This window comes from Ylistrum balloti, unplaced genomic scaffold (assembly GCF_031769215.1).
Source record: "Ylistrum balloti isolate Yb309-2 unplaced genomic scaffold, AGI_CSIRO_Ybal_v1 Utg369992, whole genome shotgun sequence".
Classification (NCBI taxonomy): domain Eukaryota; kingdom Metazoa; phylum Mollusca; class Bivalvia; order Pectinida; family Pectinidae; genus Ylistrum; species Ylistrum balloti.
Window position 1 is genome coordinate 177,908 of NW_026782074.1, and position 144,179 is coordinate 322,086.

General features: G+C 35.6%; 2 protein-coding genes across 2 annotated transcripts; both read right to left on the minus strand.

The window, feature by feature from the left end:
* Positions 1-17,581: 17,581 nt before the first annotated feature.
* LOC132547981 (potassium voltage-gated channel subfamily KQT member 1-like) lies at positions 17,582-55,889 on the minus strand. Its single transcript, XM_060211797.1, has 14 exons — positions 55,564-55,889; positions 40,474-40,564; positions 39,238-39,364; positions 32,935-33,013; positions 24,499-24,595; positions 23,744-23,872; positions 22,492-22,602; positions 22,112-22,207; positions 21,641-21,863; positions 20,430-20,559; positions 19,775-19,850; positions 18,819-18,913; positions 18,059-18,161; positions 17,582-17,683 (listed from the first exon to the last, which is right to left on the minus strand). The coding sequence occupies exons 1-14, from the start codon at positions 55,887-55,889 to the stop codon at positions 17,582-17,584; spliced, it is 1,785 nt and encodes a 594-aa protein (XP_060067780.1).
* A 65,825-nt stretch (positions 55,890-121,714) lies between these two features.
* Positions 121,715-139,924, minus strand: LOC132547980 (copine-3-like). Its single transcript, XM_060211796.1, has 16 exons — positions 139,730-139,924; positions 139,543-139,622; positions 138,278-138,390; positions 137,198-137,322; positions 135,713-135,813; positions 134,997-135,074; positions 129,130-129,195; positions 127,738-127,827; positions 126,779-126,857; positions 125,937-125,993; positions 125,336-125,509; positions 123,528-123,680; positions 123,064-123,174; positions 122,535-122,660; positions 122,154-122,355; positions 121,715-121,917 (listed from the first exon to the last, which is right to left on the minus strand). Exons 1-16 carry the CDS (start codon positions 139,922-139,924, stop codon positions 121,715-121,717), a joined length of 1,953 nt encoding a protein of 650 aa, XP_060067779.1.
* Positions 139,925-144,179: the final 4,255 nt, after the last annotated feature.

Consider the following 144,179-nt stretch of genomic DNA (forward strand, 5'->3'; position numbering starts at 1 on the left):
GAGATAAGCACAACAAATATATGCATTCATCTTTCACTGAGATATCATTTACACTCTACAAATCAATCAGCCAGGTTAAACTCACTGGTGTTTGCTTTACTTTTCAAACTTTGAAGATGTTGTCATTTGCTATCTATTGAATCAAAATAACCCGAATTAGATTCAGAGGAAAAGTTAAGAATAAGTCTTAAACAGAAGAGCTCAAAGTGGATTAAAAATAGGACCAAAACGGAACTGATTCAAGTCAACATACCTGGGCTAAAAATACCAAACTGCGCAAAGTGGATATATAAAGTCTAAAATGCAAGAACTATAAAGTTAATTTCCAAGGTCTGAAACGGAACATGTCAAAGTGGGACTACACAAGGTCTGAAACGGAACATGTCAAAGTGGGACTACACAAGGTCTGAAACGGAACATGTCAAAGTGGGACTACACAAGGTCTGAAACGGAACATGTCAAAGTGGGACTACACAAGGTCTGAAACGGACTACACAAGGTCTGAAACGGAACATGTCAAAGTGGGACTACACAAGGTCTGAAACGGAACATGTCAAAGTGGGACCACACAAGGTCTGAAACGGAACATGTCAAAGTGGGACCACACAAGGTCTGAAACGGAACACGTCAAAGTGGGACCACACAAGGTCTGAAACGGAACACGTCAAAGTGGGACCACACAAGGTCTGAAACGGAACACGTCAAAGTGGGACCACACAAGGTCTGAAACGGAACACGTCAAAGTGGGACCACACAAGGTCTGAAACGGAACACGTCAAAGTGGGACCACACAAGGTCTGAAACGGAACACGTCAAAGTGGGACCACACAAGGTCTGAAACGGAACACGTCAAAGTGGGACCACACAAGGTCTGAAACGGAACACGTCAAAGTGGGACCACACAAGGTCTGAAACGGAACACGTCAAAGTGGGACTACACAAGGTCTGAAACGGAACACGTCAAAGTGGGACTACACAAGGTCTGAAACGGAACACGTCAAAGTGGGACTACACAAGGTCTGAAACGGAACACGTCAAAGTGGGACTACACAAGGTCTGAAACGGAACACGTCAAAGTGGGACTACACAAGGTCTGAAACGGAACAGCTCAAAGTGGGACTACACAAGGTCTGAAACGGAACATCTCAAAGTGGGACTACACAAGGTCTGAAACGGAACATCTCAAAGTGGGACTACACAAGGTCTGAAGCGGAACATACCAAATGGGACTACACAAGGTCTGAAATGGAACATTTCTGAAAGAACAACTCAAGATGGAGACACAAAGGTCTCAAAAAGAGAAAAATACTCAAATTGAAAACACAAGGACTTCGTCATCAACAACTTTTAAGTTGAAACATCAGGTCTAAAACGTAACAATTCAAAGTTTGATAAGATAAAACAATGTCAACCGTCAAAACAAGTCAGGTCTATTCTGACAATGCATAAATATGTGTATTTCCGGCACCTGTCACCTATTAATCTTGCTCATGATATCCCGCGGAATATCCCAGTAAAAAGAGCAATTAGTAAGATGTGCGTCATTATTTAGTAAGGACATCTGACCGTCAAATAATCCATCACCATAGTAAAGACAATATATTCTCCATTGAACTAGACTAGATCAGAACTGATATTTGGTATTGAAAACACAACCCCAATAAACATAATGATAATTTTATTAAGAATGTTCGACCAAGTAACAGTTACTCTATATCGTGTCCTAACCCGCCTGAGTATAGGATTTGGGTTAGGTCCAGTCATCGTGAGTACCTTTCGAAGTCCTTCTCGGTAGTCAGCATGATCGTGTAGACGGTAATATATAGTACACACCTCAAATTACTGGAGAGGCCGTTATTTTTATTGTTAAAATTTTCGTGGTTCATAAAATTTTAAGCAAAAAGAATGTCATTTTCGCAGGAATCATTCATTTTCGTGGTTAATAAAATTTTAAGCAAAAAGAATGTCATTTTCGCAGGAATAACCTTAAATCAAGTTATAGTATTACTAAAGAAGTGAACATAAGGTGGATTTACGCCTTTCGTTGGTATCTCTACAAAATGTGCTTTGTATGTCCTCCAGTACCTGTTGATAAACAAACAGATATTATATAAAAACAGGATTTAGATATTACAATATGCCATGCTCTTTCGTTGATATCTCTACAAATTGTACTCTGTATAGTCTCCAGTACCTGTAGATAAACAAGTAGGTTTTTTTTTTAAATATAAAACAAGATTTGAATATTACAATATGCCACACTGTAAGGTATGGATATTGCTGAAATTTAATATTGAGCATGCTTTATTCATATTTTGCCTGATTAACATATACGGCAGGGTCCATATGGTGGTATTGGTGAGGATGTTAACATATGTATGCAATAGCTAGCCGACAAAGAGTCGGTGTAAAGGGAAATATATTACTCACCTCGTCAAACTTCGGAAATGCTTTAGTCTTCAGTTTGGAAAACATTTCTTGGCCGTTGACATAAATTTCAAAGGAGTCTGAAAAATAATAGTGTGAAAATGAAATAAAGTGAAACATGAAAGAAAAATGATAATATGTAGTTAATTAAGCATTGCCAGGTGAATATGATGGCCCTTGTTTCAAGATTTTAAAAGCCAAAAAGAAAACACATTTCATTGCAATTATGCCATAACTTTTATTAGTTCAATAAGTACCTCAATGTTTAATACATATAGTCGTCATAATTATGTTATTAGGAACCATTATCACAGTTCTTTTTGCGATATGAATACTGACGTGTTTGATGTTCGTTAGTTCGCCCGGTGGTTCTGTTGTTGTTGACCTTGTCATTTGGGAACGTGGCATTATTTACTTGGATTGACCAAGGTCTACATTGTGGGTGTCGTCGATGAAGCAGAATTAACTTACTCTTCCGCAACACGTGGTTTTTTTCTTTTTGTCGAGACCCCCCATCATTCATTTGTCCATATCATGTCCTAATTTCATCGAATTTGATTTTAAATTCTATTGACCTTTTAGGATAACGTTTGTTGATTTTTTGACAACCCTCTTTATTTTCGTTGACAATTAGTTACTAACTCTAAATATGTATATTTCTGTCTTGGCTTCGCCTTGCACATAAATCTGACTTGTCCTATATACCTTGTGACGACGACTATGTTATGGGACGAGTTATTTTAACTACGCGGCAGATTTCCCTGTTTCATGTAAAAAGTGCACGAACTGTGTCACGATTCTTATAGACACCCTGTAAACCTGAACTGTGGAGAGGAGGCGTGGTTATTCGGAGTGGGATCAAATAATAGATTAATAGGTCTGTGATTTAATAACACTAAATAAATAATACGTGATTACCGCGCTGATGAACACAACATCGATTACCTTTCCCCTAGGTATTTATTTCTTAGATCATCTCAACTCAATCAAGTCAGGTTGCGGTATTAACAGCATTTTAGATATATTGACATTGCCATAGTCGTGATTGGAAAAAGCCGATTAATGTCATGGTGAAATACAGTGGGGTTGGGACCTCATTTATCGAAATCACACAGTAAACTAGAAGGCGATATAGCACTAAATGGCTCTGTATAGGATTTAGTTATCTACAATGATTGACTAAACCTGATGGGTCCCTATAAACAGATAGATTAGCGACAATCACTAGATAACGAGTTCTATACTTCATATTGGACTATAATAATAGAAGTACACGTGTTTTGCGCGTGACTGAGGTAACATTGTTCTGATAATTTGAGATGAACATCAGCCTGGGTACAAAGATAATGCTAAGAAGCCGTCTGTATATATCCATGAATCTCAATGTTTATACATGTAATTTCATATAGGTTAAATTCATTTACCTTTAACTGAATAGGTACCTGTGACGTCACAATCGGGAAATTTATCCAGGGCTGCTAATTTAAATGTGATGAATTCCTGTCCATGCTGCGGTCAGACATATCTGAGAAAGAGTAACAATAAGTAAATAAAGGTAAGCGTTTCTAAATCCCAAGACGCCATAAAATAGAGGCGCGTAAAAGTTAGGGACGCCATAGCGAAAAGGCACGGAAAAGTCAGAGACGACATGGCGAAAAGGCACGGAAACGTCAGAGACGCCATGAAAAATAGGCGCGGAAAAGCCCAAGAAACTAAAGAAAGCCCAAAACACCACACCAAAATGGTGCGTGAAAGCGCAAGACACCACAATATACAGGTGAGGAAAAGACACCACAAAACTAGGAGCGTGCAGGCTCGAAACACCACGTCATAAAGGTGCGGATAAGCCCAATATATCGCAACATATCCAAGATACCACAAAATAGGCTGAGACACTACAACAAATGAGTGCAGCAAAGCTGGAGACACCACGACATAGAGGTGCTGAAAAGCCCCAAAACAACACAACAAATAGTTGCGGGAAAGCTCGAGACATCACGACATAAAAAAAATCATTTGGGAAAGCGTCCGCGACACCACAGCCAATATGTTATAAAAACACGAAAAATCACAGTTACTATGTGCATAAAAGCCAAACCACATCGAATATGTACACAAAAGTCTGAGACAAAATAACGGACACAAATTTAGAGGCCAAAAAAAAAACCCGTGACACCAAAGCTAAAAAAATAGTTGTGGAAAAGCTCAAAGCAATAACAGATAAGTATGGAAAAACCGAATACACCACAGCAAATAGTCGAGGGAATGTCCGAGTTAAAAAAAAAACCCAAGTGACATCACAGTTAATAGGTGCATAACAGCACGCGAAACAACATCGAAAAGGTACACAAAAGTGTAAGACAAAATAACGGATAGAAATGTAGGGGCCTAAAAGCCGAAAACACCACAGCAAGTAGTCGAGGGACTGTTCGAGTAAAAGAAGAGCAAATAAAGTGCGGAAATCCCGTGAGATGACATCAGTATTGTCCTATATGTCATCTATTGATTAATACCTCATATCATTGGGATACAACTTCAGGTACATATTAGTAGGTTTGGAGTGTTGGAGAATGTTCATCTCTGTTGCATGTTCGAATAGTGAAAAGATAAAGAAGTAAGGTTGAAGAGCGTGAATGTATTTTGTGACTTAAAAAAGATATAACCGCACACCAAATTATGTCTGCTACATCAGAGTACATTTAGACAGAGAAAAATGATATAGATACACAACCAGATATTCAATATAATGTATGTCAAAGGTGTTTTAAACCACGAAAATCAACGGTAAGAATTATGTATCAGACGTTATACGGGTAAGGAAACCATCATGGTTAGAACATATAAGCTAATCGACCGGATACATGTTTATCGATCAAAGAATTTGCTGTATGCAACTGATTAAGAATCAAGATTTCATATCTGAATCTAGTGTCTGGCAATATTTACCCCAAGTATATACAAGTACTTTCGTGTTTGTTCTATTCTCAGCGTTGATCGTGTTCCTGCCAAATTGTCCCTTGTTATCACACTAGGCAATTACCACCTCAGAAATCATCTGTTACTGCTGTGGGATTATCACTTACGCCAGATGGTTACTGCCTTGGATTGCTTTGGTCATCAGTTAGTGTTTAGTGTATTATAAGTCATTACAGAATGTCAAATGAAGCAGTCGCCATCTTAAAAAGGGCGACTCGTATACGTTAAAACATCAAGGAATTACCAATATGTTAACATTTTTATAATCCCAACTCAAATTCCATAAAACTAAAGCAAAATATAACAAAAGATTTACCTGGAGACTATCGAAAAAGTACAAAAAGAATAAGACCATGTGTTCCGGAAGAGTGAGCGTCTTCTACTTCATCGGACACCCGCCAAAATGAAACACCACTATTATAAGATACATCAAGAAAATGTCAACATAATTATAATTCAAATTCCGTAAAACTAGGGAAAATATTAACTAAAGAAAGATTTACACTGAGACTTTTGAAACAGAACAAGGAGAATAAGACCAGGTGCTCCGCTTCTGCCTTGGCCAATCCAAGTTAGTAATGTCACATTTTCAAACGAGAAGAAGAAATATATCGGCCATCAAATACGTCCAGCTTCATGTCACACAAAGAAACAGAATATATCTCAATGAGATCACTATGGCGATCATAAAACCTCCCCATAATTTTCATCAGCCTGCATCTTTTGAACCCTTGTGTTACGAGTTTGTCAGTCAGCTGACGACTTCTGGTACGAAAATCGTGATGATGGGAAAAGGTCCCTGAAAATCGAATCAACTGTGGCATGGTAATATTATTGGTCATAGATACAAGAATGTTGCTATCCAAATGGAAAATTCACAATAGAGGAATTGAAATCATCTCGTGTATCATACAGCTTGGTGGAAGGCTGTCCATGTTGGTTTATTGTAGGAGAAGACCGAGATCAGCAGCTGATGTAGAAGAGTCTGTCGTATCTTTGAATACCGGCGTGGTCGATATATAGGATGAACGTAGTCAATAAAATTCTTGCTGTTTAAAGACAAGACGTCATCAATATATCTGAAGGTGAAATTAAATGTCTTTGCAAGGTCTTTGTGAACTGTTTTGATAAGCTCTCCAATAAATTCTGCCTCGTATGAAAACAAAAACAAGTCAGCCAAAGTGGGGTGCACTTGGCTCCTATAGATATGCAAACAGTATGTTGAAAGATCTAACCACCAAACGCGACGAAGATGTTGTCAACCAAAAACTCGATCATTTGTATGATTTCGTCTTCGCTATATGTCTTCTTTGACTTGGGCGTTATTTTATTTTAGTGCATATACCTTCGAATAGCTGAAATTCAACGCCGGATAGTTGTTCAATGAACGGATTACCAAACGCCTTTTTCCAAAATTATTAATCTGATGCCCTTTCCATCGTCGTGTTAAGAATGCGTTTTATTATAGAGTCTAGGTTTAGAATTGGATAAAGGTGAGCCTACTAATGAATTCAACTACTTTATACAGCTGCTTTGGCTTTCTAGGACTCATCAGTGATGTTGCTTGAAAAAGATATAAAACATCAGCTCTGGTGATGCTCTAATCCCAAAATTGAATATATTTCCCAACTTTCTGTATTAATGATTCAGAACAGGCCCACTATTTTAACGAATGAAAATGGGGCATGCAGGCTACGGTCAAGTTGATAAAGAACATTGTGGATAAATATCCTTTTTTTTTTTTACAAATATTGTTTTAATGCTATCGAATTGAAGACTGCCTTCAGATTCTCTTGTCGGTATTTTGTTTATTATATTAGATGTGTTTAGATTACCTGACGCCATGCCATACCTACCAGTAGTCTATCTGTATGGCTAGATGAACAGACTTCCTTTCTAATGCCAAGGAGGAGGACCTCTTGGCTGACCGAGCCAGGCGCTCGGCCAGTACAGAGGGTCACTCACAACTGTCGCCCTCACCCAGGTATACCTGGTATCTGTCTTTATCCATCCTGTCTGGACTCTAAGATAGAGAAAACACTCACTTTATACACACAGAAGGACCAGTTTTCTTTATGTCAATTTGGTTATTTGCGATATGTAGGTGACGTACAGTGTTGAAGTCAATTCAAAGCAGAACACGAGGCATGTGAAATATGAATATCTAAGGAAACAACAAACTTATCTTTATTGTACCTTTAATTATGTTTGCTATCTTTGTATTCATCTTGTTTACTGTTAACTTCACAGCAAGTTTGTAGCTTGGTAATATTTACCAGTTTCGTTGAATGATTAATGGTTATGTTCGTTAAAGAGACAGTAAACTGTGGATAATACAATACTTGGAGAATGATACTCGTTAGTTTGCCTGTTGGCTCTGTTGTTGTATACATTGTTCTCATTCATGGCTTACTTTGATAAACCAAAGTTCACATTGCAAGTGTCGTCGATGAAGCAGAAGGCGCTTACTCCTTGTATTTTAGGAGTCGCCGTGTAAGTCATTCTATTGCCCATATTTTGCCCTAGTTGTATTGAAGTTGAGTTTGGGTTTTGATTATGTTGACATGTTGGTATTTTTAAGTGTTTTTTGTTTTACATTTCATCGCTGACAGGAACTCTAGCTAGTCATAGGGTGCAATGCAAAAGACAACACGGTAGTGTGATTCTGATGGATAGATAAAACAGTTTATGAATGATTGTGTAATTTTTAAAATTATGAATTTCAGTGACTTTAAAAGCATTACAAAATGATGAAACATTGTCAAGTTGACAACTAGCTTGAAAACTATCGTACGTGGGCTATCTTTAGACTAATCGTCCATAAAACGGTGATTCGATGTGGTGGTTACTGAATATCGTTTGCTTAAATTTAGATTTTTTCTTCGCAATTCAGAACTACGCATATTGGTATACTCAAAACAAGATTTAAAAAACATGTTTTTATCAAACATGAATTATGCAACATTTTGTGATGTTTCTGTCAACCGCCTTTTCATGCGAAGATTTTCTTTCAAAATGTCCAAAATAATTGCAAAATTGTGAAAATTGTAATGCATTTTAACTAATACAGTATGCAGTAATGAACGTATTAAAATATATGACTTATAACAGCAGAAATAAGTCAGATGTCTGAACTAAACAAGGCTAGTCCACACCATGTGGCGAAAGGATATTACAGAATATCAAAGGTTGCTATAAGGGATATTGCTACACAGCTGTATTATAAAATAAATATTGTAAAAAATACTCTAAAACAAGCTAACAGTTGTTATACACCTTTTTCTGATTAAAGAAAAGCTCTATTTACAATATCAAACTAGAAAAAGTAGAAAATAGAGGACTCACCTTATAACTGGCGGTCGGACAACGTGCAAACGGATTTAATCTCTAATTATTGTGATTGTACCTGTGGAGCTCCATCAATAGCATAGCAAATGTTGACAGAGGTATTGCTGTTCTAAAGATTATGGGCAGATGTCAATAGTGAAATATCTAATGGATAAATCGCTATTGATGCATCGGAGTAGTTTGGTAGAGTTTTATTAGATTGTCGCCTAGCAACACCTGTCGCAATAGGAAAAAAGAGTGCGTAAGGAAATATACAGCGTTATATGTATCGGTAGTATAACATTGAATAAGTCTTTTAGATTTAGTTTTTACCACATCTCATGTGATTATCATTTCCACGATTTATTGAAAGGATTTATCGTTAATCGCTGTTTGAATTACGATTTTAACATTTACCACTTATCATTGAGTGAATCTGACATCAGGGATTTTCACTGTATTGTTTTGATCCGGGTCAATTCGAATTTAATAATTACGAATGTTATATTGTTGCATTAACTCACTTTTTATAAGGTATTTGAAGACTTGTGACTTAGATGTAAAACTTCTGTATATCATCCGACGGATTAATGATAAAAGAGCACGTAAATCACGAGAATGGCAAAATGGCAAATAAAACGACAAGAAAAATGTAACAAATGAAACGAATGTGTTTTATTCGTGGAAAAATATGAGTTTCCACACCACTCGAAGTTCAAGGGACTGCCAAAAAATTCGATACATCGTGATCAAGACTTCATTGGTGGTAATTTACACTAACGTTCATTACTATAATTGATGACACAGTATTTTTTACCTCAACAAAGCAAACACATAATATAAATACAGAGAGACGGTTTTATTAATAAAACGAAATGTTTTCATTCTTGAAACAAAGAACATGATTTTATCAGAAATTCATAAGGAGTGGGTCATGCGTACTTACGTTTACAATTTTCTCCGATAGGTACATGTTACCTTCATGTCCATTATTTTAAGGATCGATTCTAAACTAAACGAACCGTAGCAGTAAATTGTCACGTGTGACAGTCATTATTGTGAAAATGCTACATACACATTATAGGCATTAATGATTTGAAAGAAACGAGCTTGTCATCGTAATGTTTTTTGTCCCGAAGGGAAAGCAATAACATAACACATCTTAGGTCGTCAAATTACAAGTGTTTTTGCCGATGTTCACAATTCCGTAAATTAGACCTTACTCTATGCTATGGTCGCAATAGCGATGAACATCAAACGACGTCCCATTATCCTTGTTGATTAAATGTCATGTCTTGTAATATGCTATTGAACTTTAATCTGTGTCCAGTCATTAATTAATCTGGTAACACATTGTAAACAACAGCGCACTATGATAATCTCTTAGAAGCGCATTTGTAGAATTCCATGAAAGGCGGTACAGGTTATATATTATTATTTTCGAATACGAGGTAAGTGTATTATCTCAGCTAACGGTCCATGACAAAAGTATGATCTATAATACTTCGATTCATAAAGGTGGTCATAGTTATAGTAATAGGAATAAAAATCGCGACCGGGTAAAAAGTTCGATATATCGAGAAATTGGAATCGTGTAAGTTCGTTTCATAGAAGATTGTAGTTAGAATCGATTTATAACGAACTTCAAACAACGCCATGAGAAGGTAATGTAACAATAATCACTGTCATGTTTATAGCGTTTGTGGATGTTAAATAACAGAAATTTGCCGGTAAGCATAAGATATAACACTAACGACCATAGAAATGAAATATAAAGATCTCGTATTTCAACACATGAGAGAAGAGAGAAGTGAAAACTGCACTATACATACGAATTTGTAGAAACGGTCACAAGAGATACCTATAATAAGGGAAAAGAGTACTTTTACAAGTAAGCCAACTGGCGTCATACCTTAGCTATAAGATAGTTCAGAGTTCAGATGTTTACGATTGTCACATTACAGAAGTTACTGAAGAAACCGCTATATCCGGATGTTGATATTCCTTTGGTAGGCGATTGGATTTCTGAGATCACGATTCCTGTGTTAGGAAATTACCAATTGTACAATACTACCTCTCTTCGTCGTTGTTGGTCTAAAATAATTGACATATAAGAATACATAACACTAGCGCATCCATGAAGACGATTAAGTTTTTTTGAGTAATCTGTCGGTTTAACATCAAGATATTATTGTGTGCGTTTAATTACAGTAAAGGCAGCCAAACTTTATTCAAATTGTTGCACCAGTTTGGAACTTAATTTACAATCTATATCAAGCCTTCTCCAATTTGCTTTAATCAGTCATAAGCACAGCATACGTACTGTGTTTAGGAATCCGGCTAGAATCCTAATCATCATCTTGGCTTGATACCTCATCCTGGAAAGATGCCGGAATTCAGGTTTTACGGTATTAAAAGATTTTATACTGTGGAAAAGAATATATACACAAATGAATGAACATGCTTCAACAAGAAAAGTCCTAAGTATCAGTGACGAATCAAAGAGTTACAAAACAGTGGTGCTATACAGTTTTATTAGCCAGGTATACTGTGTGCAATTCTTTATATTTTGATGTTACTTGTACGTCTTTTGCACAATGATTTAACACTTTAGTGCACGAGTGTTATATTACTCTGACATATGGACACCTTTTGAAATTATTGATAATTAAGAGCATTATAATGCCAAAAGAATTGAAAATAAAGTAATATCCCTATGGAATTATTCTTCGTTATCCAAAACAAAATAACACAAGCTTATGGTACATCCGTTACCGGTTTATGATAAAGATACAGACATTTACAAAAATATGTAACGTCTTGATGTCGGTTCGACTGGCAGCTTACCAAGCCTTTTATTATGTTTGTTCTGTCTTGTGAATCCCTTTTAGCATAGTGGTACCCTATTGATGAGTTACATCATCCGAAAGCGCATTTGATTCAATTTGGACACTGGAGAACTCCACGTAGTTTGTTTTTATCAACCTTGCACCTGAAGAAAACATATCCCCTGTTAAACATATGATGTTTTCCCACTCTGCTCACAGTAACAACTTATCCCATACAAAAGGGAAATTTTAAAAGTGAATAACAAGTTTTCAGATAAATTCAGAACTAGATACAGTACAGACTAATAACGAATTATGCTGAATCAAACAACTGTACATAGTCTACATGGAGAGGTCCACTAACCGACAATACCCTTGTTTAACAGTATCTTTCTGAAAGCCGATACAGGGAATTTATTAGTTCATTGGCGATCATTACGTGAATAATATCACTTAGGCAACAGTGAAAAGGTTGGATGTTTTTCATTAATGTACACACTGGATAGCATTTCGTTAAAATCTCATTCGTAATCTCCGGCAGATTGTTAACATACAGGTCTTTCATGGATTTCCCCGTCTGTTAGTAAAATTCTTTTCACACTGTTTATTCCCTTGATCTCACGATACTGTTCGATTTCCCGATCCAATAAGTAACACATCAAACACATTTATATTACACGGGAAAAAGTTAAAATTGGGTAGAATTCATACTAAATCACTCGAACCATCAAATGAAAGAAAATAGTTAAAACTAAAAAAAAACAACTACAAATAGATATATTTATGGAATATTTTTTATTGATTTATCAACGCTTTTCTTCGCAAAGACAATAAAAACATAATTTCAAGAAACAATATTAATACAAGATGCCCATATAACACGCACTGCTCACCGTTATCACGCCATATCAAATATCATAACCCTTAACCTATGGCGTCAAGAGAACAGTAGAGAAACAAATTTGATTTTGGTAAAAATATATCACATATCAAATGGGTACACTTGTCATCGACAAAACAATAAAAATAAACTTTCCGAAAGAAGTTACGTGAAATTAATTGAAGATTCCTTCTATTGTGCCTCTAGAAGTGATATTTCATATTCCCCGATTTTCTCGCCCTGCTCCTCCATCGTGACCATCGTGACCATAAGGTGACTGAAATTGGTCAATGAATATTTCATTACATACCAGATTTGTTGTATGCTAGACGTCGATATGAAAAACGAAGTGTCATAAAATGTATACATTGGAGCGCGTGAAACCAAAGTACACAAATATAAAGAAAGGGCCCGATGTCTAATGTCTACTGTACAGGTGACTTAAGGTGTAATTTAATGTGCACACTGACTACATTATTTCACCCTCTTCTCTGCCTCGAAGTGGAGGACAAACATTCTCCATTCTCCAGTTAAAACATATTGTATTCGTCCACAATGGACGATGTATACCTAGCTATGGCTCATGTTCGAAGGTGTTTCGTTCCGGTTGAACTACAGGTAACTGTATCCTACCAACCCGATGTATCATATCACGTGACAGGCTATCGAACGTGCGACATTTAATCATGGTAACATCCCGTTTATATATATATTGCCTAAAAATACAACAAAGAGATCTTGTTTCTCTACAACATTCAGAAATCAAGAAACGGACTGATCTTGCTTTTTAAAGTTACATTTCCCTTCATATTGAATCCGATAGAATGCAAAGACTTTAGCTCATAAAGATTAATGTAAAGTGGGAAATGAGACTTAAAAGAAAGACGTTTTGTTATTTTTAATTATTGAATACAGTGCTAATCGACGGTAAATTTCCGTTGCTTTATGATAAATAAGTATTTGATATGATACCCGATTTTTATAAACTATATTAATATTAATTGATAACGGTAAATCTATCATATGTTTGATTGCGTATTTCATAACTGTACAACTTTTTATTTCGAATTTCTTTAACATAAGTAATAGCTCACAATGAAAAATCGATATCAACACACCTGTAATGAAGAAGATAATATATATAAAGAAAAGGTACCCACACATTTTTGAGTAGTACAATGTCATCGAACTTAAAACAAATTGTCATTTCTATGTTTATTGTCCATATGAAGATATTCAAATAATGCTTTCCAAGTATAGATATTTCGGTATTTCTCCAATCAAAGTACTTGCAGATTTACAGAATCTAAAAAAAAAACCCAACATAATTGCTATGTTACTGCAGCGGCAATAGTGCAATCGGAACTTCACAGACGTCCGATTAATTAATGTGGAACTTTGGGATTGTTTATACGTAATTTGGAACTTTAGGATTGTTTATACTTAATGTGAAACTTTGGGATTGTTTATACTTAATGTGAAAATTTGGGATTGTTTATACTCAATGTGGAACTTTGGGATTGTTTATACTTAATGTGAAACTTTGGGATTGTTTATACGTAATTTGGAACTTTGGGATTGTTTATACGTAATTTGGAACTTTGGGATTGTTTATACTTAATGTGAAACTTTGGGATTGTTTATACTTAATGTGAAACTTCGGGATCGTTTATACTCAATGTGAAACTTTGGGATTGTTTATACTTAATGTGAAACTTTGGGATTGTTTATACTCAATGTGGAACTTTGGGATTGTTTATACTTAATGTGAAACTTTGGGATTGTTTATACGTATTTTGGAACTTTGGGATTGTTTATACGTAATTTGGAACTTTGGGATTGTTTATACTTAATGTGAAACTTTGGGATTGTTTATACGTAATTTGGAACTTTGGGATTGTTTATACGTAATTTGGAACTTTGGGATTGTTTATACTTAATGTGAAACTTTGGGATTGTTTATACTTAATGTGAAACTTTGGGATTGTTTATACGTAATTTGGAACTTTGGGATTGTTTATACGTAATTTGGAACTTTGGGATTGTTTATACTTAATGTGAAACTTTGGGATTGTTTATACGTAATTTGGAACTTTGGAATTGTTTATACTTAATGTGAAACTTCGGGATTGTTTATACGTAATCAATGTGGAACTTCGGGATTATTTAAACTTAATGTGGAACTTTGGGATTGTTTATACTTAATGTGAAACTTTGGAATTGTTTTTCCTCGATGTGGAACTTCGGGATTGTTTCTACTTAATGTGAAACTTCGGGATTGTTTATACTTAATATGAAACTTTGGGATTGTTTTTACTCAATGTGGAACTTCGGGATTGTTTCTACTTCTACTTTCCACTTTAACAGTTTTGTTTAAATCGATGTTTCTATGTTCTATATCTTTATTAAACAAATATAAAATAACACGGAACATATCCAAATTAATTCCATAGTGATAATAACAAGTATTTACAGGTACACGTTAGCATACAATATTTTTGCTTTTTATCAGCATTACATAGTCCAGCTGAAACAATATTATTTTTGTTATCAGCCATTCTAGAGGCAGGTGTTAGCAGGATGACTCCATGTCATATTAATGGAATGACCGGGTATAATTAAGATCAGGTACGTGTATACAGCATCTATCTATATATATCTCCGGTTTTTTTTATGTATATCGCATACGGATTTAAAGAACCTTTATTTCTCAGACTGATGTTGTCTATAAACATGCTTCTGGTATTTTTAGAATCAGTATTGCATAATATATATATTTGTCTGTATGTTTTTCTTTCATTTTTTTTCATAATGTCCTATAATATCTACCTCAGCAAGTAAATACCATTATTCCTTACCGAATACATGTTCTTTAAATTCCTGTATTCGTGTGAAACATCACAATCTTATAGCATTAGAGCTAAAACTAATATATTACTGTAATCTGGAAAAGCCTCGTGTAAAAATAATAATCAATTTCAAAAGCCCGCAGTACAATTTCTAGGATAGAATAAGATTTTTTTTCTTACTGCACACCATAATATAAAAATAAAACATGCGTTGATATCATAGACACAGCATGGGAATTACAAGAATTGACAGTTTTATACTTATCATAGAGGTTGGTTACACTTTGATCCTGGACTAGGTATGTGTGTTTACCATAGGAATATATGTTGGACTAGAGCCAAGCAAACGAATGAATTCAATGTTCAGTTGACATTCATGGACATAAGAATACCAACAGGATGATAAATGGCAAATTCAATGAAGCGCCGCACTTTCGAATCTTTCAGTACAATACTTATATGTCTGTTTTTATCTTGTTGTAAGGGAAGGCAACTTAACTGGTTTATATTTCTTGTAATACTGCAAAACAGTTCATGAGCTGGTAATACATCTGATATTTGCAAGGTTACTTCGTAGCAATGCCACACAATAGTAAATAGATATAATATTTTAATTTACACAATTATATACAACGTAATACAATGAATGTTAGACTCCTGCATTCTCATTGAGATCATTGATTGATTTTATGTCACAGCGGACAATTCCACTACACATAAAACATTGACTAATTTACAAGCAATGTATCATGCACTTAAAGTGACCCACAGAAACGTATTAGTTTCATTTAACAGAAGTCCTACATATTTAATGGTGATATGTCGGCAAAGCACCTGTTACATAAAATTACACGTGGATGCAATCGTCGATCAAATCAGAGATATATTTCTGTTATGTCATTTAGTGCTTCCCGGGGGGAAAACGAAATGAAAAAAAAGACCTAATAACGGAACATATTAACATTAATGTCATAATGGTTTTGTTGTCACCACTCAGATATTGTAAACATAGCAATCACAACCTCGCACCAACATCATTAGCTGCTCAATAATATGATAAAACAGATTGTTTTAAATCATACTCCCCTAACAGAATGAATCAACCAGCCAGAAGTTTAAAACAGATTGTCGATAGTGTTTTCATGATAAATGTAATGAATCATTATCAGCATTTGATACACAAACTCCAGATAATTACAAATCAACTCTCCTATATTCAATACTCTGGATGTAATAGAATTGTGAATAACTTTGATAACGTGCCATCATAAAATTCATCAATTTAAATCTTTAAATGACACTTATATTTACATAAGTAAACAAATTCTGGAGAAGACATCTGTAGTCGTAGACATCACTTAATATAATTCGTTTAATGAAATACTTTGTAAAAACAAAGCCTTTGTGATTAAGACATTTGTGTGATACAAATTGTAATCACCACCACATGATACATATTGCCACAATCAAATTTTGATTACAACTGTAGTAACTGTTTCACCCAATAAACGACCAGACCATGGTAAGCATGAAGAATCTACTAAAACGAGACCTTCAGCCGATTAGATATGCCTTTCACGCCAACAGAACTGAAGTGATAACCCTTAATCAATGTTTCAGTTAAGTTTCTGTGCGACTGCGTGCGGTACCCGATAAAATAATGAGTAATTTAATGTTTATTGCACATTTACACATTTGATTGTATACAGCGAATAATTTAAATGGAAACGTGTTGGTATATTTCTGTGGAAGGTACTAATTTAAAAAATAAGAACAAATCCCCAATTCTGTATTGGGAGGTAACATTACAACATATATGTCTCATAACACATATTGTATGTATAAATAAACAACAAACTTGGTTAGGGAGTATGATGATAACAAATATGTATCATAACACAAAATGTATAACAAACAATCTTGTATTGAAAGAATGATCAGTTATGTTTTTGGAATGAACAACATATTACATTCAACAAAATACATTATTTATATAATATGCAACGTTTCTATGACCGGGCATACATAGCCTTCAATGTATTTTATCACCAGAACTTATAAGATTATTTCGGTTTATTGAAACCTACATATGTCTTGCAATTTTTCATTAAAAACATAAAACCATGTGATGCGCCCTTCCCCTATTCTATCCTTATTATATAACATCCACAACTAGCATTGATGTCTTTGTCTCATTTTACCAGAAGATATCGTATTGAACTGATTATTAGGAGAAAAGTAAATTTGCTGCCACGGAAACAGATGTGCATGTTTGTTGTAACACACTCATCTGATCATACATCGTCCTCCAATGAGTCTGCATTCGTGGGTTTGGACTTCAGCCAGGTGTTAAGGAGGAATATCACTTGATCTAGCTTCTGGTCTGTCTTCTGCATCTGAAGAATTGGAGAAAATCACCGTATGTAACTCCAATATATAAACCCTATATATACTGTAAACATATCTATTTTTGCGCAAACAAATTTTAGCACAATGCCAATTTTGAACAAATAAGCGCATTCGCAAAAATTGCTTTATAAACGGCGTACAAAAACAGCAATTAGCGCTCTCATATTTTCGCTCCATATGTTCAGTGCGAAAATATGTACATTCACAGTAATTGTCTATTAATATACTTTGCTAACGCTAATTTGATGCACTTCCACTAGATCTTCAGGTAACAGTTTCCAAACACGCAGAACGTTAATGTGATCTTTTACTCTTTCTTTGTGAACTTTGCATATATGCTAGAGATAGTTTTAACAACTTACTTGCGTCTCCATTCGGACAATCCTAGCACCGATTGTCATCCTTTCCCTATCTTTATAACAGTTTGAGTACAATGTTCCTGGTTTGCCTAATGTCTGGTCCAACCTGTTCAAAAATGCTTCTTAATATAAAAACTGATGTCTGATATGTACACCACAACTACAGACAATAAAGTTAGATCGAAGGTTGTAAAAACGATTCAGCATAATTTCACGAATCCTTTTATGTATATGATCTGTTTGTACTTCAGAATGTAAGCTACTAGACACAATGAACAACCTGACACCAGGATTGGCAGCGTAAGACGCGTTTGAATCCTAGCTAAATACAGTTAAGTGAACTACAATGAAAGTAATTCCACTGTTAATGCTCCGGGTCGAGTTGTCTTTTGAACATCAATAACAATACCAATTTGTTCTGATCTGAAAACTTCTAAACATCGCCCAATGGCTCAAACAGTTAAACTAGGGTTTTTTTTTTTTTTTTTTTTGAACTTTTTATTCAGATTGAACTTGAACCTTACTGCTTTCGAAAGTTAACAACATTAAAAGCCTTATGCAGTTTAGGAACTCTACAGTATATCGGACACACTGAACAATTTTGTACTCTTGCCAATGGAATTTATTAGGTCGGTTATAACATTCCAACCACCAGTCACGATTCTAGAACATTTGAAATAAAGAACAACATATATTATACGCTTTGTATAACATTTCTACAAATAGTAAGATTTTCTACAACCATTTAAAACTTCAAAATTACCTTCGTTGTAACTCTTTGATTCTAACCATCATATTAAGATGACCTTGTGAATATTGCTCAATGACATCTCGAACATCGTACGGTTTTCTGGCTTGCTAGAAAAAAAGTATATAAGTTTGTAATTCAGACGAAAGCACAAAAGAAAAAAAACACAAAAAATATCAAAATATCAACAAATGGTTATCCAAACTGAAATTAAATAAAACAAGGGCAAGTTATGAACAAATGAAAGATGTACAATACGACTCCTATTTTTTTTAGTCAACTCTACTGATAAGACAAGAACAGGCTTAACCCTAACCCTACCCTAATCCTAACCTTCACCTAAAATATTAGGAAACAATGACAATTCACTTACTGACACAAAAGTAAAAACTAGAAAATGTCTGTAAGACATGAATGCCCCCCCCCCCATGTGAAATAATAGTGAAAGATCCGAAAGAGATGATTTTGTTAATTTGTATGCAACTATGTACAACTTAAGTTTCAAACTTAAATTGACAAGTTGATTTAACATACATGAATTTGGAATTTTGTTCTCTGGAAAAAATGAGGGAGTATATTAGTTCCTTATGCCTTAAAACCCACAAGTACCAAATTATGTAGAAATAAGATGTTCCTCTTTTTTGAGTTATCTTCCCCTGATGGCCATCTTTTTTTAGAATGCCGAGAAATACAACACTGCATGAGGTCTTTCCATACTTGATATTTGTATGAAGTTTCATGAAAATTGCCTTCCGAATGAAGTTGTTAAGTGGTATATACTGATTTGGGACGCGACGGGACGCATAAATGGCGGGGGCATAAAAATGCATAGAGAGAGAGAGAGAGAGAGAGAGAGAGAGAGAGAGAGAGAGAGAGAGAGAGAGAGAGAGAGAGAGAGAGAGAGAGAGAGAGAGAGAGAGAGAGAGAGAGAGAGAGATAGAGAGAGAGAGAGAGAGCAATTGTGTACTTACCTGAAATTTTCTTCTTGCAACAAAGTATTTAATTTTTCGCAGTACCCGTATTGCTGTTTTATGAGCATCTGTTAGTCTGCAAATTTATAAGATAACACGGAGTGTCAAGATTTGATCTAATTTGGCTACTACGGTATGTTATATTCATCGCTCATGATATGAAATGACAACGGGAATAGCAGTACATACTGAAATCTACCCACGATATTCAAGTCGCAGACAGGCATTTTGAAGGCGACACAATATCTAAATATGTTTACGAACATAAAAAATATATCTTGAATTTTCAAATGAGGGATATCTTTTGTATTGGTTAATTACCTCAATATTTAATAAAGTTAGCAATAAAATATACTAGACACACCATGCATGTTGTTTAAATACTTTATTGTATAAATATGGACAGTGCAAAATTTCACTCTCTTTTAATGTCAATAAGATGTCTGTAGTCACTATCGTGTAACATATCTTTATCTTATCCCAATTTGTATCCCTATACTAAACTGCAGCTCTGAAGACAAAGGAATCGATTTCTTGTTAGAAAATCAATGAATGATTAGAGGTGCAAACAGACATCTTAACTGACAAAAAGACAGGGATTTGATTGTGTAAGTAAAATTGTTAGTTCAAAATGACATAACACCTGTACACATACTGCACAACTTTCTCCACATCATCTAAATCATATTCCAATGGATCATCATACTGGTCGTTACTTCCAACACTAGGATGGTTGGGCATAATATTGGGACGAGAACTATCCCGCCTGTTACTACGTGGAGTCCCTGTAACATAGTAATCATAGACCAGAGCGGTAAGTGTTTACCACTCATAATCATACGAACACATATATTATATATACATCAAATCATATGCACCATAACATAATACTTTCCCTTTCTCAAAACGTTTGTTAGCATTGCATTGTCTAACCTGTCCATATTTCTTTATCTTACAATCTTTATCAAACCAACCTGGCAACGATCGGGTGTGACGGTAATAATCCTCCACTATTATCTTCGAAGTTCTATATACATTGTATCAAACAAAGACCATCCCTTTTGTCTTCCTGTCAACTCTTAACCTTTAACACCCATTCAACAGATTTTCAAAGGTTTAGATGACAACATAATTTCCTCCGGAGTTAATCTAGAGATTTATTTGTTATTGTAAGAGTAGCATTGTCTTCCTTGCATGTCGCCCAACTCTCATTTGATGTTTTCGAATACATTGATTTAATTAAGACCAGATGAAAGACCCAAACATGAGTTATTCCCCTTCGGACATCAGGGAACGACGTTCAGTTTAAAGAAATGGGACTGCCGATACTGAATTACTAAATTATAACACCTTTAAACATTCTTATTTCAACTTCGTCGCTTACCTCAGTATTCGTATTTAATTAGCGGACAAATTTGTGTCGCTAAAAGAAAATAATTTAGAAAATAAACATTTAAAATAAGGAGTAAGGAGTATTTATTATGAAGTCGTGGCAAGATTAATAGCAAATTTAGCTAACTATTAAATACAAGCTGATCAGCAAGTAGCCATTTTATTTTCACCAATAATCTCGAAAATTAAACATGCACATTAAGGATCAAGGGAAGCTCACACAAATCTTCACATGAAAATGGTTGATATCTATCCTGTAACTCTTTTGGAAAGGATCCAAGACAGAGAAGATAATGGTCAACAAATAATAAACAAAATTATCTATATAGTTAACCATCTGCTGATGGTGATCAACATTTTTCAAAATACAATTCAATTTTGCTTGAAAAGAAACTCCATTTAGATGATAATAATAGGCCATTTTCATATCTTAGTAAGGAAGAGTGCCATTGGCAAGGTGTGCCGGAGTTTTACCAATTTTGTCTTCCTGGTAGAAACTGGTGAGGCTCTCCCTGCGGACGTGATTACCAATGGAAATGGAGTCCATGCGTGATGACCGTCGTTTACGTAGTGTGAGACTGGCACGTCTCGCCATTCGGGCAAGCATTGTCTCCTCATTGGACGAGTCATGGATGTGAATTTTCCAAGTGGCTTCTGAGTTTGACGTTGGGTCAGCAGCATAACATCTCCAAACACACTGAGGGGGATATAGTATTAATGAAAATAAGGCTCTCGGGAAATTCAAAGTCAAGAAAAAAGACCTCTTTAATGAATGATGGAATTGATGCCTTCGATCCAGTTTCATCCTGACCAAGTAGTATTTATAACGCCCCAAGCTATTCCCAAATAAATGTGCTTTAATAAGTCCAGATACCTACGTCAAATAATATAAGTCATACAAGAACATCGCTGATAAAACAGTAATTCACTGACCACGACAATTACCTGTATAAGCGTTGCCGCCGCTGGAATTTGTCTGTTGAAATGTTTTTGTCGTTGTTTCTGCTGTACCTTCAAGGCGAACCCTGATCCCAAAATGCCCTACAAACAACATTAGAGCACCATCAATATCAAAACCAGTTTGGATTCATACATATTCGTTTACCTCACAAATATGATAATTATTCGAGAAAAAATGGTTTCCATAAAATTGGCTGATACATTGGAAAGATGGCCAGGAACTGTCATGAAGTTTTCTCATTTAAATGTTATATATATGTATATATAGAAAAAAGTTAAAACACTGGAAACACATGACGCAAAACAAAAGCGCTTTATACATATTCATATATATATATGAATGATTATATATATTATGTACTTACAGCAGGAAGAGCGAAGAAGGATATAGCAAAAACTGCAAAACAGGAAGCTACGATTTTACCCATCCAAGTCTGTGGAACTTTGTCCCCATATCCAATGGTCATCACAGTTATCTAAAACATCGGAAAACAATTTCCAATAACGCCGAAGATAAAGCTTCATTTGTCTTTCATTGACCATGTATAGTTTTAAACTTTTAACGAATATCAATTAGAACTAGAAACCTGACAATGCCTACAATGAAGGTAAAACCTACGTTTTATATGAAATCTGCGGTTTGTGAAATAATCAAAGTCATCTTAGAAGTCAGGTGATAGTGATGATATTATTTATTATCTTGTAGGGACTAATAAGAATACTTAGTAAGTGAAATTCATAATGTAAAGTTTTTTGTTTTGTTGATAACTTCAAATAACAGTTTTATCAAATGTTTGAAAAAAAGCAATATGGTGTCCCAAACTCATCTTTTATATGGCGTTCTTTTGAAATTACTAACTATATAAATAGTTGGGTTGGAAGATAAATTTTAATGTCGCCATGAATATTTATCTTACAACAGGACAATTTATTTGTAACGGATTTTACATTTGAACACTGTAAACTGAAAGTGAAGTGAAAGTGACCGGCAGCCAGTATTGTTTACCAAGGGGATTTATTAATTCCTGCACAGAATCACTCTGAATTGTAGTATACAGTCTCATTAACTACAATTGGCATAATAATGGTATACAGACACACAACACAGATTGTTAATATTACGTTTCTATCTATCAGGATTACTTTTTGACTTTTTGGTGGACATCTTACCTGGACCCCAAAATCTGCATTCAAACACTTGACCAGATGGGCGTATATAGCCTGATATACCCCCTTCTGGTTTACAAATAAATAAAAAAAAACTGACAGTAGAACGAAAATATAGAATCATACGGCAACTGTACCTCCCCATGTAAAGCTTTGGTTTTTCACACTCGCCTCCTAGTTAAAAATTTAAGGCCCCTAGTATCATTGACGACACAGCTGCATGCATGATGCTGTGTATTTCCCCTGACTTTACAATATTCTGAGTTTGTCATTTTTGGACAATATTCAAGGCATCTGAGTTTTCACGATTTTAATCCATCTTATAAAAATAAGTTAACCCCTCGAAGTAACAGCATTGATGTCTCGCTAGCAAAAACCTTGACAAAGAGTACGACCAATCTCAATCACTCAGTACTACAGCGATTATATAACACATCAATCCCTACTTACAACACCCCACCAAAGAGCATCTGCATAGCTGGAAAAGTCGTCTCTGGATTCGTCTCTTTCGGCTAGGTATACAAAGTAGGATGAAAATATAAGGCCCAGAAATCCAATGTATAAAGTTGTAATTAACTCCTGCAAAAGTAGAAATATATGAATGATTAAGTACCAAAATGACATATGATGTAACATACTTTTTTTTTTTTTTTTTTTAAAAAGTCGATCCTAATATTTTAAAAAGAAAGGTTCAACATTTTGTTAAAGGTAATATGCCGCAGTGCACTTGTGTCGAAAAAGAAAAAGAACTTCAAAAGGGATGGGCAAAGGGATGGGAAAATATTGAAAATTTCGAATTTCAGTGGTTGGGTGAATTGCAGATTTTCTGGTTTTTAATTTTGTTATTTGAAATCGGTTATATCAAATCGACGTTAAAATCGATGTGACAAAATACACATTTTGTTTCATGGTTATTGCAACAATCCGTAATGGAATAAAATGTGTCTTGGTTACGATTATGGGGCAATCAAAAATTCAAAAATAGTTCATAAAGTCTATGCAAGTTTCAAAATGACAAGTTTCGAATTGAGAGAGGGGTTCTTTGAATACAATAGTCCACTCAAATTTGTTGATGGAAATATAGAATATAACATATTTTGAAATTTCATCAAGATAATGAAGTTGTTTGAAGACTGGTTAATTTAGTGCATCATTAGACCACTTGATCATCTTGCTAAGGCCTTAACCGTACAGTTTGTACTAACCTGTCTGTGTAAATATATGACAGATCCCAATAGTCTCCAAGTGCCACCTTGTCTATCTACATGCAACATCCGTAAAATCTGTAAAAACCGCACCCCCCTGAAAAAGAGAAAAATAGCTTTTATGTCGGCTCCAGATATATCAAATTAAATCTAAACATTTTATATTTTACAAAAACCAATATTGGTCTTCTAAAATCACCAGACAAGATGGAAACGTACATTTGAGTGAATAGCAAAATTCCGACAGGTTAACAAAAGGCTATTACAATTCGAAAAAGCGAGGGCTAAACATTAAAACTAAGGAAGATGTACGCAATGATACTTTTAACTGTACAATGAGAATAAGACCACGTGGTCTTGAAGGATAGCGTTTTCTGCTTCGTCGACGACACCTGACGTTAATAACGAAACTACCAGGCATGTTAATGAACATCAAAGGCATTGAAATCACCAATTGCGATTAAAAAGCTTCCATGTAATCTCCATTAACCCGAATCTCACATATTCCTGAGTTGTTTTTTGCCAACTGGCGACAACTTTCACCGCAAATGTGATATTAAGATTGAGAATTGTGAATACTGAACCAGCCGGACATACATATATCGTAGCAAGATGGTTAGTTTATAAGGTTTTATCTAAGAACGCAAACTTAACTACAGGAAATTTGAAATTATGAATTTTATGCTTTGTGAAAGTGTATGCTTTTGACGGCGTGGTATGTAAAGATCGAGATAAGCGGTTGATGTAGAGGAGCTATTTGTGTCCTTGATCTCACATTCTGGTAGGAATAATACACTGCATGTCAAGATTTTTGGTATATTCAGTCTCGTTTAAAGAAACAAGTCAGCCAAGAGGGAGGTAAAAAAGTAAATAAAGTAAGAATACATATGTCAATACTCTGCAGGAGATCACAGAAGATGTAATCAACCGGAAATTTGATCATTCTCCCGATTTGACAAAAAAGGACATTTCATTTTGACTTTTCCGAACTTTTCATAAAAATACTGTTCAGTAACTGTAGAACCATAATACATTAGCAACAGTATGACGTTTGAATTTGGCCACATGAGGGTATGAAAATTGTACAAATGACACACAAGTGAATACCACCTTTCAATACAATTTTAGAATTAGATTCAGCCAAGCCAAATAATGCTGCTATTTCATCCCTCTAGGGCTCGCTGTGATGCTACAATCCTTAAGTTGGAGGAAACTGAGGGAAACCAAGATTGATCGAAGGAAATGTCAAAATCGAGATGAAGAAATTTACTTTACTAAATTTGATTAACTTCGTAATTCAAGATATCTCATAACTCCCAAAGAGTACAGTAAGTCAACATTATCTCTGATTGGCCTAAAATTATTACTTTCAAAAACTGCCAAATGGCCATGTTGATAGTACTGAAAGTATAGGCCATACAACATACAATATGTCTCATATAATGTTTTGTGGAAAAAGGTAAAATAATGATAATAATAAAAAAACGCCCGAAGATCTAAACTAAAACATTTCCCTTGCCATGAATTAGATTGAATGCTGCTGAGCAATATCAATAAAAAAGACCCTAAATCCTTTTCCCCACAGACACGAAAAAAATATATACACTCTGGTAAATAGACATTGTTGGCAGTCGCGATCACTTTATTTAAACAAGCTGTCCCATCTGTTTTTACACGAAAAAACTGCTGTGATCATTACGTATTGCGTTAGCCACAAACAGAACTATTATTATTTCTGGAGGAATTCAAATAGAAGAGGCGTTTCATTTATGTGTTCTCAGTGACACATGGCTGCTTTAGAATCCTGCCAACATCCAGGTTACATCGATTAGAGTTATAATCACTGATTAGTATTTGATAAATTGATGAAAAAGAAATGCTTATGCTATTGGTATAGACATTAACATCAACCTTGAATGTATGTCTCTGTATTATGACCTTACGGTTAATGTAAGGTCATTTGTTAACTGAATATGTTATACTCAAGAAAATAAACGGCCAGTATATGCATTAAATCTGATTAAAATACATGTGTTTTTTCTGGTAACAGTATTTGACAAAAAATATTTTGACACTGCTTTTTAAGTATTAGGATATCATCATGTATAAAAGTTGCTCATTTGCAAATTGCAATTTACCGTACATGACAAGTGAAGTATTTTTTCCTATCTCAAGAAAGCTACAGTTTTTGGAAATATATACCAAATTTTGATATAAAAATCTGTATATTCAACGTTTGGAATATTGGGCTACTCTCAATATCGTCACGTGCTTCTTTAGTGCTTGTAAGCAACTGTTGAACGACATTGCATGATCACAGAAATTCTAGAATCAAATGTTAAAATACTAAAATGGCGAACATAAATAAAGCTGGCTTTCAAGATTCCCTAGTAGGATTACAGTCTTATTATAATGCTGATAATGCTGCTTACTCGAAAAATGAAATAATGGCGTGCATATTTCGAAAAAATAAAAGTAAAAAACAAAACAAAAGAGTTTTTGTCCAATTCTCTCTTTAAAAGCATTTCTTCCAAGAGATTTCTGCATTGTACCACATTGGAGTTTTCGTAGTTAGTCCACCTCCCCGTGTGGATTTCATTTTCCACTTTCGCGTTTTCAAGATTTTAGGCCCTTGATGCCCTTCAGCATTTCTGACCCAATAGGACGAAACAGCTGTATGACACAGTTGAATTGTTTGGCTATACTGTATCGAATTCCACAATAGTATTTAAATGTACCAATAACTTCTCAATTATGTTTGAGTTGTTTCAGTCGCCTCAATGATTTTACGAGTTTCAGGTCCTTAGCATTACTGACGATTCCTAAAATGACGAAACAGCTGCATAATGCACTGAGATTCGTATGATTTGCTCTCATGTATTTTACAAAAGTATATGTAAAGTAAAACGAGCTCATCTCTTGCTTTATGGTAGATCTTATAAGAGCAAATAACACAGACCCTGTCCTTTCATTTCACCTTTTGAACACATATATGAAGAAGACATCTTTAAATAGCTCAAAATTTATCGACCTTGTATCCATCGTATAAAACCACCATAATTGGAAATAGGAGACACTATCCACAACATTCTCTTGTCTTTTGCTACAATGAAACCAGTAGGGACAGCTTTCCATCACAAGCCTTCCATTTCTAGCTTTCCAAAGTAATAATGCTTACATGTCCCAGTTGAATATGTATTCCAAGGTATTGTTTATGAGGACGCAATTCCTGTGGAAGATGCCGAAAACAGATTGATGATCCTACCGAGAGATGCAGGTTGATATTGAGTAGGCGAGATTTTATGGTTGTCATCATAATCAGATTAGGAAATATCCCATTTGAATTAAGATGTGTTCAATGTTCTGATGGTTTCATTGTTAATTACCTTGTTCTAATTTAAGAACGTAGCATCATTTACTTAGATCGGCCAATATCTCCACATAAATCTTTCTTTGTTAATTGACCCATCCTACGTCTGATGGTCCATAGTTATGACATCGTTACATGAATGAATCAATAGAATACAGGACCACACAGTGTACATCAAATAAAGCGAGAAATGAGAGAGGAAATGCTCAAAACAGATATATGCAATCGAAAGTCATCATTTAAAATCATATGACTTTAAGACCTCGTGTCAATATAACAACTAACATAATACCGACATGGCAACAGAATCTCGAAGATTGTACTAAAAAAACATATGCAAAGCACCTTCATCGACCTGAATATCTCGAAATCATGTGTTGTATGTTTATCTGTCAGTTGTCAACATCTTTCAAGACAATCGTGACACTGGGAATAAGCCCTAGAATGTTACAATGTTGAATTCTGTCCCTGCCTGTTCAGTTTCGTTGTAGCCAAAGATTAGGGTAAGCGGCAGATATAAAAGAGTGTGTCGTATCCTTGATTGCTGATTCGGGAAAGAGGACATTTCACCACCAAATTCAATGAAGATATCGCTAGCAAGAAATTAGATCATTTTCACAATATGTAATTTCTCGGACATACAAAACCCTTCTTGCTTTCTGATTCTTTATATCATTTATGAATTTCTCTTACAACATAATATTGATTATAACTTATTAAGCCTTTCTTTACTTCAAGAAAAAACAAGACATTTTCATAATTAGAATTTATCAATGGATGATGTATTATGCTATTATGGGTACTGCGTACTCATGAACATTCTAACTATGTGCATGACCCAGCACATATGTTACACAACTAACTCGTGCAATGTAATTTCTGTCTGCATATTTTCAATGTTTTTAATTTGTTGGTGTTCAGATGTTTGTTTTTTCTCATGTAATTCTAAAGCAAACTAATTCCTTACTTCTAATTGAATGCAAGGAGGTGTGATACAGATTGTACGTCCATGATTGGATATTAGCCGATATAATAATGTCAACAACTGAAATACAATATAACTTGGAGGTAGCTTCAGGGTATATCGCACATTAGGACCAAATCATACATTCGACATTTTATTCAAGACCTAGGGCATCACTTAATACAAACATTAACGAAAACTTAAACGTGTATTCCACTGGGTTTGAGTTAATGAGTTATACTGAAAAAAAAAAAAAAAAAAAACGTTAGTCACAACTGAAATAGGTATAGCAGATCCAATTTGATTTCTGTTGTTCCTTGAGACAGAGAGAACGATAGAAAGCTCAAATCTGTAATCACAAGCGGTGGCAGTTATTGATCATCTTTCACATTTATGTTGTAACCAAGTTTTGATCATTTTTCAATATTAAGCATACTACCCCTAGAATATTCATATAGTGTGGACAATTATAGATTGATGGCGTTGCTATGGATACAACATTAATCACAATGCATGTTAAGCTTTGCCCGAGACAATGTCATTATTAAGACCGATGTTGACTGGAGAACTGTTTATTTATATATCATATAGACATGTTTTGCTCCTAGACCGATTGTAGGGCTACATGATATGACACTGATCAGGGCAAAGTGTGTTTTAACATGGCGATCCATGTAACATCAGAAAGAGAGAGCAACCTCTATTTACGCAACATTAAATGTTCTTGATTTTCAGTTGTACTAAGAATAAGGTTGAAAAATAAGTAGTCCTATGAATCTAGCTAGCACACAATATTATCCACATGTAAGATCATTATGAAATGGCTATCTAGTATATCTAATTACGAATTAGGTTCACAAATGAGACAATTATGTAACAAAACAATCCATCAGTTAGAAAACCGTAATTGGGTATTACCATTGAATGTAAGATAGAACATCAAAGACTTTTTACGTAGATATTTCCACATAGAAATCTTGATGCTACTTTGACTTGGTTAATTGCTTTACATACACAATTACTGAATATCTCATCATTTTATAGATCTTTAAGAACAACCTGGGTGTATGTTATAATACCGTCTAATCTACACGAATCTGGACATCTTTGTTTCATAATGTCACGAGAAAAAGTTTCAATTTGACCTTAATCTTTGGTGATCTTGACCTATAATCGGGCGACATATGGACATCAGTAGATATTAGCCAGTAATATTCAGATATGAATTTATTTTGGTGTATATTCTCATTTCTATTTGCAGTAATGGTGAATGTAACATTTGACCCCTGAACATGAAAGCATTTGAGGGCTAGCACATCCCGTGAAAAAGCAATGGAAAAGGTCTGAAAGTAATCATGCAAACGGAACTAAAGATATTTTTCCAGAAACCGATTTTTCCCAAACAACAACAACAGTGATCTTGACCTATGACATCAGGACACGAAAATCAATCCAATGAGGCACTTCCTTCTTTTTTCGGAAAAGCATTAGTTAAAGTATGAGTGAAATTGGCCTCAAAGAAATTGACATATTGTGAGTCTGTTGCTGATAAGGAAATGTCTATTCAGCCTTACTGACCAGAATTAACGTCACTGTTTGCAATGGTTCACAGGGATACATGACGTCCAGCTTGACCACAGAATGACTAAACCATAATATGATAGACTAAGTCAGATGTTTGTCCTACAGGTATAAGTGTGACGAACTAGCTGACTCTAGGAATAAGGTCTGAACTTAATCCCGCTACAATTGTGTAGGCTTTTCAGTAGGCCCTCCTACCTCTGCTTAACAGAAAGGCCTCCATCTCTCACAACCCTCCACTTCTGCTTCATAAAAGACCTTCATTTCTCCTATAGTGAACCTTCTACCTTCAGTATATTTCTGTTCTTTAGAAAGGCCCCCATTTTTCTTACAGTGGAATACTTTCCTTTTCGCCCAAAGCAGCTTTCATTCCTTCCACAGTGCAACCTCTACCTTCGCTGCAAGGAAAGCCTACATTTTCCTCATATATTCTTTTCTTTCATTCTGCTTTTCAGCGCACCCCTTACGATTTCGAAGGAACAATTTCATTTATCCCACAATTGGTGCTCTACCTCTGTTTCAAAGGACGACTCTTCTATATCTCACAGTGGATCCTCTATCTCTTCTTCAGAGATTTTGTTCTCATTCTCCCACAGTGGAACCTGTTTCACTTCTCCCAGGAATTTGGCCTCAATTTCATCCACAGTGCCATGCGCCTCCGTCTCCAAGGAAAACTTCAACTTCTTCCAAAGTTGACATGTTTTCAACTATGGTTGTAAGGAGGGCCTCCATTCCACTTGAAGCAATCTCTATCTCTCTATTCCATGATGGGTGGCAGATTTTTCAATACAAATCAGTGTATAGTTTGTATTGGATGACTTGACTTACAGGTAAGTAAAAAAGCAATGTAAAAGGAAACAGTAGAAGATCTCTACCTCGAATAGAATAGTCACAAAGTTATCATAGTGTCAGGTCATTCTGGTCAGATCAAACACTAGAATTTGTTTAACACAAGTCAAAAATGCTTGCAATTTGTTACAGAAACCTACTCAATCTATGTTATATACAAATTATATGTCATCACAATGTTTCATTTCAATAGTTTGTTCATTATATAACACAAGCATCTGCATGAAAGTGAATCACAACCTTATAATCAGTATGACACCATGAAACCATTTCCATTCTTGTAATTTTCTTAATTCTAAGCTTCTTGTAAGAAATAGACATATTTAGAATACCAAACCCAAGGTAAGAGTAAACGTTAGTGTGGGTAGATTACAGTGATGGATCCTCCTTGATAACATGTTCTGCTGAAGTAAGCCCCTGTAGACAAAACAGACCGGAGAACTAAAGACCTTGGAGTTGATGAGCAGCTTATGTTACTGTCCCTATAGAACCATGTTTATATATTCCTGGTTGTCTGTCTGCAGAAAGATTAGACTGAATAAATGTCTGTTTCATTCTGAGGATTATGTATGTATTTCCTGGTATTTTTCTTTCTTTCTTTAATTTTTAACATAAGTTATGTTATTTTTTTGTTGTTAGATGCAATCTTGGACAATCCCTGAACTTCCGTGATTCACAAATACTTTGAATTTTGTTAACTTAATTTGATTAACAAATTCAACAGAATCACATCGTTATTTTTAATATAAAATTTTAGCGTAACTCCTGATATTAATTTTGATCTGCATACTGATTTAGCCTTACCTGAAATACATAAGATCATTAGAAATGTACATATGTTACTTTTTGTGTTTTAATCATTGAATTCATGGTTATTCATAACTCACAAATCTATATGTCCATGAACTGATAGACAGAAAAAAACTGACACAGATTTTAGTTCTAATGTAAATTTTGTGGGCAAGATATATCTATGAAATCAAGTGCCAACAAATTCACTTTTTTGATAAAACCACAGAATTTTGGCCGCATGAAAATATCAGACTTCACTTTCCCTTTAACTTATTTATCTGTTTTGTTTGATCAATTTTAAAGAAGATTTTTTTAAAAATTCTTTGATTCTAGGGATAATAAGCATAAGCATTAGTAATATCTAATGTTACTCTCTACTACTGTATATGATATAACACATTGTATCTAAAAAGTTTGCAATTTTCATTGAATATTTTACATGTTTTTCTTCATATTTATTAAAAATTAAATTGGGGAAACTTAAAAACTACCTTAACAAGAATTTAATTGGTCAATTACAATACTTATGCTTTAGATAATAAATTTTACACATCAATGTAGAATATATGTAAATCAACATCATTTATTATCAAAAACAATGTTTCATAACATTCAATTGATTGGATACAAAATGAAAAAGTGAAAAATTTGCCGGTTCCCTTCAATCCGAAATTCTATCGCTAATCTAAACACATGTGCCCGGCAGTTTATAAACAAATATGGAGGGCACTTGATTGATAGTTCAACATTAAACACCAATTTGTTAACATTCACGGGCGATGTGTAATATTTCAATATTTTATTCTGATATGAAAGTTATTCAGCTCTTAAGCACCAATGACAACAAGAAGTTTGGGACACAACACAAAAATCAATTTACCTTATAGCTGAGGTAGCAAAAACTTGTCCCTCTGAACCCACACTAAACACGCCTATTGATGCAACTACCACTATAAGATCTGAAATGAAGAACAAAACAGAAATTATCACTCCATCGGGAGGTGTACAAAGTCAAGTACATATACAGAAATTATCACTCCATCGTTAGGTGTACAAAGTCAAGTACATATACAGAAATTATCACTCCATCGGGAGGTGTACAAAGACAGATACACAGAAATAACCACTCCATTGGGAGGTGTACAAAGACAGGAATACAGAAATAACCACTCCATTGGGAGGTGTACAAAATCAAGTATATACACAGAAATAACCACTCCGTTGGGAAGTGTACAAAGACAGATACACAGAAATAACCATTCCATTAGGAGGTGTACAAAGACAGATACACAGAAATTATCACTCCATTAGGAGGTGTACAAAGACAGACACACAGAAATAATCACTCCATTAGGAGGTGTACAAAGACAGACACACAGAAATAACCACTCCATTGGGAGGTGTACAATGACAGATACACAGAAATAACCACTCCATTAGGAGGTGTACAAAGACAGACACACAGAAATAACCACTCCATTGGGAGGTGTACAAAGACAGATACACAGAAATAACCACTACATTGGGAGGTGTACAAAGACAGACACACAGAAATAACCACTCCATTGGGAGATGTACAAAGACAGATACACAGAAATAACCACTTCATTAGGAGGTGTACAAAGACAGACACACAGAAATAACCACTCCATTGGGAGATGTACAAAGACAGATACACAGAAATAACCACTCCATTAGGAGGTGTACAAAGACAGACACACAGAAATAACCACTACATTGGGAGGTGTACAATGACAGATACACAGAAATAACCACTCCATTAGGAGGTGTACAAAGACAGATACACAGAAATACCCATTCCGTTGGGAGGTGTACATAGACAGATACACAGAAATAACCACTCCATTAGGAGGTGTACAAAGACAGACACACAGAAATAACCACTACATTGGGAGGTGTACAAAGACAGACACACAGAAATAACCACTCCATTGGGAGGTGTACAAAGACAGATACACAGAAATAACCACTCCATTGGGAGGTGTACAATGACAGATACACAGAAATAACCACTCCATTGGGAGGTGTACAAAGACAGACACACAGAAATAACCACTCCATTGGGAGGTGAACAAAGACAGATACACAGAAATTATCACTTCATTGGGAGATGTACAAAGACAGATACACAGAAATTATCACTACATTGGGAGGTGTACAAAGACAGATACACAGAAATAACCACTCCATTGGGAGGTGTACAAAGACAGATACACAGAAATAACCACTACATTGGGAGGTGTACAAAGACAGACACACAGAAATAACCTCTCCATTGGGAGATGTACAAAGACAGATACACAGAAATAACCACTCCATTGGGAGGTGTACAAAGACAGACACACAGAAATTATCACTTCATTGGGAGGTGTACAAAGACAGATACACAGAAATTATCACTACATTGGGAGGTGTACAAAGACAGATACACAGAAATAACCACTCCATTGGGAGGTGTACAAAGACAGATACACAGAAATAACCACTCCATTGGGAGGTGTACAAAATCAAGTACATATACAGAAATTAACACTTGAGAGGTTTAACAGCTTCAAAATACACATATATTACCTCTGGGAAAGTGCGCTACAAGGTATACAAATACATCATGTACATCAAAATGATACACAGACACGATCATTAGAGTGGTCTTTGCTGAAGTGGGGAGTTGTACACAGAAATGATCGCTGGGAAGGGTTACACAGAAATGATCGCTGGGGAGGGTTACACAGAAATGATTACTGAAGAGGGGTACGTAGACCTGATCATTGGGGAAGGGTACACAAAATTGATTACAAGGGTGGCATACACAAAAATGAACAGTGGGGAAGGTTACATACAAATGATCTGTGGGAAGGGTTACACAGAAATCACCATTGGGGTGGTGTTCAAGTTGATAAATGCTGAATTGTTGACTAGAGAGGTACAAATTGATAAACACAAAAGATGATATATTTCAAAGAACAATCCAGGTTTCATGGCAAGTACAATTGAATTGACACAGTAATTTCTTACATCCAATTGATCCCAAGTAATTCCTTTCAAACATTTTGACCATATTGGGATGTGATATAAATTCATCTGAATAAATCAGCAACAGGTTACAGAAGGGAGATAACTCAGAAACTAGAGACTAGGGGGGATTTTAGTCAAACATCAGAGACTAGAACAGGGAAATCTCTGAAATCAGTCACCAGATGGGAGATAACTTAGAAAATAGAGACTAGGGGGGATTTTAGTCAAACATCAGAGACTAGAACAGGGAAATCTCTGAAATCAGTCACCAGATGGGAGATAACTCAGAAACTAGAGACTAGGAAGAATGTTAGTAAAAAGTTAAAGACTAGAATGGGGAAAGCTCTGCAATCAGTCACCAGAAGGGAGGTAACTCGGAAAACTGTGACCAGAATGGAGATAACTCTAAAACCAGTGGTCAGAAGGTTGAAACTGGTGAATAATCTCAAAAGGATTTGGGTACATTAACTTTCTAGGATCAATAGCTTACAGTGTTAACAAATTAATGTCTTCAAATTCTCAAAGTATTTTTTTTGTACAAAGAGATTCAATGCTGACTGAGTTTATAAGTAAAATATAGCCAGTATATGTTCAATAATTCTACTATTAGTATGTGTTTCACTTCAGGAATTATTTTGGTTTCCTACCTGACTTTTTAGGTTATGTCACCTCTAAACTTCATTTTTAATCCAGCAAATGAGACAACCTCAGGTATGTACACTGAGTTAAAAGGGTGTTTCTACTAACTGATAATACCTATCTTAGTAACAGCTTTACATCAACATATGATGGTACAGTTTTATGATAAAATTAAACTTTGTAGTAAAAAAGTTTTCAGTGAATATTGGTCATAGCAACAATGTGAGTATCCTTGAGCAGGTAATTAATCAACATGTATTAGTGAAATCTCAACATGCTCCTTTTTATATTGAATTCAATTAATGAAATTAATGAGTTTTGAATTTCTCTTGTAAAAAGGACTATCTAAAGCAGAATGAGGATTTTTAATTTGCTGCCAGAGGATAACCACAAATGATACCACTGTAGGGATATCACTGCTAACTGTCATTAGATTTTTTTCAGTATTAAGACAAACTGTTCTTTTTTTAATTGCTCTCTTTTTTCATCTATTCCCTCATGTGCAAGCTGAGAGTACAGGTCACATTCAATGAAACCAAACCATTAACACCATCATTGGGACCGGACACAAGTGCTCTTAATAAATCGGTATGAAAATGCAGATATAATAGCTTTATAGTCACTTTTGTCCCTAATTTCATGGTCATGATATTAGTATGTAGTTTTATAACAATAAACAAACAGTAACTTTATCTAAGTTAAGCCAAATATAGCTAACTACTCTAACACCTTTTAGGTCAGGTACATGTAACTTAGAGGCAATTGTCAGTGGTCTGATATGTGAAATCAAAGTCGATGTAAAACTTTTAGGCTTTTTAAAACTGGTCTAAATAGTTAATTGATCTTAACAGTAAGATGGTCCTAGTAGTAAGGTGGTCTTTAAAGTTAGGTGGTCTTATTAATAAGGTTGTCCTAATAGTAAGGTGGTCTTATTAGTGAGGTGGTCTTATTAGTAAGGTGGTCTTAATAGTAAGGTGGTCTAAATAGTAAGGTGGTCTTATTAATAAGGTTGTCCAAATAGTAAGGTAGTCTTATTAGTTAGGTGGTCTTATTAATAAGGTGGTCTTAATAGTAAGGTGGTCTAAATAGTAAGGTGGCCTTATTAGTAAGGTGGTCTTATTAGTAAGGTTGTCCTAATAGTAAGTTGGTCTTATTAGTAAGGTGGTCTTATTAGTAAGGTTGTCCTAATAGTAAGTTGGCCTTATTAGTAAGGTGGTCTTATTAGTGAAGCATACAATACAGAGACATTTAGGGGATCATGTTACAAAGGTGGTCATACAGAATAAGATTTTTTTTTTGTATCTTTCATGGTTATATTTATGTAAGATATATTTACAAGGGTAAGGGTTTATATTGCAAGTAAACATGGAATTCTTCCTTTTTATCAATAAGTCTTATCTGCCACATTTATTTTGTAGTTATAACCATTAAAATGAAGAAGATTTGTACACAAGCAATATTACATGCTTCTGACACATGTTTAACCCTCCAAGAAGGGTTTCCATGTGGTGTCAAAAAAAAAACTTCTACAACAAAATAAAAATCCCATCAGTTCACCTAACTCCATGATGAACTGTTTGAGTTGAGCTTTGTAGATATAAAAGTTTGGAATTTCAGTAGCAACACACTGATTTATCTAACTAAAATGATACACAGCCTCCAGATATTCGTTTCAAGTTTTAACAAAAGAAACCTATTCCTTTTGATTACTAGGTCTAGTTGTATTTCCTTCAGCACAAAGTGCCACTGTCATACACCATAGATGTCCCTGACCTCGGGATCAAGTGTTCTATAATCTGTGAGCAGAGAATACTTCAGGTAAAATGTATGATATTTCTGTAAGAAACTGCATTACAAGTAAAACTATCAAGATTCTTTCTGTTACAATTTACAAACGAATATTCAGAAATTCATAAAAAAAGGATTTCAACCTTACTGAACTTACATATCGGCTGATTCACCAGTACCCAACTTGGACAGCCCCTAGTTTATAGTTTTCATTTACATCATACCAATACTTTTATTTGTAGTTTAAAACCTATATTCTAATCATCTTCTGAAGATCTGAGATAGTCATCTAGCTGTCAGCCATGTTGTATGTTTGATTAGTTCCAATACTGATAGGCACAACTTTTCAGGGACTATGCTGAATGGTACAGCAGGGAATGTATCAACAGACTGTGAATTGAAGTTTCAGAATAATACTGATAACAAAATTTCACCCTCAAAATTCATGTAGGCTATATGTTTTGATATATAAATTGATCCCAAGAGTCCTGCAAGAAGAACCATGGAACATTCCAAAAGAAATATATATCTGAACATGCCTTCCTGTTAAATCAATGTGGTACAATCTACCTTCAGAACAGTCCTTGCAATAGAGACATGAAATTTGTGTCCTGGATCATTCAAGGAAACTTATATACAAAATACAGGATTTGAGGAAGATATCTCCAGTACTTTTTGAGATGACAAACAGATCTAAACACCACAAATTACATTAGATTAGGGCAACTCTAACTGTCCATCATCTCTAGTTTGAGAGGTGCACATATATAGAAGGGCTAAAGGATTAAATCACTAGATTCCAGAACAGCTGGATTCCATTAAAATGCCTGTATCTTTTCAAAGTGTTCCATACATGAATTAGTCATCTACTCTGACAAAGGTGTACATGTAATTCACAGGTTCTGACAAAGGTGTACATGTAATTCACAGGTTCTGACAAAGGTGTACATGTAATTCACAGGTTCTGACAAAGGTGTACATGTAATTCACAGGTTCTGACAAAGGTGTACATGTAATTCACAGGTTCTGACAAAGGTGTACATGTAATTCACAGGTTCTGACAAAGGTGTACATGTAATTCACAGGTTCTGACAAAGGTGTACATGTAATCTACAAGTAAATACTATGACAAAGGTGTACATGTAATCTACAGGTAAATACTATGACAAAGGTGTACATGTAATCTACAGGGAAATACTGTGACAACAGTGTACATGTAATCTACAGGTAAATACTATGACAACCGTGTACATGTAATCTACAGGTAAATTCTCTGGCAAAGGTGTACATGTAATCTACAGGTAAATACTATGACAACAGTGTACATGTAATCTACAGGTAAATACTATGACAACAGTGTACATGTAATCTACAGGTAAATACTATGACAACCGTGTACATGTAATCTACAGGTAAATACTATGACAACCGTGTACATGTAATCTACAGGTAAATACTTTGACAACCGTGTACATGTAATCTACAGGTAAATACTATGACAAAGGTTTACCTGTAATCTACAGGTAAATACTGTGACAACAGTGTACATGTAATCTACAAGTAAATACTATGACAACAGTGTACATGTAGTTTACAGGTATATACTATGACAACAGTGTACATGTAATCTACAGGTAAATACTATGACAACAGTGTACATGTAGTTTACAGGTATATACTATGACAAAAGTGTACATGATTCTGAGCAGGTTGAACGTACCTATTATAGATATAGGTTTTCTGGCAAACCTTATTCTACCTTTGATTCCCATGTATTTACTACGACATCCAGCTGACCAAAGTCGTACAGCATATTCTATTCCAAAGAAACTAACCAAAACAATTTCCTGGAAAAAAGGCAGAAAGATGACCAAACAATTCAGTTTTACAATAAAGTTAAAGTCAATAGTATATCAGATTCATAGGGCTAAAATTCAAATGATGATAATATATGATAACTTCTGTATTACACAAGATAATAATAGATGTTAGCTTCTGTATTACACAAGATAATAACAGATGATAGCTTCTGTATTACACAAGATAATAATACATAATAGCTTCTGCATTACACAAGATAATAATAGATGTTAGCTTCTGTATTACACAAGATAATAACAGATGATAGCTTCTGTATTACACAAGATAATAATAGATGTTAGCTTCTGTATTACACAAGATAATAACAGATGATAGCTTCTGTATTACACAAGATAATAATAGATGTTAGCTTCTGTATTACACAAGATAATAACAGATGATAGCTTCTGTATTACACAAGATAATAATAGATGTTAGCTTCTGTATTACACAAGATAATAACAGATGATAGCTTCTGTATTACACAAGATAATAATAGATGTTAGCTTCTGTATTACACAAGATAATAACAGATGATAGCTTCTGTATTACACAAGATAATAACAGATGATAGCTTCTGTATTACACAAGATAATAATAGATGTTAGCTTCTGTATTACACAAGATAATAACAGATGATAGCTTCTGTATTACACATAATAATAATAACAGATGATAGCTTCTGTATTACACAAGATAATAATAGATGATAGCTTCTGTATTACACAAGATAATAATAGATGTTAGCTTCTGTGTTACACAAGATAATAATACATAATAGCTTCTGTATTACACAAGATAATAATAGATGTTAGCTTCTGTGTTACACAAGATAATAATACATAATAGCTTCTGTATTACACAAGATAATAAAAGATAACTTGTATGAGATAATAGTAGATTATTTCTGATGTATTACTAAATATACTTAATACCAGTACAACCCAAAACTCTGTTTATGTTATTGTATAAATTATGTTTTTCTTCATGAAATAAAATTATTAGAGAAATGATGTACCTACTGAGAACAACATCACTAAATGCATACATATCGTCCATTAATATTGTTTGTAAAGAGACATAATATTATACTTACCATATAGTATAGAGTTTCCATAGCAAAGCCAGAGTATTGTTCTATAGTGGATAAGACACTGAAGATAAGGCAGATGAGAACCATCATGAATCTGTAACATAGAAAATATTAATAATCTGTTATAAATATACACTCTGATTTATCATAGACCTTAGTCCCATCATATGTTATAAATATACACTCTGATTTATCATAGACCTTAGTCCCATCATAAATAGCTATCTGTTATAAATATACACTCTGATTTATCATAGACCTTAGTCCCATCATAAATAATCTGTTATAGAAATACACTCTGATTTATCATAGACCTTAGTCCCATCATAAATAATCTGTTATAAATATACACTCTGATTTATCATAGACCTTAGTCCCATCATAAATAATCTGTTATAAATATACACTCTGATTTATCATAGACCTTAGTCCCATCATAAATAATCTGTTATAGAAATACACTCTGATTTATCATAGGCCTTAGTCCCATCATATGTTATAAATATACACTCTGATTTATCATAGGCCTTAGTCCCATCATAAATAATCTGTTATAAATATACACTCTGATTTATCATAGACCTTAGTCCCATCATAAATAATCTGTTATAAATATACACTCTGATTTATCATAGACCTTAGTCCCATCATAAATAATCTGTTATAAATATACACTCTGATTGATCATAGACCTTAGTCCCATCATAAATAATCTGTTATAAATATACACTCTGATTTATCATAGACCTTAGTCCCATCATAAATAATCTGTTATAAATATACACTCTGATTTATCATAGACCTTAGTCCCATCATAAATAATCTGTTATAAATATACACTCTGATTTATCATAGACCTTAGTCCCATCATAAATAATCTGTTATAAAATACACTCTGATTTATCATAGACCTTAGTCCCATCATAAATAATCTGTTATAAATATACACTCTGATTTATCATAGACCTTAGTCCCATCATAAATAATCTGTTATAAATATACACTCTGATTTATCATAGACCTTAGTCCCATCATATGTTATAAATATACACTCTGATTTATCATAGACCTTAGTCCCATCATAAATAATCTGTTATAAATATACACTCTGATTTATCATAGACCTTAGTCCCATCATATGTTATAAATATACACTCTGATTTATCATAGACCTTAGTCCCATCATAAATAATCTGTTATAAATATACACTCTGATTTATCATAGACCTTAGTCCCATCATATGTTATAAATATACACTCTGATTTATCATAGACCTTAGTCCCATCATAAATAATCTGTTATAAATATACACTCTGATTTATCATAGACCTTAGTCCCATCATAAATAATCTGTTATAAATATACACTCTGATTTATCATAGACCTTAGTCCCATCATATGTTATAAATATACACTCTGATTTATCATAGGCCTTAGTCCCATCATAAATAATCTGTTATAAATATACACTCTGATTTATCATAGACCTTAGTCCCATCATAAATAATCTGTTATAAATATACACTCTGATTTATCATAGACCTTAATCCCATCAACTTCTTTACCAAGTTACATGTATATATTTACTTCTTGTGTTAATGACTTAACGCTCTGACAGGTGAGCAACCCAAGACAAGTCAGTAGAGAATGTGAAAAAATATTGATAATATACATATGTATGTATTCACTTTCAGAATCAGACTTTTATCTGTTGATCCTACTTACAAAGCATAGTTAAGTTATAAATGCCTATGAAAATGTATTTAGTCAAATGGGAAAACATACAGAGTAATGTTGACAAAAGTGTTTTGGGAATTTCTAAAAATAGTATAATCTTAAGCTACAGAATTAACATTTGTTTGTATAACCGTACAAATCAGCTTCATGCCAATGTTATTCTATAACAGTTATCATGGACTGGAATGAGATTGCATGTCTTGACCAAATTTCATGTAAATCATACTACAAGTACCAAAGTGCCTGGAACTGAAATGATGGCCAGACAGACGGATGAACTCAAGGACAGACAAAGACAGATAGATGGACAGTTGACAGCCAATTTCATTAATTAAAAGATAGTACAGTGACCATGTTTTATCTTTATCTTTTTCTTTACTCTGCAGATAAATATCAATTCATTGAAGAGACATCTGAAAAAGATAAATTAAAAAAAAAAAAATTCACTCTGAACAATCCAAACCCAAATAATACCAAACTTATTACAATGATTCTTTCATATTTTAATTTTGAAATAATATTAATTCATTTTAAACCCAGTATCTAATAAGTTCACTGAATTGTGTGTTATCAAAAATTATTATGAATCACTGGACAGAAATAGAATGCCAGGTGTTTTGGGAATTGGAAGGTTTTATGGACCAGAACAGAAATGATATGTATCTGTTATGGTACCAAGTCACAGCATCCATTAACCTGTGTTTGGTTTGGAGCTATAATTTGTTGTGTGTACAATGTTGATCTTATCTCTCAACCACAGGAGGTTCAGTATTCTGCCATAATTACACAAAGATAAGCCCTCCATTATCATCATTATTAAAAACAAGTTTACATGCACACTGTTCATGTGGGAAAATATCACAGAGAACACATAGGATGCTCGAAGTTAATTCCTCCACATTATCGATAGTCAGACTCCTCTATCAATGCCTTGTGTTAGACAGCTACCAATGATATAGCTTACAGCAAAAAACCCTGAATACACATAATAATAACATCAATGTTCATATTTAATTGTTGATTGTCATAAGGGACCCATATAGGCTTACATACAGAGGAACAATATGATACCATTAAATATTTCTTATCTGGAATGGAAATTTAAAAAAAAAAATCTATACGAAAAATAAAGGAAATTTCAATCCAGGAGAGTTGACGAGTCCATATAGATTCATCTTTGCTTGTATGATGAAATGATTCAGTGCATACTGAAATGAAAGACAATATCATAAAAAGTAGAATGGACAATAGACCTTGTCACTGACAGTGTCTTTAAACACAAATTTTGGTTGGATTGCCTACGATTAAGAAACACCAATACCGTGTTGACAACTACAGTATTTGTTGAAGTGAATAGTAACAGACAAGGAGAAATTGGCCCCATATGATATATCTATAGTGACAATCAATATCTACAGGACAGCACAGGACAGTTTATACTGACTGATGGATGCACAGCAAAAATCTATTAAAGCACTGCACATCTTATAAACATCCATGTCTGGTCTGAGGTGTCTGTCTGGAGCGTTCCTGTAAATGGCTTCCAACTGTGCAGCTACTTGAAAGTTCCCTGAGATGTTAAAGTGGAATTGTCCCTTCGAAAGCATCTGTACAGAACTGACCTGTCTAAGGCATCTGTACAGAACAGTCCTGTCTAAGGCATCTGTGCTGAACTGTCCTGTCTAAGGCATCTATACAGAACTGTCCTGTCTAAAGCATCTGTGCTGAACTGTTCTGTCATAGGCATCTGTACAGAACTGTCCTGTCTAAGGCATCTGTGCTGAACTGTTCTGTCATAGACATCTGTACAGAACTGTCCTGTCTAAGACATCTATACAGAACTGTCCTGTCTAAGGCATCTATACAGAACTGTCCTGTCTAAGGCATCTATACAGGACTGATCTGTCTAAGGCATCTGCACAGAACTGTCTTGTCTCAGGCATCTGTACAGAACTGTCCTGTCTAAGGCATTTGTGCTAAACTGTACTGTCTAAGGCATCCGTTATCTGCACAGAACTGTCCCGGCTAAGACATTTGTGTTGAACAGACCTGTCAAAGGCATCTGCACAGAACTGTCTTGTCTAAGGCATCTGTGCTGAACTGTTCAATCTCAGGTATCCCTGCTTAACTTTCCTATATTAGGTGAACATGTTAAAATGTCATTTTGAAGCATTCCTGTGGAAATGTCCTGTTTGGTAAAATATCACTGATGTCAGAAATCACTTTTGAAGGTCATCGTAAACATATTACAAAGTCATTGATGGCTAAACATATCTAGGATTATCAAAAATGAATTTCAAAGACAAAGGCAATTGTTTGATGGGTCATTCAGTTAGAAAATGAACATCACAAGGTCACTGATGACTTAGAATCAGAATTGTCTAAAGAGATCTGAAGGTCAATGAGTAGAAATTTGACAGTTCAAGGTCACTGACGACTTAGAATTGGAATTGTCTCATGAGGTATGAAGGTCATTGAGTAGAAAATGGACATCACATGGACAACTGATGACTAGTAAACACGTGATGGAGAAACAGATGTCAAGTGTCAGAAATAGTATTTTATCATTTAGATTCATTGCAATGTAATTTCAACCATGTTTTATTAATTCAAATTTAAGGCCTGCAACTGGACCTCATTGACTGATTTCAAATTACACAGTTCTTTCGAAATACCTTCTTTCAGCAAGTCAATGTAATCTTTCAATTGTCACTTCTTTTTTTTAGTTTTTTCTTAATAACTGAATTTTAAAAATTACAAAATGTAAATCTGAAATTATATAGTATAATCATTCTGTACTAGAAAATATTATATATCTATATTAGATATTTGTATTTTCATTTTGCCATATGTGTAAGATTTCAGCATAAGAGGCAAAGTTTAATCTGTTCTAATGATAAATGTACATTTAATAATATCTTGTGTAACACACTTCAATATTTTGTCATGCACATTAACTCTGTATGAGGCATTGATTTTTGTTAAAATCCTAGTTAGCATAGTAAATAAATCTTGAGCAAAATTAAGACTGAAATTAGCTCATAAATTTCTCTCTTAACGTTGACTTGCAGTATCATGTAACTCATTAGTAAGGAGAAAGAGAAATAAAGTATCCCAGTTTTATCTAGGAAGCCATATATTATGAATGCTGCTCTGATAACCAATTATGATACTTTCAAATGAGGTTGTGTGAGGTTACCTTTTACAAGTTTTATAGATGGTAAAGAGAGAAATTTAAGTCATGTTCTTCAAAGTGAAATGAATAAAGTAATAATGTGATTGTATCTAACATCATACTCAGTGATGATGTAGAGGATGTATCTTACATCACACTCAGTGATGATGTAGAGGATGTATCTTACAACACACTCAGTGATGATGTACAGGATGTATCTTACATCACACTCAGTGATGATGTAGAGGATGTATCTTACATCATACTCAGTGATGATGTAGAGGATGTATCTTACATCACACTCAGTGATGATGTAAAGGATGTATCTTACAACACACTCAGTGATGATGTACAGGATGTATCTTACATCACACTCAGTGATGATGTACAGGATGTATCTTACATCACACTCAGTGATGATGTAGAGGATGTATCTTACATCACACTCAGTGATGATGTAGAGGATGTATCTTACATCACACTCAGTGATGATGTAGAGGATGTATCTTACATCACACTCAGTGATGATGTAAAGGATGTATCTTACATCATACTCAGTGATGATGTAGAGGATGTATCTTACATCACACTCAGTGATGATGTAGAGGATGTATCTTACATCATACTCAGTGATGATGTAGAGGATGTATCTTACATCATACTCAGTGATGATGTAGAGGATGTATCTTACATCACACTCAGTGATGATGTAGAGGATGTATCTTACATCATACTCAGTGATGATGTAGAGGATGTATCTTACATCACACTCAGTGATGATGTACAGGATGTATCTTACATCATACTCAGTGATGTAGAGGATGTATCTTACATCATACTCAGTGATGATGTAGAGGATGTATCTTACATCATACTCAGTGATGATGTAGAGGATGTATCTTACATCATACTCAGTGATGATGTAGAGGATGTATCTTACATCACACTCAGTGATGATGTAGAGGATGTATCTTACATCATACTCAGTGATGATGTAGAGGATGTATCTTACATCATACTCAGTGATGATGTAGAGGATGTATCTTACATCACACTCAGTGATGATTTAGAGGATGTATCTTACATCACACTCAGTGATGATGTAGAGGATGTATCTTACATCAGACTCAGTGATGATGTAGAGGATGTAGCTTACATCACACTCAGTGATGATGTAGAGGATGTATCTTACATCACACTCAGTGATGATGTAGAGGATGTATCTTACATCACACTCAGTGATGATGTAGAGGATGTATCTTACATCATACTCAGTGATGATGTAGAGGATGTATCTTACATCATACTCAGTGATGATGTACAGGATGTATCTTACATCATACTCAGTGATGATGTAGAGGATGTATCTTACATCACACTCAGTGATGATGTAGAGGATGTATCTTACATCATACTCAGTGATGATGTAGAGGATGTACAGAATGGTTCTTACATCAGACTCAGTGGACTCAGTGATGATGTAAAGGATGTATCTTACATCATACTCAGTGATGATGTAGAGGATGTATCTTACATCATACTCAGTGATGATGTAGAGGATGTATCTTACATCACACTCAGTGATGATGTACAGGATGTATCTTACATCACACTCAGTGATGATGTACAGGATGTATCTTACATCATACTCAGTGATGATGTAGAGGATGTATCTTACATCACACTCAGTGATGATGTAGAGGATGTATCTTACATCATACTCAGTGATGATGTAGAGGATGTATCTTACATCAGACTCAGTGATGATGTACAGGATGTATCTTACATCACATTCAGTGATGATGTAGAGTATGTATCTTACATCACATTCAGTGATGAGATATATAAAATGAATGTTACATCACACTCTGTGATGTTATACCACATGCATTAATCAGTATCACTTTAAGGGAGGAGAAGGTGAGTTCGTTTCTATATTTAGTGTTAAGTAATATCAGATTTTAGACGTTACTCTGTTTTTACAGTAATCTTTGTAACCATACATCATGGCTAAGGTCTTTTTTCTTTTATGCAATTATTCATGAAATTCACCTAGATCTAGGCTGAGCACAATTCTTGATGGTAAAAGCTTAATTGTGAATCCAGTGATGTCTTACTGTCGTGCATACAATACATTTATACAAAAATATCCATTATCTTGGCTCTAGTGTCTTGTCTGAGGAAACTTACGCCTAGATATCACACGATATTACTGTTACACAATAGAGTACAGAAAACATTGAGAAAGGCAGATTAGTCGTATTACCACAAACAGCGCTGCTGATAAAGTGCTGATGTATCGGAAGTAAGGGTTAATGTGAAACACATCTAAAATTTTACTGAATGTTTCACTGATTAATTTCATAGCAAATATTACACTGTTTAATTTTTTAACAAATATTACACTGATTAATTTTTTAACAAATATTACACTGATTAATTTGTTAACAAATATTACACTGATTAATTTGTTTACAAATATTACACTGATTAATTTGTTAATAAATATTACACTGATCAATTTGTTTACAAATATTACACTGATCAATTTGTTAACAAATATTACACTGATTAATTTGTTTACAAATATTACACTGATTAATTTGTTTACAAATATTACACTGTTTATTTTTTTAACAAATATTACACTGATTAATTTGTTTACAAATATTACACTGATTAATTTTTTAACAAATATTACACTGAATAATTTGTTAACAAATATTACACTGATTAATTTGTTTACAAATATTACACTGATTAATTTGTTAATAAATATTACACTGATCAATTTGTTTACAAATATTACACTGATCAATTTGTTAACAAATATTACACTGATTAATTTGTTTACAAATATTACACTGATTAATTTGTTTACAAATATTACACTGTTTATTTTTTTAACAAATATTACACTGATTAATTTGTTTACAAATATTACACTGATTAATTTGTTTACAAATATTACACTGATTAATTGGTTAACAAATATTACACTGATTAATTGGTTAACAAATATTACACTGATTAATTTGTTTACAAATATTACACTGATCAATTTGTTTACAAATATTACACTGATTAATTTGTTTACAAATATTACACTGTTTAATTTTTTAACAAATATTACACTGATTAATTTGTTTACAAATATTACACTGATTAATTGGTTAACAAATATTACACTGATTAATTGGTTAACAAATATTACACTGATTAATTGTTAACAAATATTACACTGATTAATTTGTTTACAAATATTACACTGAAATTAATTTGTTACAAATATTAAACTGATTAATTGGTTAACAAATATTACACTGATTAATTTGTTTACAAATATTACACTGATTAATTGGTTAACAAATATTACACTGATTAATTGTATTAACAAATATTACACTGATTAATGCTGTGTACAAATATTACACTGGTTAATGTACAAAACACATCTGAAAATTTTACAAATATTACACTGATTAATTTGTTTACAAATATTACACTGTTTAATTTTTTAACAAATATTACACTGATTAATTTTTTAACAAATATTACACTGATTAATTTGTTTACAAATATTACACTGATTAATTTTTTAACAAATATTACACTGAATAATTTGTTAACAAATATTACACTGATTAATTTGTTTACAAATATTACACTGATTAATTTGTTAACAAATATTACACTGATTAATTTGTTTACAAATATTACACTGATTAATTTGTTTACAAATATTACACTGATTAATTTGTTAACAAATATTACACTGATTAATTTGTTTACAAATATTACACTGATCAATTTGTTTACAGATATTACACTGATCAATTTGTTTACAAATATTACACTGATCAATTTGTTAACAAATATTACACTGATTAATTTGTTTACAAATATTACACTGATTAATTTGTTTACAAATATTACACTGATTAATTGGTTAATAAATATTACACGAGCTATTATTTTGAAATATAAACATCAACTGTCTCTTACATAATATGGAAGAGTTATCAACTAAACTGTCCACCTTTGACCAGTAAATTACTTGAGATATGATCATGCACTCAAGTGACAAAATGTTTGACCTCAACCTCTTAACTGGATAACTTTCCTTGAACTGTAATCATGAGGCAAACACTTATTATAATTTTCATCAATACTGCCCCATAATGTTATAACAACATGCTGTAAGAGAGAGAATTGATAAGATGATATCATATAGGTATAAAGATATATTCATGTATGTAAAAAATATAAATTTTATAGACAGATATTACATTGAATAATTGAACACTGTGACTTAATCTAATACACAGTCACTTTAACCCTGCTCCACACACCGTCAATAAAAATAATCTTTATACAGCAGCTTTGGACTTCAAGTTGAACTTTGACCTTTGATTTGGTGATCTTGACCAAAGATCTCTCATAACCTATGGTATTTATATGTCAAGCTTGATTAGATTTTCAGTAGACTGTTCCCATTATCACTATTTTCGTGAAAGAAGTTGTCAACAGACTGACAAACTCCTATCACAAGGGTTCAAAAGATGCTGATTGATGAAAGTTATGGAGAAGTTTTATGGTTGTCATAGTGATCTCATTTAGAAATATTCTGTTTCTTTGTGCGATATGAAGCTGGATATATTTGATGGCCCTTAGTTTGTCTGTTGGTCCAGTTGTTGTATACATTGTTCTCATTTCAGAATGTGACATTACTTACTTGGATTGACCAAGGTTTACATGGCGGGTGTCGTCGATGAAGCAGAAGATGCTTACTCTTCCAGAACACTTGGTCTTATTCTACTTATACCTTTTCAGGAGACTCTGTGTAAATCTTTCTATTGTTCCTATGTTGCCCTAGTTTTATGGAATTTGAGTTGAATTATGATGCCATGTTGATATTTTCTTGATGTTTTTGACCTAACATAGTCAGGCAACAATTGATGTTGATCTGTTGTACTTCAGAATGTTACTGTTATCATCTATCTAACTTTAATTACTTGTTCTTTATGGATTCTTTCAGTCTTCGTATCTAAATATATTCCTTTAAAACCTTCTTTCCTTTATTTGTCACCTCCTTCCATTGATTACCTCCCTTTCATGCTTAATTGCTTCCATTTAATGATAATTAATTGCCTTTAAACAATCACTTAATTTTACTAATAGCCAATTTATACTGATTACTTTCTTTAATTCATGGATATCTCTTAGTGGTGACCTCATCTTAATATTACATCCTGTTATTATAACCTCCCTGTACTAATTCAAACTTTCGAAAGTTTTGGGGGAGTATGTCTTTGAAGTAAGTATATGAGGACTGGACATAGGAGAAATTGTTAAGAAAAAGACAGTACAGCTGGATTCAAATCTAATGGAAAAAAGTCAATCAAGGGAAATTAGAGGCCTTATTTTTTTGTGTAAGGACAAATAGAGCTACTTAATATTTCAAAATTGAAAGTCTGTCAAACAAAAACACTAAGTGAAACCTATGGTTGTGTAAAAGGATATAGATTTTCTTCTTAGCATAAATATACCTCGCAAAAAGGGTCAGGCTTTTTGATAGTCATTCTTAGGTTAGCATAAATATACCTCGCAAAAAGGGCCAGGCTTTTTGATAGTCAGTCTTAGGTTAGCATAAATATACCTCGCAAAAAGGGTCAGGCTCTTTGATAGTCAGTCTTAGGTTAGCATAAATATACCTCGCAAAAAGGGTCAGGCTTTTTGATAGTCAGTCTTAGGTTAGCATAAATACACCTCACAAAAAGGGCCCGGCTTTTTGATAGTCAGTCTTAGGTTAGCATAAATACACCTCACAAAAAGGGCCAGGCTTTTTGATAGTCAGTCTTAGGTTAGCATAAATACACCTCACAAAAAGGGCCAGGCTTTTGATAGTCAGTCTTAGGTTAGCATAAATATACCTCACAAAAAGGGCCAGGCTTTTTGATAGTCACTCTTAGGTTAGCATAAATATACCTTGCAAAAAGGGCCAGGCTTTTTGATAGTCAGTCTTAGGTTAATTTAAGCTGTGGCACATCAGGTGCCACAATCACAGCCATGTTGGCTGATTACTTCATCCACCAGGGAATACAGTAACATGATAGATATGGGGTTGTAATACTCTTCACCTTAACTCCTGTCAAGTAGGCTTACACATTCAACAGGAGAATGAAATATGACACTTGTCAATTCCCATGGCTCAAGGACCATTTCTGTCTCCTTTCATAGGATAACATGCAAAATCAATATGACCACTTATAATTACAGCTTGGTGACCAATTCCACAATGGCCTGGTTTAGTAATGTTAGATATAAGGCTGGCTAAAAAATTCCATCAAGAAATTAAAAGGAAAGCTGGAAATCCCTCCATTATCAGAACATAAATAAATTTCACCTCGACCACGTCACCACAAACCACAGTCTTTGATGGTCATTTGTCAACAGAGAAAGATTTAAAATGTTAAACCAACCTTCTTTTTCTAGACAAATTACCTTTGAATTGGTGGTGAAACAGTACATAGCGGTCACTCGGATTGTTGTTATAGTACCACAGTTAATAAGAATACTGTGAGAGTGGGTGGATGATACAAAATGTTGACTTTCATTTGCATTTCACAATAAAAATTATGGAAATGATACCATGAACAGTTGTCAAGACACCCTTCCAGAGAGCACAAAGTAGAAGAAAAACTGTAGGAACATATTGTAAAACAAGTATTAAAAACACTAATGGACATGACAGAAAGAGATTCCCAAGACTAAATTTAAAAAAAAAAAGCAAAATTTGCATGAATTCAAATCTTGCTTAAGCAAACAAAAATATCATGTATAAGCCATTTATCCTAAATGGCTAACCACTGTTTTGTTACAAATTACATCATTCAATTCAATTTCAAAAAACAGATCAAACAAATACAATTAGCTGGCATGAAGAGCTGACTGTGTTAGTTGGGTTTTGCATTTTTTCATTTTCATGCTGGATCTTACAGAATGTTCAATGTATCTTCATTTCATTGGTGTTCATACCATGTAGCCAATTCACAGGAAGACCTTAACCAGATTAGGTTTCTACTTTTGCCTGACAGCCAAGCCCCATCCCCCACAACGATGGGCATTACACTACAACCACCTGCAATTGTTACTGGTTGTAATTTCTTCTTTTCATTACAAAGTTTGATTGCTTTTCCATTACAGGTCCATGTTTTCAAAAACCAAATCAAACAGTCACTATAAAGACCAATAAGTATTGTGCTAACACGTATATGTTCCCACCTGATTGTATAGCCTGGCAAATTGTTTTTACATTACTGAAAACCCCTGATGTGAGCGGATGTCTGTCCGACTTTCTCCAACAGTAAATCACACAGAGAACAGCTATTATACAGTCTAATAGAACTACCAGATTGGTCCTTTATATGTTTAGCATGATACAGGTCCTTTTTGCCTCTGCCTTTAACAGTCTACGCTAGAAGTATATGTATTACCAGAATCACGGTTGTGAAATAAAAAGGAAAATACACATTCCTATTGAGTGCCCCAACTAGGAATTGAACCTGGGTCTCCTTTGTGATAATCTACCAGCTTTGATACCAGCTGAGCCAAGGAAGCATGCTCTATCTCTGTCATCTGGGTGACAGAGACTGTATTTAACACTACATACATGTACAAATGTTATGGGGTATAGGAAATACCCTGCCAATGCTTAGGTTGGAACTAGTGTCCACCCCTTGGTCTCTTACTAGAAACTCTACCACTTAACTAGCGGGAAATTCCTAGTAGCCAAGCCTAGTAACTCTCAACTTCTACACTACTTCCTCCTTCACAAAGTCTTTGATCCTTAAGACAACAAGCCATGTTCACTATCTCAATCTTCCATAGCTTCTACCTTGGAGTGTTCAATAGCACCAGATCTGTTACTGTTTGTAAAAACTGGGAAAACATGTATTCCTGACACATGTCCCAACCAGGAATCAAACACGAGTCTCCAGCAAGATAATCCCAGGTCTGCCACTTAGTATTTACAAACCACTTTGACCTATTCCTTTTACAGTAGGAAGGAGTAATGAGAAATAGCCTGCCACCACTGGGATTTGAACTAGCAACCCTTCAGTCTCTAGCTGGACACTCTCCAACTCAACTAAATAGAAATTCCCACCAAAACCAGATTTCCAAAATATCAATCTGAGGCCCCAAGTTGGGTACAAATGTTAAAGAACAGGGAAAATGCAAATGTTCATTCCTGTGGAGTGCCCTGATCAGGATTCTGAGCCAAAGAAGCATGCTTTGTCAAATGAGTGACAGAGACAGTATTAAACATTATATACAAGTCATACTGTTCCTTTTATAGTTATTCATACATTGTGTGCCTTGAGAAACCAGACGTATATAATCATCAATTTGTAAATGATAGATCAACATTGTTTATCCCCAATGTAAAAGAACAATAACAATTAGTCCTTGGTGACCCAAAATCCACTGCAATGCCAACTTGAAGCTTGCTCTGCCAGCTGTCAGTAGCATTAAAAACTGTATGGTAAAAAGAAAAATCAATCCCAAAAATCAGATTATCATTTGTGACCTAGATCATGATAATCTGACCTCTATCACTTAAAAGATAGTTTTCAGTCGTCTATCTATTACACATTTTTTAATTGATGATAAACATGGGTACAATATGACAAAAATATGCTTCAAACTAATATTATGTCATTTCAAAAACAGCATTTTTTGGTTTCAATTTTAAACTTTTAAAAAATCACCATTTTTTAAAACATTTTTAGTACTGCTCCTCCCTAAGTGTTATTTGATCTCATCATGTATACAAATAACATTCACATTAACATTAATGATAGATACTATCAGAATTTTTTCTGTCCTCACCAATGATATCTGTTATACAGATCACACTGTGACCTAATACTGTAACCACACACCCTGTCTGTCCTCACCCCTGATATCTGTTATACAGATCACACTGTGACCTAATACTGTAACCACACACCCTGTCTGTCCTCCTTACCACTGATATCTGTTATACAGATCACACTGTGTCCTAATACTGTCACCACACATCCTATCTGTCCTTACACCTGATATCTGTTATACATATCACACTGTGTCCTAATACTGTAACCACACATCCTATCTGTCCTTACACCTGATATCTGTTATACAGATCACACTGTGTCCTAATACTGTCACCACACATCCTATCTGTCCTTACCACTGATATCTGTTATACAGATCACACTGTGACCTAATACTGTCACCACACATCCTATCTGTCCTTACCACTGATATCTGTTATACAGATCACACTGTGTCCTAATACTGTCACCACACATCCTATCTGTCCTTACACCTGATATCTGTTATACAGATCACACTGTGTCCTAATACTGTCACCACACATCCTATCTGTCCTTACCACTGATATCTGTTATACAGATCACACTGTGTCCTAATACTGTCACCACACATCCTATCTGTCCTTACACCTGATATCTGTTATACAGATCACACTGTGTCCTAATACTGTCACCACACATCCTATCTGTCCTTACACCTGATATCTGTTATACAGATCACACTGTGTCCTAATACTGTCACCACACATCCTGTCTGTCCTCACCACTGATATCTGTTATACAGATCACACTGTGACCTAATACTGTAACCACACACCCTGTCTGTCCTCACCACTGATATCTGTTATACAGATCACACTGTGACCTAACGCTGTAACCACACACCCTGTCTGTCCTCACCACTGATATCTGTTATACAGATCACACTGTGACCTATATCAAGGCATCTTTATACAGAAAGTTTTTAATTTTGTGACACATGTTAAAGCATGTAAATTAGATCTTTAACAGAAGAATCAAGGATGGTACAGCTTACCTAGTAATAAACAGGATGGTATTAAATAGAGGGAAACAGGAATGTATCTCTAACTCATGACAAATAGGATCATCAAATAAGATATGTATACATATTGGCGATAAAATCATCAAATGGACCAGGTGTGTAGGAACAATCCATTTGATGTTCTGGAAAAAAACGTTTTACATCTCCAGTCAAACAAATTTCAAATTATTAAATTCATTTCAATGAATAAAATATTCTGTTATTTCCAAATAAATATTGTTGTTTTATAGATACTTACACAGTAAAATGGTAGATGAAACATTTCCAGCCAGTGGGTCTCTCCAGGAAGTTATATAGCTGTGCCTGCACACTACTTCTGGCATGTCTGGACAGTGGAATAGTTGTCCTTATGTCTCCTTTCTCATAAGTCTGATATGTTGTCTTAGGGTCTAAGAAGGTGGCATTGTAATTAGGTATAGTTGATGCCTGGGAATCTGTGTAAGTATTGGGAACGGTGTAGGAATTACTAACACTCTTGTTTTTACTGCCACGAAATATTCCTGTGCGCATTTCCACTTTTGGAATAAAACACTTTCTTGTCTCATCTCCTTCGCTTGGATCCATATCTAGGCTTGAATGTATGTCTTGACCTTTATCCTTGTTGATCTTCACGTCATTGTTTTTCAACTAGTGTTTCCAACTAGAGCTGCAAAAAAGAGAAAAATCAACATTTTATACACATAGGCAAAATATTCTTAAGAAGTTTTAAGTAGTTTTCACACTTGATTCCATTTTAATTCAACCTTTAAATTCTGTCTATCAGTGCAAAATTTAACTAGTATACACAATATTATACTTCATGTACAGGGAAAATAAACCAATGTCCCACAAATATATCATAATGTCAACACAGACAAGATATATCACAATGTCAACACACGTAGACAAAATATATCACAATGTCAACACACATAGCCAAAATATATCACAATGTCAACACACATAGACAAAATATATCACAATTTCAACACACATAGACAAAATATATCACAATGTCAACACACATAGACAAAATATATCACAATGTCAGCACACATAGACAAAATATATCACAATGTCAACACACATAGACAAAATATATCACAATGTCAACACACATAGACAAAATATATCACAATGTCAACACACATAGACAAAATATATCACAACTTATAGACAAAATATATCACAATGTCAACAAACATAGACAAAATATATCACAATGTCAGCACACATAGACAAAATATATCACAATGTCAACACACATAGACAAAATGTATCACAATGTCAACACACATAGACAAAATATATCACAATTTCAACACTTATAGACAAAATATATCACAATGTCAACAAACATAGACAAAATATATCACAATGTCAGCACACATAGACAAAATATATCACAATGTCAACACACATAGACAAAATATATCACAATGTCAACACACATAGACAAAATATATCACAATGTCAACACACATAGACAAAATATATCACAATTTCAACACTTATAGACAAAATATATCACAATGTCAACAAACATAGACAAAATATATCACAATGTCAACACACATAGACAAAATATATCACAATGTCAACACACATAGACAAAATATATCACAATGTCAACACACATAGACAAAATATATCACAATGTCAACACACATAGACAAAATATATCATAATTTCAACACTTATAGACAAAATATATCACAATGTCAACACACATAGACAAAATATATCACAATGTCAACACACATAGCCAAAATATATCACAATGTCAACACACATAGACAAAATATATCACAATTTCAACACACATAGACAAAATATATCACAATGTCAACACACATAGACAAAATATATCACAATGTCAGCACACATAGACAAAATATATCACAATGTCAACACACATAGACAAAATATATCACAATGTCAACACACATAGACAAAATATATCACAATGTCAACACACATAGACAAAATATATCACAATTTCAACACTTATAGACAAAATATATCACAATGTCAACACACATAGACAAAATATATCACAATGTCAACACACATAGACAAAATATATCACAATGTCAACACACATAGACAAAATATATCACAATGTCAACACACATAGACAAAATATATCACAATTTCAACACTTATAGACAAAATATATCACAATGTCAACACACATAGACAAAATATATCACAATGTCAACACACATAGACAAAATATATCACAATGTCAACACACATAGACAAAATATATCACAATGTCAGCACACATAGACAAAATATATCACAATGTCAGCACACATAGACAAAATATATCACAATGTCAGCACACATAGACAAAATATATCACAATGTCAGCACACATAGACAAAATATATCACAATGTCAGCACACATAGACAAAATATATCACAATGTCAGCATACATAGACAAAATACAGCACTGTGTCAACACACAAACATAAAATACACCACTGTGTCAACAGGCAAAGAGAAAATAAGACCAACAACATTTAATTACTTTGTGGAAACAAGACATCATACATCATCTCAACACAAGACTAAGTGCGCTCTGTTTTATATATATATATATAAAGGTCTAGACACTTAATAGTCACAAAAGTTCCTGTGCAGTCTAGTGCTTATTCATACAGTTCTCAGTTCACCAACACTTTAATTAGTGTAATGTACTGTACTCCCACAGCCCAGAAACAAACATTAAAGAAAACACTTTTTCTGAACAGATTTGCAAACATCCATACTGAGCATTGAAGCTGATATACATCACGATTGCTATGTCCATAATGCCTGCACACACTGTTCATTGGAATAAAGCAAACAGATGCACCACTTGACTAAACATGCTTTGCCTTCCCTCTCACTGGCAGGACATCTGCACTGAATGATGTACAAGATGTGGTACCAGTTGTATTGAAAGTGGGATGGTCCTAAAACAGGACAACTTATTTACTGAATCTATTTACTACATTGATTCATGGGCTGTCAATTTCTCATGTCACCTAGCAATCACATTTCATGGTTAATTTGGCACTAGAGATTTATCAGAATGAATGAGATTGGTAACAAGCAGCTGTATAAATGTCTTTATGTACATTTGCCTTATCCAATATCCCACAACAGGCCATAACATGTACAGAGTTGTACCAAATACAATCAGATTCTAGCAGTATCACTCAGACACTTCATTATTAAATGAGAATGAGCATAAAGGCAATTTTATTGGAAAACATTTGATAGTGCATTTCAAGAAACTGTTTAAAATAGGTGATTAAAGTATAACAGATTTTATTAAAAGAACGCTTTAATTGTTAAAGGATGTTGACACATTTTGAAAGTGCAGGTTTTATACCATGTACATTTTTATATAAAACTAACAGATATTTCTTGAAGCAAGCTGTAACAAAGCAAATAAGTACTCTAGGCTTTATTGATCATTAGAAGAAGTTGCTTAAGTCTTTCAATACACTGGTAGCAACAATTGACCTTCATGTAAGTTTATGTCATTAAAATGTGTTCAGTATACATATTTCTTTGCTGTATTGTTCAGGTATCTGACATTATCTACTAGCTCTTGTATATGGAACTATTTATTTTCTGCAAGTCACAAAGAATGAATGTGATTAAGATTTCATATTTGTAATATTTGCTTATATTTCAGATTTAGCAGCACATGAAAGGCTTTAACAACATCTTCATTATTTTGTGATTGTTTAAACAGGAGTGCTCTGGCATTTGCCATCTATTATCAGGTCTGTGTTCACTTGGAATAGTAATGTAAGTCCCCGAACATAAAATAATGGACATATTAAAAATGTCAGTAACTTTAAGTCTTCTAATGATGATCACAAATATTTGCCAATCTTTAACCCTCTGACTGTTAACAAGCTGTTAGTCTTGTCAACATTTCTATACATACATATATGAACAATACAAAGTTGACAACACTTACCGCACATCCAAGTCCCTGTACAGTGGTCCCACAAATGGTCTCCGTTAACAAGTTACGGGCAAATTATGACATAGCATCCAATAATACCTCATAACACAACTTCATGATAAAATCAAATTTGATCCCCTCATCTCTCTATCCAGCATTACATGTTCTGGAGTGTGATATTTCATTTGTCAGGACTGGAAGAGCTCTGAGTAGTCAAAGATCACTATGGGTATAATACATGTATGTGTCAAAACTGTAACATGGCAGCAGATAATGTTGAAAACAAAACCACATTTACCTGTGCTTATGATGCACCATCCACTTTCAACAATTTTTCAATGATTATAGTGTTAACTGAATTAGTTTATATAAAACCTGGTGAGAATACTAAATATGGAATCAGAGTCAATGCCGCCTCGATATATCACATACGATACAGTGCTGGTTTTGGACAGATCCAAATTTTCCTTGGCATCACAAGCTGGACATTTATGTCTCAGAACAGGGCTTCATTCATCATTTGTACTCCTGGACATGAGTGTTGTCCTTCAGAATTGTGGAATCTGAAACACACAACAGAGGCAAATCAATGGTGATTCTCAGGTCTGGCGAGTTAGCTGATCACGGTTATATATCTATACAAATCACAGAGCTGCAATCAATAGCGTCTGTTACCATAAACACAGGTGACAAGCTTTGTCAGCAGGAACCACATCATGGCATCACTCTGTTCTACTGCAATCCTTTACACAATGCAGTACCACCAAATATAGGTCAGGTAACATGTATTTTAGTTAATGTGATGATACCCAAATTAGAACACTTTTTGAAGGAAATTGTAGAAGTTGTCTTATTTTTTATTTCCTGCTTTGGTCACATATCAGCTGTGCCTGTGTCTATAAGCACAATATAAAAAGGCATGCCAGGTTCAGCTTTACATTTCAACAGGTAGGGGTACTCAAAATGGAACGCCTCTTATATTCTGTAAATTTATAGATATAAAAGACATAATCTTGAATATATTTCTTCACTTTATAAAAGTTCACTAGCAGTCTCATAAATCTCAGTCATTTACCAATCAAAAAATTAATTTCAACAATAATTAAATTTCTTATAGAAACATAATAGAATATTTGTGTTGTCGCATGGCATCATTTCTCAGGATTTTTCAAAAATTTCATTTTTAAAATTTTACATAGAGATGATGAGCAACATAGACGACATGGACTTTTAAAAATGCCAGAATTATTCATGAATACCTTATCTTATTTAGAATAGTTAATATTCACTTGTATTGCAAAATAAAAACAAGATAACACAAAGCGTGACATTATCCCCTGTGCCCCATTGTTTAAAAGAAAGACACATAATCATAAATATATATTGATATTACAAGTTTAATTTCTAATTGTTCTTTTAAATTGTTCCATATAAACTATTGAAAAGCAGAACTTGCACTGGAGTACGAGCTTGATGCCTGTACAAAGTTTTGAGTACGGGGTAATTACCTTGAACAGTTTAACAGAACTGGCCTGAAAAAACTGAACTTTGTCACTTGGCCTATATGTATCCATGGTAACAGAAAAAAACATTGACTAGAGCATTAATCTAATATATACAGAAAGTTTTGTGGAGTTGGGTGTAATGGTTCCGCAGTTGCCTGGAAAGGAAAGTTAACACTTTTTTTTTTTTGACATTGCTTCCATGGTAACAGAAAAAATATAAAAAATGAAATGCTGTTGATAGCAAAAATCACAACTAGGCACTAATCTTATATATACAGAAAGCTTTGTTGAGTTGAGTGGAAGGGTTTTGAAGTTGTAGCCTGGAAAGGAAAGTACATATGGATGGGATGGACAGTCGATGGATGGATGGAGCCCCAATTAATATCCCCCACAAACATGTTTCCTAGGGGATGATTATGCATCAAGTATTTGAAAAGTGTTACAGCATCATGATGCACCTGCAAGCCAAAATCTTCTTAATAAAACAATTGATCTTTGTATTATAAAGCAGTTAGTAATGATGAAATATTGTAAACATTATTAACATTGTGGTATATGTAGGAATTAAGTGATTTCAGCATTTATCTGTGTCTTTAATACTACAACTTATAGGCACCAAATTCTAGATTAATTTTAAAGATTTCCATTTGCCCTTTTAACTTTGGACCTGATGTTAGTTGCCACTGGGGTACCTTCAATTCTGATTATTCTATACAGATTAGGTGGAGAGACATGAACCAGTTGGAAACACTACCACTAAAATATAATAGACAGTGGGTTATACGGTTATTAATTACAATGGCATAATTTCTGTTACGATTATTTCATCAATTCCTTTTGTAATAATTTTGTAACACAATACAATAGTGTTAATCAGAATGACAACACTAATATCACCATCCACCAGGATAATTAGTCCTCATCAGATATTAGCTCAATCTCATTAATAAATAAAGAGATTAAATAGCTATCAAGGGAGATAATCTGTGCTGATTTCTCCCATTAGCCTAAGAGGAAGAAGGCCAACATTCAAAGTAACTTAATCGTTACTGAAATGAGCAGTAAAGTCCAAGAGTACCAGGACAATCAGGAGCATTTTATTCCATAGTGAACTACAACAGAATCATGTGTCCATACAATGGATGCCACTGGACTTATTTATTTTGAAGAAAGCAAAATGGATAAATCCCATTTAATTGAAGCAAGCTAAACTGTTGACTTTTCCTTACTAAACTTGTGTTTCCTGAAAATTGTCAGTACATCTAATCTGCATCATAGTATAATAGTAATCCTGATCTATTAAAGGTATCATGTCAATAGAAATATTTGAACTTAAAGCTGTCAACTCCTTAACTCCAGTTTATGAGCCAATCATTATCAATTCTCATTTCTAACCTAATTTTGTTTTTCACATCATGATGATTTGTCATACATAATGACAAGTATGCAGTGAAAGGTTTAGACAATGATGTTTGACTAAGTAAATAGGTCTATATTGGGAAGAAGACAAAAAAGGATGTAAATTTAACTTGTATTGGAGACATTAGACACATATTGACAACAGTCCCCTAAATTAGTGAAAGCTGATAAGACACAGCATCAGTTCACACTCAATAGATATATAAACAACATATATAGCCTCCGAGCAAACACATATACATGTATAGCAGTCACCATGCAACATGATATAATTGTCATGTAGACTGTACCTGACACTGAAACAGGACACACTTATATAGAAGAATTACAGACATCGGTAAAAAAACCCATTTCTTTACCATAATTTTAAACATGATTTACATTTGTTGTTCAAACAAAGCAGGTAACCTTTGTTTGATAATATCACCTAATGTACTGATATTATATAGACTGACAAGGATAAAACACCATTAATATCCAGAATACCTTTGTTTGATAATATCACCTAATGTACTGATATTATATAGACTGACAAGGATAAAACACCTTTAATATCCAGTATACCTTTGTTTGATAATATCACCTAATGTACTGATACTAGATAGACTGACAAGGATAAAACACCATTAATATCCATTGAGTAACTTTGATACTGATAATATCACCTTTAATATGTACTGATAATATACTAGATAGACTGACAAGGATAAAACACCTTTAATATCCAGAATAACTTTGTCTGATAATATCACCTAATGTACTGATACTAGAAAGACTGACAAGGATAAAACACCTTTAATATCCAGAGTAACTTTGTCTGATAATATCACCTAATGTACTGATACTAGATAGACTGACAAGGATAAAACACCTTTAATATCCAGAATACCATTGACTGATAATATCACCTAATGTACTGATACCTTTATATAGACTAGATAGACTGACAAGGATAAAACACCTTTAATATCCAGAATACCTTTGTTTGATAATATCACCTAATGTACTGATATTATATAGACTGACAAGGATAAAACACCTTTAATATCCAGAATACCTTTGTTTGATAATATCACCTAATGTACTGATACTAGATAGACTGACAAGGATAAAACACCTAATGTACTGATATTATATAGACTGACAAGGATAAAACACCTTTAATATCCAGAATACCATTGACTGATAATATCACCTAATGTACTGATACTAGATAGACTGACAAGGATAAAACACCTTTAATATCCAGAATACCATTGACTGATAATATCACCTAATGTACTGATACTAGATAGACTGACAAGGATAAAACACCTTTAATATCCAGAATAACTTTGTCTGATAATATCACCTAATGTACTGATACTAGATAGACTGACAAGGATAAAACACCTTTAATATCCAGAGTAACTTTGTCTGATAATGTACTGATACTAGATAGACTGACAAGGATAAAACACCTTTAATATCCAGAATACTTTTGTCTGATAATATCACCTAATGTACTGATACTAGATAGACTGACAAGGATAAAACACCTTTAATATCCAGAATAACTTTGTCTGATAATATCATAATGTACTGATACTAGATAGACTGACAAGGATAAAACACCTTTAATATCCACCTTTAATATTACTAGATAGACTGACAAGGATAAAACACCTTTAATATCCAGAATACTTTTGTCTGATAATGTACTGATACTAGATAGACTGACAAGGATAAAACACCTTTAATATCCAGAATAACTTTGTCTGATAATATCACCTAATGTACTGATACTAGATAGACTAACAAGGATAAAACACCTTTAATATCCAGAATAACTTTGTCTGATAATATCACCTAATGTACTGATACTAGAAAGACCAACAAGGATAAAACACCTTTAATATCCATAATAACTTTGCCTGATAATATCACCTAATGTACTGATACTAGATAGACTGACAAGGATAAAACACCTTTAATATCCAGAATAACTTTGTCTGATAATATCACCTAATGTACTGATACTAGATAGACTAACAAGGATAAAACACCTTTAATATCCAGAATAACTTTGTCTGATAATATCACCTAATGTACTGATACTAGATAGACTGACAAGGATAAAACACCTTTAATATCCAGAATAACTTTGTCTGGTAATGATTAAGATATCACCTAAAGTACATACATATACAGAATGACAAGAAAGAAATATCTTTAATATTCAGAATCTGTAATCCTTTCACTACACTGTACTTCCAACTTGGCAGACCTTTCCTGCAGTACTATCTGGCTATTATACCACCCACACAACGTTCTACTCGGCAAACATCATGGTAAAACAAACAAGGCTGGCCTGCTGTGATGCAGTCATTATTTCCCTAATATAAGTGTTTAAGTTGGCACATCATACCTTAAACATGACTTATACTGATATTACTAACCTTAGTATACACCCCTCTAAATAAGCCCAATACAAACTACATTATCAATAACTCATTCAAAATTCAAATACTATGTAATGATATGTCATGTACATTTTTAATAGGTATATCATATGGTATCATTTTGCCAGCAAGGACATGGCAAAATATATCTACAGTATATACCCATCACATGTGCTGGAAAGAAACTTATTTTTTGTAGTATAGTAATTCATCCAATAAGTTATACACATTCTTTCTTGATATCTGAAGAAATATCAAGATTTTAAAATCTGCATTTTTGATATCTTGACGATAGGCAGGGACTTTTAACCCATCGTCAATATAATATATCTCAGTAGCTGTTCAACCTTGATTGACAACATAATTATGCCCAATAACAACTCTACAATAATTAAGACTATGATAATATATCCCTGACAAAACTAAACAAATACACAAACATTGATGACAACCATCCCCTAACTATTCAGCAACAAAAACCCAAATTCTGAATGACCACATTTCCATGACAACTCGGCAACAACTTCCCAAACCTCAACAATTAACTGAAACTGACTGCAATACTTTAACAAATCTATATTTACCTTTTTCACTCGCTGGTAAGGATGAAATGACACCTTAACTTGGAACAAAGTATAGTAACGCATCCCAAGTCTACAGTGTAAACTATCATTGAAGCATTAATTTGGTGAATTTTCTTTTTGTCAATTGTAGTTGCAAATATATATAAAAATATCAATTAATTTTGAAATATCAAAACAATAATTGACTTTGGTTAAATTTATGATTAAATCATTGCCCTTTCCCAGCGTTTTGTAGCTGCTTCAATTACACAGCTAACGACTCGTGATTATTAAATTTCAGTTATATATACCTATTTAAAGCGTGCAGTGGGTATTCTAAATGCCTTGGTAATACCTATCTTTGAGTTTCTCGTAAAGGGTCCAACTTAAAGTATGATGTAAATGGGAATTTTATTTCCGAGAAAACAATTAAGGATCAAAAACAAAACATTTGTAAAAATCAATTGACAGGTATATATCATTTTTATAATGAATACAAAGTTTTGTAGTATATCACTAAAAAAAGAAAAGAATCGATCATCAGAGACCCTTTATGTAAGCGAGGAACAGAACAACTTCAGATTCTCACAAATATCTCTTCACATGCTGAGACAGATATCCTAGTCAGCAAAAATGAATCTCATGGTGCTTACAAGTACTGTATTGTTCAAGTTTCAAGATTCAAGACGAAATTTGAAAAAGTACAGTTGTAAACCTTTGGTGAGAATCCTCTATTGAATTCTTATTGGTAGATTAAAGGCCCATAAATGGTCAATGCATTTTAGAGGAAATATACTTTGAAGGTATACTTGCAAGTTCTCTGAAAAAGGAACCTTGAATATGTCATTTTATTGGTCATATATCATATAGATGATACATTATCTGCCATGTTTTACAGTGCGTTACTCTCAAACTCACCTTCTATCCACGGACAGACACCATGGTTCTAGTAAATACTGAATTTATCTGCAATAAGCCAATGCCTGGTAATAAGCCCATCCACATATATCAAAGTTTCATTAAGAATGCCAGCAAGTGCTGTAAATTGTCCTGTGATAAGTTCGTCTTCCAATTTAAAGTCAGAGGTCATGACATTTTTGGGAATATCCTCTGACCATATCCCAGATAAATGTCAAGGCTAATTAATTAGGTAATCCTAATTAATAAAATGAAATGTACATGTAAAAACTGACCTCATCAGTCTACAATGACTATTGATAAAGCATCACATGATAAATCAGTCTTCAGCCTACTGTGGAAAAAAAACTGCTGACATAGATATTGAAACACTCATTATTTTGTACATCCATCAACATACTGCCAAAAAAAAAAAAAATAAACGAACAAAAAAAAACCCTCACACTTCAGCTACTTATAATTGAAATTTGTAGAAACACTGCAACATCAATATCTTTCCAATTGGCTTTGCGGTGTGAAAAGCAGGATCTATCTTCCAGAAGAAAAATTAAGCTTGTCATCTAGAATTATGTTGTCAGCATCTCGCAACAGTATAAAATGACCTTGTCTCTCATAAACCAACTAGCATATCCTATAGTGAGGCTGATTATATGAAACCAAATTACAGGCGAGCAACCCCTGAAAATTACCACTCACATACTATAATTTGGTTTTCTCAAAACACACACACTCTAGCTTTCTTTCCCATGTTTCAAATTTCACAGCCAGCTATGATCACTGGGGTTATATCGCCAAGGAAAGTTGGTAAAATATCTCTCAATGATAATTCAATTTCTTTCTGAGCCAGAAGAAATCAGCTTTTGTCAGGAAACTCTGTAAGATTTCATTTAGCAAGGAATCTATTTTTGTCATATTCTTGAGAAAGACTAGAATCAGCATGCAGCTTTAAGTCAGTTCCTTTTCGGCTTTCTCAAATATTAGATCTAGACTATAACATCTGCCGATAGCTTGTTTACAGATTACTTGTCCTTTGGTCATGTAGAAACTAACAATGTATCTTTGTATTGCATCCAAACACTTCAAAGTATTCAGGAAATATGTAGAATCATTGTCCTTACGGGCAATTCATTTGATATGCAACAATAGTAGTACATGTAATTGGCATTAAATTGATCAACCAAGCATTAGCAAAACTGGATAACATTTAACCTTTTCAGCGTTTAGATTGCCAAGCCTGAAAATGGCCTAGAGAAACAGACAATAGAGAATGTAAAAATTTTATATCACGATGTCCAGATTTTCTTCGCTGATCTGAAAATGGCCCAGAGAAACAGACATTGTAGAACATACAAACTGTATCACGATGTCTAGATTTTCTTCACTGATCTGAAAATGGCCCAGAGAAACAGACATTGTAGAACATACAAACTGTATCACAATGTCCAGATTTTCTTTGCTGATCTGAAAATGGCCCAGAGAAACAGACATTGTAGAACATACAAACTGTATCACGATGTCCAGATTTTCTTTGCAAATGGTCCAGAGAAACAGACAATGTAGAACATACAAACTGTATCACTATGTCCAGATTATATACCTGGCATAGCATCATATTGTGAACCATGGGGAACTTAACCAAGTCAAAAAACCATTATGGTGAAATTTTTAATTGACCCCCCCCCAAAATTTAAGTATGAAAAATAACAAAGGGCAATAACTCCTAATTTATGCAAAAGAGAGTGATGTTTAGATCTATCTACTTATGAAGTTTAATGTTAACACCTCTTACAGATTTTGTGTTATACTCCAGACAAAATAATAATGGACAGACAAACAGACAGCATAAAAAAGGGTGGGGTAGGGGGCTTCACTTTACCATGACCATAATACCCCATAGCCATGGTAAAGTAACCACCCTCCCCCAACCCCACCTGCCCCACACTAATTTTCCCCAACTGAGACATAGTTTTTGTTATTTATGTGTTTTCATGGTGCAATAATTGGTGGAAAAAACTTGACTAATTTTTACAGTTTTCAGCAGGACACCTTTAAGATTCTTTTTTTTTTTTTGAGAATTTCGACAAAAAGAATGTTATGTTTTCTATTTTTTCTCAAACTAAAAAAAAAAGTAACAGTATAAATCTACAGCACAATGTTATTAAATGCAACTCAAAGCTGATTGGATGATACTATTTTGTTTTATTCCATGATTACAGATGCATAAGTAGTATTGTCCAATTTGCATTATCGACTCAAATATCATGGAGTTATCAGATTTCTACAAGTCACACACATCATAGGGATACAAGTCACACACATCATGGGGATACAAGTCACACACATCATAGGGATACAAGTCACACACATCATAGGGATACAAGTCACACACATCATGGAGATACAAGTCACACACATCGTGGGGATACAAATCACATACATTATAGGGATACAAGTCACACACATCCTGGGGATACAAGTCACACATATCATGGGGATACAAGTCACATACATCATAGGGATACAAGTCACACACATCATAGGGATACAAGTCACACACATCATAGGGATACAAGTCACACACATCATGGGGATACAAGTCACACACATCATGGGGATACAAGTCACACACATCATAGGGATACAAGTCACACACATCATAGGGATACAAGTCACATACATCATAGGGATACAAGTGACACACATCATGGGGATACAAGTCACACACATCATGTGGATACATGTCACACATATCAAGGGGATACAAGTCACACACATCATGGGGATACAAGTCACACACATCATGGGGATACAAGTCACACACATCATGGGGATACAAGTCACACACATCCTGGGGATACAAGTCACACACATCATGGGGATACAAGTCACACACATCATGGGGATACAAGTCACACACATCATGGAGATACAAGTCACACACATCATGGGGATACAAGTCACACACATCATGGGGATACAAGTCACACACATCCTGGGGATACAAGTCACACATATCATGGGGATACAAGTCACACACATCATGGGGATACAAGTCACACATATCATGGGGATACAAGTCACACACATCATGGGGATACAAGTCACACACATCATGGGGATACAAGTCACACACATCATGGGGATACAAGTCACACACATCATGGGGATACAAGTCACACACATCATGGGGATACAAGTCACACACATCATGGGGATACAAGTCACACATATCATGGGGATACAAGTCACACACATCATGGGGATACAAGTCACACACATCATGGGGATACAAGTCACACACATCATGGGGATACAAGTCACACACATCATACAAGGGGATACAAGTCACACACATCATGGAGATACAAGTCACACACATCATGGGGATACAAGTCACACACATCATGGGGATACAAGTCACACACATCATGGGGATACAAGTCACACACATCATGGGGATACAAGTCACATACATCATAGGGATACAAGTCACACACATCTTTGGGATAAAAGTCACACACATCCTGGGGATACAAGTCACACATATCATGGGGATACAAGTCACACACATCATGGAGATACAAGTCACACACATCATGGGGATACAAGTCACACACATCATGGGGATACAAGTCACACACACATATCACACATATCATAGGGATACAAGTCACACACATCCTGGGGATACAAGTCACACACATCATGGGGATACAAGTCACACACATCATGGGGATACAAGTCACACACATCATGGGGATACAAGTCACACACATCATGGGGATACAAGTCACACACATCATGGGGATACAAGTCACACAAATCATGGGGATACAAGTCACACACATAAATCATAAGGAAACAAGTCACAAAAATCATGGGGATAGAAGTCACACACATCATGGGGATACAAGTCACACACATCATGGGGATACAAGTCACACACATCATGGGGATACAAGTCACACACATCATGGGGATACAAGTCACACACATCATGGGGATACAAGTCACACATATCATGGGGATACAAGTCACACACATCCTGGGGATACAAGTCACACATATCATAGGGATACAAGTCACACACATCCTGGGGATACAAGTCACACACATCATGGGGATACAAGTCACACACATCCTGGGGATACAAGTCACACACATCCTGGGGATACAAGTCACACACATCATGGGGATACAAGTCACACACATCCTGGGGATACAAGTCACACACATCATGGGGATACAAGTCACACACATCATGGGGATACAAGTCACACACATCCTGGGGATAAAAGTCACACACATCATAGGGATACAAGTCACATATATCATAAGGATACAAGTCACACACATCCTGGGGATACAAGTCACACACATCTTGGGGATACAAGTCACACACATCATGGGGATACAAGTCACACACATCATGGGGATACAAGTCACACACATCATGGGGATACAAGTCACACACATCATGGGGATACAAGTCACACATATCATGGGGATACAAGTCACACACATCATGTGGATACATGTCACATATATCAAGGGAATACAAGTCACACACATCATGGAGATACAAGTCACACACATCATGGAGATACAAGTCACACACATCATGGGGATACAAGTCACACACATCATGGGGATACAAGTCACACACATCATGGGGATACAAGTCACACACATCATGGGGATACAAGTCACACACATTATGCAATTAAGTTAACAGATTGAAACTAACTAAAATCCAGTATTAAATTCCTTGACTCCATAATAATGTTTTCAAAATGTCAACACAAATATTGGAAATAAAATCTCAGCAAACATTCCTGTGAATCAGATCATTTACATAATACAATAACATTTCTTCCTATCTGTAATTGCTGTCACCCAAGTTGAACACTGTAAATCAATCATAATGTCAGATTTTTCAGTTGCGTTGCTGCCTCCTTTCAGTGTGTAATATAAAAGCAATTCGTATTTCTGAAATACTAATGCTTTGGAAAGTAAACAGTTCTTGATGTGTGATTGCTCAGATGTACAATTATATCTTTTAATTATTCACACAGCTGCTCAATTGAAGCAAGCAAACCAAACCTCATCTGTGGTGGTATGCCTGTATCACTGATGAGAACACTTTATACAGAGAATCTATTGTCTGGGACCCTGCATCATTAACCTTTATCAAATAAATGACTGAATTGATTAAAGTTATCTCGTACTGAACAGCAACTTTGATGGAGTTTGAAGCGGTGGTTTAAAATTTACCTCAGTTAAAGGTGAGGGTTCAAATCAGACTTGTATATATCACTCAGCCCAGACATGTAGATCATGCTACTTATGCTCCTAGTTGGATTATTACCCTGGAGACCCAGGGTTGATTTCTCTGTGGGGAGACCCAGGGTTGGTTTCTCTCTGGGGAGACCCAGGGTTGATTTCTCTCTGGGGAGACCCAGGGTTGGTTTCTCTCTGGGGAGACCCAGGGTTGGTTTCTCTCTGGGGAGACCCAGGGTTGATTTCTCTCTGGGGAGACCCAGGGTTGATTTCTCTCTGGGGAGACCCAGGGTTGGTTTCTCTCTGGGGAGACCCAGGGTTGGTTTCTCTCTGGGGAGACCCAGGGTTGATTTCTCTCTGGGGAGACCCAGGGTTGATTTCTCTCTGGGGAGACCCAGGGTTGATTTCTCTCTGGGGAGACCCAGGGTTGGTTTCTCTCTGGGGAGACCCAGGGTTGATTTCTCTCTGGGGAGACCCAGGGTTGATTTCTCTCTGGGGAGACCCAGGGTTGGTTTCTCTCTGGGGAGACCCAGGGTTGATTTCTCTCTGGGGAGACCCAGGGTTGGTTTCTCTCTGGGGAGACCCAGGGTTGGTTTCTCTCTGGGGAGACCCAGGGTTGGTTTCTCTCTGGGGAGACCCAGGGTTGATTTTTCTCTGGGAAGACCCAGGGTTGAGTTCTTCCTATAGAGATCCAGGGTTGACTTCCCTGTTGGGAGACCCAACATTGTTAGGCGTTACGTCAAACTTTCTAAAGCATGTTTACATTATATATCCAGAAACATCAGTTAAGAGATGAAATGGTCCTTTTAAAAATAACTTACGAAAACAATGTGATATTGAAAATTCAAAATTAACTTGCTATGAAGAATAGTTAACTTCATTTCAAATGTAGAAACAATAAAAGGCAACGATAACGATATTTCTCTGGGGAGACCCAGGGTTAATTTCCCACTGGGGAGAACCCAGGGCTGCTTTCTCCATAGGGAGACCCAGGGTTGGTTTCTCTATGGGGTAATCCAAGGTTGATTTCTCTCTGGGGAGACCAAAGGTTGAGTTTTTCCTAAAGAGACCCAGGGTTGATTTCCCCGTGGGGAGACCCAGGTTGATATTTCTCTGGGGAGAATTAGATTTGATTTCTCTCTGGGGAGAACCCAGGGTTGCTTTCTCTCTGGGGAGACCCAGAATTGATTTCTCTCTGGGGAAACCCAGGGTTGGTTTCTCTCTGGGGAGACCCAAGGTTGCTTTCTCTCCGGGGAGACCCAAGGTTGCTTTCTCTCTGGGGAGAACCAGGTTTGATTTCTCTCTTGGGAGAACCAGGTTTGATTTCTCTCTTGGGAGACCCTTGGTTGATTTCCCTCTGGGGAGAACCCACAGTTGCTTTCTCCGTGGGAGACCAAGAGTTGATTTCTCTCTCTATTGAAACCTATTTTTGATTTCTCTCTGGGGAGACCCTTGGTTGATTTCTCTCTGAGGAGACCCAGGGTTGATTTCTCTCTGGGGAGACCCCAGTTTGATTTCTCTCTAGGGAGACCCCAGTTTGATTTCTTGTTTGGTTTTCTAGCAGGAATGTGATTTTCTGGCTCCATTTCATGCCATTTCACACCTTGAGCCAGGACTGAAAACATGAACACACTATTCCTATATAAACCAGGAGACAATACATGTATAGGAATATCATAACTTCAGTAACAACACAACTGAACCCTGTTTATAATAATCACAGAAAATCATACTTAAGAATACTTATAGTAACATTGTTTTTGTTGTAAATTACTGATCATACATTTAAAAATGTTTACACATGTGACCTTTCTTTCTGTGATCCAGCATTTTGTCAGGAAAGAAGGACTGGAGGTTTGGTGGTATATCTAGTTGGGGTTGGGATGCATCGTGAGAGGCTTGGTATGGGTATTTGTACCTGGATGGGGTTGGGTGCTTGGAGGGAGATCTGATGGGGTACAGTACTTGATGGAAAGCTTGGTTGTTGTAGGGTGCTTCGTATCAGACCTAATGAGGTTACTTAAGATTTCAGGGTGTTCGTCCACTGATAGGCCAAAAGGCCATGATAGTGGACGTAAAACCCATTAGATAAATGGTGGAGGTTATTGGGCAGCACGGTGGAGAGTGAAGTTCTTGTTGGGACGCTTGATGAAGAGAGTTTGTTTGATGGGAGGCCCAGGAGGGTAGGGTGCTTGCTCGGAGGTTCAGTGGGGGTTGGATGCTTGGTGAGAGGTCTGATGGGGGTAATATGCTGGGTGGGAGGACCGTGAAGGTACAGTGCTTGGTGGGAGGACCGTGAAGGTACAGTGCTTGGTGGGAGGACCGTGAAGGTACAGTGCTTGGTGGGAGGACCGTGAAGGTACAGTGCTTGGTGGGAGGACCGTGAAAGTACAGTGCTTGGTGGGAGGACTGTGAAGGCACAGTGCTTGGTGGGAGTTTTACATTGATAACTAATGAAGAACAAACAAAGGACAGAAAAGTTTTCCAAACGTGAGAGTCGTTGGATCTGATGAATGTTCCCCAAAACAATTGTTAATTTACATCTTATGTACAGACAAGGTCATTTAAAGATGTGCCAGGTATAGATGGTGGAGAAAAGCTGGAGTTCCTGGAGAAAAACCATCAACCTGTCCCTTTTAGGCCTCAAACCCAATGACACAGAGACGGAGGGCTAGTAATAAAGACAATCCTTAGCCATTAAACCACTGTGGCCCCTAAAATATTTATAAAAGGGCAATAACTAAGGCCTTGAATCTTATAAACTGCACATAGCCTTAGTATAAATGATGTACACATACACAGCATGTTTCATGATCCAAGCTTAAATGTTGGAAAAAATTATGCTCCAGACACAAAAAAAGGACAGACGGAAAGATGGAAGGACAAAGTGGCAACTATATGCTCTCAAAAAAATTTCCAGGGAACATTAAACTGTCAAGTCACATATCTACCACATAGGATGTCTTTTTTTGTGATTTATCCTTCAGAAACATTTCAAAAGATATTTCAGTATTGTAATAGTACAGTTACTATCTTACAAACACAGAAGCAGCGAGGATTATTCGCTGGTATGTTTTTCTGTGGTGCATTTGACTTAATGGGAAATTGTATTACACTGTACCACTATGGTATATTCTAGAGTACATGTAAATTGTGGATAAGGTACATCATAACAACATTAAGACCTGTATGTTTCCCTACCAGTACTAACGCTGTGTATTAGCTGTCAGACTGCTAGCTGCCACTGGTCTTCCAATTAGCCAGAGTGATATATAAGTTCTGCAAGACTTAATTACAAGTAAATACTGTTGTTGATTTTTGTTTACATAAATACTTAGTTAACATTTAATCACCATTGTGTTAACATTGGTGTCTTAATCATTAGAATTTGCTGAACTTACTTCAGATAACAATCTTGTGAAAATTTTGGTCAAATTTTTCTAATTGTCTTTACATTGTATGTAGTTACATCTACAAAATTAACATTTTTTGCAATTTTACAGATTTTCTTCGCATTGTATCTTTCAAAACTGAATTTCAGGACCAGTTTTATTCCCTGTTATCTATTAGAATCTTAAAAAATAATATGCCCTTCACAACCATCTCCATTAGAGGCATCAATACTTTATAACTAATGACAAAAAATAATAACATGAACAGTTTTATTTCATATTCCGATCCAATTGTTTAAAAAAAATGTGATTAAAACTCTGAAGCCAAAGACTTGTAGGAATTGAGCAACCCATCTTAAAAGGTATAAAAAATTCCATCTGGGCGTTTCTCCATGAAACAAGCCTGATGGAATGATCTGAAGCTATTGTGAGTTTGCAGAACTAAAATATTTGGCTCTCTATTAGATAAATAGATTACATATATAAACAATTAAACCAAACATTTGTAGAAAGTTTTTGATCAGCATAAAATACATATGTATATCAAAACTGGACTATTTACAAATAAATCATTCTCTGTTTAGATATCTTGTGTATCAATTTATCTAAATCATGTAAATTTAAGAAAATTGTGAGGAAGTGCTTGTAGCATATGAAGCTGATCTGTTACTACAACGAAGCGTGGCAGCTGTGCTGACGATAGCTGTAGAAACAATCACAGGCGATGGTAATACTTACCATCCTTATCTCCAGAACAGTCTGGTTATACAATATACAATATTGCCAATTCATACCCTTGTCAGCTTTATGTATAGTGGTAAAACTTTTCTTTAGTAATTTCAGATAATTCTTTTCTTTTAAAGCATTGATTTAGCAGGTACATTAATCGCCATTGTATTCGGTGTCACTATTCAATAGGATTGATTAGCAGATTAAGTTACATACAGGAGACAGATGATATTTACATAAGAATGAAGACCTTCTATAAAACAACATTTGATCCTGATTATTACATCTAACCATTGAATTTCTACCTGAACTGTGAAAGCACTCTATTTTGAATATAAAACCCTGAAATGTTAAAATCCAATGATTTCTATATCAGCATGCAACTGACACCTTTTCTTTTCAACAAAGATCTAAAACAAGCACAAGTTGAATGTTTGTATCTCACGAAGAGGATCTGTTTTTTCTATATCATCTTCTGAATAATCCCTACCCCTTCCTATATTTGACTGATACCTACCCCTCCCTATATCTGTCTGATACTTACCCCTCCCTATATCTGACTGATACCTACCCCTCCCTATATCTGTCTGATACCTACCCCTCCCTATATCTGTCTGATACCTACCCCTCCCTATATCTGACTGATCCCTACCCCTCCCCATATCTGACTGATACCTACCCCTCCCTATATCTGACTGATACCTACCCCTCCCTATATCTGACTGATACCTACCCCTCCCTATATCTGTCTGATACCTACCCCTCCCTATATCTGACTGATACCTACCCCTCCCTATATCTGACTGATACCTACCCCTCCCTATATCTGACTGATCCCTACCCCTCCCTATATCTGACTGATACTTACCCCTCTCTATATCTGACTGATCCCTACCCCTTCCTATATCTGACTGATACCTACCCCTCCCTATATCTGTCTGATACCTACCCCTCCCTATATCTGACTGATACCTACCCCTCCCTATATCTGACTGATACCTACCCCTCTCTATATCTGACTGATACCCACCCCTCCCTATATCTGACTGATACCCACCCCTTCCTATATTTGACTGATCCCTACCCCTCCCTATATCTGACTGATCCCTACCCTTCCCTATATCTGACTGATACCTACCCTTCTCTATATCTGACTGATACCTACCCCTCCCTATATCTGACTGATACCTACACTTCCCTATATCTGATTGATCCCTACCCCTCCCTATATCTGACTGATACCTACCCTTCCCTATATCTGATTGATCCCTACCCCTCCCTATATCTGACTGATACCTACCCCTCCCTATATCTGACTGATACCTACCCCTCCCTACATCTGTCTGATACATACCCTTCCCTATATCTGATTGATCCCTACCCCTTCCTATATTTGACTGATACCTACCCCTCCCTATATCTGTCTGATACCTACCCCTCCCTATATCTGACTGATACCTACCCCTCCCTATATCTGACTGATACCTACCCCTCCCTATATCTGACTGATCCCTACCCCTCCCTATATCTGACTGATACCTACCCCTCCCTATATCTGACTGATCCCTACCCCTCCCTATATCTGACTAATCCCTACTCCTCCCTATATCTGACTGATCCCTACCCCTCCCTATATTTGACTAATCCCTACCCTTCCCTATGCCTGATTGATCCCTACTCCTCCCTATATCTGCCTGATCCCTACCCCTCCCTTTATCTGACTGATACCTACCCCTCCCTATATCTGACTGATCCCTACCCCTCCCTATATTTGACTAATCTCTACCCGTCCCAATATCTGACTGATACCTACCCTTCCCTATATCTGACTGATACCTACCCCTCCCTATATCTGACTGATACCCACCCCTCCCTATATCTGACTGATCCCTACCCCTCCCTATATCTGTCTGATACTTACCCCTCCCTATATCTGACTGATCCCTACCCCTCCCCATATCTGACTGATACCTACCCCTTCCTATATCTGACTGATACCTACCCCTCTCTATATCTGACTGATACCCACCCCTCCCTATATATGACTGATACCCACCCCTTCCTATATTTGACTGATCCCTACCCCTCCCTATATCTGACTGATCCCTACCCTTCCCTATATCTGACTGATACCTACCCTTCTCTATATCTGACTGATACCTACCCCTCCCTATATCTGACTGATACCTACCCTTCCCTATATCTGATTGATCCCTACCCCTCCCTATATCTGTCTGATACCTACCCCTCCCTATATCTGACTGATACCTACCCCTCCCTATATCTGACTGATACCTACCCCTCCCTATATCTGACTGATCCCTACCCCTCCCTATATCTGACTGATACTTACCCCTCTCTATATCTGACTGATACCTACCCCTCCCTATATCTGACTAATCCCTACTCCTCCCTATATCTGACTGATCCCTACCCCTTCCTATATCTGACTGATACCTACCCCTCCCTATATCTGTCTGATACCTACCCCTCCCTATATCTGACTGATACCTACCCCTCCCTATATCTGACTGATACCTACCCCTCTCTATATCTGACTGATACCCACCCCTCCCTATATATGACTGATACCCACCCCTTCCTATATTTGACTGATCCCTACCCCTCCCTATATCTGACTGATCCCTACCCTTCCCTATATCTGACTGATACCTACCCTTCTCTATATCTGACTGATACCTACCCCTCCCTATATCTGACTGATACCTACACTTCCCTATATCTGATTGATCCCTACCCCTCCCTATATCTGACTGATACCTACCCTTCCCTATATCTGATTGATCCCTACCCCTCCCTATATCTGACTGATACCTACCCCTCCCTATATCTGACTGATACCTACCCCTCCCTACATCTGTCTGATACATACCCTTCCCTATATCTGATTGATCCCTACCCCTTCCTATATTTGACTGATACCTACCCCTCCCTATATCTGTCTGATACCTACCCCTCCCTATATCTGACTGATACCTACCCCTCCCTATATCTGACTGATACCTACCCCTCCCTATATCTGACTGATCCCTACCCCTCCCTATATCTGACTGATACCTACCCCTCCCTATATCTGACTGATCCCTACCCCTCCCTATATCTGACTAATCCCTACTCCTCCCTATATCTGACTGATCCCTACCCCTCCCTATATTTGACTAATCCCTACCCTTCCCTATGCCTGATTGATCCCTACTCCTCCCTATATCTGCCTGATCCCTACCCCTCCCTTTATCTGACTGATACCTACCCCTCCCTATATCTGACTGATCCCTACCCCTCCCTATATTTGACTAATCTCTACCCGTCCCAATATCTGACTGATACCTACCCTTCCCTATATCTGACTGATACCTACCCCTCCCTATATCTGACTGATACCCACCCCTCCCTATATCTGACTGATCCCTACCCCTCCCTATATCTGTCTGATACTTACCCCTCCCTATATCTGACTGATCCCTACCCCTCCCCATATCTGACTGATACCTACCCCTTCCTATATCTGACTGATACCTACCCCTCTCTATATCTGTCTGATACCCACCCCTCCCTATATATTACTGATACCCACCCCTTCCTATATTTGACTGATCCCTACCCCTCCCTATATCTGACTGATCCCTACCCTTCCCTATATCTGACTGATACCTACCCTTCTCTATATCTGACTGATACCTACCCCTCCCTATATCTGACTGATACCTACCCTTCCCTATATCTGATTGATCCCTACCCCTCCCTATATCTGACTGATACCTACCCCTCCCTACATCTGTCTGATACCTACACTTCCCTATATCTGATTGATCCCTACCCCTCCCTATATCTGACTGATCCCTACCCCTCCCTATATCTGACTGATCCCTACTTCTCTCTATATCTGACTGATTCCTACCCCTCACTATATCTGACTGATCCCTACCCCTCCCTATATTTGACTAATCCCTACCCTTCCCTATGCCTGATTGATCCCTACTCCTCCCTATATCTGCCTGATCCCTACCCCTCCCTTTATCTGACTGATACCTACCCCTCCCTATATCTGACTGATCCCTACCCCTCCCTATATTTGACTAATCTCTACCCGTCCCAATATCTGACTGATACCTACCCTTCCCTATATCTGACTGATACCTACCCCTCCCTATATCTGACTGATACCCACCCCTCCCTATATCTGACTGATCCCTACCCCTCCCTATATCTGTCTGATACTTACCCCTCCCTATATCTGACTGATCCCTACCCCTCCCCATATCTGACTGATACCTACCCCTTCCTATATCTGACTGATACCTACCCCTCTCTATATCTGACTGATACCCACCCCTCCCTATATATGACTGATACCCACCCCTTCCTATATTTGACTGATCCCTACCCCTCCCTATATCTGACTGATCCCTACCCTTCCCTATATCTGACTGATACCTACCCATCTCTATATCTGACTGATACCTACCCCTCCCTATATCTGACTGATACCTACCCTTCCCTATATCTGATTGATCCCTACCCCTCCCTATATCTGACTGATAGCTACCCCTCCCTACATCTGTCTGATACCTACACTTCCCTATATCTGATTGATCCCTACCCCTCCCTATATCTGACTGATCCCTACCCCTCCCTATATCTGACTGATACCTACCCTTCTCTATATCTGACTGATACCTACCCCTCCCTATATCTGACTGATACCTACCCCTTCCTATATCTGACTGATACCTACCCCTCCCTATATCTGACTGATACCCATCCCTCCCTATATCTGACTGATACCCACCCCTCCCTATATCTGACTGATCCCTACCCCTCTCTATATCTGACTAATCCCTACCCCTCCCTATATCTGACTGATTCCTACTTCTCTCTATATCTGACTGATTCCTACCCCTCCCTATATCTGACTGATACCTACTTCTCTCTATATCTGACTGATCCCTACTTCTCTCTATATCTGACTGATTCCTACCCCTCCCTATATCTGACTGATACCTACCCCTCCCTATATCTGACTGATACCCACCCCTCCCTATATCTGACTGATCCCTACCCCTCCCTATATCTGACTGATCCCTACCCCTCCCTATATCTGACTGATTCCTACCCCTCCCTATATCTGACTGATACCCACCCCTCCCTATATCTGACTGATCCCTTCCCCTCCCTATATCTGATACCTACCATTTCTATATATCACTAATACCTACCTTTCTACATCTAATTGATCCCTTCCCTACTTTACCTCACTGATGTGTGTTTCTACCTTTCAGTAAGTGACTTCTTCCCATCTGTATGTTTTTTCTACTAACCTCTGTACCATTTAATATGTTTTACTACTCTAGATAATCAGTCCCTATCTTACTGTTGATTTCTACTTGATAATCAATTCCATCTGTACCAATTCTCTTTTTCTATTTATCCCCCACAACTCAATGTGTAGAATTTCTGTATAATTAACCCTATGTATATCAGGTGTACAGTGGAATTCCTATATGAATTCCCTATAAATGGAACTCTCTGTACATACCTGTACATATGAATGTCATTACCTTTAATTTATCAATCAATTATTTTTTTGTAATTGAGAACTCCTAATCAAACATCTCTTTATTTGTACTATAAGTGGTCCACGTGGCCTGCATGACTGAAAAGAAACAAAGTTAACACATGGTTTCTTGGAGTTGATTTCAGGGTGTCAATATCATGCTGATCACGGGTAATATAACAACGAAATGACATCATACATATTTTGTTTCAATTATTCATTTGTGGCTGTGACTATCAGGGAAGATTAATTTGTATAGCCTATCATCCCAGCATCTTACAGGCCTGATATGTAACTTAAAGCCTTCTGGTTATCAATCATTAGCCCCATAGCCTTTCTGCATAGGAATGGTTCAAAGTTATCTGCTAAGTTATACACAGGCCTATACCATCAATTTATCTAATGAACAAATTGAACATGATCTGATTTTATATAGGTTTTGTTGTTGATTTTTGGAAGTCAGGTGAAATGTTATCACATATTACTCTGACTACAGTGTAGGTTAAAGTATGCATGTACATATGTAAACTTAAACTTAAATGACTCTAAAATTTATGGTTCATTAGATGAAGTCATTTAAAAACAAAATTACCAGAAACATTGGTTCATAATCATGAGTAAGTGACCATTTGGTTCTGTAATTGTGATTATTGGTAACACTTTGTTTATTACAATGGTTACGTTGGGGCTGTATGAAGGATCCAAAATGAAGTACACTAATGCAGTATAAACAGTGTAGTGCCAATACTTAATGTAATCTCTAGTGGTTAATGTGTAGTTTTCTGTAGTGGACATCTCATGACCAAATTTGAAGAGCATAATCTATGTGAAAGGTACAAATGAGCTGTTTCAAGTTTATCTAATATCTATCAAAGTTTGATGTTGATTGTAACAGAGACGTTGATGAGGAATTTATTAATTTTCTACCACTTTCTCCTTTCATGTTGACAGCTTTAGGCTACTCACCAATGTTTACCAAAACTGAAAATGTTTTTTAAATATATAAGGGAATGTTCAATGAAGATTAAAAATGTTGACAGACTGTAGGTGTACCATATCTTGGTGCATGATGTTAATATTAACCACAAATGATCATGTAAATGTGGACATAACATGCTTTAAATGATTACTACAGGATTCAGCTTGGGCCTAGCTTGCGTTAGATATCTTCATTTATATACAATATCACATACTTGCATTTTGGGAAAAATCACCACTTCATTGTTGGATTTGCACCGAAGTCATGTCAGTATAAAATGAACAATGATTTTCAGTTTAAACACTTGTCTATGTTTTTGTGATGCTGTCAATCAAAGCTTGTATATAATACAGGAAGTGCGTGTAAGGATTAAGTATAAACTATCTGAAAACACTGGAGAAATATGTAGAAATCCATTAAATAGCTGCTGTAGTGTTTACACTGTGCCATTTTAATATGTACTCTTCAGACCATGGACTTGACAGTCGGTAAGGCATGGACAGATCAGTAGATGAGGAAGGAAAGAGAAAGGCATGGACAGATCAGTAGATGAGGAAGGAAAGAGAAAGGGATGGACAGATCAGTAGATGAGGAAGGAAAGAGAAAGGCATGGACAGATCAGTAGATGAGGAAGGAAAGAGAAAGGGATGGACAGATCAGTAGATGAGGAGGGGACAAGTAAGAGATGGAAAGACAATAACAATAGAAGATAGTAAGGGAATTAAAGGGATGGAACCACAACAGTAGAAAAAGATGGATGGAGAGTGAGGGATGAACACAAATCAGTTGATAAAGATGGAGGGAGAGGGAGGGATGGACACACATTAGTTGATAAAGATGGAGGGAGAGTGAGGGATGGACACACATCAGTTGATAAAAAAGTGAAGGATGGACACACATCAGTTGATAAAGATGGAGGGAGAGTGAGGGATTGACACACATCAGTTGATAAAGATGGAGGGAGAGGGAGGGATGGACACACATCTGTTGATAAAAATGGAGGGAGAGTGAAGGATGGACACACATCAGTTGATAAAGATGGAGGGAAAGTGAGGGATGGACACACATCAGTTGATAAAGATGGAGGGAGAGTGAGAGATGGACACACATCAGTTGATAAAGATGGAGGGAGAGTAAGGGATTGACACACATCAGCTGATAAAGATGGGGGGAGAGTGAGGGATTGACACACATCAGTTGATAAAGATGGAGGGAGAGGGAGGGATGGACACACATCTGTTGATAAAAATGGAGGGAGAGTGAAGGATGGACACACATCAGTTGATTAAAATGGAGGGAGAGTGAGGGATTGACACACATCAGTTGATAAAGATGGAGGGAGAGTAAAGGATGGACACACATCAGTTGATAAAGATGGAGGGAGAGGGAGGGATGGACACACATCAGTTGATAAAGATGGAGGGAGAGTGAGAGATGGACACACATCAGTTGATAAAGATGGAGGGAGAGTGAGAGATGGACACACATCAGTTGATAAAGATGGAGGGAGAGTGAGGGATTGACACACATCAGTTGATAAAGAAGTGAAGGATGGAACCACATCAGTTGATAAATATTGAGGGAGAGTGAGAGAGGGACACACATCAGTTGATAAAGATGGAGGGAGAGTGAGAGATGGACACACATCAGTTGATAAATATTGAGGGAGAGTGAGAGATGGACACACATCAGTTGATAAAGAAGTGAAGGATGGACACACATCAGTTGATTAAAATGGAGGGAGAGTAAAGGATGGACACACATCAGTTGATAAAGATGGAGGGAGAGTGAAGGATGGACACACATTAGTTGATAAAGATGGAGGGAGAGGGAGGGATGGACACACATCAGTTGATAAAGAAGTGAAGGATGGACACACATCAGTTGATAAATATTGAGGGAGAGTGAGAGAGGGACACACATCAGTTGATAAAGATGGAGGGAGAGTGAAGGATGGACACACATCTGTTGATAAAGATGGAGGAAGAGTGAGAGATGGACACACATCAATTGATTAAAATGGAGGGAGAGTGAGGGATGGACACACATCAGTTGATAAAGATGGAGGGAGAGGGAGGGATGGACACACATCAGTTGATAAAGAAGTGAAGGATGGACACACATCAGTTGATAAATATTGAGGGAGAGTGAGAGAGGGACACACATCAGTTGATAAAGATGGAGGGAGAGTGAAGGATGGACACACATCAGTTGATAAAGATGGAGGAAGAGTGAGAGATGGACACACATCAATTGATTAAAATGGAGGGAGAGTGAGGGATGGACACACATCAGTTGATAAAGATGGAGGGAGAGGGAGGGATGGACACACATCAGTTGATAAAGATGGAGGGAGAGTGAGAGATGGACACACATCAGTTGATAAAGAAGTGAAGGAAGGACACACATCTGTTGATAAAGATAGAGGGAGAGGGAGGGATGGACACACATCAGTTGATTAAAATGGAGGGAGAGTGAGGGATTGACACACATCAGTTGATAAAGATGGAGGGAGAGTGAGAGATGGACACACATCAGTTGATAGAGAAGTGAAGGATGGACACACATCAGTTGATTAAAATGGAGGGAGAGAGAGGGATGGACACATATCAGTTGATAAAGATGGAAGGCGAGTGAGGGATGGACACACATCAGGTGATAACGATTGAGGGAGAGTGAGGGATGGACACGCATCAGTTGATAAATATGGAGGGAGAGTGAAGGATGGACACACATCAGTTGATAAATATGGAGGGAGAGTGAAGGATGGAAGAACACTAGTAGAAAAAGAATGCAGGAGAGTGAGGGATAAACGGAAACCAGAAGATAGAGAAAGAGGGAGAGTAAGAGATATATACACATCAGTTGATAAAGAGAGAGGAAGCGTGAAGGACAGACATTGGTAAATTGTAAATTGGGTTTAGACACATATGCCACAGATGTATCAAAACATTGGTTATAAATGAAATATATTTATCTATATCAAAATTCCTACTATGATAAAATGGTAACTTACCCTATGCTGAATCTGACATCGTGATCCCCGACCTAACTATGCCAGCAACACTAAAAATACTGCACACGGTAGTACAGTATATTGCAGATCAATCAAGGCTGTGTGGACACATGTTCTCATGTGACACTACGGCACACTGCATAGACTGCCATCTCAATCAACCCACCTCGTCTATCCATTTACAACAATGCTGCAGAGGCTGATGATGTGTCTGGACTTCTTTAGTTTGTCACGCTCCCATCGTCAAGCCTAGCATGCTCATGTAGACATATCTCAACCGCCATTCTAGTAACACCAGGCAGCTAAGTCTGTGTGAAGGAACCTCTATCAGTCCATCTGTAATACCAAACGCGTTAGAGTTAACAAACTTGGCAAGGTTTAGGTAGTACATTCAATGGTGCCATTCATCTTATTAAGAATATTATAAACCTAATTAAGAAACTGTTTGACCCGTACATCTCACCATATATTTCTTTATTTTTTCTCTTTCATTATACTTCTCAGCATTCAGCACCTAAGCTAAAAAAATACTAATTGTTTGGTCTAAATTCTTAATTATAAGATTTACAATTCTTACCAATATGTCGACATCGAGTCTACATCTTATATTCTCTAGACATCGATTGATTTCTTGATCAATACCAAATGTATGTTGAGGTTAATATCTCGTAACTAGCTAGGAAGTAGCCATATAACCGTAGATTATGCCTCAAAATTGTCGCAACTGTTAATCCTCAGAGGGCAACAGAGGAAAGCAAACTGCAAATCATGGCAATTTCAGGTCCGATGACCTTGAAAGATATACCATGAACAATTTTCATTTTTTTTTTTTTTGGGGGGGGGGGGGGCAATTATTGTTTAATGTGACTGAATTTATTTTAGTAAAATAAACAAGTTGTGATATGATGCTAGGGTGATTTGATTTGTTTACCCTGTGACTATAACCGTGTGGAAAATGTTACTGAACAATCAAATAAATATTATATGTCAGTAGAAAATTACAAATATTTCTTTTAGTGCTGTTAGGTGGTAGGCTCCTGAAAAATATCTCATATTACAAAGTATATTGTAGCATCATCAGTAACAAGTCACAAGTTTAGAAGCGATGTATTCCATATCCTTCAAGAATATGCAAAAAGCTTGAAGCATAAATGATAATTTATCAAGGTCGTCATGAAATGGAACTTTTTAAGTAATTACTGTTTTCAATGTGCCAATTTTTGGCGGTTTTGGAACCCCTCAAAAACCTTTCCAGATGAAAACTTTTATCTCCCAAGAAAGGGGAAGGGTCATATAAAGAGCAAACAAGAGAATTTACACTAAGGAAGCTTAGTCTGTTTACTGAGTGCGTTCCAAATATTTACACTGTGTTCACTTAGCTCAACAAACTTTCTGACAAGAGTGCATATTTTACAAACCTCCAAAAGATACAGACCTCTCTAATGTTGTAAGAGACACGACGGTTGAATACAGACCACAGCGAAACTAATACGATCTGTTCTATTGTACTGTAACAGCATCGGTGATTGGTGGGTGTCTCGTCATGTCAATTATGTATCAATATCAGACAAGATATTTTCTGTAAGTAATGTTGAATATTTTAAGAGGAACCGTCATTGTGATGACGTTTTCTCTATAAAGATCAATGACTTGGGATGGTCCAATTAGTATGACTGCCAATATCACCTGTGGTGGTTCCTACGAAGCTTCGCGTCATCAGACCAATTGTCAGTCCTAGCTGTATGGCATCGTTACAAGTCCTTCCAGAAACACCTTGACAGGGCTCTCATTCTTCTCTGACATGGTCAATGAAGACGAATGGTGTACAAGTCTTAAAACATGTCAACGGTATTAACATTATGTGTTGTATTTTACAGATCAAGCACCTATTTTTGAGACTCCTCCAGCTGAGGTTACTCTCATGAAAAGAAAACACTGATCATACGAGGGAACAGTTTATCACTACATAAATGATCACACACGGAGACTGACTGCTTAACACGAAAACACTTCAATATCACATGAAGGGTGTGCTTACTATGACTAATATTATCACATATGGCGATTGTTTATCATGGCAAAAGTTAAGGAGGACACGTTGAACGTTTAACATGAAAAATGTTCATGATCACAAATGGGTACTGTTTAACATGACAATAGTTACTAATCAGTCACCGATAACATTCAGGAACAGTTTACCATGACAAAAGTCACCGATAACATTCAGGAACAGTTTACCATGACAACAGTCACCGATAACATTCAGGAACAGTTTACCATGACAAAAGTCACTGATAACATTCGGGAACAGTTTACCATGACAAAAGTCACTGATAACAATCAGGAACAGTTTACCATGACAACCGTCACAGATAACATTTGGGAACAGTTTACCATGACAACCGTCACAGATAACATTTGGGAACAGTTTACCATGACAACCGTCTCTGATAACATTCAGGGACAGTTTACCATGACAACCGTCTCTGATAACATTCAGGGACAGTTTATCATGACAACAGTTACTGATAACATTCAGGAACAGTTTACCATGACAACAGTCACTGATAACATTCAGGAACAGTTTATCATGACAAAAGTCACTGATAACATTCGGGAACAGTTTACCATGACAACAGTCACTGATAACAATCAGGAACAGTTTACCATGACAACCGTCACAGATAACATTCAGGAACAGTTTACCATGACAACAGTCACGGATAACATTCAGGAACAGTTTACCATGACAACTGTCACCGATAACATTCAGGAACAATTTACCATGACAACAGTCACTGATAACATTCAGGAACAGTTTACCATGACAACCGTCACAGATAACATTTGGGAACAGTTTACCATGACAACAGTCACTGATAACATTCAGGAACAATTTACCATGACAACAGTCACTGATAACATTCAGGAACAGTTTACCATGACAACAGTCACTGATAACATTCAGGAACAGTTTACCATGACAACAGTCACCGATAACATTCAGGAACAGTTTACCATGACAACAGTCACGGATAACATTCGGGAACAGTTTACCATGACAACAGTCACCGATAACATTCAGGAACAGTTTACCATGACAACAGTCACTGATAACAATCAGGAACAGTTTACCATGACAACAGTCACCGATAACATTCAGGAACAGTTTACCATGACAACAGTCACCGATAACATTCAGAAACAGTTTACCATGACAACAGTCACTGATAACATTCAGGAACAGTTTACCATGACAACAGTCACCGATAACATTCAGGAACAGTTTACCATGACAACAGTCACCGATAACATTCAGGAACAGTTTACCATGACAACAGTCACTGATAACAATCAGGAACAGTTTACCATGACAACAGTCACTGATAACATTCAGGAACAGTTTACCATGACAACAGTCACAGATAACATTTGGGAACAGTTTACCATGACAACCGTCTCTGATAACATTCAGGGACAACAGTCACTGATAACATTCGGGTACAGTTTATCATGACAACAGTTACTGATAACATTCAGGAACAGTTTACCATGACAACAGTCACTGATAACATTCGGGTACAGTTTACCATGACAACAGTCACCGATAACATTCAGGAACAGTTTACCATGACAACAGTCACCGATAACATTCAGGAACAGTTTACCATGACAACAGTCACCGATAACATTCAGGAACAGTTTACCATGACAACAGTCACCGATAACATTCAGGAACAGTTTACCATGACAACAGTCACCGATAACATTCAGGAACAGTTTACCATGACAACAGTCACGGATAACATTCAGGAACAGTTTACCATGACAACAGTCACCGATAACATTCAGGAACAGTTTACCATGACAACAGTCACCGATAACATTCAGGAACAGTTTACCATGACAACAGTCACCGATAACATTCAGGAACAGTTTACCATGACAACAGTCACCGATAACAATCAGGAACAGTTTACCATGACAACAGTCACCGATAACATTCAGGAACAGTTTACCATGACAACAGTCACTGATAACATTCAGGAACAGTTTACCATGACAACAGTCACTGATAACATTCAGGAACAGAATACCATGACAACCGTCACAGATAACATTTGGGAACAGATTACCATGACAACAGTCACTGATAACAGGTGGAGAGAGTTTGCCATGCCAGCAATTGCTTATCGTCTCTGTCCATTTCCTGATTGTAGATTACATACCGTCACTTATGACCCGAGGTTAGGTTATAGTAACAACAGTAATATCAAAATTTTTATAACAATATAGGAATGCAGATAAAATCATTGATGGAATGACTGTGTGTTTTCACTTGAAATGCACTTCATTTTATCTACAATTTAAAGAAGATAATGATATTGTAATGATATTGTAGTCACTCTCCCACTTTTTTTCATAATACCTTGCTCTCCCCTATGACTTTACCCGCTTCTCGAGTGTTCTGTCCTGTCTCTTCCGTCTGTTCCGTGTCTCATTCTCTCCCTACATTGCCCCAACCTATTTCCCCTTCTCTAAGCCTTTCTCCCTACCGGCCTACCTCTGCTCACACATACAATCAAATACCTCCAACCCATCTCTTCTCCTCCCTTCCTATTTTTCCTTCCTTTTCTCAGTAATAATTTTCTCGTCATCCCTGCCTCACTATAGCCCTCATTTTTCTATCCTATTCCTCCACCATTCTTCCCCCTCTCTTTCTCTACTTCATTCCATCTTATTTTTATCCTTCGTCTCTTGTTTTTCCATTTCTTCATTCCCCTCCCTACCCACTTTCTCTCATCTCTAATCTACAATTATCTCTCCTTAATTATAACCTGCCACCGGGCTGCAATATCAATAAATCAGCAGACCATTTATCTCGGGATGCATTAGACCAATCTTCCGGATAAAGCACTCTCTTTCACTGAGTGGTAGTTTTACTACAAAGTACTTCTACAAACATTTTCACTGTTGGCATCTTGCATATCATAGTATGACGCATTTTCCGTTATCTGTTTTCTCTTCCCCCCCCCCTCCCCCCCTTCCCTCCTCCGCCACACTTTCCGAGTATTTTTTAATGGCGAGTTACAAACTTGCAGTCTCAAGTATCTGTTAGGTACTTATACCTCAAACTCCTCAGTTCTGTACACAAATAAAAACTAGTCTAATTAATGCATACGATTTGTAAAACATGTTCTAACTCTGTTTTTCTATCCCTCAGGTCATATTCCATGACCTGCTGCCTAGATTTCCTACAACATGCAAGAGTTTTACTATAAAACATTCTGAAGGGAAACAAATTAATTTATTTGTTTTTAATTACGATTTTAACAAAGATAAACATTATTCAAACTGTATGTCAAACCATGATCTACAAGTGAAAGCTAGATGAAACATTAAACTATATACTCAAATGAATACAAGAACTGTGTAAGTCCTTTTCATATGGTTTGAAAATCCCTGTCTTTTCCCAAAGTATTAAGATAACAAAGGTCATGCAAGGAAGAAATAGATTATTGATTTCCCTATAAATTTCATTTACAATGTACGTTTTTTCCTGGACATTCTCCTCAGGTTGACAATTTCATTAGAAGTTTTAATAACAGTAGAAGATTGTGACGTTTCGCTGACTAAGCGGTCATCTTAATCAGAAAAATGACCAGTGTGATACAGCATTGACGCACGTACATGTAGTGTACGAGATGGTAAGGAATTGACCAACTTTTTCGACTGTACTATTATCCTAAGTACATTGAGGTAGATGTGATGGTGTTAAAGATTATAGAAGAGAGTATATACAATGTGTTATCTGAGCTTGATTCGGTTCCGCTTCATTTAACACTTGATTTACATGTTTCCGAGTCTCAGAAACAAGAGCCAAATCACATCCATAGCGTCTGGTGCTGGAGCAGAGTCTGTGGCGAATCTCTGAGGAAGTGGCTGTGAACAAACTGGTCATCTGTACATTGGAACGTTCAATATATGTTGTTAAGAAACTTGTGTAGGTTGATAAAAGACAGACAACGAATAACTCCTGTCACTACAGAGTTAGGTACAGTGTGGTCAAATAAGTAACAGATTTATACCGATACTTCATTCTTCTGCGACTCGTTAGAGAGACTAACCGTGACAGATGAAGGCAATGAATCAGACTTCAGGTGAAACAATTATGTGTTTACAGTGTAGTTATAGAGTATCAACTACACAAGTGTGTAGTGGATCAATGTTACATTTATTTCAATACAACACAATAGTAGTACACATCCATGGAACTTCAAACTTCCTATTTTTTATTATTCCTATTATTTTCTCTCATTACACCATATTACTGGATGAAATTCATAACTTTGAATTCCTTTTAAATCATTTAGATGTTCAAATACCCATAAAACATATTAACTATAAGGAAAGTAAGAATTTTGATAAATTGTAAAACATTAATGTTTTATCATAGGAAGGCTAATACTTATGTTGATATTTAGACTAGAAAATATGAGTTAAAATGCACGAGATGACAGGTGGACAATGTATCTGTGTTATACCTAATTACTCTTCCGATGAACATTTTGTAAATCTAGCATGTAGTGGTATCCAATAAATCCGTGTCCCTGACGCTCATGCTCTCAAATAGAACCATGTCCTACGAAGAGACACCTCAATATCACATTCCAATCAGTTGCAGATCAGACCGATTAACAATCTTGCCAGCTCCCATGTCACGAAAGCTCAGCAAATAGACATTTAATAACAATCAGCCAAAATCAATAATTTTAATTAATACTACAATTTTTCTATTCAGAAAAAATCTGGATTCATGTATTATCATTTTCATCAAAGCCTTTGAAAAGATGTATGGCATGAAAATTAATCAATACTGTTAGCCACAATATGAAATAATACTGAAATGGTATTAAATTATTGATAGGAAAGGCCGTCATTCGAGCGTGGAATTGTTTGACACGGACATGTCCGAGCATGCGCACGGACGGATATGGCGTGCTGATCTGATTTTGTTTTAAAGTATTCTGATATTCATGTCCGTGTTAACATAAGCACTTCCAATTGGAATTTCTTTTAACATCCCTTTTTCCCTTGAACAGCCCAATGTTATACCTATAGTACCTTCGGATACACCGAAATGTTACATTACCTAGCGCCGAAATGTTACAGTACCTAGCGCCGAAATGTTACATTACCTAGCGCCGGAATGTTACAGTACCGAAACATTAATTTTACCGAATGTATACAATACCGAAATATCACAGTACCGAGTACTGAAATACTGCAGTACCGAGTACCGAATGTTACAGTACCGAGTACCGAAATATAACAGTATCGATATGTTACAGAACTTAATTGTTACAATACTGAATTAATTGTTACAATACCGAATGTTACAATACTTAAATATAACAATGCTTGCTGAAATGTTACGGTTCCGAAATGTTACACAAATAATATATTGGTAGCCGCTTGAACAAACGTAAAGGTAATACCAAATTAATTGTGTATGCCATATCTGGTTATTTAATATAATGACGTTCGCATTTCTGACAGTGAAGGGGATCATTGTATGTAGACGGCCCCAATATATCTTCGACATTGTTTATGGGTCTATGTATGGACCCTGAATTGACGTAATATGTATAATTTTCAAGTAAAAAGCATAGCAAATGATTTCTGTAGTCTATAACGTCCTCGTGTGGAGTCAAGAGGTCAATTTTCATTGGTGTGAATTCTCTAACGAATTGTAAAAATGGTCTGATGTATTTATGTGCTCATATCTGTGTCTAATGCCGATCTGACAGTGATGAACGTACAATGTAAGATCGAAAAGAATTAATTTAAAAAATCAGCAATCTGCGTTCAGAAAAAAACAGTATAAAAGTTTCTTATTTCAGCAAAATGAAGTATAACCCTCATAACGATTTGTATATTAAAAGGAATTTGTAATAAATCGACCAGATCTACATAAAACCGTTACCTTTAATAAAAAAAATCAGTTAAAAATTTTATCAATTAATTAGAACTGGTGATAGATTACACGTTATATGCGTTCAGTTATTGATAAAAAGAATGAATTCAACTGCTCTCATGTGTTCTCAATTTGGGGAAGTTCATAAATCTACTCTCAAACATAATCCTGTTGTCCTGTAAGAAATCCTTCCGAACGGCCCTTACTATCATTGAAAATAAATATAAACTCCTCCACATGAGATGTGCCCCAGTTTCTACATATTTGCTTGTTGGCACCTATCACCTTTCATAATAAACAATACATATATTGAATTGATAAGTTGAATACGACATTGAGAACAGACAGCTGGTGTTACATAACGAATTGATTTTTCACAAAATAAGCTTATGTTTCGCCCCAGACATTTTTCACCAATCCACCGATTGTTTTTATCAATGTCAGTTTTTCACGTCGTTTTTTCTAGTTAAGGATAATGTTGCTATGTTTTTTAGTACGTGTATTTGTGCCATGAAATATGATAATGACTATGTTGTGGTAACATATTGTTATATGCTATATTGAACAAAGTGCATTGTTTAGAGTGATATGGACTTGTTATTGAAGATTTACTGAAGTGTAAAAAAAATGTAATAATTTTTAGTAAATAGATAAAATATGTTTATTTCTGTTTTTATTTTATTTTAGTACAATGCCTTGATCTCTAAGAATTCATCTCATCCCGAGTCAGTTATTAATATCTATAACACTTTCCATGTGATTTAGTTTCTCTTCCTCATTAATACATAGCTGGGATTGACTTCAATGATTCTCTAGCAGTGATCGGTTTAGAACCACATTCACTGTCCTCAACAACTGTCATTACAGCATATATAATTATCTGTTAGGGACACAAACGGGCTAATGACGTCAACTATCCTTAGTACCAATTACTACAGGTACCAACGGTTATAGATATAATTCTCTTTTGCTAATTAAACATGGGTCAATATGGAAAGAGTCATCACCTGATTTCACCTGTCAGAGTATTGGGAAGCGTTATGGAAATCAATGTGCCGGCCAGTAAACTGATACATGTGTACAGAGAGGGACTGTATATTTACCTATGTGTTTTCAGTAACTCCCCTGCTGATATGTGTCTAGTTTACACACAGACAACATACGAAAATGATATTATCCTGAAATTAATGGCGGGATGTTTACATTACCGGTCAGTGATAAGGCTTAAACCTGTTAGCTATAGTTTGGTTTACTACCACTAGCAGGCACGAACCACCAGGCATTTAATAAAATAATGTAAAAAGAAAGGTTAAATTCACTATAATAACATTCCCTTCTTTAATCTGAAAAAGGGTGATCATTGATCGTTTTTTGTTACTGTTTGTTGATCATTGTTACCTGTCATTGTTTGTTGATCATTGTGACCTGTCATTGTTTGTTGATCATTGTGACCTGTCATTGTTTGTTGATCATTGTTACCTGTCATTGTTTGTTTATCATTGTTACCTGTCGTTTTTTGTTGATCATTGTTACCTGTCATTGTTTGTTGATCATTGTTACCTGTCATTGTTTGTTGATCATTGTGACCTGTCATTGTTTGTTGATCATTGTGACCTGTCATTGTTTGTTGATCATTGTTACCTGTCATTGTTTGTTTATCATTGTTACATGTCGTTTTTTGTTGATCATTGTTACCTGTCATTGTTTGTTGATCATTGTTACCTGTCATTGTTTGTTGATCATTGTTACCTGTCATTGTTTGTTGATCTTTGTTACCTGTCATTGTTTGTTGATCTTTGTTACCTGTCATTGTTTGTTGATCATTGTTACCTGTCATTGTTTGTTGATCATTGTTACCTGTCATTGTTTATTGATCATTGTTACCTGTCATTGTTTGTTGATCTTTGTTACCTGTCATTGTTTGTTGATCATTGTTACCTGTCATTGTTTGTTTGTTATTGTCACCTGTCATTGTTTGTTGATCATTGTTACCTGTCATTGTTTATTGATCATTGTTACTTGTCATTTTTTGGTTATCATTGTAACTTGCCATTGTTTGTTGATCATTGTTACCTGTCATTGTTTGTTGATCATTGTTACCTGTCATTGTTTATTTATCATTGTTACCTGTCATTTTTTGTTGATCATTGTTACCTGTCATTGTTTGTTGATCATTGTTACCTGTCATTTTTTGTTGATCATTGTCACCTGTCATTGTTTGTTGATCATTGTTACCTGTCATTTTTTGGTGATCATTGTTACTTTCCATTGTTTGTTGATGATTGTTATCTGTCATTGTTTGTTTGTCATTGTCACCTGTCATTGTTTGTTGATCATTGTCACCTGTCATTGTTTGTTGATCATTGTTACTTGTCATTTTTTGGTTATCATTGTAACTTGCCATTGTTTGTTGATCATTGTTACCTGTCATTGTTTGTTGATCATTGTTACCTGTCATTGTTTGTTGATCATTGTTACCTGTCATTGTTTGTTGATCATTGTTACCTGTCATTGTTTGTTGATCATTGTCACCTGTCATTGTTTATTGATCATTGTTACTTGTCATTTTTTGGTTATCATTGTAACTTGCCATTGTTTGTTGATCATTGTTACCTGTCATTGTTTGTTGATCATTGTTACTTGTCATTTTTTGGTTATCATTGTAACTTGCCATTGTTTGTTGATCATTGTCACCTGTCATTGTTTATTGATCATTGTTACTTGTCATTTTTTGGTTATCATTGTAACTTGCCATTGTTTGTTGATCATTGTTACCTGTCATTGTTTGTTGATCATTGTTACCTGTCATTGTTTGTTGATCATTGTTACCTGTCATTGTCTGTTGATTATTGTCACCTGTCATTGTTTGTTGATCATTGTTACCTGTCATTGTCTGTTGATCATTGTTACCTGTCATTGTTTATTGATCATTGTTACCTGTCATTTTTTGTTGATGATTGTTATCTGTCATTGTTTGTTGATCATTGTTACCTGTCATTGTTTGTTGAGCATTGTTGCCTGTCATTGTTTGTTGATCATTGTTACCTGTCATTGTTTGTTGAGCATTGTTACCTGTCATTTTTTGTTGATCATTGTTACCTGTCATTGTTTGTTAATCATTGTTACTTGTCATTTTTTGGTGATCATTGTTACTTGCCATTGTTTGTTGATGATTGTTATCTGTCATTGTTTGTTTATCATTGTTACTGTCGCTGATAATGATTACCAACGCTTTATATTCTAAATGGTTACTCTAATGCCGTTTCACTTGATAAACTTAAAAGATGATTGAAGGTCACTGTCTGTTTATTCGGATACAATAATAGTGGCACGGTTCAGAATGTACACATGTACTTGGCATTGTTCTAAAAAAATATCAGGTACAATATATATGGAAATTACGTAAATTATAGTGCCCCTCCCCCCTCTAATCTTGATTGATAAGATGTTATGCCATTTCAGCATGATACTTCAAATAGCCAAGCAGGCTAAATTCAGACAATCGATTGTTGAAGGACAAAAAAAAATAAGACTGAAAATATTCAATTTTGTCTGTACTGTATGTAACTCTAAATTGATATTAAAAGTGCTATTCATTTGTAGGTGTTTTGTACAATAGTCGAAATTGCAGGTGGTAGCAATTGCTGATGGAATGTTAGTCCTCGCGGTAAGAACCAATTGCATGCCATGTTTTAATTCATTCGAATAGTAGCATAGTTCAGAATAAACATGCACCCGTCGTAAGTCATATATAAGAAACTTACACAATTTATTGAATTATGAAGCTAGTTCACCTCTCAATCTGGATTTTGACATTTCGTTCGATCACCTAAGATTTTACTCAATCGCATCATCGTTTTCACAATTAAGGCCCTTAGCATTAATGGCGAGCGCTAAAAGAAAGAAACAGCTGTATGATGCAATGCATTTCATCATTTAAATCTAATGAATCTAGCTATTTGTATTGAAACGTGCTATTAACATGTCTTTTGTACATACATTGAGATTGCAGGTGGTAGACACTGCTGGTGGACTTTAAAGTCCCCGAGGTGTGCTCTAACTTGCATGCCACGTTTTAATTCGAATATTGGTACATGTGTACTTGTTGTTGTTCAATCCAAATCTGTATTCTGACATTTTACTCAGCATTAACGAGTCTTAGAATGACAGCTGTATCATGGAGTTTAAATCACTGTTTGGCTCTACTGTATCTAACTCTAATTGTCTATGAAAAGGTACTGTTCACTTGTTTGTCTTTTGTACAATCAGTAAAGTAATTGAAGCTGTAACGAGTGACCCAAATAAGCCATTTTGTTTCTGTGTTGAGTTTAAACATTAACCTTTTTGACCCATTTCTCCCAAAGCAGTACAATACTACCAGTGCGAATCTTGAATCTGCTCCGCTGGCAACTACCAACACATACCTTCTAGTCTTTGTTTTAATGCACCGTCTGCATACTTTCGTGTATAAACAATTACATCGTTGTAATGTCTTTACTCATGGTCAATAAACGTGATTACCTTGCCTTTAAGTTTGTATTCATAAGAGTACAAAGGAAATACACAGCCAATACAAACTTTTTCAGATGGAAACAAAGCCATTTGTATAAAGCACAGTTTGAATTTTCTGTCCTCAAACATTGGTAATTCATAGAGCTGTTTATTCTGATCTTACTAAAAATAATAGGATGGTCGAAGATCTACTCTAATCCTTGAATTATGATGGTAAAATAGATCAAAACGTCCTTTAAGTCTCTCATTGTGTGTTTTAAAATCAATTTCATGAGGTCGTATACAACATCAAAGTACGTTATGCATGTGACGTCACAAAGTAAACACTAAGCAACCTATTTAAGTACTCACAACAAGATAAATATGTATATGAGCATTTTAATATGATCCATGTAACTTTGTATAATTATCTCAGCGACAATCTATAAAAATGATTTCTGAAATGGATTTATTCGAATTAAATGTCTTTGATTTTTACAACACGAGTTCGACCACTGGAATATCGTTGGTGGTGATAGTTTTTAGCTCACGTGCAAGTTGCTCGGGAAAAGTTCAAATTAATTACTTTTAGCCTCGATTTAGTTTCAGCCATATCCTTAACTATTGATATACTGGCTACATTCACCGACTTCATTATGTCATGGTTTGCTGGATAAGTTGTGAATGTTATGTACTGCTACCCTATGACCTCAACGTAAATAGTGTACTTGCAGGATGGAGCAAATATGATATTAAAAAAGTAATTTATTTGATCAGACAACATAGGTATTTTCAGTATATAACACAGTTGGCATTAGGACCGCAAAGTCACAATATGTATATATAAACCTTAATTTAATATATGGTGGACGATGAAATTATTTTTCCCTCATATTCTTTTCTGAGAAAATATTAATTGCTAGCTAATTTGTCGATCGCTATCATATACCAATGTTCTCCACTTTCTTACGTAGTGTCTATTTGCTTGCGGTGAAAGTATCGGCATGCCTCTATATCCAGCAAAAATAAAAACCCATAAAGGAAACAAAAAAAAAAAAACAAAACATAGTACGTATGACTCATTCATTGTTTTTAAAGTTTCGGTTTTGATCGGGAGTGTGAAGTTTTGACATAACTGTGTAGTATGCATTCTCCACCTAGCAATCAATTTATTTTCGTTCTTCCCATGGGATTTGTAATATAAAATGATTGCCTTCTCTGTTATTATCATTGAATCAACTCCAGTCTCCACTGGGTAGTACAAACGTACTGTTCTGCAGGATGTGGTTTTCTATATCCTCTAATGTAGAGCTACAGAAATAGTCATAAAGGCTTGAAGTTGATTATCTTTTGAGTTTTGAATTGATGATAACAAAGTCTCTCAAATGGGCGGAAACATAAAGCTTGCTTTGGCAACTTCCATATTGACAAAATTTAAATTCCCTCACATTGAAAGGATGTTCATATATGTTACATAGCGAACAAGGTCTATTCCTTTTGAAAACACAATTTGTTCTGCTCGGAAACAAACCATGCTTTGAAATAATCTTCAAGCATTTTTTTGACCCCAAGTATTTGCTCCTCATTCGTCTCAAGAAATATAATTTGGAAGACTAATTCTAATACTATTTTAGTCCGTACTTGAGTGAAAAGTGGTTATCACAAGATTTGTTTCACAAATAAAGTAGGTTTTCGCTGAAATATGAACATAAAGAGGTTAGTTAATAATTAAGAAAATAAATCTTTATCTGTTGATCAACAGCCTGGATATGTAAACGTTTGTGTCATATATGACAATGCATACGCACAAACAACTGTCGCCTGCAAACAAAAATAGCTTCTCGCCTGGATCGGTCGCTACAATGTTTGCGATTAATGTCGGTAATTCTGAATTGATTTTGAGTTATCAAATAACATTTTCAAAACCCATAACAAAATCCGGTGTTGAAAAACGGTATTGACTATGTCATTACTGTCGCTGTCATTCTGCTCGCCATCATGTGTTCGTGTTTATAAAAATGTGCTGCCTTGTTTTCAAAACTATTACGTAACGTTATCAGTGCTAAATTTTGAGGCGGTTTTCTCGAACCTTTAAGCGGTGAAGCTGTACATTGAAAATCGACCTTGAAGATCGGAATATCATAGAAACGTAATTAGAAATGTATGAAACACATATAATTAATAACAAAATTAATATTTCACTGAAATGTCCGTATAAAAAATCGTATTATTGATAATAAATGGACATATCTGTGGTCTGTTGTTTATTTTTATCGACAAAAGGTTGCCTCACAAAAAGTGTCCTGTTTTTACCCATATGACAAGAACAGTTATAGGCCCTACCACACTGTTTCTGGATGTTTTGAACCATTGCAATGGCTGTTCTGGTACTTCATATGTGAAAAGATACAAATGCAATATTCACTAATTGAGATTAAAGTACACACAACCATCTGATGTTTGAAACGTTTATACTATGTGCATAGTAAAAGTATTGGTTAGGCAACTTTAGATATGCCTGAATTACAATTAAAGTCTGAAACTTATGGTATAATATCACTTCCGATATTAAATTTTCTTACTGTGCAACTCTTTATATCTCTCTTGATTATTTTAAATGGCGTTGGTACATTTCACAATTATATTGTTGCCTGGAGCATATATTTTGACGCCAATGTTTGAATCAAAATTGGTTAGCTTTGGTGTAACGAGATCGTAATTCGAACCTGAATGCCAAGCCTCTTGATCATCAATTGAATCTAATTTTTTATCAGAAGGCAGAAAACGGCAGCCATCGAAAAATTACCCAATAACATAAATCCCGTCTGCAATCAAAACGACCAAACTCATTAAGAAGCGACAACCATACTCATCAACAACATAAAATGAACAACACCGTTGCAATTTCCTTCTGATCGTCAGTGATGTTTTTCGGGAGGAGACATCAAATTTCAACTATGATTAGTAATATTCTTCATTAATTTTCTAAATAAGGATAATTTTTTATTTCATCCATTGCATTCCTTGATTACTCGGATGGAAAAGCCACAAAATTGTCTTTTTAATGAGAACATCAGGGAATAATAAAATGGTGCTAATCAATCTATTGGAGCTCTCTGATACCAATTGTCAAGAATTGACAGTGAACAATGCTAAGTTATTTCTGATTTGCGTGGTCCCTACACTTCAGTTTGACTATATCGATTTGTTAAAATGTCACCTCACTTACATTGTACATCAATATCTAAATCAGTTTGATCCGGCAACTGGTCGCCTCACTTCACTTTACTTAGATATTGCCCCACTTCTGTCTTCCAACATGTCACCAAACATCGTTTGTCCCCTCGCTTCACCTTTATAGAAAACTCACTTCACGCTACTCAAATATCGTCTCACTTTGGTCAGCTAAAATATCATCTTACTCCACTCCGCTCAAAAGTCCACTAAGTTCACTCTAATAAAATTTCATCGCACTGTAGTGAGCCAAAATGTCATCTTATTTCACTTTACTTAAATGTTGACTCACTCGAGTCCTTCAAAATTTTTCTTCATTCCATTCGCTAAAACATCACCTTAGTTACTAATATAATGCCTCGTTCCAGTCCGCTGCCTTGCTCCTTTCAGAGTTGGCTTCTCGCTTCAGTTGGCTCTAATGCTGTCTCTCCTCATTACAACCCGTGGCTTAGTCTTTGTTTGCTTCCGTGTTGACTCAATTTATTTAAATATGTCATATATATCATACTTTGTGTTATATTATGCTATCGATACCTGGATACATTCCAGATACGATTTGACGAGCTGCAATCACAACCAACCATTAACCAGAAGAAAAATTAAAAACCAAAAAAGCAACAACTGACATGCCAACATAATCATAATGAAGACTTCGATTTGAACAAACTAGGGTAAAAAAAGATTTAAAGAAAGATTATTGAACAAGAACATGGACAGTAAGACAAGCCGTTAAGGTTTTTTTTTTGCACTGCACACTACAAGTAAAAAACAATAAAATACATAAAATATAATACATTATCATATTATTTATTTCAGGTCACGAGTCTTCAAAATTCCGTCTGCAACGGACACGTGATGATTGTTCAAATTGAATGAAAACCTGATTAATGGCATGTTTTCTTTTGGATGGAATCTAAACGATTTGGGCAGAATCAATATTAAGTCGTCTGCTCAACTATAGAAGTACTTCAACGCAATTTTACAATAAATAGAGCGAAATTAGCTCGATCTAGCAGTAGCTTGAAATGTTGGAACACGAAGATATTACATCATCATGATAATATCTTCTACTGTTACACAGATCTGATTCCCATGAATACTGAAATTGAAGTGGTTTACCACAGTGTTATAAGTGCTACTTTCTGGGGAATTCATTAAGCATTCTTCAATGTCGGCTCACATCAGTCTTTTTACAATACTGTCACACTTTAATCGGCTATATTTTAGTAGGTAATGTTTCCTTATTTGTCGCTGTTAAAGCACTCTACGAAGATACACAGGATAACATGTAACTGAAAGCTGAGGAAACGTACAGGATGTGTAACGATAGTGAACTGTTTTCCATTTATTTAGTTTGGCGATGTCAAAGGCACTGAAAGACAGCCAGAAATCGTTGATGATAAAGATTGATATATCTTTAATTATGAAACTGTCGATTTAGCTTTGATTGACTGATGGTTACTTGTTGTTCCTCGATCGCTGGTATGTGAACATACATGTACTTGCAATGAAATCCGGTTCGATTCGTTCAATTTCGGTGAGTGATTATATGTCATAGGTGAGCGGACATGGGAACCTCGGCTGCGTCATGCCATAGGGAAGACACACATCGATGTTTAAAGAGCGGCGTCAAGTCACTTAACGAAAATGTTGCAAATCCCAGGACAATTGTGGTGACAGATGAAAGAGTTGTATCTTATCCATTTTAAAAATATGTTTCATGCGTTTTGTTTGTTAATAGCAGCAGACCAAACAAAACCTCATCTCTAGCACATTGGCGTTAAAAAAAATCTTAACATCCTGTTGAAATTTTCCTAAATTTGGCATGCTACATATATATTGATCTCCAATTGACTTGGAACAAGTAAAAGTACTGCGTTTACAGGATTTTGTTTCTGATTATTGTTGGTACATTAAGATTGTTTTAGATTTGTAGTATCATTCGATAAAGCATTACAATTATTAGTCGACAGGGTCATTGGTGTGAGCTAAAGAAACGCTGAACATTGAATCTGGCGAATGATGAGCGGTCTTGTCAAAGAAACTATGTACCACCATTTCTATGTCAGTATATTACAGTTTGATCATAACTGTGTGTTACCAACCAGGAAAAATCCTTCTAGATGTCACGATCAACGTCTCAAAGATCTGAACTAAGACATTTTGGTCAATGGAATAGCATATCTCAGCTTTTATTATTGGACTCCCCGTGATACTAGAATGAAGACTGTGTGATACATTACCGGTGTAGAAGACACACCAGCACTCGCAGTTACCACGTATATCCGATGTTGCTGTCAATGTGACATATCTCATGCATGCTTGGGTGGATATGATATCATTACCGTATAAATCCCCTTCTGTCTGACCGATCCAGCTTCCATGGAAAGGGTCAGCAGGCGTTTTGCTTAACGGAAGTTTCTGTTGGTAACAAGGATATCACCGACAGCGGAATGTGCGGGGCCATCAACTGGACAAATGTACTACCTCCAATGGTCGGGGCTCACAGCTTTTAGATTTCCCAGACATAATGAATCAACGGAGCATGCATTGTTTGTCATCATTTGTAGAAATCTCGGTCATGAAATGAATTGTTTACGGAGACAAGAAAATCTTTGTTATGACTTAAAAGCCATGCTATATAATTCGTTATTGCATAGACACGGTTAAAAGGTATCTTAAGATTCAGCAAAAGCCAAACGTATAATGGATTTTAAATTTTTGTATTATGATAACGAGTTTTCCTTACCGAGGTTTCCCTGTCCAGGTCAATCAGTCAAACTTACATAAATATAGTATGATTCATGAGAATAAGATCAGTGGATTTAAACTTAAGGCCATAATATTCATTATGTATGTACGTTGATGAACCAATGTTAATGATATTTGTAAGGCAACTTCTGTGAATTCAACTTTTAATACAACTCTATTCGTCTGAAAAGAAGTCTCAGTTAGCCAGAGGTCAAAATCTTCTATTTTTTTCTTTTCATTTGCTACAAAATTTGACAAAAGAAAATCCCCCCCTCATCCAAGTATCACGATGGATGAGAGGGATTCTCTGTAATGAAGCCCGGAGGCTGGAGAGTTAAATAATATGCACTTGTCAACCTGTTGGGTGCGCGACACTGAAGTTCAAAGTTGAAAATTATCTTATCGATATTGCATTACACGTGCCTGACCCATGTGAGAGGTCACCATATAAAAAGACATGACCAAGCCTAGACACACGCTTATTTCAAAGAGAAATGTTGGCAGATTGTGTGCAACTATAGGGTGGGAGATCCAAAACTAAACAGCAGAAATAGAAACCCAGAGACTTGGGAGGGTATTTAACTCTCCAGCCTCCGGGCTTCATTACAGAGAATCCCTCTCATCCATCGTGATACTTGGATGAGGGGGGATTCTCTTCCATTCAGCCCTACGGCTTACTAGTTAAATAATATGCACCTTCAAAGAATCCGCCAACATTCCAGATAACCATGAAAAAGAAAACCAAACTGCAACTCAAGTTCACTCATTCATTAGTATTTCAAAATTACACTACATTTCACAAAGTCTATATCATTGACATCTTATCACTGCCCTGTCTGCAGAACACTGGTTGAAAAGGAACCCGGGTCATCAATATCTCTTAAGTAGAACCTCCTAAAGCTCTCGGCTGATGCCCAGTTTGCCGTTTCCAGTATGTCCCTCAAGGATGTCCCCGCCGTGTATGCTGCCGACACAGACGCTCCTCTAACTGAATGAGGTTTAAACTGTCGATCAATTCCAGCCGCCATCATCACTTCTCTCACCCATCTTGCCACTGTGGAAGTGGACACTTGCAAACCTCTTCTGAAAGAAACTAAAAGTTTATTACTCTTCCGTATGTTTACTGTCTGTGACACATAATATCTTAAGGTTGAAACTACACATAATCTTTCCTGAGAATATTTGTACAATGTTACTTTATAAAATGGCTTTGATGGCTTGGATGTTTTCATAAGTTCTGGGACTGTAAAAACAATATAGTGTCCAAAATCCTGCATATGTTCAAGGTCTAAATTAACCAATGTTTGTGCTCTTTGTGCTGTTGTAAGTGCTATCAAACAAACTAATTTCCTAGTCAATGAGTCCACCTCCAGGGCTGTCAAAGGGAACATATCACCCAAATACTTCAGCAAAGGTGCCACATCCCATGTCGATGAATACCTGGGCTTAGGAGGATTAGTGTTGAATACCCCCTTCATAAACCTCGAAATTAGGGCATTGTTCATCAATACTGTATGGCCTAGTAATGGCAAAGTCTGGGACAACATACACTTATGTGTATTAATAACACTGTAAGATTTCCCTACATTAAACAAATGAGTGAGGTAGGAAATCACTTCCTTGATAGTGGGATGATTGGCACCAACCTGTCGTTCACCACACCAAGAGACCCAGTTATTCCATGCCAAGTCATACTGCTTGGACGTGGACTGTTTCCAGGAGGAGAAGACAAGTGTGGCAGCCTGTCGTGAAAAGCCCTGCTTCTGGAGAGATCTCCTGACACGCAACATGCGATCAGTCTCAGGCTGTTTCTTAAGGGATGCAGCTCCCCCTGTGGGGACAATAGCAAGTCTCGCCACCTCGGCAGGCGTGCGGGCGCATCCACAACAATATTTAATAGAGTAGGTAGCCACGCTTGACTTCTCCATAAGGGAACGATTACTATTGCCATACTTACTTTGTCTTCCTTCACTTTGTGCAGAACACGGCTGATCAGACTGAAAGGAGCAAAAATATACGGTAAGTAGTCTGACCATGACATAGAAAAGGCATCATAAAACCAAGCATCTGGATCAGGATACCACGAGACAAACTTGGTAACCTTAAAATTCAACCTACTTGCAAATAGGTCAACATCTGGATTGAAGAAATGACCACATATCCTGTCAAATATCAGAGGGTGTAGTGACCACTCTCCCGAAGACTGCATTGACCGTGATAAGTAATCAGCATCAACATTCAAAACACCCGGTATGTGGCAGGCAGAAATGAAAATATTTCTGTCCGTACACCACAGCCATATCTCTTTTGCTAACTCATTCAGCTCTGTTACATTTCCACCAGGCTTATTAACATATGAAATTGTACAGACGTTATCCGTCACAACCCTGACATGAGTATCAGACATGTCTGAACAAAAACATCGTAATGCCAACCAGACAGCTTTTAATTCCAAAAAAATTATGTGATGTTCACGTTCTGCTTTTGACCAAAGACCTTTTGTTATCTGAGAGCCAAACTTTGCTCCCCATCCATCACCAGATGCATCAGTTTCCATAATCACATCTGGATCACTTGGTCTTATCGCCCGACCATTCATACTGTTCACCTTATCTCTCCACCATACTATCTCCGTTTGTGCCAACCTAGACAAACTGACCTTGTCGTCATAAGACAAACCATTATGGAGGGCTGCTGTCTTTTCCTTGTCTACCAATCTGTAAAATAGTCCTGACAGCCGAACTGCTCTAAGAGATGACGTAAACAAGCCAATGAGACTAGCAAGTTCCCTTAGAGAAATTGACTCTTGACCTAAGACATGGGAACATGCATCTATGATTTTCTTCACCTTTTGTTTTGGTAACGAAACGGTAAATGTGATAGAATCTATCAAGTACCCAAGATGAATGACCATTTGACTAGCAGAAAACAAAGATTTTTCGGAACTAATCTGGAACCCAGCAGATTCCAAAACTCCAGCTAACACCCTACAATTCCTTTCACAAACCTCTCTGTCAGCAGCCTTGACCAAAGAGTCATCTATGTAATAGAAAGCATGGATACCCAAGCTGCGAACTTTAGCCATAATTGGCTTCAGTACTTTGGTAAATATCCGAGGGGCACTTGTCAAACCGAAAGGCATAGCCATAAACTCATATAGTATACCTCTCCATTTGAATTTCAGGTATTTCCTATGATGTTTGTTCACTGGTATACTGAAATATGCATCCTTCAGATCAATAGAAGTGAAGAAATCACCTCTCTCTACAGATTCTAGTACAACATCTAAGGTCTCCTGCTTAAAATGGTGGTACACCACAAACTCGTTCAACTTCCTCAAATTAATGACTGGCCTAAATTTACTATTTTTCTTTTGGACCAGGAACAAATTAGAAACAAATTCACCTTTCTCATGAATAGACTGAGTTATTGCCCCTTTGGATACTAAATCATTCACCTCAGAATCAACAATCTCCATCTCTTCCTTACTAAAAGCTACTGGTCCTGGCAATTTATGTTGCACAGGGATTTCTACAAACTCAAGTGTAAGACCACGCACAGTATCCAAAATCCATTCATCATCAGTCAATGATTTCCAAAATTCTACACGCTCTCCGATTCTACCAGATGGAACACCCACCTTAGGGGCTATTCTTTTTTCTGTGTCTGGCTCTGGCTTTGACTTTGCTGCATGTATGCGGGTCGCCGTTGTCCCCGGCCCCGCTGGCCCGACCGTAAAAAAGGCCTTGCTGAGCCTCTGTACTGGCTATAGCCCCCTCGCCCTCTCTGGCCGCCACTCCAGCCTCCTCGCTGTACCTGTTTTCGTGAAGACAAAACATTGAAAGCCTTATTAGCTTCAGAAATGTCTCTCACCTTCCTTGCAAGATCATCCCCAAATAGATTTGAAGTTATTGGCATGTCTTTCCCACATAAGGCATGATATGATGACGGGAGGGCTTGTCTCATAAGAAACCTACGTTTCACAGACAATGTATGTACTGCATTCCCTAGCATGGACAGAGCATCAATACACAGAGGCCTGAACTTCTCTCGAAAGTCTGGATGACTCATAAGAGCCTCAGTCAGCCTCATCACAGGTACCATACCGTCAGACACCGACTTCTGGGCCTCTTTAAGTTGAAAATCTCTTGCCTGTAAAGGCTTACCAAGTTTACCCCAGATCTCAGGGTTACATCGTGGGACGGTCATATCGGCACAATTTGCCGGTACAGGGTATTTTTCTGCCATTTTAGAAACGTCCGACGTTTTCCTACACGCAGTATTTACCAGTTTGGCAAGTCCCTCGTGAACACTAGGGCCCAACTTTACATCACCATATATATAGTCAGGGATGGCGAACAAGTCCTCCATATGACTTTCCTCTGTGGGTAAAATATCAGAATATATATCATCTAACTCAATGGAAGATTGTTCTGTATCTTGAAGACCCAACGGGTCCGTCATACTAAAAAAATCTGAGTCAAAACTGTCAACAACATAATCATTGCCATACCCACCAGCCGTTTGGTTTCCTGTACTCACCCGGTCCCGCTTAACGTCTGCTAACTGCTCCTCCAGAGCCCTCATACGTTTCGCCATGAGTTGAAACTCGCTACCAGCGGCAGCCTCAGTGCAGACGGGACGTTTCTTACCCCCACGGGGCAAAGGAACAGTCGGGGCATCGCCTCCGACGCCGCCATATTTGTCATTCCGAACAACGTTCGGTGACTGCGGCTGTGCAGAGTCCTTATCACTTGCACAAGCGACAGAGTCGCTTAGACCCGAACTCAAATCGGGAAGGGGTCCCGGAAAGAAATCATCACACCCCTCTGCCTCCGTCTCTCCGGGATGGAGAGAGAGGTCATCGTCAGACTCACAATTATCGAAAGTCACCGACAAAGGCAACCGTTTACCGCGAGCCTGCTTACGACGCATAACCGTACAGCTGATAACCAAATGTAAACAAATGAAATTCGCGGAGCGAAGGAAAGGAATCGATAAAAATAAATTCAAATGGCTGAAAATTTTACCAAGCAAATGCAAATCGCGGACGCGAGACCCGCAAGATATCCTTCCCTTCTGGCTTAATGTCTGTCACGCACCCTGACTGACAAAAAAGCGTGTGTCTAGGCTTGGTCATGTCTTTTTATATGGTGACCTCTCACATGGGTCAGGCACGTGTAATGCAATATCGATAAGATAATTTTCAACTTTGAACTTCAGTGTCGCGCACCCAACAGGTTGACAAGTGCATATTATTTAACTAGTAAGCCGTAGGGCTGAATGGAAGAGAATTCAAAATTTCTTTCTATAATCTATTAGAAACATGAAAGCAACGATGGAAAGTGTCCTGACATTACAGCATTCATAACATTGAGAGAATTATTGCAAGAAACAATCATTTTAGAAAGGATTTTGACAGATATTGACGGTTGTTATATTAGTATTGTAACTTATTCAGATTAGCTTTCTTGAGAAGCACTTTTTGCGCGATATGAAACTGGACGTGTTTGGTGCTCATTAAGTCATTCCGTTAAAGATTTGTTGTTGTATACCTTGTTCTCACTTGAGAACGTGACATTTCCTGCTTGGGTTGGCTAAGTTTCGTCCATGAAACAGAAGACATTTACACCTGGTCTTATCATACTCGTACTTGTTCAGGGTATTATTAGTTCTTATTTGACCTAGTTTGATCTACGTTTTGTTTGAAGTAGGATTCTGTTAAAACTGGTCGACATTTTCTTAATTTCCATTTCAAGGAAAAATCCTGTTTTTCAATACGTTTTTACATGTCGAATGATCTCCTTTTGACTAATTTTGTTGTGTGATCTGAAGTGAGACCTTACCGATGCGCATTAGTTAATACTAACAACGTTGATTGGAAACAAATAATAACACCCCTATGCTAGTGTTATATTTTGTATTGGTTGCATGCTATGGACAGAAATGGGGATGATATTGAATAGTCACATTTAGATCTGGAGTGATTCATATGTGTTTTTTGTTCGCGGTTCAGCAATAAACAGAAACGATTTTTATTGCTGACCACTATTATTTCGTAACTGCTAATGTATGAGACAAATGTAAAAATCTGTCTGGACTGTAGGTGTGATAGCACGTCACATTTGACATGTGTCGCCACGCAGAACCAATATACCGGAACACTCAAGGTCTAATGCACGCTTAAGGTCAATAATGGCCGACACCCTTTTACAGGATTTCATTCCGAGAGACATTTCGCCATTCATAGGCCTACATTGACGTTGTAATTAATGTATTCACGAGAGAAATATCTAGCGAAATTGGATCTTGGTCTTTTATGAGAGGAATACGACGGTCGAACTTCCGTCTTTTTGCCTTTTTGAAGGCATGCTATTTGAGAAAACAATAGTAAATATTACGCCTACGTCTAGCACCTAAATATGATATTCTAAGCAGACTGGTTTGGACATGGCGGGCAAATAATACAATCAAGTTTGACAAAATATCTTTATACTCGTAAAATATATAGAGATATTCTGTCACACGAGCAAAAAACATAAAATTTCTTACGGCGAAACATTAAATCTACATTTATGTTTTTAAAGGCAATAAAATAAGCGTGCTCTTTGACACCAGATAATTTGACAAAAATACCTGATAAGAATCGCTTACCAAAAGTTAATGAAAACAATATATGTACATTGGAATTGTTTGGTGGAAAACCAACTTATTCAACCTACGCTTCACTTGCGTCCGAACATAAAAGTCAGTACATTTCCAGGCAGTGACTAGAAAACCACCGCTCTGGTTGATCAAAATTACGAAAGTTATTACCAATGAAAAAGTTTTATCATTGCTAGTAAACATTCTATTTCGGTTATTGTAGAGCAATTAAAGGTTTTACGTTGACAATATAAGTCATATCTAAGTTTTGATTTTTTTTCGGGTCATTTTTTACGAATACTTCGTATAAAAACTTGCATGCTGTTAAATAATTGATATCTTAGATATGAAACTATAAGTCATGCGAAGTTTTGATAATAGTGCATGTATTTCAGGAAGCAGAGCGGAAACTTCAATCTGCTATCACTGAAAGGGGTATAAAATGATAGAGATTCAAGTTTCCATCCCACTCTCTGAAACACAACTTTTGAATGTTCAGAAACAAAAACATATCCTGGAACAATTAAGATGAAATAACAAAACTACAAGGACGTCCGCAAGGTATATATGCCGTCATCGACGGAGATATTAATATATACAGTGGTGACATTATAACAAGGAGAATAACGGAAAACGAGTAGCAGTGTGAAGCCTTTAATAGAACAGCTCAGAACAAATAATGATAAACGTATTTGATAATACTACAATAGAGGTAAAAGACAGAACAATGTTGGGGATGCTGTAATATTTAATACTATATACAATATATTACTCCTTAAATAACGTAACTATACTGGTAATGCTGTCCCATTTTCGCCTCATGAATTCTTTCAGGAAAAAAAGACACATGTTTCTGTATCATGCATACAAACCTTTTGGTGTTCGGGATACATATACGAAACGTTCTAGTTTTTTTAACGTAATCGGCGCCAGGTCTATTGGGTATTACGTTCATCAGTTTAATTTGTCTATTTTTTAAGAGCAGGCTGATGAGGAGCCAGGCAGAAAGTCGTTCCGAGAACTCCCTGCTCGTTTTATGAAAAGTACACATACTCCATGCAACAAGTCAGCGTTCCGCTAATTGCCCCGTGTTTCTGTTAAAGTCCACCTGTGCGTTTACTTGCGGAAGACAAAGTTGGCGGAGCGCGTCGATTTCGTCATGAAAATATCCAAACCTAGACGCAATGACCTTCTCCTTAATACTGACAAACGTTACTTTTTGTGCCAAAGGATGACTACTTTCACGGCGCCTAAATGAAAAAGGTTAAATCGTACACTCCATTTCACATCCTCATTATACAACAACACATTTCTGTCATTGCTTCCAAAAAATAGTATTGCCTTCACGCTTTATCTATTCTACAAATTGCCCGCTGCATAGATACAAATTTGTTTGTAATATTTTTTCAGTTTATGCAGTCGTAGCTTAAAAGATAAATAAATAAAAATTTATAAAAAAAAACCCACATCGGTTTTGACAATAGATCGTATGTTAACACATTTCATGGATAACTCAAATGTATGAATATTTTGCGCTTTCTTTGACATATGTCTATTACAATACCTCCGCTATGGATCTAACCTGGGACCTTACACGTTCTAGTCTAACATTCACCAGTCGAGCTAAAGAGAAATTCTCTAGTCGAGTTGTATATTGCGACTAGTATTTACCAGGATTATATGTTCCCTCTCCAGTGAAGAAAGTTGTGACATCGCTGCTTATAGAGTACGTTTAGTATTATTCCCGGGCACGCACATAGGCGCTAATGTAATCCCTTGAAATTCAAGGTAACAAGGTTATAATTCTTATACATCATGTTACCTTGAAATGCTTTTAGAGATAATCGGAATGCTCTTATTCCAGGAATGACACTTAGTAATAGAATCCAGAGAATGACGATATGTGTCTTGTAAAATATCGGGTAAAAAGTGGTGGTTATATAAATTTTTTAATGTTGGGATAATAGTTGCCATCACATGATTCGCTGTAATGCAGAAAATACATTCGCGCTATATACCATGTGCATCATTAATATCCGCTACCATCATTAGGTATTTTATAAGCTGTTTCCTCTTTCGTAATTGTCACATGAATAAAATATGTGTTTTAGAAAAAGACACAATAAAACGAAAAAAATGAAAAAGGAAATGATATCGATAAATAGATAAATGAAAATAATAAAAATCAAAACACAAACATATATAATGTATACATTAAAAAAACATCTCATGTACATATTCGATATCTTTTCTACATCGTCAAGACAACATAATAAAATGTAACACATGTTCTTTATAGGACAGCCAATTGACAGAGTGTTAAGTATGATAGCAATCAAAAGTCGAATATTTGACTTTAAATATGATTAAAACCGAAAATGGAAGTATTAGATTTCATACAATAAGGTATATCATTGTCAGTAGATAAATGTAAATAAGGCTGCTATGCTTATTGGAAGTATCTGTTTGCAAGTTGCATGATCGTAAGAGGCGACAGTGGGATTTGGGATTTTCACATTTTTCTTTCATTCCGAATAACTTTCTACTTCCTAATAGGTCACTCGGTGATGTCTTATATCTTGGTCTTTGTGTTAAATGTCCGCTCAAACTAGGAATGGTATTTGTTCCTTCATACAAAAAGAACTAAGATTGTTCAATAACGAAGGAAACCTTATATACACATTATGTAATCTTCCTAAAGAAAGAAAAAAATACTGATTAACCATCCTTTATTATAATAACGTATTTTGCCTGTTAATCATTGTTGTGATACTGTTTACTGAAGATGTGGCATTAATAATATGTGGATTTTAAAGAATTCCAAAGAGCTTAAGGCATTTCGTCTTAAACAAAATCTTCTGTTTGTACATTTGTTCTTTCTCGCTCTGTACACCAACATGTCCTATTATAATCAGAATGAACGCCTCTGTTCTCATTTTATAAGATAATTCCTTTCCACGGAAGGTGAATGGCGGCACAAGTGTGTGGTTTAAAACTATACCGAGTTTCTGGTTGACAGCATCTTTGTCAATTTTGGTGGTAAGTTCTTACATCAGACGTTTGGTATACCTGAGGTTATAAAACTGGAATAGAAATATTGCTATTTAGTTGGCGTAATTGAGTCACAAATGGTATGAAGTGCGAAAAAGGTACTGTAGCAATTGGAATTTCGAATTAAGCCCATTAAATGAACAAAGTAAAGGTGTACCTGTAAAGAATTGTCTTCTTCATCAGGGTCAATAGAAGCGATACAGAAGAAATTCTCATTGTTTGTATATAAAAAACAAGTCTGTTATATAGAGAAGGCTGCAAAAGTGTTCTTCTCAATTTCCAAGAAAATTGTTTACGAAGGCTTCTGTTAATTCACTGTCAGTACGCTATAAAAGCGATAGTTCGCCAAGTCAACGCTCGCCTGAATGTTTTCTATGGTTTCCTTGAAATTGCCGTGTCTGATCGACTTTACAATGCAGACTTCGGCTTGAGCCAGGTCAATCGTATAAGAATTGTAAAATGTTTAATTGATTTCTAGTAGACGTTTCAAATATTGCCTATATGCTTGCTTTTCTTTTGAATGTGTATGTATTCAAGTATAGCTACCGAGCTTTGATATGTTATGTTACCATTACCTAACCTGCACTTCCAACTGGATGTTATCGACACTATAGTGCTTTCTCTTATTGAACAAAACTAATCACCAATCTGTACACGTTTTCCGTTTCTGTTCTGTCTCGTTTAAGTTCAATTTCATGCTGTACGATTCAGATATATGCCTTGGAACAATAAACCACGGCGTGATATATACGTATTCATTACAATTTTGCCATTTTAATACAGGAATTAATCAATTTAAAAAATGTATTTCATCACAGCTGTGATGATGTAAGAAATCTGATATCACCACTTGCCATAGTGTATCATTAGTAGTTTTGACCAGCCAGATCTGTCTTTTTTAATCACTACAGTGTCATTCCCGTATTTCTTTGTTCAGACAAAAAGGAAGCGATTGTTTAATAAGCTGGTTATCCACCAAATAATTTTCTCGTACGTTTATTTTTTCTCTAATCTGGTACAACAGTTTTGTAAGTAATTCTTACCGGATAACAACATAAAGTGGTTGGAATACAACTTAAAACAGCCCATCCTAAATGGCGTCATGACGTTGTTAGGCGTTACGTCAAACGTTCTAAAGCATGTTTACATTATACATCCAGAAACATCAGTTAAGAGATGAAATGGCCCTTTTAAAAATAACTTACGAAAACAATGTGATATTGAAAATTCAAAATTAACTTGCTATGAAGAATAGTTAACTTCATTTCAAATGTAGAAACAATAAAAGGCAACGATAACGACAATGTCAGTGATACGAGAGAGAGAGAGAGAGAGAGAGAGAGAGAGAGAGAGAGAGAGAGAGAGAGAGAGAGAGAGAGAGAGAGAGAGAGAGAGAGAGAGAGAGAGTCATGACAAAGATTGTATAAAAAACACATACGCAATAACATCTTTAAACGCAAATTTAGATGTTGATTAAACTGCATCATAACGTTTTTGCTTTTTCGTGCTTCAAGAACTCTTCTGTGATGCTTAGGGGTCTGAATTTTGAAACTTAAGCGGCGATTGAAAGCCAAAAAAATATATATTATCAAACGAAAGATAAAGCTCTAATTGGGGAGATGCAAAAGCCCAAGGATTATGTAAATTTCCAATTTTTGAGATATCTGATAATTTCTGAAGAACGCCATGTACATGTGTGCATTCTTAACAGTGCCTCTATCCAAGTTACGGTAGACTTGCAGGTTTCAATAATTTAGGTAAATGCAGGCAGCATTTATGACGCCTAGTTGTCCGAAATAAATAAATGAAATTTATTGTTTAGATATTTCCGTACTTTTTAATCTGTTTCTATTTAGATGTGCTATCCACTATCCTGTGTATAATTCTTTAATAATGATAAATATGTTGAATATTAAATTATCCTCATTAATGTCTGACAGGTGAATGCAGAATATTAATATTGGAACATTATAACAGCCTTTTTTTGCTTTGTCTACCATCTTGTGGCGATGTTGCAGTATTAGCAATACCAAATCGTTCATCATGCATGAAAAAAGTCACAATAGCCAAGGACCCAACTGAAGCCATAAAGCAGAGCTTCGTAGATTCAGCAAAGCGGGGATAGTTTCAAATGTCCCAGTGAAGCAACGGTAACACATGCTTTTCATATAAGCATCTACCCTATCATGTGTTTCCCCCAATTCTCTAATTATCTGCCTGAGTATGGCCTCTCCTGGCCTACAGCAGTGAATGATACAAGGTATTATAGTTTGTTTTACAGGCATTACACAAACATAGTTTTATGTATAATAAATATATAAGTCGGTACAGGTATTGGTTATAGATTAACGGCGCTCTACCACGCCTTCAGACAACTAACTGTTTTAATTTTCCAACGATGAACGTTGTCACAGAATATCCACAATGATAGCAACGTTGATCAATGATTTTCCACATCTGAAATAATGATAACATTTGTAAGCATTGTCCTGATATTTTTGATATTCTGTAGACATTCACGTTATACATTTATTATAATGGAAATGGTATGAAGCAGAAAAAGGATGACAACAGTTACGTGACTAGAAATATTAAATACAAGTTTGGATGGATATGTTGTTTACACTACACATGCATTACGAAGAATGCTATTTCATGCTTGAAGTATTTTATTTTCTCATGTCGTTTTTTATAATAAATATCTGCATGAAAGCCCATATTCTTTCGAAGTAAACAATATAAATAGAAATTTAATGAATGTTTAGAATATCGATTGCACATTTTGTTGTTTACCATTCATTATAAAAATTGTTTACTTTTCGATTAAAATCTGTCATTTTGAACACTAATGCATGGTATTCAAAATGCTTTAGATTTTTTAGAATTCAAAAGCTATCAGCCAATTATAATAGTATTTAATATATAAAATGACAACAAGGAAGAACAGAAATGTTTGCAAATTCTTGATTCAAAGTAAAAATCGATGAAACAAGGGTAAATACGAACAAAATATTGTATTAGAAATAAAAGTAGACTACGAGTATGTATTCCAAACTCATCAGTGTATTTTGATTCATCTATTACTACTTTCGAAATGCAGATATAGGTAATGACCGCAAAATGAGAGAAGGAAAAATGACAACGAAATGCGCACGCTAAAAGTATTTCCTTTAGCGTTTTGGCACCAACTACAGAAATTGCGATGCAACATGTTGTCGCAATAAGTTGAGGAGGCTAAAGATGACTATATCGAAATAGATCATTTAAAATAGGGAAATTTAAATATATTATACTGCGCAGTTGTAATCGGTCATTGTGTTTGCTGCGTTGTAGGTAAAGATGGTGGTAAGGAGGTGATAACATAGTATCCGTCGTTGCATTGCATTGCATTTCTGATAGATATGTTCATAACTGTCCTTTATCAAATGAAAGTAAATAAATTGAAATTCTGTATTGCAAAAGCTGGTAGAACTATATGGTCGAGAATCATACTCTTACTGGACAGTTGTTCACCATATAAAGAAACTTTAAGGCTTATTTCTAACTTAGGTGAAATGTTGATTTATTATTTTTTGCTTCATAAAATAACCGGTTTGAGTTTAAATGCAGATAACCAAGTTTATCACTGTAAACTGTACGCAACGATTTTAGTATCTCTTAACATTGTTAAAATTACGCAAAGCAAGTAAATTATTCAAAACAACAAATTTTCCGATTTGTAAGAAGCCGGGTTTAACCAAGCTATGAACACAGAATACTTAAAATATTGTCCCTGAATCGTGGACGAAAGAACTATAAAAAACTTTTAATGTTAATCACGATAGTTCCATCATAAATCAACAAACAAATTCGTGAAAACGTTATACTTGTTTATCACAGGCACAATACCACCAAAGACCCCCCAAAAAAAGTACAAAGAGAATAAGACCGGGTTTCAGTACCTTCGCCTACGTTAAACTATCTTGCAAATAATGCCATACTCACCAAATCTTCCATGCTTCAGCGCTCCAATATTTCTTGAGTACAAAAGTCGTGGAAATATGTGATATCTTATGGGACATAATGGTGTTAAGGAATAGTTTTTGTCTTTGTCATGCGTAACTTTTGACAAACTTTTGTTTTTTTGACGGATAAGAAGACATGCAACTGGAATAATTCATGGACATTAAATTATAATTGTTATATATGTTTGTAGCTTATGTTCGTTAAGTTTAATTATTACGATATCTCTTCTTGACATTCACAAAAGCGTTTCCTTCACCTTGAGGGTAAATTTGCGTACCTGATCAGCTGCAAATCAAACAATTCAACGACACTTCGTTATATCAAATTTCTGTTAATGCAGACAAGCTAAGACAACATTCTGGTAACAATTTAACTGACGCAAAAGCTAAAGTATGTCGGCGTAACTACTACCAGCCACCATAATAGTCTTCTACTGGGGTTATTAGCTAGTTTCCGCTTGGAACAGCCATTGGGATGTCAAGATGAATGTATTGTATCATTTTGTAGGCATGTTTTCACTACTTAACCGCTGCAAAATGGTGAGTTAAATCTTTATTTTCAAAACATGTTCTAGCAGGAATAACAGGAAGATTAGTTTAACAGCCACAATTAATCCAACCGACTGATTACATAGTCAAAACAAATGAACCATTTTGAACGGCCAAACAATATCGTTCAACAAGGATAGAATCACTGTTGCTAAAGGCTTCACTGAGCTAGTCATAGCATCAGAATTGATGACAGCCTCAGATCCATTGTACTGATGCACAGCTTCCACTGCTGGAAATCATATACGTTTCTTGTTTTCGGAACTCTATCCGTCCTAATAGTTCATTGACCAATTAAGTTTCCGGTCAGTTATGAGTCGTATGAGCTTCCGTACAGAAAGAATACATCTCTGGTATTTTCCGTTCCAACGATTCAGAACCTATTTTACAACAGTTATATATCTATTAAGAGTGAAGAAGTATCCGGTTGATCCCAGTTCATTTGGCATGATTGATCTCAATCGAAACAGATACAGATAAATTCTCCTTTATTATTTTGTGGTTTGGATTTTTTCCATACTTGTTTAAAGTTCAGTTGTTTTCGGTGAATTCAAATTTATTGATATTATATAGTGAATATGTACATTTAACCTATCCAGCATTTTTGTAGTTATTCCTGAACAACGGTACACTGAAGACAAGAAAAAACCTAAGAAGTAAGGAAATTATGTCATTTATCTTCAATAAAATGAAACATACAGAAAATATTCATTTATATATAACAATACAAAATATTATTAAAGCTTACAGGGAAAACATTCGTCGGATATTTTTATTCTATTAACACATGAAATATATGATATATGCCCTACAGTAACAGGACTGTTTCGATAATGATTTTAAGTATATTGTTAATTCGGCAATAGAAGTGATTTTGTACTCCATATCTCCAAATACATGTCCATCCATAAGCATTGCCATCGTCTACAGACGCCAACATATCATATGCCCAGAGCAAGGTTTCAATTAGTTTTCTGAATCACCGTAAAGTATGAATGGACAAGGACTCAAACTCTCTATAATGAGATAATTTCAATAGAATCTAACAAGAAAATACCAACATTTCAAATAAAGAATAAAAATAGAACGAGTTCCGTTTAATATCTATATTACAGCTCTACAACGACTGTGTTGTAATGTCGGAAGCTCTACAAACATGCGCTTTCAAGGTATTCCGCCAGAACTCAATATCTACAGCTGTAAACACACTAACAATGTAGCCCCGCTTTGTCTCAATCGCCTCAGCACTTCATACATGCACGTACAAGGTAGTCCCACTTAGACTCGTTCTCTACAGCTTAACATACGTGTATTTTCAAGGTTGTCCGCTTTATCTCGATTTTTAAAACATTTATACATGCGGAAGTCAAAGCCAAACTTTATCAACACAAATACAGATCTACACAGGGGAACTTCAAAGAAAGCCCCATTTAGTCTCTATTATTGCAGGTATTCACGCAGGGATTTAAAGGAAGTCCTATTTCATCGCAATTACTGCATTTTCACATACAAGGTTATAAAGGGAATTCCCATGAGTAACTACATCATTTATTATAAAGGACAGCGAATGGAATTTATCTCAGTTGGTATTGTTATTCCATTTTCATGTCGAATTCTGATACACGTCTATTCGTTATTTTATCGTTAGAAACTAAATAAATGTATAATTTGTAAATGTGTTATAAATAATCAATCGACTGTCATCCCTGATTGATAGACAACATAAACCATTAAATTGTTAGTTACAGGTGTTCATTTTCTTTATTTCCTACATATAAAAACGCTGCATGACTCAAACTCGAAAACAGACACGATATAAAAAGGTTTTTGTTAAGAAGACCAACGGCAGCTCTTGACATAAACAATGTTTCACAAATAGCATAGTGTGACGAAAACTAATAACATTTATGATATTGTGTACAGCATAAAACGCATGAAGACACATTGCGCACACTTATTATCTAATCCATGATGTCAACACAAGCTATTTAGGATGCTGCAGTAAAACAACCACTTACTACCTTTTTCATTAGACTTTGACTAACATCAATCCACTAATTAGATACTTTGAACTCTGTGACAGAGCCTTCCCATTCTGATATATATTGATAAATTGATTTTGTATTAAGCCCACATTGTACCTGTATTACAAACCTGCAATATTAAATGATCGATTTCAGATTAAATCTAATATTGTGATACAGCTTTTATTTCGTAATAAATCTTAACTGAGTCTTAATTGTTTAAGCGCCTTCAGTGTAATTCTTTGCGATTACAAACAGGAAGCTCTTCTAGTGGTGATGTATGTGTTCCGCTATGTCGTATTCTTCCAAACATCTTTATTTTGCTGCGATTCCATATTGCGATAATGGACAATGTCACCTACACGGAGATGGACAGTGTATAATACCACCATTGAATGCTAGAAACCTACATACATTAGTAAATAATACTGTTCCTTTAACTCCAAACCAACTGAATCATGGTGAAGTATGGAGAAAAACCAACAAAATCGAAAAGTGTGCAAGACGTTCGAGACCTGGAAAGGTAAACGTAACGACATCCCCGTCAAGTCAACGTCCATGTTCTGTTTAATTATTGACGTATCATTCCTTTGTAACCTGCATGTTTTCATTCATTCCAACAGTGGCACGGTCCAGAATATACACGTTCTCTTGTAATCATTCAATATTGAAATTTATCACATTTATTAACTTTTGGGTCAGTGCATCTCACCATGTAGTTTTTGACATTTTCCGACCAATTTAGATTTTTCTCAGTCGTTTCATTCCGAGGAGGACGAAATAGTTGCATGATGCAGTTTAATAGAATGTTTAGCTCTACTGTATATGATTATAGATTTACACTGAAAGGTACTATTCACTTCTACGTTTTTGTACAATATTTGATAACAGTGAAAACGTATATTGTATTTATTTCCTGATGCTATGTTTCTTCAGTCGCCTCCCTGAGTTCACATTTTAGGTCCTTAACGTCACTGACGGGTCCAAGAAGGACGAAACAGTTGTATGATACAATTAATTCATTGTTTGGCTCTACTGTTTCTAACTGTATCTAATTATTAAAATGTGATATTCATATGTGTGTCTTTTGTGTGAGGATGTTATATGACATCATGTTCGTGTGATTGGTGTGCCTTTCAAGATGAAAGAAAACGCACATAAATCATAATTTGAAAAAATATTTTTATTGAAAAATCAGTTACAAAATGAATAAACATACATTTACAGATTTGATGAAAAAAAGACTATGGTTTAAAAAGGTAAAAATGAAAGAGTTGATTGGTATGTGCATGTAAATAACAAATACGTCATTTATATAAATATACTTATATATATATATTACATCACCTCGTGTAGAGACATTGCGTCACGTAACGGGACTGTCCAGGAAAAGGAATTGATATACCACGAACCTGAAACTTCAATTCCGTTTGATGTGCTTGTGGTAGGTGATTTACTTATTACAGCTCATGGCAGATATTGATATTCACAAACAATAGCAACAAAAATGGAGAAGAATTGAAACCATTTCCGCCACAGTAAATCTACATAAACAGAATTCTTACAGGTTGAATATCGTGATTGTTTGGCAAGGTGATGACGTATCATTCGAGCGATGTCAATTGCCCACAATTTCCAAAATAATCAGAATGCCATTTCTGTTTCACTTTGAACCACAGACATATAGATGGGCCAGTACGTGGAGTAAAGAGAATGATATCCAATCTGCTGAATCATAAAGTATCATTAACGGAAGTCATGTTAATTTGACCATTTGTAATAGAGAGAAAATGCTGTATGACATATAGTACAAGAGTTGTTGATGATACTTGGTTGATAACATTTGATGACTTTCCATTCTGTCTAGCTTTTAGTCGTCTTTTTCAGTTTGTTATATTGTGGCACCAGGTGAGAATGTGGAACTGAACATGCTGTGTCGTTGATTTGAATGGGGAGGAGTGGTGTGATCTCGTCCGGACTTACTGACGTCAATGGCAGCTCCACATGTTGGACACATAGGTTCTGTAAGTAAAATCAAGGTCAACTTGTTACTTATCGCATCATAAAATGTCTCATACTGCAGTGTCTCATTTCCTATACAAGAATATTCAAAATCTTGATATTACATCTCATTTAGCAGAATTGGAATTTTACATGTGAAATCCTTAGTTACTAATAACAAATCACTTAATGACAAAACTACACTACAAAATTGCCTTAAGTTATCAACATGTCAGGTGACCATACTGTCATTAATACGGTGGTATAGTACAGTGGTTAACACAATCATCGGGTACCTATTGTTGGGTTATAATTTGTTAACATCTTACTCGTATGTTTGACAGACAAGACGCTGATCCTGGACTTTGACCTGGCGAGATTTCCACCTTCATCGACGGTCGGAGTGGCTAAGATGGCCTCCCATGGAACAGAGTTGAGCTGATCGTGACGTCGAAGTTTAGGTTTATTGGGCTCCACATTCTTATAAAACTGCAGTATCTGTTTAGATAACACTGTCATAACGTCCCGTTTCTGTAAAATAAAACAAATATCAAGATAAAGGCTTAAACTCATCCGTAGTCTATATCATAGGTCAACAGTGGGTACTGTTGTTCTTCAAAACTAATAGTACACCTTAAGCGGTACCGGAAGCAAATTATTTTTGACACATATAATTACTGTGATCACAATAACAAATGATGGACACTTGCCAACAGCTTGTCGCTTTCTGCATCTTCCATTTTCTTCACATATGGCAGAAAATGTGTGTTGCGACGCTCTGAAAACCTTCCTGTCTTCTCTAGTTTTAGTAAACCAGCATTATCGCTGAAATGTTCCTGTTGAAAGGTAATGTACACACATTACAATGATAATGATGAAGCCAACAAGCTAAATGTGTAGTGTATTTAGCTAACATCTATAGATGTATACGTGTTACCTGAAATCAATGCGATATATTCGACATTATCAAATATACTGTTCTGATGTCCGCTGCTGTATTGCTAAAATCGTATCCTTGTCAAATAGAACAAAATAAACAATGAAATAATTCATCTTCGACACAATTTTTTTTTCATGAATACATACCCGACAATATAAACATACTAGAATTCGTTCAAACACGATCGATGTAACACGAATTTTAATTAACACTCCCCACCATTCATATGCGTAAAACTGAACACAACGTCAGAACGATGAAATGATCAAATGTAGTATGGTAATGTTAGGTAAACCTACCATGAGCGAGAAATCAGCTGGTCCAACACCTACAAACACCACTGACAAGGCTCTATGACTGTTTTCTATGAGGCGCTTTATCACATTGTTCATGTCATTTATGACTCCGTCCTAAAATACAGCACAAAGGTTAAGCATGTTTGTTACACGTTCGTTTAACACTCTCTTCATATTTTCAACTGGTTGATGTATTCTTCAATTTTTCAATATGAAGTGGTTTTTTTCTCTAACCATATTAGTTTAAAGGACATGGAATATATTACGAGATTACCTCTGATAGGTACTAACGTGACTATGTTTGCTCAAGAAGAACTCTTTCTTAAAATATTACTGCCTAAAAGTTTAAGAAAACATTAATATTATCAAAACTTATGAAATAAAATTAGCCATCGAAATGTCACTACTTATTGAAGCCTTTGTCGACAATTAAAGTTACCACGCATAAAGATCTCCTCAATACTTACCGTTATAACGAGAAGTACACTGTACACATGGTTTTCCCTGGAGGAGTTCTGACTTTCCTCCAGTGCTACTGCCTTGTCTATTATAGGGGCCAGCATAGTCGGACCGGAAAACGTCAGAACAGGAAGGATGTCCTTGTACTTTCGGATCACTTCCTGTATAATTTACATCAATACGAAATAACTTCAGGGTTTATGGGCGTTTTAATTAACAGATGTGTATATTAGGACATTGCGTGGCCTGTATATTAGGACATTTACTGACGTGTGCATTAGGACATTGAGTTTGTCTGTATATTAGGACATCTACTGACGTGTGCATTAGGACACTGGGTTTGTCTGTATATTAGGATATATACTGACGTGTGCATTAGGATATTGAATGGCCTGTATATTAGGATATTTACTGACGTGTGCATTAGGACATTGGGTTTGTCTGTACATTAGGACATTGAGTAGTCTGTATATTAGGATATTTACTGACGTGTGCATTAGGATATTGAATGGCCTGTATATTAGGATATTTACTGACGTGTGCATTAGGACATTGGGTTTGTCTGTACATTAGGACATTGAGTAGTCTGTATATTAGGATATTTACTGACGTGTGCATTAGGATATTGAATGGCCTGTATATTAGGATATTTACTGACGTGTGCATTAGGACATTGGGTTTGTCTGTACATTAGGACATTGAGTAGTCTATATATTAGGATATTTACTGACGTGTGCATTAGGACATTGGGTTTGTCTGTATATTAGGATATATACTGACGTGTGCATTAGGATATTGAATGGCCTGTATATTAGGATATTTACTGACGTGTGCATTAGGACATTGGGTTTGTCTGTACATTAGGACATTGAGTAGTCTGTATATTAGGATATTTACTGACGTGTGCATTAGGATATTGAATGGCCTGTATATTAGGATATTTACTGACGTGTGCATTAGGACATTGGGTTTGTCTGTACATTAGGACATTGAGTAGTCTGTATATTAGGATATTTACTGACGTGTGCATTAGGACATTGGGTTTGTCTGTATATTAGGATATATACTGACGTGTGCATTAGGATATTGAATGGCCTGTATATTAGGATATTTACTGACGTGTGCATTAGGACATTGGGTTTGTCTGTACATTAGGACATTGAGTAGTCTGTATATTAGGATATTTACTGATGTGTGTATTAGGATATTGCGTGGCCTGTATATTAGGATATTTACTGATGTGTGTATTAGGATATTGAATGGCCTGTATATTAGGATATTTACTGATGTGTGTATTAGGACATTGAATGGACTGTATATTAGGATATTAACTGATATGTGCATAAGGAGATTGAATTGCCTGAATATTAGGATATTAACCGACGTGTATATTAAGATATTTAGTGACCTGTATATTTGGATATTAACCTACAGGTGTAACTCATAGGATATTGACTGATCTGTGTATTCAATAGGATACTGACTTAACGATGTGTATAAAGATATTGACTGAAAAACGGACCACATATTCATATTGACAATGTTTTGTATCTGAGATAATTTCCGAAGTTGGGTGATTTTTGGGGAATAAACCTCATTATATAGAGAAAAGGTACGTTCTAGTGTTATGGGCACTCGGTGTAATTACATTACCGGAATCTAGTGTAGAACGTGACGACCATGTTCCTTGGTTTACGTCAACTGACGGAAAAGCATTATCCTTATGGAATTTCTTGACTAAATTAAACCAAACGATTACTGAAAACCTGTTCTTACTTTCTTCACCATCATTTGGTTATGACGTCATATTTCTTACCTCAATGTCTCGCATGTACGGCGAGGTCTTGTCACCTGAGAGCGGGAAGCAATGTGACGGATACTCTTTTTCATTCCATTTGGCGCCAAACCCGTACAGCGCCACCTTCCTATCAAAATTACAGTCTGAAATCACCCTACCGACTGTCTCTAGAATGTGTAGATACGGGTTCGACTGAAAGGAAAGACGCATACTTCTCAACACAGTATGTAAAAGAATAAATAGTAAGCAATAAAAAGGATTTTTCCCCATTTTTAATTATGATAAATTGATGCTGTCTGGCGTGCGGATATTTCTCATGAAACAATATTGCGAAGTTAACTACAAAATCGAAAACAACGTGATTTTGCATCGAATTTTACAATATCAACTGCGTCATTTATGTCTTAAACACTGCTCAGTATATCTATAGAATTGGATGGAAGTCGTCCATCAATTACGGACTGTAATACTGTCTGAACTGTTTGAACTCTAAAGACCCTATTAACGGGGATCCAATTAATAAATTATGTCAGCGTCATTACTGGTGAATGTATATTGGGCCTTAATACTGTAATCACACATACGATGAAGTCAATCAGAAACTGAGAGGGAAACTTACATTCAAGTCCCGTATGTTATGGAGCGAGTAAATATCGTTAAGACTTCCATTAGAGGCCTGCAAAATAGAAATAAAATTAGTTCTAACATCGTTCATGCCAGCTAAACAAGAAATTACAATGATTTCGCTAGTTTTGATCAACAAGTTCGTGGGGATGACCAGTTATCAGATAAAACAGTCTAATTTCGTTAGTCAGAACAGGAAACCATTCGATACGATAAACTGCTCCCGCCTGAGGCTGTTTAGTGACAATGTCACATGACGATCACATTCTGACGAATTCCAATTAAAGGCTTGTCATGAAAGAATCCGTAAACACATGAACACTTCATTAGAGCTGGAACCAAGGCCATGAGTCACGTCATCCATTTATTGCAAATAACTAGATATTTTCAGTTTGCATTATCGGATGGACATTTATATAACCATTGTCGCCAAGACTATTAGGTTATACATAACCATTCTGGTAACTTGTATTCTTATATAACCATTCTGATAACCCGTATTTATATCGAACCATTCCGATAACTGGTATTTATGGTATAAAGTCTAGTAAATATGGTGTACTTTTAGGTAGGTAGAGTTTTATGAACACTATCTTGTATAGTTTCTGACATAAGAAAATAGCTGTATTTTCTCCACATTTGACATTTGACATTTGACATTCGTTTCGTCAATAAAAAAATTATAAATGAAATAATTTTCACATTTTAACTTAGGAAATCATCAGTTTTTATTCAAATTTATGTAACCAGAATAACATTTTACCTAACACTATAACAGGGGTGAATCACATCAACAATCTATAAGGTATAACAGTTATGATATACATATCGACTGACCGTGAAGTCAATTGCGATCATGAGATTCAGGTGTAAACCCCCGCGGAGGTAGTCGATTAGAGTATGCTGTCTGTCAACTCTACAAATAACAAATAAATAATCATGTTATCAAACAAAGAAGAAATCAAGACATAAATTCTACAATTATAACAACATATAACTACAAATTGAACAAAGACATATACCTAACACACGAACTGTCCATTGTGACCCTTGACCCTGTTTTCCAGATCGATGATATGTAGAACGTAATCTTATGATACTTTCAATCTGATCAGACCTTGAAACATGCAGATCTGATGAAACCCCGTGAAAATTGCAGTTCCCATGACCCGGTGTCAAATAATCAACAGACAACAAGACATGCGTTTCCGGGTCTCAGACAGTAGATCTTGGACATTTTCTCGAGACAATATTATTTGAACTTATCTGCGAGTTGTCGAATGAACGTTGCTGAAGAAGCCAATTTGGCACCAGCAATATAAAAAAATACTGTTTAGAAACCATATGCTTAATATGTTGTCCAATATTTAAATAATGAGGTATTGATGAATATTACGTAAGACTTTTCCTAATTACACAATGACAATGTATGCTGATTATAACAGGGCCCTGCCAGTTTTATGTAAAACGAAGTAAAACTAGACATGTAGTTTTAATGAAATACTCTGAGGTTAACAAGGAGTAGATTAGACGCTACTGCCAAATATTCTGGACAAGATTTATGCACAGGCAAAGACATTGCCTGTCAAATATACCAACCATTTCTAATAAGATGTCGTTTCTTCGAGAAAATCAGCTAATGTTGCAAACTTTATAACAAAAATTGTGATAAAGCGTTATTTCAAAGACCTCCTACTTACCAATATAACGATTTAAATACAATTTCATTGCAAGACACAATTAATATGATTATAGCATTACGTGTTTTGAGTTGACTTATCTTGCCAGAAACCTACCTAAACTTGATGATGCGCAAGTCCCACTTGTGTTTATTCTGGTCTTTCGGATTCGTTAGTGGCAGTGTAATAAAGCTGTCTTTTCTTGTCCTGTATGACGTCAACAAAAGAAAGAAATGAGAAAAACGTTGTGCTGAGTTATTATTTGATCGCCGACTCAAAGGATTATACCAGAGACAAGTGATTAGAGTAAATATAGAATAAGATACAGAATTGTCAAAGAACAATACCAGAGACAAGTGATTAGAGCAAATATAGAATAAGATACAGAATTGTCAAAGGATTATACCAGAGACAAGTGATTAGAGTAAATATAGAGTAGGACACAGAATTGTCAAAGGATTATACCAGAGACAAGTGATTAGAGTAAATATAGAGTAGGACACAGAATTGTCAAAGGATTATACCAGAGACAAGTGACACAGAAGAAGGATTATACCAGAGACAAGTGATTAGAGCAAATATAGAGTAGGATACAGAATTGTCAAAGGATTATACCAAGAATAAGATACAGAATTGTCAAAGGATTATACCAGAGACAAGTGATTAGAGTAAATACAGAATAAGATACAGAATTGTCAAAGGATTATACCAGAGACAAGTGATTAGAGCAAATATAGAGTAGGATACAAAACTGCCAACTTATCAAGTAAATCGGTCAACTGTTTTGTCCTTCTGGGACTCGACAGTGGTTATAGGTGAGTGAGGAAATACAAGCTATCGAAATTAATGTGAAAATACAGATGAGGAGGTGCATTCGCCTCTATATTTAATACATTGAATAAAATGCGCCATCCGGGAGTACGGTCTACATTACACGCCCTCTGTGAAAGTGTTTCTCGTTTCTAAGGTTAGCCCGTTGTAAAGAGCGATAATATCTGATGGAAATGACATTGTACCATGATAAGTTTGTGATATTTTAGTAAGAAAACGTTGTTAACATTGCCTGACAATAATACTCGTAGTGTATGTGTTTATATTCACAATGTCACGATACAGTGTATATTATTAATTGATGCGTAAAAATTGGATCAAACCACAAATTTAACTAGAAATCATATTGACAATAACATCGAATACCAACAACTTCTTAGAACACAAACAGCCAGGAGAGAAACATCCACATATACACAAAAATTTGTATGCATATGAATCGGAACACACAATATATATATAGATATGTCACATTCTAAATGAAATTAGAGTAAGAGATGGAATACAGCAGCAACTGGTAAAGTATATTAATTTGATTCTGTGAAATAAACACGACTTATCAATGACTAGATAATATGAGGTTATCAATACGGCCCTGATCGCCAAGCGATGTTTTCTTTAATGGACCTGTGTATGGTTTCTATCCTGGCACAGGAATGGACTATTAATGGAACTTACGTGTCTTGTTTATGAAGCTCCGCCAATGTAGTTGACACATCGCCAATCAATTCAAACTTCTGTCCACTGAAAAAAATATGTTTTCATATTTCATCTACACTTAAATAATAACTATAAGTAAATATTAATAATTTGTGTTGCTGATAAGAATCGGTGATATCTTGGTAAACTTTCTCAAAAGTATTGTCTTGCAGGTTTTAACATGGCGCAATGTCACCGAAGTATCATCTCGGCACTCTATACAGACAGACGTCGATATTTCGAATTTCAGCAAATATGTTGGTTTGTAGGGTTTGTCGCCCCGTGGACAGCCAAGGTCATTTTGATATTGTAGTAGCTATTTTATTGATTACAATACGGGAGACTTGCTTCATGTCATCCAGAGCAATGAAGTTCAGATTTCTTGCCCTTGGACACAACCATGTCAGCGCAACATCTCAGCTTCTTCAAAACAAAAACATCACTGGTTGAAAGATTCAAACGAAAAGCACCTCAGATCTTCACGCAGAATCTCAGTAACTTTTTAGCTATATCGTGTGGGTATTTTGTTCAGAAATACATTCATTACTTGATCCTACCAGTTAATTCAAGAAGGCGAAGTATGTTCGAAAGTACATTTAATTATCAATGACAAATTCATTACTTTCAGGAAATAAATTTCTATTTCTCGTGAGAAGTCAAAATAAAATGCCTAGATTTTTGATGGCGCAATGTATATATTAAACAATTATGCAGAGAATGGTTCAATACCATTCGTTAATTCTTGTTTATGTATGCTATAATTGGCAGGAAAAGGGTCAGAAAGGATTTTGTCATGCAGGTGAAAATTATAACAAAAACTTAAAAACACCATCAGCAATGGGCTGAAGTTAAAAAGTAAGAAATTCAATGACGATTTCACATTTTGAATTAATAGTTTATAGGAAGCCTTCGCTACATAGTTTACACGTAAATAACGTACAATCATATTAATGTCCCAAGCATGCTGGTAAGCAAATACATGCATTCGTCATATATCAGCAGGCTAGAGCCCTCATAACTAATACAACCCAGATCAGATGTATGTTATTTCCGTTCTATAATATCAACGAATGAATATAACATCTGCATGCTACAGGTCACTGTGTAGTATTACATAGATATATCCGTTTAATAATCATCATTACTTCTGTATAAGAACTCATTAGCAGTATAGACATTATTTCCTAAAGGTACGTTCACTAGGAAAAATACAATTGATACCCAATAATGAAGGGTCATATAAATGTCACATTATGGGTGTATGACAAATGGATTGCTTTGAATGAACGTCATATTACATGTGTAATATTGTAGGTAAATGACGAGTGGGTTACTCTGTTTACATGTCATATATATGTAATATTATGGGCGTATGACGAATGTGTTACTGTTTATACCCGTCATATTATGTAAATATTGGTCATCTTGCAGACATTCAATTATGACTTTATAAATGTTACCGATATATGTTTCGTTTGTAATGAAAATGGGTTCACTGGTTATGAAACATACACGAGACCATTGTCATGTTTTATCTGAACATGCTTTATGAAGACAGTTCAAAGTCAGGTAGGAAGACTAATTGTCATAAAAATGCAGGCATTTCTTATCGTCAGAAAATTGCTATTGGGTGCTCGGTTAGCGCAGTGATAACGCACTCGTCTTTCACCTAGCCGTCCGGGGTTCGATTCCCGAAACGGACGTGAAAAGCGTTGGGGTCACCTGCCCGACCACGTGGGTTTCCCCCTGGGTAGTTCCGCGCGCTTCCATCCAGGCTAACAAGAGTGATTAATTAGCTTGTTAGTTTGTTTCGCAATTGTAAAATAAATAAAGTTTAAATTTATCTCTATAAATGAATAAACAGCTGATAAATGCCTTTTAAGAACCAATTTTCGGCAAGTTATTTTCTAGAGTTAAGGATGGTTGTACTTGCAAGGAGTCTCAAATGTGAATCTGCCCTCAACATCAACAACAAATATCTGTGTATAAAACATATCAATTAGTTAATCTGCTGTACCACATATATCCAGGTTGTGTAGGTGGCAATGAAAGTGATTGCATGTGATAATGTCTTATGATTTCGGTAATTACTGATGAGCACATACACATAAGAAATCACATGTTTAACAGGATGCAACGAGTATTCCGGTACCCCGCGATAGAGTAGGCGACATGCACAGGCATAGCAAGTATATAACATCGATATTATTATTCAATATTGACTTACGCTCCATCCTTGTCCTTAGGTAGAAGTCTGTACAAACGGATCAGTCGAAATCGAATTAATACATATACCACGTACAAGTCATCAAATTTAAATCAATATACATATAGATGACCGACCGAGTTCCAATGTAATATGGGATTAATCAAATAATAAATAAATTCCACATAACGCCAGCACGAGTGTAAGATTCTATTGATCACAAAACCCTTTTGTCTGAAAAATAAATGAAAACTCTCAAATTAAGTTAGATGACAAGCCTATTTCGAACATTTTTCACTGCCGAGAGAATCATATACCATCATCAAGGTGAAACTAAATTAAGACGTCACAGCAGTGTCGTCATCTGTCTTACGATATTGATGACATGGTCGTATCACGTAGCACCGCGGGTGATAAATACACTTTTATAACATTAATAGGAATAAAGAACACCTGTTAAAAAAGTATTGCAACATGATAATTTAATTTGGTGGACCAAAAGAGTAACCAGGATATGACACGTTATTGTTGAATGCTTTTGTGTGTACGTATGTTTTATCCGTCACCAGACAAATCGAATATTATTTCTAAAAATACCGTGTTGCTGTTTGTAATGTTAAATTATTCATTTTTGCAAACAGAACTGTTTTGACGCATGTTTACTTATTACTGGTTATACTAGAATTAACTGTACATTTTTATATACCAAGCATGTTTCCACTGATAAACTTGTAATTGGTGTGATAAATAAATGATTTCTAAAAAATAATCACCGTTTTTGTTGTTATTTATATATTTAGGTATTTACCACAGATAAACATTAATTGATTTTGATATACATTTTAACATTTTTTAAAAAAGGATTTTTCAAACATTTCTTAATCCTAATCTAATGCTGATCATGAAAGTTTCAAAACGATTTTCCTCAAATCAACCTTATGTTGATGGCGATGTATTGAACAGGTAATCAAGTTGTTGAGTGTGTTATATGTTGATGCTTTCCAAAACATGGACTTGCTGGTTTATTACATAATCGAACATTTTCCTCTAGTTAAGTCGTTTTCTGTATATTAACAGAACCTCTTAAAGATACAAGCCTAAACAATTACAAGTATTTTACGCACGTGATGATGTTTATCATTTTATATATGCTTTCAATGTTCCAATGTTATTCACAAATTTGATAATTTACATTTTAAGGCAGTGTATTTTACATTTTTTACTGAAAATAATAAAACTTCGTTAAAATATTGTAACAGACCTAACGATACAGCTCTTACAGTAGTGTCTCTAGCACTTTGGAGAGAGACCTCAAACACTGTAACTGTATTGTAGCTCTATAACCGCTGTTAAAAGTGACATCCCGTGAGTGATTGTCGGTGCCATGCAATGCATAACCTTATACTTACCGAATGATGAAATATTAAACACATTTTAATACATTCACCAAGATTAACATACCATATTCAATATATGTTCCTTTTGAAGTAGAAGTAAAAAAATGTCCAAATAGGTTATATTCTCACGAAAGCGATATAATTCTTTTTAATACAAAAAAAAAAAAAAAAAAAAAAACATTCCGAAGCAAGATATCCGATGCAACAAAGTAATGATAAGAACTATGTGAAATAGACAAATTACAAAATACAGAATTGTATTTAGAAATCTAGAGGTAGAAACATGAAAATTTCGTGGTTAAATTACATCGGCTCGAAACATGTTCAATAGTGAAACAGTAACACCAATTCCAATGCTTCATTCATGTTTTACAATATGTGAAGTGAGGTTAGGGGAGAATTGGTGGCCTGATATTAATCACTCATCACAGTAAGGTCATAATGTCTGATCATCACCTGACACAGTGAGGTTATATAGTCTTAATATCACCCAACACAGTAAGGTCATAATGTCTGATCATCACCTCACACAGTGAGGTTATATAGTCTTAATATCACCCAACACAGTAAGGTCATAATGTCTTAATAACACCCGACACAGTAAGGTCATAACGTCTTAATATCACACAGCACAGTAAGGTCATAACGTCTTAATATCACACAGCACAGTAAGGTCATAACGTCTTAATATCTCACAACACAGTAAGGTCATAACGTCTTAATATCACACAACACAGTAAGGTCATAACGTCTTGATAGTACCCAACACAGTGAGGTCATATAGTCTTAATGTCAACCAACACAGTAAGGTCATAACGTCTTAATATCTCCCAACACAGTAAGGTCATAACGTCTTGATATCACACAAACACAGTAAGGTCATAACGTCTTAATATCACACAACACAGTAAGGTCATAACACACAACACAGTAAGGTCATAACGTCTTGATAGTACCCAACACAGTAAGATCATAACGTCTTGATATCACCCAACACGGTAAGGTCATAACGTCTTAATATCACCCAACACAGTAAGGTCATAACGTCTTGATAGTACCCAACACAGTAAGACCATATAGTCTTAATATCACACAACACAGTGAGGTCATATAGTCTTAATAACACCCAACACAGTAAGGTCATATAGTCTTAATAACACCCAACACAGTAAGGTCATAACGTCTTAATATCACACAACACAGTAAGGTCATATAGTCTTAATGTCAACCAACACAATGAGGTAATATATTATTGTCACCCAACACAGTAAGGTCATATAGTCTTAATATCACCAAACACAGTCAGGTCATATAGTCTTAATGTCAATAAGCACAGCGAGGTTTTATAGTCTTCACATTAACCAAACAGCAGAGTCAGATAGTCTAAATGTCAACAATCACAGCGAGGTCTTATAGTCGTAATGCTACCCAACACAGTAAGGTTATATAGTTTTAATGTTACCTAGCTCAGTAAGGTCTTTACACCTCATCGTCAATCGAGGGCATATTGTAGTTAAGACATCCTACATACTGTAGTCTGATTACGAAGATAACATGGTCTTACGGTGCGACATGCGAGACTTCCAGTCCACCAACACAATAATATCATGCAGGATCACACAGGATAAAATGGGGAAAACATATGTTGGATAAAAAGGAGACAGAAGTATAAAGATGAGTGAACTACGTGAAAAAGAACGTATTAGTAACGAACCCACTCTAAGACCTACCCTTTGGGACCTGCCACTGATTGTGGTACATGATTTTTCTTCCTGTTTCACAGTGATGCAATAAGCGTTTGAAAAAAAATTATATATTGACAACAAAATATGCTGAGATGATATTTATGAAAACTAATGGTTTCACTCAAATATCGCATTGATTGGTGAAAAGAAGGATAATATAATGTGTGCAGACTGAGAATCTGTCCGAAATGATAAAAGGGAACACTGGATACAGTTGAAACGTATGAATAAGAATATAAACAGAGCTGAAGAGACAGACATATCTTAACACATCTTAATATCATATTTCGTCAGCAATATTCATTGGTTAATAAATCTAAATTTGAAATGCGGTATAAATAATTCTCTCTCCACCGTGAAATTGTTGATAATCACATTTAACGAGAGATTCCATCTTCTAGTAACAATAAGCTATACATTAAGGAAATTCCTGTGATCAAACTCTTGTAATGGAATATTTTACAATGTACATCTTAACTTCCGTACAATTTTACCTACCTATAGCAAGAAAGCCTCAAATTTCTCGTCCAGTCATTGTTGCAAAGCTTCTGAAGATTAAACGAGAATGGTCGCCACCTATTCGAGAGAACCAGAAGAACATTGACAATTGCGATCGTGTGTGTTCTTCTTACTCGTAGGGTTGTGTTTTCTGTGATAGCTAAGGCTATGTTTATGGCTGTGTCCTTGGACAAGACACTTTTTCCAAAAAGCTACAAAGTGATTTGTATGTTAATTAAGTTTAATAAAGCACATAAAACGCCAGAGTCATTGTGAAGAAGCTGGTGGCTGTCTTACTGAACGATATACGAGAGTCCCGCCAAATGCCATCTAGAGCATTTATGCTAAATCAGTACAGACCCCCGCTCATCAGCTACACATATATCCTGCTGAAATGAGCTGGGTGTTCATAGAATGATACACGCAAGAAAGAGAAATAAGCAAGCTCAAAAGTAAAACATTATAATAAAAAACATGACGTGAATGGAGGAGAATGTCAAATTTATAAGACAATGACACATAACAATGTGCTTCCTCCTTATAACAGTTTACTTCCATGTGTATCATTTCAAAACTGAAATGCAATTCCATCCACTGTATAAACTTTGATAGGTATCACACCGTTACCATTTGAAGCTTCTTAATAAATGGGGAGTAGACGTAACCTATAGCTTTGTATATTGAGTGATCCTTACATGTAACAGTGTGTGACATACCTGGGTTTGTTTGATTTTGGGTAGACATCTGTGCGATACACGGGTTGGAAGTTCCCCGAGTCACGTGATAATTCCTTAGAAATCTCCAGGTAAACATCGTGCTATTAAGACAGGAAACATGAACTAATAACCTTAGGATTGTAATATAGAATATTTTGATGCATATTTAATTACAGAATTTGTACTGCGCAAGAAAGTACATTAATTAAATTTTACAGGTACTTATGTATAGAAAAGTATGTAAAAGTCTGTGACCGTTTTCGGAGTTGACAAGATGGCCACCATATAGCAACTTCTGATTGGTTAAAATTTAAACGTCCGATTTTTAAAGGAAAAGTAGTGCGTATGTATTTTATGACATCAAGAATACAATTATGGAGTTCATTTTCTGATTTAACAAAATGACCGACGAGCGGAGCTTCTGACTGGTTGAAATTTACATATTTTTAAAGAAAAGTCTGTACAGAGGTGTGGTCTGACAAAACAATGATGATGGATTTTCCTCTTTGACAAAATGGCTGCTACATGAATTTGCATATAGACGAATAATGTGGTGAAAAGCAAATATCGTTTCGTTTTTTAATCACATTACGTATGAATCCGTGTGTACATCAATAACGATTGCGGATGTGTTTGGGGGACATATGTAACGGTCTTAGTTACAATTAGCGCTTGTTTATATGTTACATCGATATCCGACATTATGTATAACCAATCCTAAAAATCCCTATTTACTGGCTATAAAACTACAATGACATTTCACTGTAGACATACTACGATAACATTCATTAAATTGTTAATGATACCACTGTCCTTTGTCATATTATAATCACATCAGAAATGTCTCTTTCCAAAAAGCTTAATATTCTCTGTAATTTCTCTGGAATAGACAGCACTCAATCCTCTTTGTTTCCTGATTATCATCGTTATCTCTTTTTAACCCTTCAGTTTCTTTGAAATCAATAATAAAGATCTTCATGACAGGGCATTATTACTCGCTCGAGATATTTTTAACCTTATATCTACACACACACATATATATATGGAACAAAATTGTACGATCCCATCTTTGGAGCAAACTATATCCATACTTTCATTCTAGAAACTTCAGTGTAGACGCGAGTGTTTGAGGTAGTTCAATTCGTACGCCGTAACCAATTCAGAATATCAGAATTCATGATATTTTTTATCTATTTACAGATAGTTCGATTACAATATTTTGTAATTTTAAATGAATTCCGTATATTTTTCAATTAAAGTTTTTATATCACATCATGTCGACTGTAAATTTAAATGCTTCACAATGTCAATCATTGGACCAGAATAATGGTTAATAAAATTCCGTCAGTTTTATACATAAAATCGATTTGTTTCTCAAGACTATTTTTAAATACTAATCATACCGACTAACGCCCTTTAGATTCGTACCAAGTTTATTCTTGTATCTATGCCATAAAAAGTAACATTATTTTGATATGTACTCACCTTTTTAGAGAACATGCCCTTCGACTTATCAAGTTTACGAGCGGCCACGTGTATATTGACTGTATCGCGTGTTACCGCCATGAGCTCCGACGTAATGCTGATAGTTCCCCGGGGTTTAGAAGATTCTAAAAGAGAAAGCAATAAATGTTTGTGATAATTAACCGGATACAAAGAGAAACTCTATAAGACAGATATGTAATATCACAATATATACCCATCTGGTTCCACTATATCAGTTTTCAATTTCTCCACGTTAGAATGTTTGGCCTGATACATTGTACTATTACATTAGAATATTTTCTTTTAAAACGAATTAAATGTATAATGCTTTTTTTGTTTCTGTGTATCCAGTTACAACGTTATAAAGCCAGTCCCTATTTCAACCCCAAACACTGCGTGTGGTTATATCTTTTCTCTGATTGTTTAATCAACTTGAAAATCAACGCTGTTAAAATGGCGACAAGGCAGTGTTTTTCGCCTCTAAACTGTCCTCTAATTCCGTCTCTGTTGATGAAACCACTATTTACATGGGTCTTCAAAAATTTACCACTTTCAATCACATTAGGTATTAGTTTAGTTTGCTCGTGAGCTGATGTAAGACAGAAGAAATTTTCTATGACAGGCGATTCAGTCTGCTGCAGATCATGGGACTCTTCCACATTTAGAACTCCCTGGATTTAATATTTTGTTTTTTGTCGTAATTTGTGTTACAAGTCATTTTCAAATACCCTGTTTGCGAGTGAATCAAGTATTTATATATATTCATGTTTTCTGTTTACCCCTGTCAATGATATATCCTACCTTGAACTCGAAGTATTTATATATATTCATGTTTTCTGTTTTCCCTGTCAATGATATGTCTTACCTTGAACTCGAAGTATTTATATATATTCATGTTTTCTGTTTACCCCTGTCAATGATATGTCTTACCTTGAACTCGAAGTATTTATATATATTATATATATCGAAGTATTTATATATGTTTTCTGTTTACCCCTGTCAATGATATGTCTTACCTTGAACTCGAAGTATTTATATATATTCATGTTTTCTGTTTACCCTGTCAATGATATGTCTTACCTTGAACTCGAAGTATTTTATTACAGGTATACATAGTTTCTTTGGCGTTGATGAGATCCATGAAGTTAAGATCCACGCATCCCACATAGTCTTGTAGTTCTAACTTGGAATTACTGGTTAAAAAGGAAAATGAGAATTACACCTCTTGTTATAACTATTTCACATGTAGTGCCATAACATTAATTTCTGAATCAACACTGAATTTCGAATAAAAAATTGATCGTGTATTGCTTGTTAAATTCAGTGTGAAATTTAAGCTGGGCAGACCATTACGATTTGTCTGTGTCTAAATTTCTCTTCCAATCCAATACTTTGCAATCATGCATGTTAGCAACTCTATTTGTTGCGTTATATCGTCTGTGAGTGTCTCTGGCCTGATGTATTATATCAACTCTTTCAATTCCACACAATTCTTATAGGAAAGTCTTGTATTGCACTCAAGGCTTGCCTCACTTTGCACTATGCAAACATGCGATACCGCACAGATCAACAAGAAAATAAGAAGCAATTGAAGAATGTTGATATTCGGATAGAGTAACTCAACAGGACAAACACGTACTATATTATAAAAAGCCACCGAAAGCATTATCTTTCAGTACCCATCTCTTACTTCAGATCACCCGAGGACATCTAAATGACGGAATAATGAAAGGATTCTCCATAGAATGATTAGTCAAAATCAGCGTTAAGACCTGAGAAGTATTCCGGAGACACCGGATAATAATTTGATGTCAGACTTGGTAAATACCGGAAGGGCATTGAAATAACCGTCTGAAAGGAATACATCAGATAGGAGAATCACTGATAAGTATATCGGCAACCATAAATCATTTTTAGGATATAATCCTTTTTCTCGTGGAAAAATTCCACGGTGATGCGAAAAATGCTTTAGTTGCTTTCTATGAACGAGGAAAGTTACACGTCACCGTTACGGCAAGGCTCTAAACAAAGCATGGCGGAATTCATTACCAACTCAATAACCCTCTCGTAGGGACCTCAATGTATAATCATAGTGACAAGTTACGCAAATTGCTTTGTGACAGTGAATATAAAAATGATTATTAAAACTTTTTTTCTAAGACAACCCTTTCTAGAATTTAGATTAAATCATTTCATGATTTTATCGATAATTTTTTTTAATATTTCCATCTTCTATCTCTGAACATGACATTTGTTGAAAGCATCACCTTCATCTCTCTACAAATTCTTGACAGAGGAATAGATACTCATTTTGCACAAAGAAATGTGACACACATGGTACCTACTTGTAGTCGATATCGTAGACAGAAAATCGCATGTATTGGTATGTTCTTGGATCAAACTCAATAACAAAGGACTTTTCAAACTGAAATATAAAGTAATAGTAATCAGTTTATATACATATATATGTTGTTCTTCATTTGATGTTTTTTTGTTAGCGCTACCTCAATATATATATTAAGAGCGCCTTACCTTTGGGTTTAGGGTGTTTTTGATGGACTCAGTACGGTCGTATTCGACCCATTTACCCATGGACTTGACGAAGAGAACACACATCGGATCGGACTTTGTGAAGGTATCGAGGTCCACTAAGTCCGTACAGCTGATCATCAGCTCGACCTTCATCCCCCTCATAGAGGTCAGCAGATGGTCAAGATCCGTTGCCATGGCGACACTTCAACGAAATCGGCACTTCCGGGTACCTTATCGAGTTGCTAAGTGACACATATTGTTGATAGAACCAGACGAAAGTGAGATGTCATTCCGGTGAGATTCATGTTCATCCCTGTCGTTTATCTGGGAGTCTCTTTAACACGTGACATCTGACCACCGTTGTTAACCAGATAATTACATCATCTGTTCAGCATCTACAGTACTTCACTTGTCACGTATCCGTAATACGGATGTCTTGAGTATCGGTATCAGCTTTCCTGTCACCCTATTAATGACAACAAATTATTAATGAATGAACATTGATTGTGGATGGTTTTCGACATGTTTATTGCACAAATACCATTACCATTATCACCGTGAGTGGAAAGCATGCCTGAAAATATTAGTTTTAGCAGTTTAGTAATCAAACCTCTTTCAACATCAGAAATGATAGACGGAAAAAACAAACTTCTTCAGAATACCCGGACTAAAATATAATTCTTCGAGCAATCTGAAGAACGAATGACACTAAGTTGATGCAAAGCTGGTGCAATATAAAGTGGTCCGGATGAACATTTTTTGTAATAATTTTACTCACAAAAACAAAACAAAACAAAACAAAAAAATCCTGTGCGGCGATTGGGATCATCTTTTGGTGTATAGTTCAATTATATGAAATAAAGATAAATAAATAACTTATTGGTATATTTGCGATCATCAAGTTACATTGGGTACATTTGTAATTTCAAGGTTTATTTACACAAAAAATATTGATTTGTTTTAAGAACCATGAGTCATCCATGTTACTTGTAAATATACTCAACAATGCACCTGTAGTTCGGTAATGCCTCGTAAATGAATTATCCCCCTCCCCTAACCCTCGCTCAGAGTAACTGTTCACAGAAAACTGAGCCGTTTAATCACTGAACAGTACAACATTCCACCTGTACTAAGTGATATATGTATTATTATAATTAAGAATCATTGACGTACATTATATGGTAATTAAAGCATGACCAGTACTCTACGGCAATACCAGAACACACCGATTACGATGTAAGGGAAGTAACTCCTAGACTGTACTGAGATTGATACAAATATAATCATTAAAGTTTAAAATTTGTGTTATAACTACTTTAAAACATTTCTTTAATATCAAAAGTGTTATTCTCTGTTTACCAAATTACAACATACTGATATTGATAGAGAATTATTAAACAATTGTTTATAAACAAATCATGTGTGTTTGATGTATATGTAAAGATTGCGAGTACGGTACCGGTCATTTGTAACTAAACACACCAAGTTACATAACATACAGATGTATCAAGTGGTGTGACACCATCAATGTTTACATGTTTGTGTATGTAAACTAAATGTATATCTAAGTAGTATTATAGATACAAAATATCTACAATATAAAAACGTCTACTGTCTAATCCTACAGGTACAATACGTACACGTTGTCTATTGAATGATTAGTAGTGTTAACGTTATACTTACCGAAACACGTGCCTGTCAGTTAGAGACAAAACCAGTCCTGTAGTGAAAGTAACAACCCAACCAAACGTACTGTCTATTTACATATTGTTTACATTTGTTTATACCCGGTATTCATGTACTCCTGTGTGTAGTGCTAAATATAGCCAATACAGGTAAGAACCTGTCCAGGTATGCACATGTGTATGTAGGTTTATCCAATATATACACACTGAGTACCAGTACATTGGGTTTTTGAATGGATTTTGTTTCGTTGCGATGTTGATAAGGGCTAGTGTTAATAAGTGTATCCAACAATATAAAACGTAGATAAAATACAGTTAGTATTACAGAAACGAGACTTTTGTGTAATATATATACATTCCTATCACGTGTTCATATGGATCCAAGTCAATGCGTTCATGCGTTCTAAGCCAGCATTTAATTAATTAGTTTATTACATATAATAAACCAATCTTCTACAAACTGTTAATTGATATGATTTGCGCACTCTCTAGTCTAACCATATATATATACTTCCTGGCTAAAAGTTTCACGATTTAGAGACTACTTCTCTTGTTTTGATTATAAACTTGAGAAGAACAATTTTAATCTGTCTTTCTTATTGACTCGTATTCTTTTCCACTGTAGAAGTTTATTATCATTTTTGTACTTATTTACACATTCAATTGTATTCACATTGATACTTCGAATTTTTTAAGCTTGTATTATAATGTTAGTAGGACGACATCACGCAAGCAGTCTTGTTTTATATCGAGTTTCAAATCTAGCTGTGTAAGTCTTTTATAATAATTTTTTTTGGCCACCATCATAACTTCTTTGGACAGTCTTGTTTGCCCTCGTGTATTTTGCAGTTTGTTCATCGAGCTGAAATACAATTTTTTGCATTTTTTTCACCTAACTCATACGACCATATCATAAATATCGCAAGACACGTGTGTAATAACAATATTGTGACGTCATAGTTAAGATACGCCCTGCTGACGTCACATGATTGGGTTGGTAGTAAAAAACTTACCGCCCGCGCCGAAATAAGTCTACCTTCATTTGAGAGTTTTCGGTTATTTAAAAAATTTACACTCAGGACGCCGTGATATAAAGTTTGTTAAACGGGTTTAATGATTTGGTATGTTACGAACCTGAATAATATATCTCATTCCATCATTATATTGAAATGTGTTATTTACATGTGTCGTTTGTACCAACTTATAGATAACAGTTGGTACACATTCGCTTTAGATGTCAGTCCCCGAGGTTTGCCGTAATCTGCTTGCACTCAAATACAGGAACAGTTCACAATATACACATGAACTCTACGTTATTTTGAAATTTCATCGAATAAATGAACATTGTAAAATCAACTTACTAATGTGGCTGGTGTATATCCCAATCTAGATTTTTAAATGTTTTTCGATCAATTAAAATTTTCCGTAGGCGACTCCAAGATTTCAAAATTCAGGCCTTCCCAATCACAGATGAGTTCCAAATGAACGAGACATCTGTAGAGTGAAGTTATTGATGACCTTGACCTTCTGTATATAATTCTAATTTTGTATAGAAAGGTTATTTTTACTTGAGTGTCTTTTGTGCCGTCTTGTCCCTGGCGATTTTTTCCGTGGTATCACGGAAAACAAGAACAGAGAAATCAATCTATTACTGTAAATATATTGTGTCTTCATCAGTCAATATCGTCAAAATAAATTCTTAGAATTTTCGTATAAGTAATAAGTTTTGGCGCCATTTACCAGAATACGTTTAAAGTAAGCGACATCACTACTGTACCTGTCTTGGTACAATAGTAATATACATGTTGTTTTTTACCTGGATCAGAGTCGGCCTTGTTAGAAGTGGATAACTACCTTCCATTGGTTCTGTACAGTGTTTAAATTATGTAATCAACAAGGCAAACACGTTTAAAGATAAAACAGATAAAAACATCTGTTTCTTCTCGTCTTTGTGTTTGATACATCATAGATATGTTATAAACAAAGATTTAACATGTTTACAGTGTAGTTCTTTCTGAAATAAATTCACATGTGGTGTCCGGTTTCGTGTTTGCTTCGCTTTGTATATCGGTGTGGTACATTTGCCATATCAAACATTTGTAAGAGAAAATATTTTATTATTGACACTCAACTTTAATTTTTGACACCGTTGTCTGTTTTATTCTGAACTATGGGCCTGAGGTTTTGGGAATTTCACAAAGCGCCTGATGTAGAAAAAATACATGTAAATTTTTGTAAGAGAATCTTCGAGGTTAAAACAGTACTTCAAACATTTTCAGAAATCACGAACTTGGCATACCACCATTAGATATAGTTCGCAAATTTAGAATCTTTAAATATTGACTAAAACTTAGATAAATGTGTACTGAGAGCTTGTTACAAAGGTATGATTGATGGAAGGAGTGAATGGACTGATGGTGAAATGAATGAATTATCAAAAATAGGTTTAGGGTATTTGGTGGACAATGGTGATAATAGCAATTAAGTTTTAAAAGTAAATCTAATTAAATTTAGGATGAGCGACGTTTTTCAGCGAGAAGGTATGAGTTTAAGTTGTCATCGAAGTTTTCACTCTATAATTATATTAGTGGTAAACTTTGTCGTCAGCAGTATTTAACAAAGTCTATTTGTTTATAAAATCTCAAACAAATTGCAAAAAATGTTGCCAGTGCATAAATTGTAAACTGAAATCGGTAGATTTAATAATGTTGAACAACAACAACAAAAAAAATAAATAAATAAAAGTTTGCACATATTGTATTAGT

What these genes read in the sequence shown, in the direction of transcription:
- LOC132547981 (XM_060211797.1), bottom strand. Translation starts at nt 55,889, where the DNA reads ATGGATCCAAGCGAAGGAGATGAGACAAGAAAGTGTTTTATTCCAAAA. An exon ending in ATGCTCTTTGGTGGGGTGTT is followed by an intron (nt 22,603 to 23,743) that starts GTAAGTAGGGAT and finishes CCGATGTTTTAG; the next exon opens with ATAACTGTGATGACCATTGG. An exon ending in GATGTGGAGAAAGTTGTGCA is followed by an intron (nt 19,851 to 20,429) that starts GTATGTGTACAG and finishes ATAAATTTGCAG; the next exon opens with ACTAACAGATGCTCATAAAA.
- LOC132547980 (XM_060211796.1), bottom strand. Translation starts at nt 139,924, where the DNA reads ATGGCAACGGATCTTGACCATCTGCTGACCTCTATGAGGGGGATGAAG. An exon ending in TAAAATACTTCGAGTTCAAG is followed by an intron (nt 137,323 to 138,277) that starts GTAAGACATATC and finishes TTTCTCTTTTAG; the next exon opens with AATCTTCTAAACCCCGGGGA. An exon ending in CCAAAATCAAACAAACCCAG is followed by an intron (nt 135,075 to 135,712) that starts GTATGTCACACA and finishes TCTCTCGAATAG; the next exon opens with GTGGCGACCATTCTCGTTTA.